This window comes from Notolepis coatsorum, assembly GCF_963971535.1.
Source record: "Notolepis coatsorum genome assembly, chromosome: 8".
Lineage (NCBI taxonomy): Eukaryota > Metazoa > Chordata > Actinopteri > Aulopiformes > Paralepididae > Notolepis > Notolepis coatsorum.
This window is the reverse complement of record NC_140172.1, coordinates 57,430,069-57,574,247: the sequence shown is the minus strand read 5'-3', so window position 1 is coordinate 57,574,247 and position 144,179 is coordinate 57,430,069. Positions and strand designations below refer to the sequence as shown.

The 144,179-nt window shown below is 44.2% G+C and overlaps 3 protein-coding genes across 3 annotated transcripts in view; all 3 read right to left on the bottom strand.

The window, feature by feature from the left end:
- The window catches only part of arhgap31 (Rho GTPase activating protein 31), a 57,887-nt gene extending 46,891 nt beyond the window's left edge, over positions 1 to 10,996 (bottom strand). The window contains exon 1 of the mRNA XM_084320677.1: positions 9,954 to 10,996. Within this exon, the coding sequence (XP_084176803.1) occupies positions 9,954 to 10,053 (100 nt within the window). The 5' untranslated portion in view covers positions 10,054 to 10,996. The remainder of the gene's footprint in view (positions 1 to 9,953) is intronic.
- Positions 10,997 to 27,089: 16,093 nt separating this feature from the next.
- On the bottom strand, positions 27,090 to 74,152 carry b4galt4 (UDP-Gal:betaGlcNAc beta 1,4- galactosyltransferase, polypeptide 4). Its single transcript, XM_084319877.1, has 7 exons — positions 74,052 to 74,152; positions 61,951 to 62,449; positions 56,353 to 56,585; positions 54,927 to 55,114; positions 52,597 to 52,719; positions 43,261 to 43,365; positions 27,090 to 32,342 (listed from the first exon to the last, which is right to left on the bottom strand). The coding sequence occupies exons 2-7, from the start codon at positions 62,201 to 62,203 to the stop codon at positions 32,213 to 32,215; spliced, it is 1,032 nt and encodes a 343-aa protein (XP_084176003.1). The 5' UTR covers positions 62,204 to 62,449; positions 74,052 to 74,152; the 3' UTR covers positions 27,090 to 32,212.
- Positions 74,153 to 107,538: 33,386 nt separating this feature from the next.
- On the bottom strand, positions 107,539 to 140,018 carry casr (calcium-sensing receptor; the record flags this gene model as incomplete). The annotated part of the gene is made up of 6 exons (XM_084319717.1): positions 107,539 to 108,686; positions 128,956 to 129,079; positions 131,455 to 131,685; positions 135,295 to 136,134; positions 137,892 to 138,198; positions 139,834 to 140,018. 6 exons carry the CDS (start codon positions 140,016 to 140,018, stop codon positions 107,539 to 107,541), a joined length of 2,835 nt encoding a protein of 944 aa, XP_084175843.1.
- Between the last annotated feature and the right edge of the window lie 4,161 nt (positions 140,019 to 144,179).

Genomic DNA, 144,179 nt, shown 5'->3' with positions numbered 1-144,179 from the left:
AACCGCCAAGAACCTAGGTGTACGAACCATGTCACCCCATTTCTCAGAGAGCTGCACTGGCTTTTCATTGCCGCACAAATCCACTTCAAGGTTCTTGACCTGGCATACCATGCAACAGGGGGAATGGCTCCCTCCTACCTCCAGTCAATGGTCTCTAACTACACATCCTCAAGACCCCTACGCTCTGCATTTTCTGGCCGCCTCAGACCCACTCCTGGTCATCAAAGCAAAGCAGGGTATTCTTGGTCCTCACTCCACAAAAAAAAGAAAAGAAAACTAACCTTCTTACTGTCTTTTTACTATTATGTACCCTACTACTATGCTACTATACTTATACTACTACTTATCATGCTAATTTGTCTATACTACTATGCACTCAGAGTGTACTTCGTTACTATTTCACGAACAATGCCACTGACCCTTAACTGCCAGATAGGTACCTCTCTTCCTGACTTGTTGTTCACAATTTGTGAGTTGCTTTGGATAAAAGCATCAGCTAAATGACTAAATGTAAATATAAATGTAGCTGGCACTGTAGCGGTGGTGGGTGTATTGCTGAGGGCCCAAGTATAGTAAGTGCACCTTCGAATGTGAAGTTGATTGGGTGCAAAGTTCTCGAGAACGCTGCAAGCAGCAATACGTGGTTCTCAACCACGTAAGCAGCACATCCAGGGGCAAAGCAATCATCCAGTTCTGAATGGACACGCATTCCCAATGGGCATGTGCTCCTAACTGACGTTTTTCTAATGGGCACTGCACTAGTCTAACTATAAAGGAGGAATCTTTGCGTGCATGCATGTCACATATCTCAAGAACCATTCATTTGATCAGCTTCATGATTGGTGGGTGTATTACTGAGGATCCAGGAGAGTGCAGTGTTGAATTTGGTGCCATTTGGCCAGATGATGGTGCTATAGTGTGTGACTGTCCATTGCATTATCTCAAGAATCGGTCATCCAATCGACTTCACACTTGGCAGGTATATTGCTGAGGAACCAATGGAGTGCAGTGTCGAATTGGTGCCATTTGGAAAGATAGTGGCGCTAAAACAACAACAACAACAACTTTACGTTTTGCAGGTGTATTGTTAAGGACCTGGATGAGCATTTTTCGAGAACATTGGGTCTCATTCTCCAATATTTTCCAAAGACTTCTCTTAGGGCAACCATCTTGGAACCGACTGAGACAGAATCGACGACAAGTTCACTCTGATTCCCCAACGTGTGGGGAAGATGTCTTAAGTGGCTCAAACGATCACAGCTGAGATACCGGCGTTGAGGAATGGCACCATTCTGAAACGTGAACGCGCATCCCCGTCCAGGTCATTTGCATACAAACCGCGCCTCCGAAGCTCCTTATAAGTCGCAAAAAGTCAATAGTTAGACACACCTGTCCAGCTCATTAGAATGCAACTGATGATGCACCCGTGTGAAAATGGTGGCCGATATGTGGAAGCGCTTTGTGACCGATCAAAATGAGATTAGATTAATGTATTGTCATCATATATAAACAGCTCGTGGTGCACACACACACAGTCACACACACACGTGCGCAGTACTGTATAGCCTACGTGCGTATGAATGAACGCAGTATAGGCTTATATTATTCTAATGACTTGTTTTATTAGGAGAGCAGCACAGATACTGCACTGGCCGTACAGTCCACCATGCAGTCCGCAAATGGTACGCCCGACTCTGGCGGCCTTAATATGTGTACTGTACTTACTGTACGTATAGGGCAGAGCATGTATATAGTATCTACTAAATCCTAATGAAACAAGTAATTAGAATAATATAAGCCTACTGTTCATTCATTAGACACGTAGGCTATACTATGTGCGTGTGTGTGGCATACACAACAAGACTTATGGAATATTAATGCAGTCTATTTCCACACGATTAGCTTTAGTTCTTATTTATTTATTTATCCACTGGTATTTGCAGTGTTGGTGTAGTAGGCTACATAGTGTATTTCAATATCTGTTTTATTGATTAATGATATATTTGAAGGAATGCAGGTTATAGCTATATCAAACAAATGTCTGTTCCATTCAATGGGATATATTGCATGTTGGCTATAACCTGCATTCTTTCAAATGTATAATTAATCAATAAAACAGATATGTAACAAATAAGAAATACAAATTCCACAGAAGGCATTCAATAATTATTATTTTCAATCATTTCACAATAATTGCATAATTGTGTTTGAATATCTGAGTAATTAAAGTAATTATACATTTGTCCAAAATATCTGGTTCAGATATGGTTAATCCAGCTGCCCTGTGATCAGATGAATCCATATTATTTCTTTTTCCGACATCCGCGTAATTTTTTATCGTACAAATATTGTCATATTTATTGAAATTATGACTAATTAATTCATTCCAAGGAGGCCTTGGTCTATGGTCTGCATCCCCTTAACAATTGTGTGTATTGAGCTGTACTGTATTGTACCCATTCTGCAATCTGTTAATAAAATGTTCAATCAATCAATCAATCAATCATAAGTGTGCTGCTCACATATATAAACAGCTCGTGGTGCACACACACACAGTCACACACACACGTGCGCAGTACTGTATAGCCTACGTGCGTATGAATGAACGCAGTATAGGCTTATATTATTCTAATGACTTGTTTTATTAGGAGAGCAGCACAGATACTGCACTGGCCGTACAGTCCACCATGCAGTCCGCAAATGGTACGCCCGACTCTGGCGGCCTTAATATGTGTACTGTACTTACTGTACGTATAGGGCAGAGCATGTATATAGTATCTACTAAATCCTAATGAAACAAGTAATTAGAATAATATAAGCCTACTGTTCATTCATTAGACACGTAGGCTATACTATGTGCGTGTGTGTGGCATACACAACAAGACTTATGGAATATTAATGCAGTCTATTTCCACACGATTAGCTTTAGTTCTTATTTATTTATTTATCCACTGGTATTTGCAGTGTTGGTGTAGTAGGCTACATAGTGTATTTCAATATCTGTTTTATTGATTAATGATATATTTGAAGGAATGCAGGTTATAGCTATATCAAACAAATGTCTGTTCCATTCAATGGGATATATTGCATGTTGGCTATAACCTGCATTCTTTCAAATGTATAATTAATCAATAAAACAGATATGTAACAAATAAGAAATACAAATTCCACAGAAGGCATTCAATAATTATTATTTTCAATCATTTCACAATAATTGCATAATTGTGTTTGAATATCTGAGTAATTAAAGTAATTATACATTTGTCCAAAATATCTGGTTCAGATATGGTTAATCCAGCTGCCCTGTGATCAGATGAATCCATATTATTTCTTTTTCCGACATCCGCGTAATTTTTTATCGTACAAATATTGTCATATTTATTGAAATTATGACTAATTAATTCATTCCAAGGAGGCCTTGGTCTATGGTCTGCATCCCCTTAACAATTGTGTGTATTGAGCTGTACTGTATTGTACCCATTCTGCAATCTGTTAATAAAATGTTCAATCAATCAATCAATCAATCATAAGTGTGCTGCTCAGCACTCTTAAATTCTGCTCTCAGCCACGGCCGAATCCAATCTCAGGGACGTTTGGGGAATCTGTCTACCAGCCCTAATATGTCGCAAATCAGCCTGAGATAACATTTCTTGTCGTAAATCCGTTCAGGAATGAGACCCATTGTAAGCAGCCCTTTTTGGGGCCAAGCGATCGGCCTGCTCCAAATGGGCATGTATTCTGAACCACCACGCACTCCGAACAGCCATGCCTGGAATGGCCACTGCACTAGTTTCATTATTTATGAGGAATATTTTTAGGGTAACTTGCTTCTTATTGCGAGATATAATTCACAAACAAGATGATGAGAATGAAGACTTTTTCCCGCCATCACTAACTCATGACTAATGACTGATTCCATGACTTGAAGGATTATTCACCAATGTTATAAAACACTGGTGTTAAAACTAGGGATACTCTGATACCAATACTGGATATCGGTCTGATATCATTCTAGAATAAAGTATCTGAGAATTTCCCCAATACTAAAATATGATACAGTGTATGATTGCGGCCTTATGCCCCAACCGGGACGAAGAGGATAAGTAAGTAAGTAAGTAAGTAAGTAAGTAAGTAAGTAAGTAATATGATACCAAGAAACGTGTAACATTCTAGAAATCAAAGCACAGTGACTTAATTTACTGCATTTTTAACACATAGAAGCATAGAGCTCTCTAATGGAGAAAACATGTCATTGTTGTCCAATGACCCCAAACTGATGGTCTAAGTCTCTACTGGTAAACGTACACCAGTAGAGAGTCCGCGCTGCCAGGTGAAAAAAAGTGGGCTGGGTACACATGTGTCGGAGGAAGCATGTGATAGTCTCCGCCCTCCCAGGCCGATGGTGGGGGGTAGAGTGCGCAACGACCAGGAAGGGGATTGGGAATTGGCATAACGACTAACATTGGTAGGGGAGAAAAGCGGAAAAAGGGGGGAAAAGATAATAACAAAAAAAAAGATAGTTCACTGTCGAAATGTTGGCGATTAAAGAATCTATATGGAGCTACACTGAATGTACAGTATTCCTCCTGCTAGCACAAAAAAAATACATATTTGGAGAAAATGATTAACCTCTTAACTCATTGGACGCCAGAGGTCGCTGTGGGCGTATGGCCGTGTGTGCCAGAACTGTAATGAAATGGGGATACATGTCGGTGTTTGCAGTGCTGAAACTATATAAAATATTATAGCTATGGATCTAATGATATAGTCGATTGTCATTGAGTTTCTTCCGGTCAAGATGCAAAAAAACAGATACTTTTTTCATCAATACATTCCCGTTTTATACTGTGGTGAATATGAGTATAGTTAGAGTAATTCTGTGTAATCCCAGGAAACGCCGCCAAACAGCGTTTTTACTGCATTTCACTATAAATCGTGCCATTCCTCGCCTGGATCAATAATCAATCTGAAATCAATGCTAGATTATCGGTATTATGTTTCATCATGCATGCATGAAAGGGTGGGGGGCAGGTTCTATGCTTCGATCGTCACCAATGGAATACGTTACACAGTACATTACAGACACACGCTCCGATCGCGGGGAAGGAATTATCGGATCAACGCAAGATTGATAACATATAGCCCTTACCTTGTCTATGATGTACTGCAAAAAGAATATTCCAATTATCTGATCGCCATTCCAAGTACTGATCACGATCGTGTTTCCAACGTAATCCAGCATTGAACATGAACGGGGGGGGGGGGTGACCCTCATCGATGCATCCGTTATAACCGCTTGCCCTGCCCGAGTAGTTAGACCCCGCCCACATACCGCAGCTCGGCCCAGACACCAAGCCACATCATTTCAAATGGAGTGCAATAGCGGCCGCAAGGCGTTAGGCGGCGGTATTGGACTTTTGCAATCTCAGACCCATCCCCAGTGATAACACACAGATGCCTGCATGTTTATGAATGGAAATAGCGAATAAAAGACATAACGATTCAATAACTATAATAATAATATAATATAATAATGGTTGGCGTTATTCGATTGGCGGACAAACACGTATATATGCGTGACCGGCGCAGAATGAGTTAAAGATCGGACGGCCCGAGTCACGCACACCACATCCGATTGTGAATGGACCTGAACTGACCAGTCACTGCTGATGGTGAAAATGATTGACCATTTCATGGAAAAGTATTCTGTATTTTTTACTATGACAACTAATAAAGAAACTTGAAAACTTGTAGCCAAGGAGCGTCTGCTCCGAAAGCAATCGCAAGCGAGCACTGACAGTGGGGGAATGTGACACAAGAAGACGAAGAAGTCTATTGTTTTGACGAGAGCCTCTGAATGAATGGGAGTGGGTGGCCATTTTGATTAATAATGCTGAATCTTTACCAGTACACACATTACAAAAACCTTTGTAAAACATACATTTTCCATGGGATTTTTATAAACTTTGGACCTGTACTACATAAGACTTCAGGCTATGGAACCGTTATGTCTTCCAGCTCCTACCTCTCAGCTGGAACTTAAAAACAGGCATCTGGCAACCAGTAAAAATAAATGTGAGTACACAAAACTTTTACTTCAGTGTGTTCAAACCTCTGTTACTTTATTTCATTAGCAGTCAAAGTGATCTTTCTTTATTGTGTAAGAGACTTCAGAATGTTACCTTTCAAAAGAGACCAGACTCATGCATGTATACGTATAAAGTATAATAAATTGCAAATTATTTTGGGTATGCAATTGTCAAAAAATCCTTGGGATGATGATGTGTATGGGTAGTTTAGAGGTCTAAGCACTGTGCGGCTGGGTAGTGTAGAGGTCTAAGCACTGGGTGGCTGGGTAGTGTAGAGGTCTAAGCACTGGGTGGCTGGGTAGTGTAAAGGTCTAAGCACTGCGCGGCTGGGTAGTGTAGAGGTCTAAGCACTGGGTGGCTGGGTAGTGTAGAGGTCTAAGCACTGGGTGGCTGGGTAGTGTAGAGGTCTAAGCACTGGGTGGCTGGGTAGTGTAAAGGTCTAAGCACTGCACGGCTGGGTAGTGTAGAGGTCTAAGCACTGCGCGGCTGGGTAGTGTCGAGGTCTAAGCACTGCGCAGCTGGGTAGTGTAGAGGTCTAAGCACTGGGTGGCTGGGTAGTGTAAAGGTCTAAGCACTGCACGGCTGGGTAGTGTAGAGGTCTAAGCACTGCGCGGCTGGGTAGTGTAGAGGTCTAAGCACTGTGCGGCTGGGTAGTGTAGAGGTCTAAGCACTGGGTGGCTAGGTAGTGTAGAGGTCTAAGCACTGGGTGGCTGGGTAGTGTAGAGGTCTAAGCACTGCGCGGCTGGGTAGTGTAGAGGTCTAAGCACTGGGTGGCTGGGTAGTGTAGAGGTCTAAGCACTGGGTGGCTGGGTAGTGTAAAGGTCTAAGCACTAGGTGGCTGGGTAGTGTAAAGGTCTAAGCACTGGGTGGCTGGGTAGTGTAAAGGTCTAAGCACTGGGTGGCTGGGTAGTGTAAAGGTCTAAGCACTAGGTGGCTGGGTAGTGTAAAGGTCTAAGCACTGGGTGGCTGGGTAGTGTAAAGGTCTAAGCACTGGGTGGCTGGGTAGTGTAGAGGTCTAAGCACTGGGTGGCTGGGTAGTGTAGAGGTCTAAGCACTGCGCGGCTGGGTAGTGTAAAGGTCTAAGCACTGGGTGGCTGGGTAGTGTAGAGGTCTAAGCACTGTGCGGCTGGGTAGTGTAGAGGTCTAAGCACTGGGTGGCTGGGTAGTGTAGAGATCTAAGCACTGCACGGCTGGGTAGTGTAGAGGTCTAAGCACTGGGTGGCTGGGTAGTGTAGAGGTCTAAGCACTGCGCGGCTGGGTAGTGTAGAGGTCTAAGCACTGGGTGGCTGGGTAGTGTAGAGGTCTAAGCACTGCGCGGCTGGGTAGTGTAAAGGTCTAAGCACTGGGTGGCTGGGTAGTGTAAAGGTCTAAGCACTGTGCGGCTGGATAGTGTAGAGGTCTAAGCACTGGGTGGCTGGGTAGTGTAAAGGTCTAAGCACTGGGTGGCTGGGTAGTGTAAAGGTCTAAGCACTGCACGGCTGGGGAGTGTAGAGGTCTAAGCACTGCGCGGCTGGGTAGTGTAAAGGTCTAAGCACTGGGTGGCTGGGTAGTGTAAAGGTCTAAGCACTGCGCGGCTGGGTAGTGTAAAGGTCTAAGCACTGCGCGGCTGGGTAGTGTAGAGGTTTAAGCAATGGGGCAGCTGGGTAGTGTAGAGGTCTAAGCACTGGGGCAGCTGGGTAGTGTAGAGGTCTAAGCACTGGGTGGCTGGGTAGTGTAGAGGTCTAAGCACTCTCCTACCACTGCAGAGACCCGGGTTCAATCCCCGACAGCGGTACCTCCGGCTTGGTCAGACGTCCCTACGTCCCTAATTGGCAGTGTTTGTGGGTGGGTTGACCCATAGAGGCACATTCACAAGACAAGACAATGTCTTGCCTGGACTTAGTTCCGAAACAAAAACACCTATGAAATGTCAGAAAATAAGACAAATTGTAACACAAAAGTTACAATTAAACACCTAAGAGAAATCACAAAAGTCACAAAAGTCTTAGTGTTCCTCTTCGGGTTCAAAGGTTAAACGTGGGGTAGAAAACTGGCTCAGTAAAACTTGCGTCATGAGCCATGAGTCAAGTCACACGGTTCGTCACGGTCTTGCACTGAACAGCAAAACAAGAGAGAGAGACTTGTGAGATTGAGACTGAAATCTGGAGAGCTTTCTTTCTTGTATGGGTAGCCTCAATGGGAGTGTTAGTGCCTGACATTTGAGTACTTTTTCATTAGCATGTTTAAGGGTACCGTTACATATTATGTTAAATGGGTAGTGTTATTATTATTAGTCTTTGTATGAATTTGGAAATCTGAAATGTTATTTAGGTGCTGGGGAACAAATTACATAGGTACTCCTTGCCGTTTAGCCAGTGTTTTTTGCGTTTTCTGATTAACAAGCCTCAACAAGCTGTTCAGAACAGAGTTAGACAAGAAGGTTGATATTGGTTTCACCTGTGTGTCCAGTGGTCCCAGACAGAGATCCAGGTGCATGCTAGCCTAGCTTAGCACAAGCACTGAAATCAGTAGGGTGCAGCTAGCCTATAGCTTTGTAAAAAGTGAAGAAATACTTTCTTCACAACAACTCAACAACCCACAAACATTTTGGACTGTTCCTCTTAATCAATTAGCTGTGCTTTTGGAGCCAGGAACACTGCATACCTAATGTGCTGCCCAGTTTGTAAACGTTGTTCGCAAGCTTTTTTGAGGTAGCGAGACAGGGAAGGAAATAATTAATTTAAAATGTGGTATGTTGCTACACCCACCAAAAACACTGATCAATACAAAGGAAGGAAGAGGTGCAGGAAAATAAATAATTAAAATTGTATTTGATTTAAACTAGTTTAGACTAAATAAATGGAACAAACATGTTCCACAGATTCAAGGAAGTTGTATAGAGTTGTTGAACAGACACATAACATGTCGCCTTTAAGAAAACAGCTAAATTCCATTTTCATTTTATAAAATATTCTGCAATAATATCCTGCAATTTCAGTATCTGATTACGGTCTCATTTTGTAATGAGATTACTGGCTGTATGCTTCCCAAACCTGCTCATTGTAGCCTACTCTAAAATCAGAGCCAAAATCCACCAGAATGGCATTAAAAAGGTCTAACTTTACATTTCAAATATCACGTTTATGATGTGTGCTGCTCATTACAACGTCTCACTCATGTTTCCCCATATGTAAGCATTACTTGTCCACTCATAACCCTTCCCACAGAGAAAAGTAGTCACAGGCACTTTACTGACCAGAGGAAACTGAGGGAAAAAAATATTCTGTGAGCCACGCCCAAGCAGTCACAAATCACCCTTTTATACAGTCAATGGGAGGATGAAGAACTTTTCCTGAATGCAAAACACATGGACAACAGCGTTTCCTGATGAAATAAAAAACTGTACAGACCAAAATATAGTTCTGTAACTACTGCCATGTAATGGCAACATTCACTTTGTACATATTCCTTCACTAGTTTTGGTGAATGAATAATAAATCTTGTTTACATCGTAACATCAATACTGTAAAACGAGCCACTGTTACAGCTACCAGATACCATCTTCCCCTGAACTCCAAAGACGTCCTACGAGATGTTCTACTGAAAAAATTAATCAATTGAATACTGTATGTATAAGTCAAGCCACTGGTGTACAGGAGAGGGGGGGTATGTAAAAAAAGAAGCTACATGTAAGGAAAGAGAAGAGGCTTTAAGATTAATTACCATCTTGTCCTGAGCTTCAAGGGTATTGGTTCTACTACAAAATAAAAATGAATACTTTTCTTTGTCAATTGAATACTGTGTTATAAAGTCAAGCCACTAGGAAAGGGTGAGGGAATCTACAGTGCCTGTCAGAAAACAGAAGAACATTTCAGGATGTTTTACCATCTTGTCCTGAAGTCAGAAGATGTTCCGTCAGGTCACAGCCGAACGCATTCTCGCCGCCTTTCTTCTTGGCCTTCGGCTTGCTCCCTTTATTCTTCATGTGGATCCAGTTAGTTCTCTGGACTTTCAAAACAAACGGGTCCTTGAAAAAGGCAACAATCCATATGACCCCAAGGGAGGGTTAGAGACAGCAGGCCAGAGAGTGGCCACATAGAAGGAACCCTACAGCAGCTTCCAAAAAAATTCAGCATCTGCTCACATTTCTTCTTGACCAGCCGCACGCACGCCGTTGGTGGGGAAGTCGAGAAATTCCTGTGTAAAAGAACAAAAAATTACGTCACTTCTTCTTTTTTTTCACTCAGTTCTTCCAAGTGATAATACAAGAAAATACCAAGTCTTTAAATAACTAATGAGAATAAATAAATAAATAAATACAGGGACAGTGGTCCACGCTAGTGATTTATCTCCAAAGGATTCGCAAGAAACAGCAGCAGAATTAGTTGGTTTCCTGTTGTTTTTTTCTAAACCCCCATCCAGTCCTCCTTATCTCCTCCTCTTTTCCTCCTCTGTTCCATTCCGTCTGTCTCCTAGTTCACTTGCCTCCTCTGTTCCACTCCGTCTGTCTCCTAGTTCACTTGCCTCCTCTGTTCCACTCCGTCTGTCTCCTAGTTCACTTGCCTCTTCTGTTCCACTCCGTCTGTCTCCTAGTTCACTTGGCTCCTCTGTTCCACTCCATCTTGTCTCCTAGTTCACTTGGCTCCTCTGTTCCACTCCGTTCGTCACCTAGTTCACTTGGCTCCTCTGTCGCTGAGGAAACATGCTGAGGAAACATGTATGTATCAATCCCAAGCACATGATTTACAGGGGAAATGATCTGTTATGTTTCTGGGTCTTTCTCCAAACGTTCTCCAGTATGTTTAGAGGAGCCGGGGGCGTGGAGCTGCCGTGGGCAGTGGTGTTGGTGCTGGAACGTTGACAGAGAGAGAACAGCTGACCACTGTGTCTTCTGGTTTACATATTACTGACCCCCCTTTCATCCAGGTTTTCTTCTTTTTTTTTTTTACCCTTGCTCTCTGGCGCTCAGCGCTAACGGGAAGTCTGCTCTCTGCCTTTCCTGAATGTTCCCAAAGTACACAGTTTCCTGTCCAGAGAGAGAGAGAAGCCTTGTGTGGAAAACAAAAACAGCCCTGGTCCCTGGGAGGAAGAGGGAAGTGGGAGGTGACTGGGCGAGGGGGGGGGGGGGGGGGGGGGGGGGGGGGATGAGGGCACAGATGGGAAATGGGGGTAGGGGGGGTTAAGGGACACACATGGTTTTCGTTACTAACTGCTATGCAGCTTAATCTGTTTTTTTTCTCTCTTTCAACCTGTGGGGTATTTGAAGCAACAGTTTACCCAGTTATCCAGCTGAAGGACCACACCAGTTTTTTTGACGTGTGGGTTACAAAATATTCTTGCCTTGAAACAAAAAACAAGATGCCCTTCTTTCTTCATAATCTTTTACAGTTACTGAGAGATTTGGTAGTTATTTTTCTGCCGATTCACCAATGCCATAGGTTTCCAGTGTATCTGAAAATGTGTCTTAAACACCACGTAAACTGAAGAAAGTCACCACATCTGACTAAAACGCCATGCAAACATGGTATGTGTCCCTTGTTTTCTGAAAGGCTTTGCCATTGTGATGTAATACAGTATCTGAGGAGGAAGTAATTATCTTATTCCTTTTTATACATCGTATTAAGGCACAATAGAGCAATTTTTCAGGGGACATTTTTTTCAGGAACTTATATACACCACAAATGTTTGGTTCAGATGTGGTGACTAAACACGTTTCGCAATTATGCCACATCAATGTGGAACGCCCTACCCAAAGCTGTAAAGGAATGTGAATCACTACCCACTTTCAAAAACACTCTCAAAAAACACCTAAGGGAGACTGCAACTCGAAACTGGCCCCTGTAAATGTCCGAACACAACCCCCTCCAATGTACAGTAAATTACCAAGTATGGTCTTGTAAATAATCCAATGTACAGTGTTGTTTGTACAGTTGTACAGTGTCCCCCCCCCCACTCCTCCTACCCAACCCCCCCCCCCCCCCACTCCTACCCAACCCCCCCCCACCCAACCACCTCCAATGTACAGTCCCCCCCCACCCCCACCTACCCAATCCAATGTACAGTTTCTACGTCTAATGTATATACTCTTTTCTTTCTGGACTCTTTTTGTATCACAAACAGTACTGTAATTGCACATCTGGTATGTCATAAATGTATAGATGTAGCAGTACTGTCTATCTGTATGTCATGTATGTCACATATGTTACGATGAATTGAAAATGGGGGACCCTGATGTAAACAAGACGATCTGGTCTGCATCCCCTTAACAATTGTATGTATTGAGCTGTACTGTACTGTACCCATTCTGCAATCTGTTAATAAAGTTTTCAATCAATCAATCAATCAATCAACTTCCATTGGTTCATGTGGTGTTTAAGACACATTTTCAGATACACTGGAAGCCTATGGCAGTGGTGAATCGGCATAAAATAACCTAAGGTACCCATGTACATGTCAAAATACTTCCCAAAGGTCAGTGAATACCACAACCACTACACCAGAGGAAGCTCAACAAATCATGTTAAACCCAGATTTGGCTCAAACAAGGGACTAAACACGTTTCGCAATTTTGCCACATCAATGTGGAACGCCCTACCCAAAGCTGTAAAGGAATGTGAATCCCTACCCACATTCAAAACCACTCTTAAAGAGCACCTACGGGAGGCTGCAATTCGAAACTGGCCACCGTAAATGCCCAAACCCCCCACCACCTCCTAATAAACAGTCTCCTCCCCACCGCATGTATATATTCTCTCCCCGCCGTATGTATATTTCTCTCCCACCCACCCACCCCCTCCAAATGTACAGTCTCCACCCCACCGTATGTATATTTCTCTCACACCCACCCACCCCCTCCTAATGTACAGTCCCCTCCCCATCATATGTATATACTCTGTCAGGATCTATGGGTAACCGTACTGTATATTTGAATACCGTTTATGTCACAAATGTATCAGTACTAAATACCTGTATGTCCCTATGCCATAAATGTCATGTATGTTGTGTATGTCATAAATGTCTATATGAATTGAAAATGGGGGACCCTGATGTAAACAAGACAAACGTCTTTCTCTGGTCTGCATCCCCTTAACAATTGTGTGTATTGAGCCGTACTGTATTGTACCCATTCTGCAATCTGTTAAATAAAGTTTTCATTCATTCATTCATTCATTCATTCATTCATTCATTCATTCATTCATTCATTCATTCATTCATTCATTCATTCATTCATTCATTCAAGGTTATCCTATAACCCTAGTTATATGAGTATAGCGAGCGCTCTGCTCTATTGGAACTATCCCTTTCTCCACATGCACACACCTATTTACCTCTGCCTGGCCACACCCACATCCGCTCCATTATAAGCGGGGTCGTGGCCACACAATCAGCTCCTTCCCAAGTCTTTCACCACCGAAGGCGAAGACCATGGGGTCCTCAGTGAGTCAGAGCAGAGCGCTCGCTATACTCATATAACTAGGGTTATAGGATAACCTTACGTTATAGATCGTATAGCTTTACGCTCTGCTCTATTGGAACACAGGAGCTGAGCAGAGCGAAAAGCTCGACAGATGTACCCGCTGAGGCCCCCTACAACCATCAGAACCGGGGAGGACCCGAGCCCCCCGGTCCCCCCTAGTGGAGGACGGGAGGGAATCGGATCTGACTGTGCGAAGAGGGTTTAGCACCTCAAACGCACAGGGTGAGCAGACCGTGGGACTTACCTTCATTCAGAAGGACCCGCAACCACTTAGGCGTGCATCCCACATGCCACCAGGGAACGGACGGGAAGCAAAACACCCCCGTCACAGCCCCCAACATCACAGGGTCTAAGGTCAAGAACCCAACCCAGTGGCAAGGCTGCAGCAGCGGAGCGCGGAGGAGGTCCCAGCCCTAAGACAACCTGAGGGCTAGGACCCCCTGAAAAAAGGGGCCTGGTGAGGCCAACGAGGTCGTAGCATCGGGACCCCACCAGACGGTCACTGGTGACACCACCCCCCACATCGCCAGCGTATCGGACAGGGCCCAAATCAAGAGCAGGCCCTTCCCCCCTTGGCACGCTGCTCTGAAGCACTCTACAAGAGGCTACCCCCCCACAACACTGCAGGGCCAGTCGGCGTGCCGGGGAGACAACCCCCAAGGAGGTTGATCCCTCAATCCAGGCAACAGGCCCCAAGAGCAGAACTCGACCTGTGCCTGGAGCACTGCGGACTAGACAGGCGCCTAAAGGGTCTACTGTGAGAACAGTATCCCGGCGGAAGGGGTGTTCGGTATGCTGTGCACCATGTCATAACCTCCACAAACCCGACCCCCCAATCCAGCGGGGTCGAGGTTCAAAGAAGAGGCTGACACAATTGGCAGACGTCATGAAAGATGCGGGGGCACACTCTCGGGCAGACGGGGTCAAGCCCGGCCTCAACCCGAGAGTCGACTCTGCTACCAACGCACCGGGGAACCAACCACCCCCCTATGTTTAGTTTAACAGGAGGCGGTTGTTCCCTTAACCCACCAAGAAAACTCAGAAACATAACTGCGCATATACACAGGCTATATAAGCAGTACAAGTGTTTCAGTTTTCAAAGGGTTAACCCAGGCCAACAGGTAGACGAGAACGAGTTCGGACCTGGGCCTGGCGGACCGGGACCTACACAGTCATGCCTAGAGGGGTTGACAGGAACCTCCTCGACAGCCCCCTCCCATCATCGCCCAGCAGGGGGAGGGAGGGGTGAAATAAAATGGAGAAGGACCAGGCCCCCTAACACAGCGCAAGGTACAACACAGTATGGACCAAGCACGTCCCTGTACACCAACAGCTGTGTCTCTCTGCACCCCTCGGTCAAACTCCTGAAGTTTGCGGACGACACCACCCTGGTGGGTCTCATATCCAGGTGGGACGAGTCCGCCTACGGGAGGGAGATCGAGAGGCTGCTGAGCTGGTGCAGCTGCAACAACCTGGACCTCAACGCCCAGAAAACAGTGGAGATGGTAGTGGACTTCAGGCGATCATTCTGGGAGGCACCCCGGTGGCCTCTGTGGAGTCCTGCCGCTTCCTCGGCATGACACTCTCCCGGGACCTGAAATGGGAGCTGAACACCATCGCTCTCAATAAAAAGGCCCGGAAGAGGATGTTCTTCCTACGTCAGCTGAGGACGTTTAGGCTGCCGAGGACTATGATGGTCCAGTTCTACACTGCCATCATCCAGTCCATCCTCACCCTCTCCATCATCACCTGGTTCCCTGCAGCCACGGTCAGGGACAAGGCCAAGCTGCAGCGGTTGATACGATCAGCGGAGATCGGCTGCCCCCTTCCCTCCCTCGAGTTCCTACATTCCTCCAGGGCCTTGAGGAGGGTGAGGAAGATCATGGCAGACCCCGCCCACCCGGGTCACGACCTCTTCACCATGCTCCCCCACGGCAGGAGACTACGGCTGCCCAAGACATTAAAGTCCCGCCATAGACTCAGCTTCTTCCCCTCAGCAGCTCGCCTGGTAAATGAGTCAGGTGTCCCCCTGCTCCCCCCCCTCCCCCCCTCTATGGCGAGCTGCTAGGGCTGGACCTCTGGACTTGAACTCTGCTGCACTGTTTCCATGTCCTCTACCACTGCACTTTACTGTCTTATTGTTGTCTCACTGTTCTGTCCTGTTTTGCACTTACTTATTTATTTATTTATTAATTATTATTATTATTATTATTATTATTATTATTATTATTATTATTATTATTATTATTATTATTATTATTATTATTATTATTATTATTATTATTATTATTATTATTATTATTATTATTATTATTATTATTATTATTATTATTATTATTATTATTATTATTATTATTATTATTATTATTATTATCATGTTGTTCCTATTTGTGAAAATATCAATCATGCACTGTAATGTCAAATCACGTTCCATTTTGTACCTGTACAAAATGGCGAATAAAGAAATCTGAATCTGAATCTGAATCTACATGACGCACACATCCACGACATCAATCCCTGCGACGCCCGGGCCGACCCGGCATTTCTCCCCCGGAAAAGCACAAAGTCCTTCGGGGTACCAAAACAGCAGATCTGCGCCCCGGCGGACAACGGGTTAACTGACCTGGTCCGGCGCGACCAGAACCAATCCTGTGTCCTAGTCACGCCGCCATCCCCAGTCCTAAGAGGGGGGTAGGTACGCGTGTCGATCCAAAACATCACAGAGGGCGCCACCAAGATGGTCAGTACGCGAATGCACTGCTCCTGGTGGCCCACCTCATGGGCGTGAGACCCCTCCGCCAATGTATTGATCTACTCCGTCATCTACCCCTGGAGATGTACATGAGCCGTCGAGTCTAACCTAGTGCACTGGCGCTCGGTAGAGATAAAAATCTCCTTCCCAGCCGCCCGCATAAAAAACGCTGTTTCTATGAATTGGGCAACCAAGGCGCGCCAGTCCATAACGTGGTTCCACATTGAAAGCACCCAGGGCCAGCGCTATATGCATGTCGAGAACCCAAAACACATCAATGGTGAATTCTAACAAGAAACACCAGACAACGTTCCATCCATGCTGTCTGGGACGAGCAGCAGCAGGAAGCCGGTCAATAAGACACAGATATGGGTCTCATATGACGCGTCTGAGGGTAAACACTGTCAATTCTGCTCTTTACACAAGAGGGGAAGACAGAAAATCCCCCACAGAGACCTCTATGTGAGTAACAATTGAAAAAGATATATGTAATTATTGAGCCAAGTGACCAAAGGCCCAATACACATTTTAATAGAGAGCAGAGCAGAAAACAAACAGCACAGAGCCTGAAAAAACTCACGGATATCTCATGGCCAATAGAAAACGCGCCCAGTGATGTATTCGATGGCCGGGGAAATCCCGTGACCCACCTATCCTAATATGGAGTGGGACCAGGGAACGCCCCCCCCCCCCTCCCTGCTGACCCCACAGCCCGACTGACGGACAGGAGGCCCAACCCCCTGGCCAATCAGTAAAAGGGGGGAGGGGTTTATCAGTTCACCCCATATGACCCCACACCCCTGATACAATGCAACAACAAAGCAGCGCCATGACACCAGTTGTTAGCGAGCTACATGAAAGCGCATATACCTGTTAGGGTAATAGCTTTACATTCTGCACGCGAGCCACAGACGATAAACTTGCTTGTGTAAAAAACTGGCTTTTCTACAAGGCTTAGGCTCATGTGCGAAACTTGCCACCCACATTTTTATACCTTTACCCTAAAGCAGGGGTGGCCAACCTTTTTTGAACCAAGATCTACTTTTTTATTTACCACCTAGCCCGAGAGCTACCAGCCAAAATTGTATATTGTAAGCCGTCATTTGAGGCTTTATAAAAGCAGCATAATGAACACAAATCTGTCAGCGCCGAGTCCGACCTCATCTTAAATAACAAACAGCATTGCTTGTTGTAGTTAACAAGGAGAGGAAGAGTTGATTTAGCAAAAAAAAAAAAAAAAAAAAAAAAAATTTATAATCTAATTTTATTAATCAAGATCTCCTTGAAATCAGCCCGCGATCTACCTGTCGATCGCAATCGACTGGTTGGGCACCACTGCCCTAAAGTAAAGAAAAAACAACAGATTTTAAAGAGAGGGTCCAAGGACCTTGGTACAATAGCTATATATGTAACCACTTCTGCAGGCTAACACTCAACCCAGTTGTGGACTCAATGCCACGTTTACTTAAACGTAACATGAACACACACAACCCCCTTCATACAATAAAAAAGGCAAAAGTTCACTCTTACTACTGCAAGAAGAATGCCGTCTTTTAAGACGAGAGAAGACATAAGTCCTCGACCAAGTGCTAGCCACAGGCCTTGCTAAGCTCATACATAATAGCGACCAAAAAACTATTTTCAGAGAAAACTGCCCCACTCCCTAAGCAAGAACACAACCCCAACAGTAGTTGAGGGTTTACATCGTATCCCCAAATATATAGTGAATAAACACGTTTTGTAACAAAAAACAGTCCCTCACCAGGAGGGACCCTTTATTTAATAACAAAATCATATTTTTGGGGGGGGGGGGGCAAACAGGGGAGTCACTAGCGTCGCCTGCCGCGTGCAGAACGCCGTTTGCCCCAACGGGAAGCCGGCCTGAAGGGACGGTGCTGAGGAGCCTCCTGGTCACGTCGATCCCTACCCAGACCAGGCTGCAGAAACAAATTAGTGGGGGGGCATTAAATGTTCTCGGGGGGGCACAATGGTTTTTCAACACAGGTTCCCTTTTATACGTTTCAGCTGGGACAGCGGCGCTGTGGCTTGCTTGGCGCTGCCCACGGTGATGAACTAAACAGCAGAGAGTCAATTGAAAAATCTAATTTCTCTCTATCTTAAGAACTTTCACTTATACAAAAACAGACTGAACGGATATATATAACAGACCTGCTGGGGCAGCGGACTGAGAGCAGGGGACACAAACAGGCTGGATAAGATGGTCAAGAAGGCCAGTAGCGTGGTTGGGGTGGAGCTGGACTCTAGCGAGGGTGGCGGAGAGGAGGAACCTTGCTAAGCTCCAGGCCATCAGGGAAAACCCCTCCCACCCACTATACACAGACTTGGCTGACAGGAGGAGCATGTTATAGGCTCACACTACCTAAATGCAGCACTGAACGGCACAGGAAGTCCTTCATTCCGACAGCCATCAGACTATACAATGCATCACTGTGCCTCACTGCATCACTGAGCACAGAGTGACAATTACCATCTTCCTGGACTCTTACTTTTTAAACAGCACTGTGCATTATTACACCTACTGTAGACTTCAGTATATTTTTACTGTATTTATTTACTGTATCGTTTATTAAATTTTTATTCTATTTCATTTTATTCTATTCTTACGCCATTTGTTTTGTTATTCTTATTTGTGACTTGTTCTGTCTAAATGTTTAATGTTGAGTGATTTGCAGTGTCAAATTTCCCTCAGGATAATACATTTCTATTCTATTCTATATCTTTGAAAAGTCTCCATTTATTCAACACTTCTGAATTCACTGACAAACTGAACTGAACTGACAAAAATAAGGTGCATAAAAAAGCAAACAAAATTCCTCCACAGGCTACTCACCATCATAAGTAGAGAGGCAAGCGGTGTTTGGGGACAGAGTGAAATCTTCTTAAAACACTGCCCCTCCACTCATTCCTGAACTTTTTTGTTAAGTCCTTCTCACATGCCAACTGAATTAAATTGGCCTTAGCTGCGTCGATGAAACATACTAAGGCGATGTTCTGTAAAGACGTTCTTGAGGGTAAAAAACGAATTCTCACAGAGTGCCGTGCTAGCTTCAGTAGTGTTGTTGTTGACATCAGTGCCCAATAGGGCTGTCCCCGACTAAGGATTTGGATAGTTGACTTTGATTGAAAAAAAAAAAAAAAAAAATTTACCAGGGTGGGCACAGCTGACTCAGTGGGCGGGCCCGGCCCCCTAAAGCCCGCCCATGGCGCCGGGACTGTCCCTACCGTTCCCTCCGGGCGCAGGGCGACTGGCTGCAGCGGTAGCGGCACTTCCTCCACTCCTGGCCTTCTTCGCGGAAGGCCCAGCAGCGGCGGTGGTGACGGTGGCAACGGCCGCAGGCCTCTGCCGGCGTTGCCTCCTCTTCACGTCACCGGTGGCATCGGGTCGGGGAAAATGGGGCTGGAGCACGGAGCGCTCATCCTCCATCTCCCTGCAGGCTGCCGTCATCTGCTGCATGGCCGACCCGAAAAGTCCAGCATCGGAGAGGGGGGCCATGAGCAGTGGAATCCTCCTCTGGTCCGGCACCCGCGCCTGCTCCAGCCAAAGGTGGCGCTGGATGAGAGTGGCCAGGGCGCGCTCCTTCCCGGCGGCTATTGCCTGCAGCTGGGTCAGATGCAGGATGGCTCCAGCCGCCTGGGCGTGGAGGTACCGTTGATGGTCATCTAGTACCGTCCCGCCCGCCATCAGCCCCAACATGTAGCGCGCCAGCTGCGCAATGTTGGAGGTTGCAGTCAGGCTCTGTGTCGAGGCGATGTACACCTGGTCACTCCACGACGCCAACTGCCTAGCCGACTTCCCTTGGGGAACTGGCTTTCTTAATGGCTCCCACACCATCTCGGGGGAAAGGATGGCTGCCATCGGGCTATCAAGTCGAGGCACCCCGTCCCTTAGCCCCTGGACCAAACCCACCACCCGCGTGACTGGCACGTAGGCGGGGGTAAGGCCAACGATGTGGGATATTACCTGTCCCCGCGCCATGTAAGCCTCCATTGCTGGGAAGAATGGGCAGACAACGCCTGTCTCTCTCACAGGACGACGTTGCCAGAGATGACCTATCATGTCATCGGGAACAGGTGGCGGCAGTGGCTGCGGCAACGCCACGCCATTGGCGGCTGCGGCGGCCGCCATGAGCTCGGGGAACAAGGCAAGCAACTCCCCTTGCATACCTTCTTCCACGTCACTCGCATTCCTCGCGTACGGGAGGCTGCACTGGGCTCCGTCGTCCGACGCGTCAGATAGCTGGGCATCTCGTCTCTGGGGTGGAGGTTTTAACCCAGTCCCAGAGTACAAGGAACCCCAGGGAGACGTAGCACTCCCTGAAGGGGAGACTGACACGTCTCCGCTGGGCCTTCGAACAAGAGAACCCCCGCCCCCTCCATGTAATCCTCAGTCTCCATCGGATATGGAGAAGAGGCGAGAGAACTCTCGCTCGGCTCCAGCACAACACTACAACCAGGCCGTTCACCCCCGCTGCTCGCCGTCTTACGACGAGAGCGAGCCGAAGCGAAGAGTCTGCGATGCAAATCCCCGGCCAGAGGAACTGTCGGCCTGTCGGCCGACTCTCCTCTGGCGGGGGAACCAGGGCCGGAACTCGGCCACCTCACAGGAGATGGGAGCTCAACGGCCCCTCGGCAAAGCATACTCTCCTCCAGGCGCCGCCCAGGCGCACCTGTTTGCCACGACCGCGGAACCAGAGACGCCCCACGACGCACGGAGGACGCTGCGATAGTGAAGCGCTGGTGGAGGGTAGCATTGTAGTCGTCTAGATCTAGACCCTCCGACGGTGAAGACATTATCTCTTTGTTTTTTCGAAAAATAGCGAGAGAGAAAAAACAAAGATACAATGTCAACATAGCTCCTCTCCAACAAACTACTTTTTCGGTGGTGAAAGTAGGGAAGGAGCTGATTGTGTGGCCACGACCCCGCTTATATAGGAGCGGATGTGGGTGTGGCCAGGCGGCGGTAAATAGGTGTGTGCATGTGGAGAAAGTTATTCATTATTAGAGTGGATAAAGGGATAGTTCCAATAGAGCAGAGCGTAAAGCTATACGATCTATAACTACCAAATCTCTCAGTAACTGTAAAAGATTATGAAAAAAACGTGTCCTTGATTTTTGTATCAAGGCATGACTGGAACCCACATCAAAGAGACTGGTCTGGTCCTTTAACTATAAAACATTATCGAGACATAACTTTTTCCAAGTGTGAGATAATCAGTCTGGGTGCAGGACATTCGTAAGAAGCATTGAAGCAATATTGAAGTTTTAGTTTGACTTATCATTCAAGGACTTACCGGTAACAAGAATTACATTCGACATTTTAGTTTGGTTAAAAGAACACACCAATATTATGCAAAATGCACTTAGCATCTTCTCCAGTCATACAAGAAGATAGATACCAATTTCCTTTCTGTGCATCCAGTAGAAAGCTATCCAGTTGCTATGAATGGAAGGGGATATGGACCAGCTAACCTAGCTGTTGGCCAAAAACACCTCTTCCAGAGAGGCTAGTTAAGCTAGGCTAATGGTCCGTATGCACATAAGCTAGGCAAGCTTGCAGCGGGATAGCTTTCTACTGAACACATTTCCCATCATGTTGGCGTGTTGCTTTAACTGGGTAGTTTACACATCTTTGGTAAATTCACACTTCGAATATTTCCATTTCATTGTGGAGAGTTCACACAGATACAGTATATTTCCATTGTGGAAAGAGTTCACACAGGTAAGTATACTGTAGGCTACTACAGTATAACAAAATCCTTTAGCCTTTGAAGAGCTACCGGTATTGTACTTTTATAAAGGCTTATATTTGTACAGTGTATGGAGGGTAAACCCATTTAAACTCAGTCTGACAAACCTTTTTGATCGCTGATGGGAGCTCATAGTTCAGTTATTGGGCAGCGTTGAACATATGTGTCAAACTCATTTTCACAGAGGGCCACATCAGCATTATGGTTGCCCTCAAAGGGCCAAAGACCGTATAAATGTTAATGTAATGTAAAATAAATGTAGCTACTCATTTACATATTGTTAAACATGTTTCTGTATTTATTACTTATTCAAGTTATACATATTGCATATGCATTTGCATAGATGTAAAAATATATGTTAGCTTATGTTATTTTAACAAATAATTTTAGTTTATCAGAACCCCATATTACTCCATCAATCAATGATCAAACCATTCAAGTAAATAACAAAGAAGAATATCATCAAATACAAGCTATGACATTAAGTTTGTTCAAAACCTTTTTGTCACAGTCAAGAGGGGCAGAACTAACAACTGTGAGCTGCAAAGAACGCGTGGGACAGATGTAGCAGATGTTACAAAAACAAATGGCTGCATACAACCTTGCAGAGGCCATACATCCAACTAATGGAAGATCGTTTAATTAACTTTAATTAACAGATTGCAGAATGGGTACAGTACAGTACAGCTCAATACACACAATTGTTAAGGGAATGCAGACCAGAGAAAGACTTTCGACTTGTTTACATCAGGGTCCCCCATTTTCAATTTGTAATGAAATTGCTATTATGTGTCTGCATGAACACACATCTGTAACTGTACTCAAAAATAACAAAATAAGGGTTGTCTCAGTTCACAACTATATTGGTCAAGTTTTGGGTGGGACTTGTTTGCGTCCCTACAGCTTCTTATTCAATTGAGCGAGATGCTCGGTTATGTCACACAGCCAGCTTGCATCGGACAGTTCAGACAATATTTCTTCAACCCTTTGTTACCTATTCCGCCTGGATCTTTTTTGTATTTTGGGCATTGTCAAAGAATGTCTGAGGAGTAAGTGCTTTTGGCTTTTTTCCTTCGTTACTTCATCAATACCTCAGATGTTCAACACACATGTATGTGTAAGAATGTGTAATAACTAAGGCTGTCAAAGCTTTATTAACGCATTAACCCACAATTATTTTAACGCAGCTATTTTTTAACCCAAGATTAATGTTAAAAAAAAATTAAAAAAAAAAAAAAAAAATTTACCAGAGCTCTTGGGGGGCCACATCAAATGACGTGGCGGGCCGCATTTGGCCCGCGGGCCATGAGTTTGACACCTATGAACTAAACTGTAGCACAAAAAGATGTGATAGAGATACAATATGTGGCTTTGCTTTTCAGTCAGAAGTTGCATCTGCTTATTTCCATAAAAAGTTATAAAGTAATGTTCAAAAAAGTAGATTTTAGTTTTTTGATATTTTTAAAAAGAAAACATGTTCAAGTGACTGAAAACTAGAGCAAGTCTGTGACATTCTGTTCTTTTGCTGGACTCGAGGTCAAGTCTTTCAGATGTCACAACACCATCCTGGCCGCCACCAAACAAAGCCTTCTTTCTCCACCATAGGAAAAGGAGATGACATCATTGGGTCGGACATCTCTCTCCTTCCCCTCCACAGGCTCTTTCACGCAACCAGCCAGCCCAGATAAGACAGCGTGGTGAAAAGCCAACCTGTCCTGCTGCTACAACATATTCATGTACAAGGTATTAACTGTGTACACGCTGAGGTGGGTGGACTACTCATATATTAAGTAGAAGTGCTGTTACTTTAGGAGTACTTGTACTAGAAAATTACTCAAAAAGAGTTCTGTTACTTTTTAATGAACATTTTAATCAGATTTTGTGCATGTTCCAATACAACCCCCCTCAAATATCTCATTGTACTCAGTAATCTTAGGACCAAAAATAAAACATGCTCAAGTAAAAGTAGACTTTTAAGTCTAAAAAGTACCTAAAAAAAGGAGTACTAGAGAGTAACTATAGTAAATGTAGTTAAGCTACTTTCCACCTCAGGGTTTATAGTCTAACGTGTCCCCTTTACTTCCATTTGGGTACATTTTTAAGTATTTACTTCTTTTACTTGCGCAAGTTTAATTATTTGGTCATAAGGTAGTATGTGGCATTCTGGACATAACAGACTCATGCTTTGTTGGTGAACTCACAGTACTTCTATTTGAGTCATGTATTTCAGTAATGTTCTCATCTCAGCATAGAGACCCTGATGAAGACTAGATCTGTTTGATGTTTTATTAAAGGCTTTTTAAATGTTGTGTAGCTGCAGATGGAGGGGCCTTGGTTTTAAAATGTTGTGTAGCTGCAGATTGAGGGCCTTGGTTTTAAAATGTTGTTGCAATATCTCCAGTGTCATTAGTATCAGATTGTACTAACTTCTAGTACATTAAATAATAAAACAAAATAGTGATATTAATAGATCCCTCATTTTGTTTGGGACCCCCCGAAACCCCAATAAAGGTTCCCCCAGACCCCCAATTTAGAATCCACTGATTTAAATGATAATTCCAGATTTTCCATTTGTGTATGATCTAAGAATAGCCTATGGACAAGTTGCTGGCTGTATATGTACCACTACACTTTGCTGGCTTCATATCACAGCTGTATATGTACAGTACCACTACACTTTGCTGGCTTCATATCACAGCTGTATATGTACCACTACACTTTGCTGGCTTCATATCACAGCTGTATATGTACAACTACACTTTGCTGGCTTCATATCACAGCTATATATGTACCACTACACTTTGCTGGCTTCATATCACAGCTGTAGATGTACAACTACACTTTGCTGGCTTCATATCACAGCTGTATATGTACAACTACACTTTGCTGGCTTCATATCACAGCTGTATATGTACTGCTATGCTTTGTTTGCTTCATATCACAGCTGTATATACCGCTGTGCTTTGCTTGCTACATATCACAGCTGTATATGTACAGTACCACTACGCTTTGCTTGCTTCATATCACAGCTGTAGTACCGTGTATGTACTGCTACACTTTGCTTGCTTCATATCACAGCTATATATGTACCCCTACGTTTTGCTCGCTTCATATCACAGCTGGGCAAATTAATATAGACTTAAAATTTACTTTTGCTCTACTGGGCGACATCAAACACTCAGGGTACACTTACCCTGAAGTTGTTGAAATGGTCCAACTTCTCAAAGTTTCAATGGAGAGTCTGTCTGTTTACTGGGAGCTGACATCTTAATTAGAACGTTAAATTTATTATTTTCACTCAAGTCACATTTGATTCATCATGGCAGCGCCTGCAGTAAACAGACACTCTCCATTGAAAGTTGGATAGTTTAAAACTGGACCAGGTGGAATTGTTTGAGAGCAAAGCTGCCTCTTAAAGGGTTAACAATGCCCAATTTAAAATGATTACTATATACTAAGACGGTCCACAAATAGTAGTGAACACAAACAACTCTCTCCCAAATCCAGAATCTGAGTATACAGGTACATTTTGTTTCAGAACTGAGAACACAATAGAAACAATAGGCATAAAGAAATCAGTCCACAAAATCAGTCTCCCATTCAGTGGCTATGGAGCAGCTCCGGACTTTACACCTGATGACATAAGTTTGAGTCTTAGTTCTCTGGTTTCTGGCTTTATGAGAGAGTAGCTCATGTTCACAATTGATTGACCTTTCCTGGAGCCATGGAAATAACAATGGCATTTTTTTATTTGGGTGGTGTTCCTCTTTAAGCTGTTCCACCATAAAGCATGTTACATTTTGGCGAAACATCCTTATTTAGCATAGCAATGTTGTTGAAGTGTGATACCTGTCCTCACCTCCCTTCATTGGCTGCCTGTGCAGTTTAGGATACATTTTAAGATCCTGTTTGCGTATAAAGCAATACATGGTCTGGCCCCACCCTACCTCACCGAGATCCTGCACCCCTACACCCCACAACAATGTGGAACGCCCTACCCACAGCCATAAAATAATGTGAATCCCTACCCACCTTCAAAACCGCTCTAAAAAAGCACCTACGGGAGGCCGCATCCGTCTGTCGTGTATGTCATAAATATTATGAATTGAAAATGGGGGACCCTGATGTAAACGAGACGAAAGTCTTTCTCTGGTCTGCATTCCCTTAACAAGTGTGTGTATTGAGCCGTACTGTATTGTACCCATTAGCCATTATGCAATCTGTTAATAAAAATTTTAATCAATCAATCATTACGGTCTCTGAGGTCTGCTGACCAGTCCCTCCTTGTTGTCCCCAAATCCAGGCTAAAGAACAGGGGGGACTGTGCGTTATCGATTGATTGTGAGGCACTTTGGTCAACCTTGTTTTTTAAATGTGCTATATAAATAAAGTTGGATTGGATAATTTTAAGAATGTGACGACCCCCACTCTACCTGCTAAATGGAGAGTCTGACTCACCAGGAAGCATGGTGGAGTGGGTGGCTCGTTAACTGTATGAGACTCACCTGTGCAGAGCAGAGCTGCCTGCACCTCAATATATGTGTCTCATTCTAATTCCCTCTCTGTCTGCTTTCTCCACTCCCAGGCACAGGTTGTACCAACACCCAAGCTGCATCCTTTAACATATTGTAACACTGATACTTACACAAAACACACACCACAGCATATCTACTCACTCATCCACACACTGCACTCACCACTGATTCTAATACAAAACATTCCAGTGTTCATGTGCCTATGTTTTTGTGTGGTTAGATAAATCATTCTTTGTTAAATTGTTATCACGTGTGGACTCCCTATTTGTCATAAATTACCTGTTTGTGACAAGAACTCATTCCTACATACTATTGCTGGGAGAATGTAGCATGTAGCTCCATCTGTGATTGGAGTATGGCGCCCTCTGTTGGAACACTCTCACCCACTAGCACTGCCCACAACACATTACAGTAATTATCTAGAAGACAAAACTCTCTCATACATCTACATTTGAAAAGAAAATCATTTTATTAGTCTTGAAATGCATAATGTATAAGTATTTCTGTCATTCGTGTTTCTCCCGTAAACCCAATCAAAATCCACTAGACAAAAACAAATGTAAAAAAAAAAAAAAAAAAAAAAAGCCTTTCCACAAGATGGCATTCTCACAATAGGCAACTTGGCATCCAGAAATAGCACGGGAAATGTAATAGCAGTATTTTCAACCACTTTTTATTTAATGTTTTATAAAATGTACTGAATGACAGCACGTTTCACTTTGTGATACGAGTAAACGGTGTTCTGTGTAACATTTTGTACATTCCTTTTGCATTTCTAAATGGCACCAGACAATCCAGAAAAAATAACTACGGACTTGTATAGAACACATAAGATACCACTGTTGTATATCCTGCTGTAATATCTGTAGTATCATGTTTCAATAGCTCCTAAAAGTGTTTGAGGAACGACTCCTCCATTCTGTGGGCTGAACGGATGGTGGTAAAATGTGTGACGTATCCGTCTGCAACAACTTCCAAAATGTATTTAAGACAATCGAACGGACAAAAGATGCGTCTTCCTTCCAGTCCAATAAATGGTCTGTCCTCATGACAGAAAATAAACATAGACGGACGGATTAATTTGGCTGACATCTCAGACATCCCTCTGCATTTCTTTACACGATTAATCATTTTCCACATGGGAAATCTTTTTATGTCCTCATAAAATCCCAATAGCAAGCTGCAGCCTACCTTATGCAGGTACATTATATTAAAATTATATAAAAAATCTCAACATACAATAATAGGCCTTTAAGGCTTCGAAACAGATGTAGACCAATAATACATTCAGTTAGGAGTGATAGTGTCACATTGACAGGAGTAAATCCTGCCCACTCTTGTTACATATATTGAGCTGTACTGTACTGTACCCATTCTGCAATCTGCTAATTTTCAATCAATCAATCAATCAACATATGTATTCCCTATATGGCTGTAGCTTCCAGTGGAAATTAAGATTAGCCAGTCATTTTACTACACAACATAAAAGCCCATGTTTATCCAAGATTGTTACAATTGCATGGAATTAAAATAAAATAAAATGATGAACATAGTGACAACTTATTTTTGGGTGTTTCAGCCTCACCATTTGATAGTCATCATCTGGTTTAAAGAAGCACAAAGAACCTATGCAACAAGTTAGAATCTTAAAAGAAAATATATTTATTTTGCATATAATCTCACATAAAAAAAACTTTAATTTAGTTTGACAGTTATTGAGATTAAATGAGTTTGAATATAGCCACCAGTGATGTCATCTGGGACATTGAATCCTTGTGTTAATTAACTTATTAACTGATAATTAATATATGGTAGCAGTCCCTATAAGACAAGGGATTGCTATTTTTTCATCTACATCATTTCATAGAGCTGTAATTAATACAAGGATTCAATGTCCCCATTGACATCACTGGTGGCCACATTCAAACTAATTTACTCTCAATAACTGTCAAACTAAATTAATATGCAAAAAAAATTGTGTGAGACTATGTGCAAAATAAATCATTGTTTTTGGTGAAGTGCTATAAGAGCAGCACAGGTTTCTAAGTTGCATACATGTTAAAACTTCTGTTTTTTCCCACCAGAAGCTAATGCCATAAAGAAAATGCTTCCAGAACCAGAGGGGAAAGGCTCTTAACACTTTCAGTGCCCATCACGTCATATGACGTTTTATCAGCCCAATGCCTGAATGCCCACGACGACAATTATAGTCTTATTTTTTTTATTAGCGATCTGATTTCATATTTCATCAACAGAGTCTCCCGTTGATACACCAGCCCCATCAGCAGCTCAAAATGGAAAAAAGCGCCCCCTATCGTCTATCCCTGAGTAACTGCACGTCAGTCGCTTAGACTGACCTGGGATCAGTGATATGTAGAGGCGGAGCCAGCTGGCTCCCTGAGCTGGCAAGCCGTCTGATGAACATGGAAGAGATCGCGGGATGGGAATCAGCCTGGAATATATATTTTGGAATGGCGATCAGGAATTGGAATGATCTTTTTGGAGAACATCTGATCTGAGGTAAGGAATCTATTTTACCAGTCTTGGGATAATCAGAGTTGTATTCGCTGAGATATAAACGTGTCCCCTATGTGTGTGTGTGTGTGTGTGTGTGCGCGATCGCTGATGAGGAACTCAGATAATCGATGTTCAGCTCGCGGCCCCAGGGTGCATACGTACGTACACATATACTATCGATAATCTAGCGTTTATTTGAAAACGATTCATAAATAGGCTGAAAAACTTCTTTTATCATGGAATCTTTTCATTTTCCTTGAAAACGAGGGCTTTTCAAAATGCTATAAAACGAAAATGAACCGATAAAAAAACAATCCGCTTCGACAATGTTGACTGGAAAACGAGACATTGATAAGCGACGGGCAGATTAGTAGACACATAGCCATAATTTAAAATATAGATTAGGCGTTATTAACGCTAACATTGACGTGGATGGTGGGCATTCAAGCACTAAATCGTGCGCCCCCTGCTGGCACTGAAAGTGTTAAGGTAGAATTTGTAATGGTGTCATACAGCGACCAAAAGAGCCCTGCTTGGTATTGCACTTTGTTAACATGTTTTTTTTTGGTCTGATGTGTGGGTTGGAGTTGAGTATGTATAGGGGAGAGGTTGCTATTGCTGGCCAGACCTCAGGTTTTGTCAAGAGGTCTGGAGAAATTCACAGTATAGTAAGTCACTCAACTTCAACCCAAAAAGAAAGACCAAAAAGAAAGGGGGAAAAAGGGGCAATACCAAGCGAGGCTCTTTTGCCAACATTACAGATTCTACCTTAAGATGAAAACTTTTGTGAAACATTAAAACAAAGAAAAAGAAAATTAAAAATTAAGTATGTAGTCAAGCAACTATAATTCCTGTGATTTCTTTTGGTTATGCAAAACCCAACTACTACTCCGACCATAATAAGATCCCCCAACCCGGTACACCCTTGTTTTCTAAATGCACTGTATATCCATATTACATTAAGTCATTTGGCAGTACTTTGTGACATTTTGGAATAAATCAGAAAGAATATAATATTGGAATATCAGCAGCACACTTCTTTAAACAAACTAGGTCAACTAATGAAGCTGCGCCTCATTTGATGATATGAGTGCATCAATCACTAGTTCACTACACATCTTAGCAGCATGCGTTTATCCAAAGGGGAAATTTTTTCTATATACTACATTTGTCACATACAAATAAAATGGGGGAAATATGTGTCTGTAGTCAAATAATCATAATTTTCTTGTTAACAAATTAAGAGATTAATAATGATCCATCACCTCTCATTAAAAATAAATATAAAACAAAGAAAACAGGCATCAATAGCCTTAGAGAACATCGTGCACAATTTTAAATCACTTGTTACATTCGTTACAAAGAAATGCTTGTCATGACCAATTGCTAGTTCCCAGAATTATAGATGTTTATGCAAAGTAAGCTACTGTAGGAGAGTTGATACTGGATGTTCCAGAGGAATGCACTGGAAAATGTTTTTTTTACCAACATCTGTGGTAAAAAGTGCTGAGTGGACGTAACACAAATGTAAGAAAGTGTAGTTTGGTGTGGCGATCAATTGATAAAGGCCATTTGAGAATTTGATGGCACAATAGATAAAATCTCAGTACTATATATAAAAAAAAAAAAAAAATATGTCATCATGGCGAAGATCAGTATGGATTGAAATGTTAATCTCTGGTGAAATATGCTAACTTTATACACCTTATTTCATCCCACCCACTTTCGCTGTTGTAATTCTATTTCTGGTTGCTGAATTTTCAGTCAGTGAAAGTGCACTAGTGCAGTGCCACATCCCAGAAACTTTGCTTTGTGTCACCCAGCCTTCACCACACCTGCTGTGGAACCAATTAAAACAAGGGAGCAAAATGGCAGAGGCTTCTCACTTCCACAACAACAGTTAAAGGAATACGTCAACATTATTGGAAAAGATTCTCCAGAGTTTATCCTCTTCTCAAGAATCTCATCATGAGACGGGTTCGCTTAGGAATTCTACTAAAAAAAACATTAGTGGACAAGGTATGCTCCCTTTCAGCCATTCCAGCTTCTGCATCTCTGTGGGGTTGAATTCACATGCAAGGTGTGAACTGGGCACTCGTATGTTTGTCTAACAACAGGGAAAATGGGTATAGTTCAAGAATAAAACGTCACTCTTACAGAGCTGAAGTTTGCAGCGAGGAGGCATAAAATAGTTTGTGCGCAGTAACTTGTGGGAAGAATAATCTAAAACTCACCCAAAATTAAGTAGCAGATGTTCCATTTCTCCACAAAAAAACTTTTTTTTAAAGTATAAATTCCCCTCAACTCCTGTAAATAAATATCAAACTGATTGCTAGTTCATCTCCATGACCATTTGAAGATGCTCTGGAGGTGTGCAGGTTAAGCTAGGTGCTAGTGTGCTTGCTTACTCCAGACAATAACCTAGTTTTAACCTAGATTCAACTGTGTATACACTATTAAATTATCTGTATACCTCAATAAACTGCAGGACTGTGTGGTATCAGGTGGCTTAGTGGGCTAAGGTGCATCACCATGTACTCATCACTTTCAATTCAACGCCTGGTCTTTTGTCACATCATCCCTCATTTTCACACTGCAACCTATTCCACAGGTTGTACTATTCCACAGCAACTGAAATGCTTTCAAATGATCTTTTTTTAAAAGTAGTGGGAATGTTTTAACTTTTTCATACACATGAAATAATAAATCAAAAACAAAATGGAAAAAGAGGCGCATCTTGGTTGCTCTTAAAAGGCATTGTGAGAACATGCAGTCACTGTAGTAACAGGTCACCTCGTGTGTTTTAAATCATTCTGACGGCCACAGCGGGGTTCTGCAATCAGGCTTCCAACATATTGTTCCCATTATAAAGTTCCATATTTTTCCAGACTTCACTTTTGACGTTGCATATTTATAAGTGGTGAATTTCCAGACTTATTAAAAAACATGTGATTGTTATTTTTCCAGTCATGCGTTGGAACTCCATATTTGGCAGCTTAATGTACATAGGGTTTACCCATGTCTACAGTGACGTTGGCAGCTCAGTGTACCTAGAGTTTATCAATGTCTACAGTGACGTTGGCAGCTCAATGTACCTAGGGTTTACCAATGTCTACCGTGACGTTGATGTACACAGAAGGTCTGTCTATGGACAGAGTCTTATAGGAGCAGCTGTTCAGTCCATCCTTTCTCCAGACTTGCGGCGTCCTTCCCAACAACCGCATCCTGTTAAAATAAATGACAGAAATCATCCATTAAATCAATCAATCAACTGCATCATGATTAAGTCCACACATACTTGGTTTAGCTGGCTAAAGAAGCATTGCAAACAGGCAAAAAACGTCTTCAAATTTGCCACACTAAAATATTGATGAATTTTGATGGCAATAGTTTATCATTGGAAACTTTTTGCCAGTAACGTTTAAGCATCATCCAATAAGAAACAGTTAAAACGGCCCATTAACCTTCCACTTTGCCCATTGCATGTATAGATGTACGGTAAGGACTTCACTGTCTTCACATGTACGGTAAGGACTTCACTGTCTTCACATGTACGGTAAGGACTTCACTGCCTTCACATGTACGGTAAGTGTAACTGAGGGGTACAATTCCCTGACTGTATTACTAGATATGATACTTACTACCACTACCTTTGTACTTAATATTCGGCCACCCAGTACTCGGCATAAATATATTATGATGAACACTGTCACGTAGATGAAACGGATCCAACACAAATGTACGAATTAGAAATAGGTCTTTATTTCTACACAGCGATGGTGTGTAGAGCAAGCACTTAATCAAATCAATCACATTTATGAATGGGAATTAGTATGCACTTTTATGGCAAGAGTATTCGTCGGTATATCAATAGAGAATGTCCAATCTCTGAAAGCGCAGGTGGTAAATATACGACCTGGAATAGTTAAGGAATAATAGCAATGATACTTTAATGATTATAAGACTGGATACACTAAGGGGGGTTAATCCGGTCGCTTGTAAGACAACAGGAGTAGGAGGGGGGGGGGGGGGTAGAGTCTGGCTGCCTCGTCCGGCCAAGGGTATCCTGGGTGAACCCACAGTTGTGCAGCTCGGTGCGCCAGCGATCCTTGGACCACAGATGAAAGCAGGTGGACTCTCTGTGAGCCGGCTCTCTCCGGTCCACGGGGGAGAGACGTGAAGCGACCTCGTCTTGCAGAGCGTCTCCTCACCTTGCGTCCTCTCCAGGGGGGGGGGGGTTCCAACACACGGCAGTGTCGGGGGTCTTTATCCATGGAATAATCACTGTACACAAAGCATAATCCGTGCCTGGGAAGGCGGGCTGTCGTCGGTAGAATAATCCGGTATACAGGTCCACTCGCTCGTCGGCTCTGGGGCTCCTCGGATGCAGTCTCACATGGGGTCGACCATCCTGGATAAGCAGCCAGTTCTCTGTCTGAAACGATGGGGTGCTGGCTACGGTAGTATTCTCACCGTACGAAGCACTATATATTAACAGACTATTATTAGCTTAATAGACTACGTCCAACTCGACGATATAGTGCCAAATATGACTATTCAAATATTAATATACACGATGTCTCAATACCGATGGTAGGCCGAACTTGGCCTTACTCCCACACGTGGCGTCGCGGGGAGGCTTTACGTCTGTCACTCTATTGGAGGGTAAGAAACTGGACTGAAAAGGAAGTCCTACTTTAGTAGCGCAGTATATATACGCACTATGAACAAATAGTACCGTTAGTGGTGCGGTAGCCAGATTCCTACGCGGAACTAGGACTTGTTCGTACATGTTGAGCGGTACGTTTGAACTGGGTCTGGGGGGTATGGCAGCCTGGCACCAAGGTCTCGACCAATAGTAGAATGGAGACTATTATGGGATGTTCAGTAGGCTAGAATGGATATTCAATGCATATTGTACAAGGAATATACAAGGGATATCAGGGAATATTAGAGAATATACAAATACAATTAAATATATATATATAATAAATATATATATTCGGTTTAATCTGGCCCTTCACAACAGCCACCCCCTGATTGGTCCCAGACCTAATCAGTTAAGCAGAGACAGATTAATCGCGTTGTCTATTTACACATAAGGGTTTGCTGTAGGGGTCAGTCAACTTCACAAAGTCATAGGGTTATAGGGTCATGGTCATCATCGATTGTGTCTGGGAGTCGGGGCAGTTCTATGAGCCTCGCCACGGGACGGGAGTAAGTGCGACCCTGGACAAGCACTTCAGCTGCTCGGACCTTGCCGTCGGCACCGGTGATCACTTTGCTTACGCGGCCGGCCGGCCACATAGCTCTGGGCAGTGATTGATCAATAATCATGACGACTGTTCCTTCTGTCAAATTGTCTCTCTCCTTTACCCACTTCTGGCGGGTCTGTAGAGACGGTAGGTAGTGCAGTAGGAAACTGCTCCAAAACTTGTCGGCTAATACTTGGCTGTACCTCCACATTCGTCGGCCGTTCGCTTCTTCAGGCCGGTACATTGTCTGGGGTAACGCGGGATCTAGCCGCCCCATCAGGAGTGTGTTGGGGTAACTGGGTCGATATCCGCCACATCGCTGGAGACGTAGCCGAGGGGCTTAGAGTTCAATACTCCCTCAATCTCCGTGAGGACTGTCATTAGGACTTCTTCCGCCACAGTCTGGGCCCCAAGTACTGCGTACAGGGCTGTCTTTATGGAACGCACTTCCCGTTCCCAAGTACCACCGAAGTGGGGTGCGTTTGGGGGGTTGAATTGGAAGTCAATCTGTGCTGGAGCGAGGTGGGTCTTAAGTTCTGGGCCCATAGCTTGGAAGCTCTCTCTCAGCTCTCTTTCGCCGCCTTTGAAGTTTGTCCCATGATCGGACAATAGTGTAGACGGTCTTCCTTTCCGTGATGTGAATCTACGGAAGGCCATAAGGAATGAGTCTGTGCTCATGGTCGGGAGAAGCTCGATGTGTATCGCTCTGGTGGTCATGCATTTGAATACAATACCCCACCGCTTCTCGGTTCCTCTTCCTTTCTTTATGTGCAGCGGGCCAAAGCAGTCCATACCCGTTGAGTGGAATGGCTTGTCACCGATTCGGAGGCGACATGGAGGAAGGTCAGCCATCCTTGGTATGCTGGGCTGCGCGCGCCACTTGCGGCAGTCTAGACATGTTCGCTGGAAGCGTCGTACCGCCTCTTCCTTGTAGGATCCAGTAACGACGTCTGATTTCCGCGAAGACTCTTTCTGCTCCTGCGTGATGTACATCCTCATCGTATTTCTTTATAATCAGCTCTGTGACCTTGTGTCGGCTGTTCAATACGATCGGGTATTTAATGTCATCCGGTAGATTGGGGGCTCTGCGTAGGCGACCACCCACTCTGATGAGGGTATGAGCGTCGCTCTCGGGGGCCAGATGAATTAATCTGCTGTCGGATGGGACGGGCTTTCCTCCCTGTAGACAGGCCAATTCATCGGGGAACGAGTCTCTCTGGGCTCGCTGCAGTAGAAGCAATTCTGCTTCCTCGTAGTTAGCTGCTGACATTTCAGCGGGGGACTTACACTCCGGGTGGTGCCGCAGGAATGTCCTTTGTTGTGCACTCTCTATGGTAGTGCAATCATCTATGTTGGGGTCTGCGGAGATAACAGTGCTCAATCCACAGAACACAGGCTTCTTATTCTCAGCCTCCTCCTGACTGGCTTCCCTCGGGATAGGCGTGGGCCACTCTCCTTCCGGGAGCTTTAGGAATGCTGGGCCGTCACTGTAGACATTGCGACGGGTGAGGTCATCTAGGGGCATTCCCCGGGTGATGACGTCAGCTGGGTTCTGTTTTGTATCAACGTAGCGCCACTCTGTTTCTCCGGTTAACTCTTCGGTTAAGTCTTGAATCTCGGTGACTCTGACTCCCACGAAGACTTTGTACTTGCATGAGTCCGATTTGATCCAGGCGAGTACTGTCGTGGAATCTGACCACAGGATTGTTCTAGACACCGGTATGGTGAGCTCACGTTGGATGAGCGTGGCTAGGTGCGCTCCGGCTAGGGCTGCGCAGAGCTCTAGGCGTGGGATAGATTGTTGCTTGCGTGGGGCTATTCTCGAGCGGGCGAGGACAAATGCTGTGTAGATCTCTCCCCCCTCTTCTTGGGCCCGCAAGTAGGCTACTGATCCGTATGCGACCTCTGAGGCGTCACTGAAGACGTGTAAGTCCATTTTACATGTCTCTGGCCTCACCGTGGGTGGGAAGTAGCTTCGGCGCATATTAACGCCTGGGAGTGAGTGGAGCTCCATCTCCCACTCTCTCCAGGTGGATGCAAGGTGTGCGGGAATGGGGTCGTCCCAGCCCTGGTCCTTGTCCCACAATGCTCGTACAATCATTTTTGCCCTGGTGGTGTACGGTAGAATACATCCTAGCGGGTCATATTGTCGGGCGAGTGTTGTGTACACACTCCGTCTGGTGGTCGGCGCCGCCGCCGGCCTTCCCTGTTCCGTAGTCAGGGGCTTGTGTCTGTAGTGAAGCGAATCTGTTTTGAATCGCCACACCAATCCCAGGGTCATCTCCTGGGCTTCTCCCGGGATTGTAGCCATCCAGGTCTCGCTGCTGGCTGCCTTGTCCTCGGAGGAGAGGCTGCGCAGTACTTGCGGATCGCTGCTGGCCCACTGCCTGAGATCAAAGCCGCCTTTGATCAATGAGGCGCGGAGTTTAATCAGGAGAGCCTCGGCTTCTTCCTGGGTTGAAAGGCTTTGTAGACAGTTGTCTACGTAGAAGCTGTTCTTTACGCTGTGTCGGACCTCTTCGTCCGCTGCTGGGTCCTCTGCTACATGTTTCTGTAGTGCAAATGTAGCACAGCAGGGGCTGCACGTCGTTCCGAAGGGGAGGACTTCCCATTGGTAGATGGCTGGGTGCTCATCTCCTGGCTTCTCTCCATAGGAACCGTAACAGGGGCTTGTCCTCCTCTACTAATCTCACCTGCAGGAACATTCCTTTAATGTCCCCGCTGATGGCCACCTTTTCCTGGCGGAAGCGGAGTAGAACGCCGAGTAGGGAGGGGCCGAGTGTGGGACCGGGCAGTAACTCTTTATTCAGATTTTGCGATCCGATCTGGTAGCTGCAGTTAAATACTATGCGGTCTTTACCGTTGTGATGGACCTTGTGGTGAGGCACGTACCGCGATTCAGTGGTCTGGTCAGCCTCTTTAATGTCCATCTTTGTGACGTGTCCCGCTGTGATGAGCTTCTCAATCTCAGCGCGGTATACACTCTCTTGGGCGGGGTTCTTGGCTAAGCGCCGCTCCGTGTTCAGCAGGTACCGTTCTGTGGCGTCTGTCTTGGCGTGGAAAGTAGGCATTCCTTCTCGCCGCAGGAGTGGCGTGGCGTATCTCAACACGCCGTTGACCGGGACTCTCTTGGTCCCTGTCTCGAGGAGGTGAATGGCGTAAATGTCATCTTTAGAGCGAATGTCTTTCTTTCCGTTCTTAAAGGGCATTTGTTCCAAGGTCCATAACCGCTCTACGTGTTGCAGGAGTGCGGTTTCTCCCTCTGTGACTCGGGAGTGGAGACATCTAGTGGCTGTACTTCGGTTGAGAGATTTGGCGAGCGGGCCTTGGAGAGTCCATCCCAAACGGGTCTCGACTGCTGCAGGACAGCCTCGGGGTCCGGTATGAACCCGGTCTATCGGGACAATGAGGTCTGCATGGTCGGAGCCTATCAACAGGGTCGGCATAGCATTGTCTATGAGCAGGATCGGTAACTTGCGCAGATGTGCATATTTCTCCATCAGCTTGGCGACGGGGTATGTGTACCGCGACAGTCCTATTTCTTGGCTGGTGAAAGCGTCTGTAATCTGGTACCGTCACTCAGGCTGGCCGCTTGCTGCGATAGAGAATGAGACATTCTCGCCCTTTATCGTCTTCAAATCTCGTCTTATTGTCCGAATTGTCATTTGGGTTTCGCTTCCCCGCAGCCCTAGCTGGGCCGCAGCGGAGGCGAGCAGAAGGGTCTTCTCTGACCCGTCATCGAGGACGGCGTAAGTGTCCAGGACTTTATTCTGGTAGCTTAGTGTCACACGCACTACTTTTAGGAGTACTCGGGCTCCACTGCTGCTGGCGGGATCGATGTACATGACGCTCGCTTTGCTGCTGGATGGTGCGGGTGAAGGGCGCCGTCTGTTACTGTCGTGAAGTATGTCCAGATGGGCTCCATCGCACTTGGTGCACCTTTTCTTTAAGCGGCATTCGGCTGCCATGTGTGAGCGCGCACAGCGAAAACAGCGCTTGTTGGACTTTATCCATTGACTTGCTTCCTCCGCGTTCAGCTTGGGGAAGGAGTCACATTGCGCTAGCCAGTGTTCTTTCCCACAGTAGGGGCACACTATCTTCCACTTCTCCGTTCTGGAGGGGGTACTGTGGCTCCTGCTGCTCGGTACTGACTCCGATTGGTGCATCACAGTCACCGATCTTCTTCCATCATTTAGTCGTCTGGTTCCTTCTCTGGAGCCAGGGGTGCTCCGTCCGAATGTATCTAGCCGTAGGCTGCTGACCTCTCTCGCCAGGAAGTCGGCTAGATCGAGGAGGTTCGGTTCGGGGCCATTCGGGTCTCGGTGGTCTCTCTGCCGCCTAAAACGCTCCTGTCGAGCGGGCGGCAGCTTCTCCAAGATCCTTTCCACATTTGAGTTGGCGCAAAGTTCATGCCTCCCCTTCTCTCTCTGCGCTCCCAACATCCCTACCAGGGACTGCACTCTGATGGACAGGTCGTCCAGTGCTCGATTGTCTATTGCTGGGGGTAAGCGGTCGATGTGTCGGATCTCCTGGATCACGTAATCCCATATGCGCCCATACCTCTGGTCCAATGCTACCAGCGCTGCTGTGTATGGGGTGGTGGAAGTCGCGTAGGCGAGCGCTATATTATGTGCGCGGGGTACCTTTAAGTGCTTCAGTAGGATGGCGTATTTATGGCGTTCATCCAATACATCCACCAACATGGTCTCCAGACACATGCGGAGTTCTGTATACTGGGCCCGGTTCTCCTGGGTGAAGTCGGGTACCATAGGCGCGCCAATGTATGACGCTGACTGTGGATACATCGGCGAGCGTTGGGGGAGAGGCCTCCTAGGCGAGTCTCCTCCCGCTCCTTGGTATGGGCTGGTACCGGCAGTGTACCATGGCCCGCTTGTCCAGGTGCTGTTCCTCGGTGCGGGTCGTGCGTCGTGCTCACCCGTGTATAGAGTCGGGGGTCTGTAGCGCAGCTCCGCGGGAGTATAGCCTGGGCTGTACCGGACCTCCTGGTCCGGTAGAGTACTGTGCTGTCGTCGGGCGTGGTTCTCCTCCTCTTCCTCTTCGTCTTCAGTTAGGTCATCCAGTGCTTGTAGTCTCTGGTTTAGCCTCTCCACAGGATATGCTGCTCCTTCCCGGTTGCTAGGTCTCGCTTGGACCGGTGGGGGGAGGTGGTCTGTGGGGGGTATAGACCTCGTCTGTTGGTCAAGTTCAGGGTTGTTTACTCGGCTAGGGGATGCCGCCCTGGAGGTGTGTCTAGACGAGTTCCTGGAGCCTCTGGCGGAGGGAGAGGGTGTTGTCCGTCTGATCAGCTGTTCTATTAGTTGCGCTTGCTGTCTGTCGCGCTCTGCGTCCCGTAGAGCACCAGCAGCTGCTCGCTGGCTGTCTGCTCGGTCTCGGGCCACATTCTCTTCCCTCTGAATGCGTCTTATTTCTAGACGTATATGCTCTTCTTCGCTCCGCTGCTGGATCTGCAGTCGGTCGCGTTCAGCAGCGGCGTTCAGGCTGATGAGGAAGGCCTGCTGTAGGGTCCTCTCTGCCTCGCTGGGAGAAGGCGGTTGTATAGGGGAGCCTTCCCTCGGGGTACTCCTTGCGGAGCCTTGGAGCTCTATCTCCACGGTGCTCTCCCCGTCTTCTTCCGTGCCGAGTTCTCTCTTGGTAGCGTTGTATTCCTCCCGGGACTCATCGGGGACTACTTCTTCAGTACTGGCGGGGTGTGAAGTCATGTCTGGTTCCCACTGGTCCCCACCGTGAACTTGGTCAGTTACATTAGAACCCGTAGGGGCCTCTATGGTCGGGGTAGTCTGGGCGTTGGGGTTAGACATACTTTTACTTTCTAGTTTTACCGCGTTTACTGTTAGTAGAAGACTAGGTTGTTGACTGACAGCGTAAGCCTCTAAGTACTGAGGGAGCCGTCGTTCGCGCTGCGGGCGTTGGTTAGGAGGATCGTTTCGTGGAGTGTTCATCATAGGCCATTTCAATATTAATAACACTATATTAATATTACACTAATTACCCTCCGGCTCGAAGGACCAATTGTAACTGAGGGGTACAATTCCCTGACTGTATTACTAGATATGATACTTACTACCACTACCTTTGTACTTAATATTCGGCCACCCAGTACTCGGCATAAATATATTATGATGAACACTGTCACGTAGATGAAACGGATCCAACACAAATGTACGAATTAGAAATAGGTCTTTATTTCTACACAGCGATGGTGTGTAGAGCAAGCACTTAATCAAATCAATCACATTTATGAATGGGAATTAGTATGCACTTTTATGGCAAGAGTATTCGTCGGTATATCAATAGAGAATGTCCAATCTCTGAAGGCGCAGGTGGTAAATATACGACCTGGAATAGTTAAGGAATAATAGCAATGATACTTTAATGATTATAAGACTGGATACACTAAGGGGGGTTAATCCGGTCGCTTGTAAGACAACAGGAGTAGGAGGGGGGGGGGGGTAGAGTCTGGCTGCCTCGTCCGGCCAAGGGTATCCTGGGTGAACCCACAGTTGTGCAGCTCGGTGCGCCAGCGATCCTTGGACCACAGATGAAAGCAGGTGGACTCTCTGTGAGCCGGCTCTCTCCGGTCCACGGGGGAGAGACGTGAAGCGACCTCGTCTTGCAGAGCGTCTCCTCACCTTGCGTCCTCTCCAGGGGGGGGGGGGGTTCCAACACACGGCAGTGTCGGGGGTCTTTATCCATGGAATAATCACTGTACACAAAGCATAATCCGTGCCTGGGAAGGCGGGCTGTCGTCGGTAGAATAATCCGGTATACAGGTCCACTCGCTCGTCGGCTCTGGGGCTCCTCGGATGCAGTCTCACATGGGGTCGACCATCCTGGATAAGCAGCCAGTTCTCTGTCCGAAACGATGGGGTGCTGGCTACGGTAGTATTCTCACCGTACGAAGCACTATATATTAACAGACTATTATTAGCTTAATAGACTACGTCCAACTCGACGATATAGTGCCAAATATGACTATTCAAATATTAATATACACGATGTCTCAATACCGATGGTAGGCCGAACTTGGCCTTACTCCCACACGTGGCGTCGCGGGGAGGCTTTACGTCTGTCACTCTATTGGAGGGTAAGAAACTGGACTGAAAAGGAAGTCCTACTTTAGTAGCGCAGTATATATACGCACTATGAACAAATAGTACCGTTAGTGGTGCGGTAGCCAGATTCCTACGCGGAACTAGGACTTGTTCGTACATGTTGAGCGGTACGTTTGAACTGGGTCTGGGGGGTATGGCAGCCTGGCACCAAGGTCTCGACCAATAGTAGAATGGAGACTATTATGGGATGTTCAGTAGGCTAGAATGGATATTCAATGCATATTGTACAAGGAATATACAAGGGATATCAGGGAATATTAGAGAATATACAAATACAATTAAATATATATATATAATAAATATATATATTCGGTTTAATCTGGCCCTTCACAACAGTAAGGACTTCACATTGAAGGAATCTATGTTTTTCAATGTGTATATAATGTATATATTTCGGTGGGTGACAGCATCTACTCAGACGGATCTATAGATCTTAAAAGTAGCCGGCAGTCAGAGTGTGTTGCAGCAGACTAACAGCAGCAGATGAGGATTCGGGCTGTGCTGTTTAACATCAACAGGTGATAGCCACAGCATCAAGGTCACTCGATCTGGAGAAAGTGCATTATCAAGCCACAGGCAGGTTGAACTAGGGGGATAATATCAACATCGCCGTTGCTATAGTGATTTGGGTCAAAGAGCCGGTGTCAAAGACTGCGTGTCACGTAGTAACGGGGGAGAGGGGGCAGGGTACCCCGTTGCTAGGGAGAAGACGTTATGATGCGAGTTCCTTCCGGGGTAAATTAGATTAAGCCGCGAAGCAGACGTGAGCAGTCGCGTTGACAGAGACTTTGAAATCCCTCCTCACCCTCGCCGGGTGGGGGAGGGGAATATGACACATGACATCATCATTAGCTTCGGCTAACAGGAAATGGTGGTTGGCTACGACGAGAGAGAGAACCTTTGGATTGAAGAGAATTAAGACTGAACAATGACAATACAGAATGGGTTACATCGGGTACGGAGCTATGTTTATGAAAATAAACAAGAGGATCTAAGGAAAGAGATCACGTTGCAGTGTCGTTTCTTATGACTAATGGATGTACTAACAGGGGTTGAAAGAAAACACAATGCAGGACAGGGAGAAACATCTAACAACATGTACGGTAAGGACTTCACATGTACGGTAAGGACTTCACTGCCTTCACATTTACGGTAAGGACTTCACATGTACGGTAAGGACTTTCATTCCCAGGTCGTCAGCAGCAGAACACACATTCCCACACACTAACAACCACTTAACCATCAAGGTCAACTTAAAGGGGAACTACGCTCAATTTCAGAATTCATGCACATTATTCCTGTGGTCCGAGTCCAAAATATTAGTGAACATGAACAACTCTCACCCAAATCCAAAAAACTAGAATGCTTAAAGTAAAAATGTTGACGTCATCAAGTATAAAGTCTGAAGCTGCTCCATAGACTTTTACTTCTCTGGTGTATGGCTTCATGTTCACAAATAGACTGAATTTTCCTGAACCATGGAGATAACATATTGGAATTCTTAAATTCCCCTTTAAAAGAGCATTGGAACTGAGATTACAATTTAAAAAAATTTAAATACAAAATTAAACTAATACCACAAGTACACACCAACAATCAAGATAGATTTAAGAGAATCGACAGAGATAAAACGTTTAAAATTAAATGCATGAAATAAAATGTACAAAGTTTAACTATAAGAAGATGTCAACAGATATTTACGGAGTTCTGTGCGGCACAGTGAGCTAATGTGCAACATATGAATAATACACTGACCTGTCTTTATTGATTTCATTGCCACTGTCCCGTTTATGAAACACCATGGTGTAGCGTGCCACATCAGCGGCCGGCCTCACAATCTTCATTTTGGTCAGTTGCACCCTGCCAGGGGGAAATTCAAAAGTCACCAAAAATGCTCACAGGCATTCTCTGGAACTGATAACTCAACCAGGGCATGGACGGTTTCTTTCACACTAGCTTTTAGTCACACTAGCTTCTATTCACGGTAGCTTCTATTCACTAGCTTCCAATCACAGTAGCTTCTAATCACACTAGCTTTCAATTAGGCATGGGCGGTATGACGGTATTAAGGTATACCGGGGTATTTAGAGATACCGACGGTATTGAAAATCAATACCGTCAAAATCACAGATCCATTTCAGTTTATATTACAGTGAAACGGAGTTCAAGTTTCAAGTTTCTTTAATAGTTGTCATACAGAAGTACAGAATACTTTTATACAAAATGCTTCTTACTGTTACGCTCCAGAGACTGTGCAAGACAAGATAAGTATGAAATAAAATAACATAGTATGTAAATTAGAAGTAAAAAAAATGAGGTCACAGTGTTCAGTATAGACATATGTACAATGTTCGATGCAGAATAGACGTAACTGAGTTACCATATAATATACAATACTATGCAGTGTACTAATATACAATACTATATAGTGCAAGGTAGAAATGGGATGAGGTGCAATTTAGGTACAATTTACAGTAGGTGTACGAGTTGTAGTGCAAATCCTTTATCAATAAATATAAAGTGTGTTTGTGTGATCTAAAGTGTGGAGAGTGGGTGCTGCAGTGTGTTATTTGTTTAAGTGAGTGTGTGCGTGTGGGTGTGTGTGCTGTGTGCATTTGATGGTTGTTGCATAGTGTTTATTGTTCGTTTAGCAGCCTGATGGCCTGGGGATAGAAGCTTCTTCTGAGTCTTTCTGTTTAACAGTGGTTGGTTGTAGTGCACTGCACACACGCGCCAGCAGAGGGCGAGACCAGTCCTCGAGTCACTAGTGGAGCGAGGCAGCGAGCCGCAGAGCTGGTTTGTCTACACACAGGAGGAGGAGGGGAAACCCCGCTTCACTGGAAATTAAATGAGTCGAGACACGCTTACCGTTGCTGCCTGGTGCTGCGGGCTAACTGGCTGTTCTGAGAGCTAACTGTTGTGTATGTGTATCACAACGTGGTCACGCTTTACGGTAATGTTGCGACAGTGCTGTGAAAATACCGTAAAACGTTGTGGTAACGAGAGTGTGTGTTGTTGTGGACTGGTGGAACAAGCAAATAAACGTTACGTCGCAGTCCGGTGTGTTTTTGAATACACAATACTAACGTTACTAGTACTAGGGTGCTGCGGGGCTCCTGGCTACCATTCTGAGAGTTAACGTTAGTATTACTAGGATGCTGCAGGCTTTTGGCTAGTGGCTCCATTCTGAGAGCTAATGATAGTAGCACTCGGATGCTGTGGGCTAACTGGCCATCTCCGCGATCTGTTTTACGTGGTAACACGTGTTGCCATTCACATGAGCGTATATTCATACTAGCTTCTATTAACACTACTGTATCTTCTATTCACTCTAGCTTCTCTTCAGTCTAGCTTCTATTCACACTACTGTAGCTTCTATTCACAGTAGCTTCTAGTTATACTAGCTTCTATTCACACTACTGTAGCTTCTATTCACACCATCTTTTATTCACTCTAGCTTCTATTCACTGAACGGTGATCTGGATTTGTGGGCAGACTTCTTCTGTCAAGAGCACTGCTGGCTAGCATAACTAACAAGCATAGCGTACGTAGCTCAACCTGTGCACTTAATACTTGTTGCTTCGCTGGGAAATACTGTTTAACACTGTATCGTTTATATACACTTGGTTTAATCCAAAAGTGTGTTTGGAAACTATGGATAATGAAATGACATTCGGGGGATGTCTGGTTGCTTTCCCACCATGGCTGGCTGTTGTAGTTATGGAAGGCGTTGGGGTCAGAAAGAATCATGCGATTAATTATGTATTTTCTTTTTATTATTATTATTACACATCAAGGTTAGGGCTGGGCGATATGGCCAAAATATCAAACACGGTCTCATCAGAAAAAGTTAATAAAGTACTAATAAACCACAGGAATTAAGGTACATAAAGTACATTATGTTATATCAATAAGTAATATATTTACATTTCGTATTTGCAAAAGATCAAAACAAAGTGCGACCGGGAGTCAAACCACACTGATACAAACAGCAATACTATGATGGTTCATTTTAACGTGTAATGGTTAGGGATGGGTACCGAATTCGGTACTTTTGAGGTACCGAACCGAAACACGTCGGTACTACCGAGTATCGAATCAAGTGAGATACAGAGAAAATAAATAAAAAATCTTTACTTTTTTTTCCACTTTTTTTTTTTACTTTTTTTTTCATGTCAACGTTCACACGCACAATATATGCTTACCTAGGATTTGACTTGATTCAACAACAAAGCAGTCGGAGCAATGACGAGCCGAAAACTGTCGAAATTGTAGTTATTTGAAGTTTGGATTTTTTTTTTTACGACTGAGGTAGGTAAATTAAATTTCTTGAGACTAAAGTACAGAAAAAAGGTACCGTTGGGTACCGGTATCGATTCACAGGTACCGGTTCAAATGTGAAAGATACCCATCCCTAGTAATGGTTATGGTTAACATATTCTGCGCCAAGAACGAGTTAACTCGTTATTGCCCGCCAATCGAATAATGCCAACAACGAGTAAACTCGTTATTGTGATCGTTATTTCTTTTATTTGCTATTTCCATTCATAATTCATCCACCAAGGCTCTGGGAAACTCTGACACTGTCTGCGATTGCAACGTTCCAATACCGCCGCCTGGTGGATTTTGGCCGATGTTGCACTTACTTTCTACAGGAAGTATGACTCTGTGCATCTGTGAATGTCGTCCCGGCGCAGTTTTCTTGTAATGTGAATCCAGATGAACAGTCGAGTGCATTGAATCACCTTCGAGACGCAAGAATCATTATGCTTTTGGAGTTTATGGTGTCGGCCAAATGGACATACGATCTAGCAGATGGCAATCAAATAATTGGAATATTTTTCCTCCAGTATCATCGGCCAGAGGTAAGATGAATCTAACGTTAATTTCAGCGCGATTGTCCATTTCTTTCATTGCAATCCATCTGATCAACGTATGATGTTGTACTAAAGAAAGCCGGTATTGACAATCAATTAATCAGAAATCTGCTGCAGCAGTGCACGCCTTGCCCCTCCTCCTCTCCCTCACCTCAACAAAGCATTACGGCAAGAGTCTAGTGTATGAGCAGCTCAGGGCTCCTCTTTCAACATGCTGCCTACCTATTGTACCCGGCGCTGCTAACTGGCTAACGTTATGAGAGCTAACGTTGCTACCTACTGTACCTGGAGCTGCAAACTGGGAGCTGCTAACTGGCTAACGTTATGAGAGCTAACGTTGCTACCTACTGTACCCGGAGCTGCTAACTGGCTAACGTTATGAGAGCTAACGTTGCTACCTACTGTACCCGGCGCTGCTAACTGGCTAACGTTATGAGAGCTAACGTTGCTACCTACTGTACCCGGAGCTGCTAACTGGCTAACGTTATGAGAGCTAACGTTGCTACCTACTGTACCCGGAGCTGCTAACTGGCTAACGTTATGAGAGCTAATGTTGCTACCTACTGTACCCGGAGCTGCTAACTGGCTAACGTTATGAGAGCTAACATTGCTACCTACTGTACCCGGCGCTGCTAACTGGCTAACGTTATGAGAGCTAACGTTGCTACCTACTGTACCCAGAGCTGCTAACTGGCTAACGTTATGAAAGCTAACGTTGCTACCTACTGTACCCGGAGCTGCTAACTGGCTAATGTTATGAGAGCTAACGTTGCTACCTACTGTACCCGGAGCTTCTAACTGGCTAACGTTATGAGAGCTAACGTTGCTACCTACTGTACCCGGCGCTGCTAACTGGCTAATGTTATGAGAGCTAACGTTGCTACCTACTGTACTCGGAGCTGCTAACTGGCTAACGTTATGAGAGCTAACGTTGCTACCTACTAGGGCTGGGCGATATGACGATATTATATAAATATCGGGTACAGTTCATTAACGATACACTTTTTAAACGTATCGTGGATATCGTATTGTTTTGCCCAAGAGGATTGTGTCGCGTCAATCTGGTCCACACGTTGAAACTTTTGAACAGCGCCGCCCCACACACACACTACTGCATCAAAGTTACTACTTATGATAACAAAGGCATTCGTTTTGTGGCATTAACGTTATATAGTTACACGTTCAATAACATCAGCGTATTTACATAGAAACGTCCGAGGTCGACCTAGATATAGCAAGCATTAGTCGTTCATATCTCAGCCCGTGCTGACTCAGTTGTGCCCATTCTGCGGTCTGTTAATAAAGTTTTCAATCAGACAGATGTATGGAAAGGCTTTTATTATAACATCCGTTGCAGTAAAATCATTATGCCTCCAGTCGTTTAGTCATCCTGCGGAGCTAAAAGCTAAACGTTTAACGTCGGCCGCGGGGAGCTACCGCTACCATTGTTGTTGTCATTGAGCTCTCCAATGGCGGAAGTAAAAAATTAATATGCGCTTGCCGATTGGTGCTAAGAACAGCAGGGTGGGTGCAAGCGGTGTGACGTAATTGGCAGACTCGACTGTCAATCAAAATGATTCTGTTTGCCGTCTGAATTAATGAAAGCGTTATTAACAGATTGCAGCATGGGTACAATACAGTACAGCTCAATACAACAACAGTGGACTGGAGGATGCAGACCAGAGAAAGACTTTCGTCTTGTTTACATCAGGGTCCCCCATTTTCAATGCATCATATTTCATATCTAAATCATATAATATCTCATTGCTAAATATATGCATATATAATCTAATAATCTAAATCTAATATATAATATAAAAATGCTAAATGCATGGGTATTTTATTTTGTCTTTAATGTTAGCTTGCAAACTCATACTGTCTTGGTAAGCCTCATAATGAATTGTTTGGGGAAAAAAAGAAAAACATTGTGATGCGTATCGTGTATCGCCGAAAGGTCAGAAAATATCGTGATATCATATTTAGGCCATATCGCCCAGCCCTACTACCTACTGTATGTTAATAAATGGGAGCTTCCTCAAACAGCCATCTCTTTCCCGACAATCCCCTCTGTGCACAAACCCTTACATTATGGTAATTAAACATTAAAACACCTGCGGCTTATAGTCCAGTGCGGCTTATATATGTACACATCACTCAATTTAGCTGCTGCGGCTTATATTCAGGTGCGGTTTATAGTGCGAAAAGTACTGTAACTGAGGGGTACAATTCCCTGGCTATTGATAAGTATGGTATCATTAAACCACTACCGCTTTATGTACTTTAATTACTGGCCATACAGTACATGATATATAAATATGATGAACACTTCCCACAATGAATCGGTTCCACACAAAGGTGTAATCAAGTATTTATTGCAGCAAAAGGTACATAATATACTTCTCTATTTTACTTTGGATGCGCTTATAAGGCAAAGGAATGTGCGTAGGCAAATCAATAATGAATGTCCATTCTCTGGTTACGCAGGAGGTAATTATACAACCTGAATCTTAGGGAATTATATCTATGGTACACTAGTAATATATAGCGGGAGATACTGGAAGGGTCCCCCCGGTTGTAAGCCAGCAGGGGTAGAGGATCTGTCGGTAGTAGAGAGTCTGGTCAACGATGACTAAGGAGACTCCAAGTACAGGAGACGGTGCAATAGTCTCTTGATCCACAGACGAATACAGCTGTTCTCCGTAGACTGTAGCTCCACAGTGAAGAAAGCTAGCCGGCCTCAGGCTCTCTGAGGCGCAGACTCGACGTGGCTCCTCACAGGGTAAATCCCACACGTGTAGGCGTCGGCGATTCTCCGCTCCATAAATCACAGGACCAAAACAAATATAATCCAGCCGCAAAGGGCTATGTAGTCGTCGGGTAGATTAATCCAGTGTACATGTCCACACGGTTCTCGTCTAGGTCTCCTCGGGTGAAAGCGCCATGAAAGCAGCCCAGCCTGGATAAGCACTCTAGCTGATACGAGGAAGCGTTGGTGATGCTGGTCACTGTAGAACTTTAGCCGCACGATACACTATACACAAATAGACTATTACTGACTTAATAGAAATATGTCGCACTCGACGGTATAGCGCCAAACTCTGACAATTCAGTTATTAATTCGCACGCGGTCTCAATGCTCTTATTTGGGGCCAAACAGGCCATACTTCACCGCACGGAGTATCGTGGGTGAGGCTTCAACTTATTGGGTAACTCTACTTCTGTATTCACCTGCGCCATATTTATATGCACGGCGAACAATCTAGTGCCAACCTCATTTCTGTCTCGTATTCCTGGGCAAGGCCGGGCATGTACAGACATGTCTTGACGGTGGCTTTGAACCTGACTCCGGAGGCATGGCCCTGGCGCCTGTGGACCGCTGTCCAATAGGAGAACGAAACATCATGGTCCGTACTAGGCTAAAGGGATATTCCGTGTATATGTACAAGGAATATACAAGGGATATCAAACGATATACAAATACTATGCAATATATATCAATCAATAAATATATATATTCGGTTTAATCTGATCCTTTGTAACAAGTACGGTAGGTGAAAACAGCTCTGATTATCCCAATACTGGTAAAATAGATTCCTTACCTCAGATCAGATGTTCTCCAAAAAGATTATTCCAATTCCTGATCGCCATTCCAAATATCGATCGCGTTTATTGATCCAACGCTGGGTGGTCAAAAGACATATTCCACGCTGTTCTGGTGGTGGGCAATGACTTGGATCGTCTCCGGTTACTTGCCTGACAAGTAAAATGTGGATTCCGGACTCTTTTTTCCCCATGCGTTTCATTCAGTGCAATCCAATGGGGTGCAGTACCATCTGGAGAGACGATAGGGGGCGGTATTTTCCCTGTTCGAGCTCAGACAGATCTCCACTGGTAACGTGAGGCTAGATTGATGAAAAATTTATGGAAATCGATAATACAAAAAATAACGATTAAAAACAAGATTTCTCGTCGGCTGGCACTCAACGGTTGGCATGAACTAACGATAAATCTTGTCGCTGGCACTCAAAGTGTTAAAAGTCTCTTGTAACATACAAAATAACTCAAGTCAGAATTGTCATCATTTAAAAAAGTTAAGTACATTTTTTTTTATATAAAATAAAAATAGTCATCATTTATAAATGAGATTGCATAGGTCTATGAATCGAGATCGCATTTTTTTTTTATTAATTGCCCAGCCCTAGTAACAAGTGTGTCTTGGTAGTCTTGAGGTAAAGGCACTTGCGTCCCAAGTGAGCACCCCAGCGTTGTTTCCCAGCAGGGGAAATGTTTTCTGAATTTATTTTTTTATATTACTTGTAATACGTACACATTGTACATTATCGTAAAAATACTTCAATATATTACTTGGCTATAACATAACGTACATTATGTACCCTTTTCCTGTGGTCGATTAGTACTTTATTTAAATATTTTAAGCGAGATCAGGCTGAAATATCATATCACAATATTTGTCCTACTTTTGACTGTATAACAGTATTTGACATTACCGGTACTTTGTTTTCCAGTAGAAATTACAAGGTGAATGATTGAATTATCTCGTAGGTTAAGAAGCTTTTTCAGGGTGACGAAGCCTTGTTACCTGAAACATCTATTAGTGCAGGCTCTCATCAAAATGTATTAAAAACCTATTGAATAGGAACAATGTAACATGTCCATCGTATGCCTCCTGCTACATCCTCAGGGATTAAAGCAAAAAAAAATCTCCTGACTGAAATTTTTTTCAGGCCAAGTCATATTCTTATTTTAACCTCCACTGTATTTCTTTTTAATAGCGTTGGCGTTTTAAGGGAGCCTACTTGTTTCGGTTTCGTCGATAATCCAATGTACAGTTACCCCCCCACCCCGCCTACCCAACCCTTCCCTCCCCAACCACCTCCAATGTACAGTCCCCCCACCCCCCTCCACCCAACCTCCTCCAATGTACAGTTTCTTCGTCAAATGTATATGCTCTCTTTTTTAGACTCTTATTGTATCACAAACAATACTGTGTAAATCTGGTACGTCATAAATGTATAGATGTAGCAGTATTATCTATCTGTATGTCATGTATGTCATATATATGTTATGATGAATTGAAAATGGGGGACCCTGATGTAAAGAGGAAAGTCTTTCTCTGGTCTGCAACCCCTTGACAATTGTGTGTATTGAGCTGTACTGTATTGTACCCATTCTGCAATCCGTTATAACAATCAATCAATATTTAACCGATTGCAGAATGGGTACAATACAGTATGGCTCAATACACACAATTGTTAAGGGGATGCAGACCTGAGAAAGACGTTAGTCTTGTTTACATCATCAGGGTCCCCCATTTTCAATTCAGTGACATTTATGACATGCATGACATTGACATCATGACATTTATGGCATAGGGACATACTACAGGTATATAGTACTGTTACATTTGTGACATATACGATATGCAAATATACAGTAATGTTACCCATAGATCCTGACAGAGAGAATATATACGGTGGGGAGGAGACTGTCTACAGACATACACCTGTGTGATGTTGCTACGGAGTTAAGCTAATAAACGTATACTCACAACCACAGCAGGGGACTCACATATTGTACTGTGAAGTAACACGACAATGACAAACGTGTTGTTTCTGTTTTTCTTTTTGACATCGTTGCGGCACACGGAACAAGTTAACTCACCACTACAGCCCCCAGTAGCGCTGCCTAGCCAGTCTCTTCAAACGTCCTCTCCTCTCGAAACTTTTTGTTAGGTGGTCCCGCTCATCCTTTTCATCTGAGAACCCCGCGGTGGGTTCTCTTTTTAGTGGCCGGCTTACTCCTTCCATTTAACAGACGCTATTAAGCTAACGTTAGCTAATCGGTATATAGCAGCGAGTGCAAGCAGCGTGGTGGCTGTGACGTTGGTAAACAAGCAGTTGACGCGTGAGGCTGCAAAAAAGGCGACCTGTCTCTCGAGTCGCTGAGTGATGATGACTGCTTGGCGCGATAGGAAAAAAAAGCCCTTTTCCATATTTGGCGCCTCTGATTGGCTCAATTTTGTTTCAATCTGTATGCATCTACAAATCATGCAAATACTTCCGTCAGACTGCGAATCAAATGGACGGATCTCCCCAATCAAATTGACGGAAATCCGTCTGGAGACGGAATGCTTTAATGCATGCATCCTACTCTTTCCAATAGATGTATCAAAGTGTTGTTGTTCGTGTCTGACCTGATACGCAGGTCATCGTCCTCTCCTCCCCAGCCCCAGTACACGTTGGAGAAGCCGTTCACTTTATGGAACTGGTCTTTGGTCATGGCCGTCACGCCTCCAAAGTAACCCTTGTAGTGCAGTCTGAGGACAGAAACACACACGTTACTCTACATCCGTTTTCACCTCATTTAACTGCTACTGTTTTGAGTTGAGTACTCAAGAGATCAAGTGCAATCCTATGACATTATCATTATATAAAAAGTAGTGGACCAGGAAGTAGAGATGTAACACACACAGAACAGAACACACACACACACATATGCACACAAAGATACATAGAGAAGATAATGTAAAGTTTGCGGCCGCAAGTGAGAGGGAAGGAGAGCGAGCAACCACACACACGAACAAAGACATGGACACAACGTGTCACTTTCCTGGTGCTGTAGCTGACTCTAGTGAGACAACGTTCACATGCTACCTAGCAAATAATGCTAATGTCAGCTAGCTAGCAAGCCTTTAAGTCAACGAGCAAGTCTAGCAATAACTTTGCCTGCAGTTCACAAATGGTGAATATCATCTGACAGTATGGTTCACTACAAGGTTGCCTAGTAGGGCTGAATAATTTATCCAAAGTGCATCCAAATTGCAATATAGCCTAGTGCAATATCCAAATGACAGGAAGCACAATATTTGTTAAAGGTATAATGTGTCTCAAATTAAGTATTGTGGTGCTGCAGAAATGTCTCGGCCTACACATCATATCTCTACAGACTTAAAACATCTTTATTTAATACAATACATTTCCCCCCCCAAACCGTTAAAGCCCTATTGCCTAGCTATCCACACATATCATTGTTCACAAGTCAAGGAGAGGAGGGAGAGGGGGAGAGGGGGAGAGAGAGAGAGAGAGGGAGAGAGGGAGAGAGAGAGAGAGAGAGAGAGAGAGAGAGAGAGAGAAAAGATGGCAGTGCACTAGTTGCCTGAAATTTGTGAATAAAATCATATGGATAGTTATGCTTCCATATTAAAACATTAGCATTTCTTTTTTCATAATCCAACACATTTAATACAAGTGCAAGATAATGACATGTCAATAAAATGTTCTTTTAACCATCTCAGGCAATGCAATTCAATGACTTCATAGGGATATTCGTTCATATGTAAAACATTTTTGTTTCAGGAAGGAAAAGAAATGGCTTTCTTTTTTATGCAATTCCCCACTCCAAGGGAACTATGGCTAATTTAAGAATTGATGTATGTTTTTCCTCTGGTCTCAGTCCAAAAACATTAGTGAAAACAAACAACTTTCACAAATCAAAAAAATGTATTACTAAAACTCAAACTAGTGAGGTCATCCGGTATAAAGTCTGGAGCTGCTCCATAGACGAGATAGAATTGGTAAAGATGTTATAGATGACACAGTAGGTACCCAGGGGAATGTTCTCAGTATATTGGTATTTTCTGTTTCAGAACTAAGACCACTACTATAGAATAAAACGAATTTGAGTATAAAACATTAAACATTCAGTGGGTCCACAAAGTCATAGTCATCATTGACTATGGAGAAGCTCCAGACTTTATACCGGATGACATAGTAGTTGTTCATGTTCACCAATATTGATTGAACTTTCCTGGACCATGGAAATAACATATTGGAATTCTTAATCTGGGTAGTGTTTCCCTTCAAGGTGAAGGGTGGAACACCTGTGATGAGCAGGAACCTGCCATGTACAGTGTGTATGCAGCACATACAGATGAGCACAGAGCTCAGCGGTGGCACAGAGGTCCTCTCCACAGCGCCAAATAATTTAAGAAAAAATGTGATCTACTTTTTCTCCCCATTTTCTATTTTTTCTCATCCCAATTTCGTATTATCCAATTCTACCCTCCCCTGTCTCGAACGTTGTTAGACCATGCCTCCCACTGGTCGGCTGCAATGTGGACGAAGCCTTGCATCACGTGTCCCCTCCGGTACACAAGGAGGCAGCCGTCGCATCTTTTCACCTGCACAGCGCAATCTCTCAGTGGCGAGGAGTAACGCGTGGGAGGCTCACGCTGCCCCCGATACTTTGTGATTCTGCTGTACAGGCGCACCAACCGACCTGTAGGAGTCGCTGTCCACAACGTCCGATCCCCACCCACCGGCTTTCCCACCCCCTAATACTGCCAATTGTATTAGTATGAACGACCAGCCAAGCCGGAAGCAACGCCGAGAGCTGGGCTCGAACCCAGCATATCCTGCGTTAGTGGCGAGCGCCTTGCCCACTGCGCCACTTAGCCGCCCATGCCAAATAATAATTTTATTGAATGTCAATCTTTAAAGTTGATATGACTGCAAACTCACGTACTTGTACCCTGTGGCGTTCCGGCCGACGACCAGATGTTTGGGCTGTTCGTCACACATGTAGAGGTTGTAGTCGTTCTCTGGTACCAAGTCTACATCGTGGAAAATGAAGCACTCCCAGTCATAGTCCTTGAGTGCTTCCAAATAGCCAACGTTCAGTAACTTGGCACGATTAAATGTTGCATCACCAGCCTAGGAAAAACAAACAACAAAACAACACTAGAAGGGCACACAACAAAATGCAATATCCGTGATACCAGAGGCGATACCAGGGGTGATAACAGGGGTGCTACTATAGCTGATACCAGGCGTGATACCTTGGGAGATATTTTTCATGATACATGTTTTTTATGAAATAACTACAGTAGATAAAACACTAGAATGTGAACCTTACAGCAGGATTTAAATGTATTGTGTTTTGAAGAATCCTGCAAGCACTCAACTTACTTATTTATGAACAGAACAACTGATCCCCAGAATAACCGAACAAATTAGGCCCATCTGATTTGGGGAATAAATGACAGGCCTAACCCCTGGTCTGTGCCGAGAAGCTGGACGCCTGCAATGAGTGTGAACTTAATTTGACACTGTTACGCTGCAGTTTGCACAAGCCATGTGGAAGAAACAAAATCATCCCTATCGCATTTAAAGCATCGGTCCCCTTTTGCTAGGGTCCCCATAGGCCGCAAGGAAATGAGATGATTCTGCAAAAAATGTAAACCAGAATTATAAACATATACTATTATAGGCTATTTGTGCTGTAATTACATTGAACCTGGCACGGTCTGTCTGTGCTGCACCGCTCTCGGAGGATAAGGATACTGATGTGTGTCTTAATTCTCTTGTATTCCAGGTAGATTGGCCACCTCCCAATCAGCAGTCAGCCAATTGAGACACTTCTGTCAGCAGAGCCCTCCACCACCCCCCCACACCTGCTGGAGCAACGTCTTCACTCAGTGTCTTCCCTCAGCGTCTTCACTCAGCGTCTTCACTCAGCGTCTTCACTCAGCGTCTTCACTCAGTGTCTTCTTTCAGCGTCTTCACTCAGCGTCTTCACTCAGCATCTTCACTCAGCATCTTCACTCGGTGTCTTCTCCAACCACCACATTTCCACTATTTATTTGTAGTTTTACCTTTTGTACTTTAGTATTTTTAGTTAAACCTTGGTTGTTCGTGTCCATTTCTGTCGCTTCCCTCAGAGCCGGGGTCATAATAACAATAATGCAGGTCAGGCAGTAAGGGCTCCCACTGAAGTAGCGATACTGGTGAGTTGCAATAGTTTTATATGTTCATGCAAGGAAAATATGTGCTGTGTGTTTACATGCTAAATCATGAATCACTAAATAATTAAAGTAGGAAGGACTAGCAGCTAGTGAGTTCAGGGCCTGAATCCGGACAATAATGTTCCAGGTGCAAGGCGTTAACAGTACCTGTTGTATGACGTAGATGGCATAGTGGAGCTGCTGTTTCTGGAGGAAGGGGTGGAGGTGATGCAGCAAGTAGAGTAGGTGTTTCTCCCGGTTGCGGTGTGGAATGAGGATGGCGACGCTCTGCCTGGCTATACAGTCTGGCGGCTGGTACCGGCCCTCCACTACATCTCTGTTCTCTGTGTCCACCTGCTTCAGCGTCAGGGACGGATCGAAGGACAGCTTCACGGCTCCCTCTACCCAAACAGTCCACAGAAGCAATACGTCATTTTCAAGATGAACTCACCTACTATCTGCATCAGCCAATTACCACAACAAAATACAATGGGACAGATACATGTGATGGTATTAAAATGTCCCTAACACAGCTGATTTTATTTTTTCTATTTTCAATTACTGTCACAATTGGTAACAATTGGTGAATTGTTATTGCATATTTGGCTGCCTGACCTGTGCGAAAGACCTTTCCCTTACTGCAAATAAAACACAGAAATCAACACAAATTCCATTGCAATTTTAGAAGAACCTTTTGAAAAAAATCAAGCATTTGTGAATTATAGGTTGCAATAATAATAACCAAAAATGTAATATTGAATCTGCAACCCTAAGTTTGCCTTATGCCTAAGCTAACCTGCCTCAGAGCCATCAGGCCTGAGAAATCAAGCGAGCTGGGTTTAAATTTATACGAAAATACTTTTGACTATGGTCAGAAGTAAATTAACTCAGTAATATGCGGTTGTGCTTGACAACACACAGTACACGTCTATAATAATACACCCCTCTGTATTACTGCTGAATGATGTTTTTGAGTGTGCAGTACATCCACAGCTAAAGAGATTGGTTTTATCGGGTATCACAGTGGCTAAAAAGCTGATAGCATCACGATGGTTCCAACCGGAAAAAATTTGCCGAAAGGTCTGTATTATTACATATCTCGATGTGATTTATCAAGAAATATCTACAGCAAGAATTTTGGGTCTCAATGAATCCAAAATGACAATGTGGTTAGAAGTGGTGGAGAAAATAAAAGCTAGCATATAATGGTAGTGTCTGGTTAGGAGCGAGGGATAATGGATGGATTATCCAATGGGGGGTCCGGGAGGGGGGGGTACGAGCTAGAGCATATGTGTGTAGGGTATTAGATAGCAGGTATTGGGGGGGGGGGCTACGTGGCGTAGTGGGCAAGGCGCTCGCCACGAAATGCTGGAGACGCTGGGCTCGTCAGTTCGAGCCCAGCGCTCCACATTTGCTTTCAGTTTAGCTGGTCGTCCGTACTAATACACATTGGCCGTATTAGGGGGTGGGAAACTGATGGGTGGGGATCGGGCGTTGTGGACAGCGACTCCTACAGGTCGGTTGGTGCGCCTGCGCAGTAGAATCAGGAAGTGTCGGGGGCAGCGTGAGCCTCCCACGCGTTACTCCTCGCCACTGAGAGATCGAGCTGCGCAGGTGAAAAGATGCGACTGCTGTTACCTCAAGTACCGGAGGGGACTTGTGCTATGTATGACTTAGTCCACATTGCAGCCGGCTTGTGGGAGGCAAGAAACAGCGTCCGTGACAGGGGAGGGTTGAATTGGATGATACGAAATTGGGATGGGAGAAAATATAGAAAATGGGAGAAAAAGTGGAAAAAAAAAAAAAGCAGGTATTGGGGGTATATCCTGTATAAGACCTTTAACTATATGGCGATTTCATTGGATGTGCACTGTTAATAATGCTTGTATATCTTATCGTGTGTTGTCATGTTTGTTTATATGTTTGTTTAAAAAATTATAAAAAAATAAAATACAAAAAAAAAAAGGATTATGTGTACCGGTAGGTATGCAGGATAGATATATATATATAAGGTAGGAATAAATAGATATATATGGTAAAATATACATATAGTATAAAGTTATATTATTTGCAGGTGTATAAGTAGGTATATACAGTATGAGGATTATATCCAGGTATATTCAGACAGATATGGATTAAATTAGTTGCTACGGCTGTTTTGCGCTTCTTATGTGTATGTTGTGTGAATTCTTTACTCTCATTCAGGGCCCCGTTCCCTGTACCTGGTTCAACTAAGTCGATCAAGATGTCATTATCCAGATTCAGTTAACCCGATGTTTGAAGCCGGGATTTTCCTGTTCCTCGAAGGTGGATTCAGTCTCGTTAACTCAAGCCAGACTTGAGACCCAGGATAAGTGCGCGTGCCCGCCTCAGCCGAGAAGGCAGCAAGTGTCGAGAGCAGAGATCCTGATTCTCTAGCGGCATTGATTGATTAATTGATTTAAAACTTTAGTAACATATTGCAGTACGGCTCAATCGCCTCGCCGACAAGTTAAATGCGTTATCTATAGGCTAATTTTAAGTCCCTCATTACCTCAATCAATCAGATTATATTTCTTTAAACTTGCCTGCTGGATTGAATAATCAAATGAGATCTTGCTAGCGACAATAATTAGTTAAACTGTTATACAGGATAACGACACGGCTCTCTTCCCATTGATTGATGTATAGTCGATCTTTTACTTAAGTCCACTGTGGTGTAACGGGTTCTTCTTTTGACTTTCACGCAGACGACCGGGGTTCGAAACCCAGTCTTCCCCTTCTTTTTGCGATGTAGGAATAATTCAATTTGGTGCACGTTGAGAGCTATATAAAGAATGACATCCTCAATGCATGTAGATTTATAATATTTTAACTCAAAACTAGGCTACTTTGGCGTATAATCATTAATATTATATTCCAAAAATTATATTGGAAACACGGGGTTTCGAACACGGGTCGCTGGGTTGGCAGGTTTGAGCACTACCGCTGCGCCACTGTGCCAGATGGGATAAATTCATTGTTTATACATTAATGAACGAGTTTAGAATATCCTTTGTTTTGAATGAAGTTTTATCTCTTTATCCTCATTCATTAATGTGACGTCAACGGCTCATTCAATTTCTCAAATCCGTCAAACAGCGCATCTCATCAGACATCTTAATCCCAGTTACAATTAAAATAACCACATAATGTGTACATCGCACCGAGCGAGCGCCACGGTATATATAACGTGCATTATTTAGGACAAAGTGAATTTAGTATCAGCATTTTGGGTCTATTTTACATTTCAAAAGCCCCCTCTGGAAGAATGGAGCACAAAAACGTAATTCAGAATGGTATAATGCAGATCGTAGACTGTGGGAATAATTTCAGGAAACGGGCTGTCACTTCTTTGCGGGGGCGTGGCGATGGTTCAGGCTAACTTGAACTTGAACTCTGCTTTCGACCAGGCTCAAACTTTTGGATCTGTTGTCATGGTGATTTGGACAATCCAGGTACGGGGAGCCGGAAAGTCCGGCTTAAGTCAGACTTAACCGAAAGTTATCCGGCTAACTCAGTTATCCAGGTACGGGGAACGGGGCCCAGGGAGCAGGAGTGGAACCACACTGCTAAACAAGCTGTACTACCATTTCATTGTAATACATGATTACATCTATGCCATGAGTGATTGCTGACAGAAACATGTTGTCTTTCGCCATTGAAACCCAGTGTCAAACATGACGTCTGTTTCAAGAAGTGCGTAGAGGAGCCAAAGCTATATGGTTATTGTATTATATGAATGTTTATATGTTTATTTTTATAACCTTACATTGAAACAGCATTAGGAATATTGATTGGATTTAGATAAAGTCATTGAACCGTCTTATTTGTCATAATAGAACATTCTAGAACATTTGTGATGTCACAGTATGATGTCATAATCAAACATTCTAGAACATTTGTGATGTCACAGTATGATGTCATAATCAAACATTCTAGAACATTTGTGATGTCAGAGTATGATGTCATAACCAAACATTCTAGAACATTTGTATATTCAACAATTCTCTCAGAAGAGGTCAGTGTGCATCTTGAAACAGTGCTGAGCAGTACTGAACAGATAGACTAAACAACATAGATTGAAGCCTGCATTTCTAGACCCGGGTGCCTTGCATATCTTTTGTCGTGGAATTAACACAACATTATGCATACTTTTGACAATAAATAAAATCAGAATTTGTTCTTACTTGCTTGCCTGGGTAAATAAAGGTTAAATACCGGTAAATGTAAAAAAATAAAAATATATATATATATTTTTTAAAACAGATACAGATAATTTCCGATATCACATTTGAATGCCAATATCGGCCGATAATATCGGTAGGCCGATAATATCGGACATCCCTAATATATATTATATATATATATAGAGAGAGATACCGGATGCTGTGAGACTACTGAACAGTTCATTGCAGCTTATCACTGTGTAATGGGAAATATTAAAGGGACAAACGATGAGCCGTTTACATGAATGATTCAGTCATTATTAATAATAGGAACGTTTATTTCATCCGTGACCACAAATGAAAGGACAGTTTACAGTCAGAGACAACATGTTAATACAGTAGCGTCTGGCCATAGACTGACCAAGAGTTCTGTTCAGACGTATGTTAAATACACAGTTGTCAGACGTAACATAATATCAGATATGATGATGAGAATGACCCAGTTAGGAGAATCAACCTTGGCTAGGCGGTGATGTTCCCAACTGGAATGTTAAATAGTCTTGCTAACAGAGAAGAAGATTTAAAGAGACAGTAGTGTCAAAGTGCACCAGTCAAGCGGTCTAATGACATGATAATATATTCCACGACAACTGCCATGCCTCTGCACACTGCACTGTAGCACCTTATGGCACCTATCTCTTTAAAACTTTTAATCAGTGAATCTATTGGTCTTATTGAATTGGATCAGTTTGACTGAATTAGACTAGGTTTCTTATTTTAGATTAGTTTGCTACTGAATCAATTCCCTGTTTTTATTGACCATTTTTGTTGAATGATTGGTTTCTACTGGATTTTTGTTGAATCGGTTTGTATGTCTGTTATAAGGATCAGTATTTTATTTATTTGTTTAGTGTATATCTAGCGTCAAATGGCTGTAACCGAGACCCGAGTGCTGTTTCTCGTGCTTCCATGTCAATGGAAAAATTACAATAAACTTAACTTTGACTTTGATATCATACATTCTTGTATTTCAATGCTTGTTCGATCCTTAATGCATATTAACCTCTAGAGCAGCGGTTCTCAAACTACGGTCGCAACCCAAAGTGGGGTGCGGGTAGGTGACATCTAGATGTTTATTTTACTACACGTTGTCATGCTGCACCTGTAGATTTTGCCTAAATTCAGCGCGGTCGCTCTCTGCCCAATATCATTATGAGGCACCGTTGTAGGGAGGTTTGCCACAAACAACAAGCTCCCATTGGCTGGTGCAGATTTGACAACGTGATTGGTTCAGATGCATCACATGCTCGGACATTCCTGACATAGCTTTTCTCCGCAGGACCTGTCAAAACGCAAACCTGTGTGTAAAAGCCTCACAGAAAATACGACAACAGTTGTCACTTGCAAGAAGATGCAAGGAAAATAAAAATACTGAAGCAGAAGATGAAATGCCTGTTTCCATTTGTTTCGCTCTCTTTTGTTTTTATAGGTTCTGTTCAGAATTGTGTGGGATGACAGTAGGGTAAAAAGTCAATTTCAACACTCTTGAAACTTATAAAAACGTATATATTATACTTACGAAGCAGTGGTGATTTCTCGGGGCACTCTTCTTTCGACGCTGCGTTCTGTTCCATAGATTCAGAGTTCAGTTCTAGCCTCGGAAACATCTGTCCTTGTCTAATAGTGTCCACCGAGACGGCGCTGTCCGGGAGAGATCTCACCGTTTGGCCTCCGTAGGTGGAGATCCACACCAACACTGAGAGCGAGAGGAGGAACAGCGCAAAATACTTTCCCCTTCGTAGACACTTGGACGCAGAGGGACAGACTCCCATGACTGCCTCGTTTATGTCGATAGCAAAAAGATGTGATCAAGAGATGGTGGAAGCACTCCTGGTTCTGGCTGGTGATATTTCAGAGGAAGCCCCAGATCTTCTCAGCAGTCATCCCATGGTGGGGCTTCAGACCGACAACTCCATGGCAGCTGTGTTAAAACAAGGGCTTACCGCTGAACATCCACCGCAGGACCATAACCGTGAAGACGAGCGTCGTCCCTGGGAGCTTGATTTCTCTAAGTGGACCTGGTTTGAAGAAGAACAGAAACCATTAGAAGTTCTTCTACGTGTGGTTGTTACAACACTTCACCATTAGAAGTTCTTCTATGTGTGGTTGTTACAACACTTCACCATTAGACGTTCTGAGGATGTAGCCTGACCTGGCGATAGGCAATGTTGCAAAGAGTGTGAGAGAGACTAGTGTCTAGAGCACGGGTCTCAAACAAAATTTTCCTGGGGGCCGCTGGATGTAGAGTCTGGGTGAGGCTGGGCCGCATTAAATATTATATATATATATATATTTTTTTTTGCAAAATCAACTCTGCCTCTCTTTGTTAACTACAACAAGCAATGCTGTTTGTTATTTAAGATGAGGTCGGACTCTGCACTGACAGATTTGTGTTCATTGTGCTGCTTTTATAAAGCCTCAAATGACGGCTTACAATATTTCATGAAAGCAAAGTGTTTTGTTTGTCTAAGATTTAAAAAGGTTTAAACTTTACAGCACTGACAAAGTTGAACAAAGTAATGTACAAGTCTCACAACATTTAAAAAAATATATATATAAAAAAAATAAAAAAAATTATATATTTTTTTACTTTGATGTCAAGTAGGGGGCCGCAAAATATCATCCAGCGGGCCGCAATTGGCCCGCGAGTTTGAGACCCCTGGTCTAGAGACTAGTCTAGAGACAGTGGAATGCTGCATAAAGGTACTCATTCAGCACCCCTCCCCTTCAAACAAGGTGAAAAAAATAAATGGAGAAGAGAGAACACTTACTTTACAAATGGACATGAGACAATTGTCTTTTCAAAAGCTCCACCTAACCCTAACCCCAAGAATAAATAACAAACAAGAGAAAATAACAAAACGGATCACAATCATCTTTTCAAAAGCTCCACCTGTTTTTTTTCTCAGGTTTCACGCTGACAAACCTGTTTTACACCTTAAACTAACCATTCAAACATGTGCCCTGGATAGTGGTCTTCAACTGGAATAGTATACCTACCTTTGTGTGCAGCTTGGGGAGGATATAGCGTATCGTGTTGCTCACACATGGTCTTTGGCTACTGTTACACTATGTTTAACTGTCATTTTACTGCACTGCATGATGTTACGAAATTACATGGGTGTGTGTGTTTCACACTAGGCTGCTGTGTTTCTCCTGTGGCTGGATTTATTTGAATTCATTCCTTTCTCCAATCAATCTTTTTACATTGCTTGTATGTGTATTATGATTGTATTGCGTTCCAAAGTCAGGCCCTGTTTAGACGGAAATGCTAGCAGGTGAATCCGCAAAAATATTTTTTCAGATGTGCCTTTCGTTTATACGGAAACGGCGTTTTTACGGGGTGAAACCGTAAAAAAGTGAGACCACCTTCCAGGGTGGAATTCCTAGAAACGGTAAACCTTTGCGCTCTCGTCTAAACTGTCAAACCGCATAAAACGATGACGAAAGGGTCGTCAAGGCTCTCGTCGCGCCTACTGCTTACATCACAGGCATGCGCCAGTAGCCTAGAAGCGTAAACAAAGCATGTCTGATTCTATCCATGGCGATCACCTGAAGGCTACATTGGCAGTACTTTTAAATACACAAGAATCTGTCCCGCGGCTATCACAACTATTATGACTGGACCCACTGTCTGCGAGTGACTCTGCTTTGGTCCAATCACATTCCCCACCCACACTCTGCGAATCAGAGGCAGAGTAGGGCGGGTCTTCACAGCACGTCATGTGACATATGCGTCAATCGTGTGACAGCAGGGCTCCGTTGTCTCGAGTTGTTACAGCCTCGTCTGCACGGAGAATTCCACCCCAAAACGCTCGTCTAAACGCAAAATTAAAAGTGAAACCGCAAGACGACTTTTGCGGTTTCTGTTCAGACTTCCATCCCAAAACGCTCGTCTAAACGTAGCCTCAGACTATTGGTGAATTCTAGGCTGCATCCCAATTATCACCTTTTGGGCTTCAAAGTTGCAGTAGCATCAGTGAACAATCAAAGCTTTATTATTCCAATGTGCAAAGTTTCAATGTAGTGGGTAAATGAGAGCTATGGGATGATTACTCTTCTGAAGGTTCTGATGACTATATGTCCTTGTCCGACAAGAACTTAGGCACATTTTCTAAATGAAGGTTGGATTATTATTTCTATAAGCTATTTCTAATGCTGCCAATGTACAGGACTACAGGGTTCCTGCATGTTTCTAAAAGTAAAATTTAAGACCTTTTTAAGACCACTTTGAATAAAACTGAACCTATTTCAGTATATATACCTCCAGTATACTATACTGGCAAAAAAGTATGATGGACAATTACTATGAACAAAGTAATTCCATGCAATTTGATAGGCTATTACTGTACTGCTTACTTTGCAGCCTGGACATTTCCCCCAAACACATTTAAACAAGATACAGAGAAAATAAATACTGCCTATCCAAACACCAGAGTGCTTTGCTAACTCAGTCTTGATGAAAGACTAAAGGCCCTCCCATAGTCGAGCAGACTGTACACAGAGCAGACTCCGCGGAGGTCCACTGGACTCTTTGAGCCTTCATAGTCGAGCGGACCTCCGCGGACCAATTTCCTACATGTCACGCGCCAGTTTACACAATTGTCCCCACGCTGTTCAACTTCTGTCATGTCGTCGTCATCCGATGTCAAAATAAAGAGTATGTTATCTCCGTTTTCCAATATTTCGATAATAAAACGGGCAGTTTTACGCACTTGAATAACAGGTATATAGGCAGCGAGATGCAATGTACCGTATAGGCTTGAGGTGGACAGCGCTGGTGCTGAAATGACAAACATGCATTGCATGAAATAAAAACACCAGTTTTATTTCAAAATATTGGAAACGGAGATAACATTCTATGTTATCTCCGTTTCCAATATTTCGAAATAAAACTGGCAATTTTACACACTTCATTTAGAAAAGCCATTCAAACATCTCTCTTGGCACGGAGCGAGTGGTCAGAGTAAAATGCAGATCGGCGTCACATTAAATGCAGTTCGATGTCAACCAAAACGCCGAGCAGCGTTATGTGTGACACCAAGTCAGCGGCGCGGATGTCCGCGCGTCAGAAAATATGAGCTTCGCACCTGTGGGTCTGCTGTCCGCTGAGATCAAAGCTCAAAGAGCCGCGCGGACCTCCGCGGAGTCTGCTCTGTGTACAGTCTGCTGGACTATGGGAGCGCCTTAAGATAGTTGTCCAACAGCTGCCTGCTAATGTAGTGAATACATTGTAATGTTGTGACAGTGTATCATTACTGCTAAGGTGGTAGATATACTGTACATTGTAATGTTGTGACAGTGTATCATTACTGCTAACATGGTGGATATGGATACTAGGGCTGACCTTCGATTTTGAATTTGAAGCTTCGGGGCAGAGATTCGGGATACATTTTTTTTTTTAATAATTATAATATTTTTTTTTTTAATGTTGTGGGACTTGTACAGCACTTTGTTCAACTTTGTCAGTGCTGTAAAGTTTAAACCTTTTTAAATCTACAAACAAAACACTTTGCTTTCATGAAATATTGTAAGCCGTCATTTGAGGCTTTATATATATTGCATTCATTCATTTAGCATTTATAAAAAATGTGTTGGACCTTATGGTGTTCTTGTTTTGATCTTGATTTATTGTTATGTTTCTTCTTGACTTGTTTAAAGAAGACGTGTCCGGCCCATGGGGACATTAACGTGTGTTGTCGGACCTTACAAATAGATTTGATTTGATTTATAAAAGCAGCACAATGAACACAAATCTGTCAGTGCAGAGTCCGACCTAATCTTAAATAACAAACAGCACTCATCTTAAATAACAAACAGCATTGCTTGTTGTAGTTAACAAAGAGAGGCAGAGTTGATTTAGCACCAAAAAATATATATATATCATATATATATTTTTTAATAATCGATTTTTTTTTCCATATTCGAATCCCATGCCCATCGAACAAAGCTTCGAAGTATTTAAGACAGCCCTAATGGATACTGTACATTGTAATGTTGTGACAGTGTATCATTACTGCTAACATGTTGGATACTGTACATTGTAATGTTGCGACAGTGTATCATTATTGCTAACAGGCTGGATATACTGTACATTGTAATGTTGTGATGGTGCATAATTACTGCTAACATGGTGGACTGGATACTGTACATTGTAATGTTGTGACAGTGTATCATTATTGCTAACATGGTGGATATACTGTACATTGTAATGTTGTTGTGACGGTGCATAATACTGCTAACATGGTGGACTGGATACTGTACATTGTAATGTTGTGACAGTGCATCATTACTGCTAACATGGTGGATACTGTACATTGTAATGTTGTGACAGTGTATCATTACTGCTAATATGGTGGATACTACTGTAGGTACAAAGTACTGAAGCTTCTCCATAGACAGTGAATTGAGAAGGGGTTGTGATGAAACACAGAGCACACAGATGAATATTCTGAGTGTACCCACATTTTCTGTTTCAGACCTGAGAACACTGTGGATAAACACTCTAGAGTTGCTTGCTATTGGCAGCTAACTGCTAGCATCCAGAGCCATGGCTCTGCTAGCATCTGCAGCAACCTAATTATTGTTCCCGCCAGTTGCTTGGCAGGAACTTACTGGCAGGAATGAGAATTACATCACTACAGATGCTAGCAATTAGCTGACAATGGAGACAGTAAAGCAGGGTAAAGTACTAAAGATTTTTTTTTTTTATTACGAGGGGATTGTACAACTTCAAGCTACCTTTCGAGTACTGCAAGGAAGGAGCACAGGAAAGACCTACTTTGAGATTGGGTTTAGGCCAATTGGGATGGCGGCGTAGAGACAATTGTGCAAGCACCAATCCAAATTGTCAATAGTCAAAAACAGTTGTCTCGATTAAGGGCTATAAAAAGGAAACATTCTGCAGATCTGCAAAATCTGTCTCTAATTCATTGTCAACGTAGCAGCCCCACTTTAGACCTGATGGGATCACTGGTGTTATGTAAATGTTTTTTTTAGTGGCTTAATGTAATGCCTCCTCCTAGGGCAGAGCTGTATGATAGAGCAGCAGTGTGATAGAACTGTATAGAGCAGTATGATAGAACATTATGATAGAGCAGCGTGATAGAGCAGTACAGAGCAGCATGATAGAACATTACGATAGAGCAGTGTGATAGAGCAGCATTATAGAACATTATGAGAGCAGTGTGATAGAGCAACATTATTGATTGAAAACTTTATTAACAGATTGCAGAATGGGTACAGTACAGTACAGTACAGCTCAATACACACAATTGTTAAGGGGATGCAGACCAGAGAAAGACTTTCGTCTTGTCAGGGTCCCCCATTTTCAATTCATCATTATTATAGAGCAATACGGTAGAGTAGGGCTGGGCGATAAAACGATAACGATAACTATCGCGATAAATTATTTCCTCGAAATAAACATGAAACGTGGTCGCAAAGTTTCGATATATCGATTTTCCAAGCTTGGATATGAGCACACGCACTAACAACCAATCAGTGAAGGAGATGGCCGAGAGCGAAGGAGACCCGGAAGGAGACCCAGAGGTAGGTAAGCTTCTATCCCCAGGCCATCAGGCTGCTAAACGAACAATGAATGAACACTACACAACAACAACCACCAAACGCACATAGCACACACATCCACACGCACACACTCACTTTAAACAAACACACTGTAGCACCCACTCCACACACTTTATAGCACACACCCACTTTAAACAAACACACTGTAGCACCCACTCCCCACACTTTATATTTATGGATGAAGGATTGCACTACAACTCGTACACCTTACTGTAAATTGTACCTAAAATTGTACCTCATCCCATTTCTGCTTTGCACTAGATAGTACTGTACATTAGTACACTGCATAGTATTGTGTATTGTATATTATATGGTAACTCAGAACATTGTACATATGTCTATACCGAACACTGTGACCTCATTTTTCTTCTTCTAAATTCATGCTATATTATGTTATTATGTTATTTGATACTATCTTGTCTAGCACAGTCTCTGGAGCGTAACAGTAAGAAGCATTTTGTATGAAAGTATTCTGTACTTCTGTATGACAACTATTAAAGAACTTGAACTTGAACTAGGACTCACTCAACAACAAGGCTTGCTAGGCTAATTAGCTTGCACGGCGCTGTTTTATATATTTACGTGCCGAGTATGTGTGTGGCGTGAATTCTGAGGCCACGTTTATAGTAGTGTGGGGTATACAGTGGACGTCGTTTCAATATATTGTGGCGGAAGAGAGTATTTTAGTGTCATATTTAGCACATTGTCATGGAATACACCGCTTAGAAACAACAGGCTGGCTAGGATAACTAGCTTGCACGGCGCTGTTTTATATATTTACGTGCCGAGTATGTGTGTGGCGTGAATTCTGAGGCCACGTTTATAGTAGTGTGGGGTATACAGTGGACATCGTTTCAATATATTGTGGCGGAAGAGAGTATTTTAGTGTCATATTTATTACATTGTCATGAGATACTCCGCTTGTCGGCTAACTGCTAACGTGCGCGGACTGATGACGACATCAACTCGACTCGAGACATTCGCAGCAGCATAAGAAGTTAATTAAACTTGACAGACATTATATCGACGATAATTATCGATATCGAGTTATATGAAAATAATTTTATAATTTTATCGCGATAACGTTTTTGGTCATATCGCCCAGCCCTACGGTAGAGTATTGTGATAGAGTGGTACGATATAGCTTGTATAGAACAGTATGATAAAATAGTATGATAAAGCAGCATTAGAGCAGTATGATAGAGCAGCATTATAGAGCAGTATGATAGAAAAGTATGATATAGCCCAGCGGTTACCAAACTTTTTTGGCCGCGCACCCCCTGTCACCTGCCGACCTAGCTCGCGCACCCCCCAATGCAAACATAAAAAATAATAAATAAATAAGTCCCGAGACTCCGTGCTGCTGCTGACTTTAAATCAAATAGGTGTCTGTGGGCAGTCAGCCGACATTAATAAACAACAGTGTGTTATAATCACATTTTTATGAGCTAACGAATTCCGTTATATTGGACATTTGTATTAATTATATCAAGCGAATAACTGAGAAATTTGGCCAATGCTGAATTGCCAATGGCTGAATTGGAGTATTGCACTGTGCGCGCACAACTGTCTGCTCTGCGGCTGCATGCTTCTCGCAAATCTAGCTCTCGCTGCCAAACCAAATGAATCTCGACATCGCTTCACCAATAGTCGTTATCAGAACACTACACACATATCATAATCGTTGTCATTATTACCCTGTTTTCTTGGTGGAGGGCCGGGCTGTTGTGTCTGTGCTCCAGGCCGCGGTCATCATCACTCTCTGTCTCCACTCTAACGCTGCTCTCGCCTCCAATTCCTCTTGTCCTCTTTCATTACTTTTATTGACTTTAGATTCACCTGACAGTTTCCCTGTTTTTAGCCAGCTCTGCATGTTGTAAGTGCCACAATCCCGCGCTTTTGGCAGGAAGTTATTAATGCACTGGCTCGCGCTCACTACTGTCATCGGCCCGCTGTTAGACCGCATATAGGAGACCTGAGGAGACAGACTCCAGGCAGAGCGGAGCGCATCAGCACAGACGAAGCGCACCTCGCCCGAGACAGTTTATTATTATTATTAAAACGTATGTTTTTTATTAAAAACTTTTCTTGAATTTCATGATTTACACAGTGAAAATCCCCATTTGAAATAATGTATATTAGTTATATATTTATTAGTCAAATAACGCCATTAGCCTTTTCATGTCACGCACCACCTAGAGGTAGCTCGCGCACCACAGTTTGGGAACCACTGATAGCCGTATTGATTGATTGAAAACTTTATTAACAGATAGAATGGGTACAGTACAGCTCAATACATACAATTGTTAAGGGGATGCAGACCAGAGAAAGACTTTCGTCTCGTTTACATCAGGGTCCCCCATTTTCAATTCATCATAACATATATGACACACACGACATACAGATCGACAGTACTGCTACATCTATTTGCTTGTACAACTGTACAAGCAAAACTGTACATTGGAATATTGACAGAACCATACTTGGTAATTTACTGTACATTGGAGGGGGTTGGGTTAGGACATTTACAGGGGCCAGTTTCGAATTGCAGTCTCCCGTAGGTGTTCTTTGAGAGTGGTTTTGAAAGTGGGTAGTGATTCACATTCATTTACAGCTTTGGGAGGGCGTTCCACATTGATGTGGCATAATTGCGAAACGTGTTTAGTCCCTTGTTTGAGCCAAATCTGGGTTTAACATGATTTATGGAGCTCCCTCTGGTGTTGTGATCGTGGTGTTCACTGACCTTTGGGAAGTATTTTGACATGTACATGGGTCAGGCATGTGTTGTTCATGGGACGGGGTAGCACGGTGTGGGACCTCACTCGCTATTTGCATATCAATAGCTCCGGTCGTCAGGTGTGTTAAATACGTTCTCAGACACATTCACACCTAACCTTGTTGTGAAGACGTGTTACATTCCATTCGTAGAGGCAATTAGGCACTGTCTTTAGTCTGTGCCCAAGCGAGGGGACATTAAATGCGCATTCGCGGGAGCGCGCGCACGCGCAGGGAGCGCGCGTGCACGTGGTGCGTGTCACCCCAGATGATTTCAATAACGCACCACTGACATGGGTACCTTGGTCGTGTAGTGTATCTTGTAGACCAGGCCCATTGCAAGTTGCTGTACTCTGTCGTCTACTCTAAGCCATCCTAGGTTGTCAAAGTGGGCAGGGGTGAGGTGGGTTCTAGGAGTAAGGTCAAGCAGTAGTCTGACCAGTTAGTTTTGAGATGTTTGTAATTTTGTTTTTAGCGCCTTTGAGGTGCTTTTGGTACTGTAAATATCCTAACCCAACCCCCTCCAATGTACAGTCATTTACCTAGTATGGTTTTGTCAATAGTCCAATGTACAATTTTGTTTGTTTGTACAGAGTCTCCCCCCCCCCTCAATGTACAGTTTTGCTTGTTTATACAGTGTGCCCCCCCCCCCCCCCCCCAACCACCTCCAATGTAAATTACCCAGTATGGTTGTCAATATCCCAGTGTACCCAACCCCCCCCACCCAACCTCCTCCAATGTACAGTTTCTACGTCAAATGTATATACTCCCTTTTCTTGACTCCTTCTGTATCACAAACAGTACTGTATTTGCAAATCTGGTATGTCATAAATGTATAGATGTAGCAGTACTGACTATCTGTATGTCATGTATGTCATATATGTCCTGATGAATTGAAAATGGGGGACCCTGGTGTAAACAAGACGAAAGTCTTTCTCTGGTCTGCATCCCCTTAACAATTGTGTGTATTGAGCTGTACTGTATTGTACCCATTCTGCAATCTGTTAATAAAGTTTTCAATCAATCAATCAATCAATGAGGTGCAAGCATAGTCGTAGTAGTACCCTTGAATGAGTGCTCTATATTCTTGTTTACCAGAGAGGAGATCCGGTACACAAGAATAGAGTTCGTTGGTTGACTTTTTTTTATTACATTGGATGCCATTTTGTCACAGGAAAGATTAGCCTCTAGGATGGAACGCAGGTAGGTAATTTAATTTCAGCTTTCCCTGTGACAAAGCCGACGGCTTCTCAGTTACAGTGGGTGACAATATTGTCACAAGGAAAGATGAAATTACCTACCTGGGGTCCATCCTAGAGGCTAATCTCTCCTGTGACAAAATGGCATCCAATGTAATAAAAAAAGTCAACCAACGAACTCGATTCTTGTACCGGATCTCCTCTCTGGTAAACAAGAACACCCTGAAGACTCTGGCAGGAGCACTCATTCAGGGGTACTACGACTATGCTTGCACCTCATGGTACCAAAGCACCTCAAAGGCGCTAAAAACAAAATTACAAACATCTCAAAACAAACTGGTCAGACTACTGCTTGACCTTACTCCTAGAACCCACCTCACCCCTGCCCACTTCGACAACCTAGGATGGCTTAGAGTAGACGACAGAGTACAACAACTTGCAATGGGCCTGGTCTACAAGATACACTACACGACCAAGGTACCCATGTACATGTCAAAATACTTCCCAAAGGTCAGTGAATACCACGATCACAACACCAGAGGGAGCTCCACAAATCATGTCAAACCCAGATTCGGCTCAAATAAGGGACTAAACACGTTTCGCAATTATGCCACATCAATGTGGAACGCCCTACCCAAAGCTGTAAAGGAATGTGGATCACTACCCACTTTCAAAACCTCTCTCAAGGGACACCTACGGGAGACTGCAATTCAACACTGGCCCCTGTAAATATCCTAACCCAATCATTCCAACCCCCTCCAATGTACAGTCATTTACCTAGTATGGTTTTGTCAATAGTTCAATGTACAATTGTGTTTGTTTGTACAGTGTCTCCTCCCCCCCCCCCTCAATGTACAGTGTTACTTGTTTATACAGTATGCCCCCCGCCCCCCCCCCCCCCCCCAACCACCTCCAATGTAAATTACCCAGTATGGTTGTCAATATCCCAATGTACCCAACCCCCCCCACCCAACCTCCAATGTACAGTTTCTACGTCAAATGTATATACTCCCTTTTCTTGACTCCTTCTGTATCACAAACAGTACTGTATTTGCAAATCTGGTATGTCATAAATGTATAGATGTAGCAGTACTGACTATCTGTATGTCATGTATGTCATATATGTCTATATGAATTGAAAATGGGGGACCCTGATGGAAACAAGACAAACGTCTTTCTCAGGTCTGCATCCCCGTAACAATTGTATGTATTGAGCCGTACTGTATTGTACCCATTCTGCAATCTGTTAAATAAAGTTTTCATTCATTCATTCATTCACAATATTGTCACCCACTGTAACTGAGAAGCCGTCGGTCTTGCTGAGTTTGTTATTTGAACCGAAGAGAATGGTAGAGTGGTATGTAGAGCTGTATGATAGCTTTATTCCTTTATCACAAAACTACTATCATAGTCATCTTTTTATGCCCTGAAACAACTTTCCTATTGAAACAGCACAAGAGAAAAACTATTAAAAGTGATGGTATGTTTATAACGGTATAGTTGCACATTACTAGCTTTGGTATATGACGTTATGGATCCCGTCCATCTGAGATGGTATTGTAGGGTTAACGTTAATATTAAAGTAACTGATTCAACTAACTAGTCACGTTACAAACAAAACATATCTAACAAGACCACAGAAGCCAAGCGTTAGCTTTGAAGCTTTAGTTTAGAGTCAACTGCAGGAATGTCGTTAAAGGGGCACACCGAAAAATAAAACAGCTAACTAGTAACGTTACAAAACACCATAACTTCAAGAAAGAGCACAGAAGCCGAGCTGTAGCTGACGTGTAATTACCGCACGTTAGCTGGTAAGTTAACATTAAAACTTTTTTTCACTTTTCAAATCATGTTAACTTTTAGCTGAAGTGCTAGCTAGCGTTAGAACCGTTAAACAATGCATTTATTTTGTAACGCTAACTATAGTCAGCTGTAACGTTAATGGCTAACATTAGCTAAGCTAACGTTGGCAGATAGACTGTAACATTACCTGTCAATATTTAGCCTTTTGGAAGATGGCAGCGAACTTGAATAATACTCATAAAACATATCTCACCTACGGGTAGAGGCTCCAGCCTGCTGCTGCACTGTCACCTGTGCAGGCAGCGTGTACAGGCACCAGTCCAGAGAACAACAGAGAGCAGTAGCAAAACAGAACAGATGAAAAGCTGAGCATCAAGCATCTGAATCAGCAGCCGGATGGTGCGTTCAGCCGCTCCTCGTCAACTCGTAAAGTCGGAAATGTCCGAGTTTACCACCAGGAAGTTGCACTCGAGCGGTTGACCAAGTGGTAAATATATTTTGATAAAACCTTACAGATTACCCATAGGACTGGAAGGAAATCATTTAGAGATTTACAGCCAGTGTAAAGTAAACCAACATACATGATTGATTGATTGATTGATTGAAAACTTTATTAACAGATTGCAGAATGGGTAAGGGGATGCAGACCAGAGAAAGAATTTCGTCTGGTTTACATCAGGGTCCCCCATTTTCAATTAATCATAACATATATCACACACACGACATACAGATAGACTACTGCTACATCTATTTATGACATACCAGATTTGCAAATACAGTACTGTTTGTGATACTGTGGTAGAATTGACGTTGAATTTCATAATTAATATGTGTGAATAAATTAGAAGACCACATCAAAAGCCAGATGTATCTTTCTATAGCAGAGAGAGACTAAGTGGCTAAATCAGGCTCAACTGCCAGTGGAGAGCCATTCTCAACCCCCCACTACACCTTTTCAAACTGACTGTATGTAAATGCTGATCAAAGACAGCTGGGCTGCCCACAGGGCAGACCAGTTTAGACTTGTTTATCTATTAATCAACTGTTTATTATCAAAAGAGTAAACCATAATATTAGAAATGGGTAAATTCATATATACAGGAAATACAGTTGGTAAAAAGTTTGAAGGGTGATTACACTCTTGTTATAGAATTCTGGTTAGTACTGTATGGTAATAGGTAGGCCCTTCTGTTCCCTCCAAACATGAGAAGCTATGGCCCAAAGGAGGGGGCTATTCACACCACCCCACCAGATGACATCACACCAACCCCCACCCACGGACAAGAACCTGTTGGGGACAGACCCAACAGGAAGACAATGACGGGGGCCACTAGCGGGCGTCTCTACAATTCGTAGCCGCATTTCTGCAGACCCCTCTCTGATTGGTTGAACTCTATTTTTGCAGACCCCTCCCATTTCTGCAGACCCCTCTCTGATTGGTTGAGCGAAGCCCCTCTCTGATTGGCCCCCCGCATGAGCCGAGACAAGCTCCTCTAGCCAGGAGTCGAAACTCCGTTAACTCCAGAGAGAGAGGCTGAACGCAATTTATACGCATGGAAGTATTGATTACGCCATAACGAATAATTAAAAAAATATACCGTTAACTGGAATATGTTGTGTGTGCCTTTACACATGTTGGATAGGATTATGTAATTGGTTTGTATAGCGTCGCGTATAACGTTATTTCGCGTGACTTCACGGTTTATTCACATTTCACAACACAGCCAGCGGTCAACTTGTTTACACTCCCCACTTACTGTACAATGTAACATTTAGATTAACCCAGTTGTCTATCTGTATGTCATATGTTACGATGAATTGAAAATGGGGGACCCTGATGTAAACAAGACGAAAGTCTTTCTCTGGGGTCTGCATTCCCTTAACAATTGTATGTATTGAGCTGTACTGTGTACTGTATACCCATTCTGCAATCTGTTAATAAAGTTTTCAATCAATTCAATCAATCAATAACTAGACAGTTACAATATAACATTTAGATTAATTAACCCAGTTAATGCCTTAAGAGAGAGAGGCTGGTGGTCAAGTCAAGAGTTATTTGTCACAAGTTGTTTATTAGCCTAGACATTTTCAATTCATCATCTTGTTTACATCAGGGTCCCCCATGTTCAATTCATGATAACATATATGACATACAGGTAGACAGATGGACAGTACTGCTACATCTAGACATTTATGACATACCAGATTTTGAACTTGTGGTAGGCCTAGACATTTTCAATTCATCGTCTTGTTTACATCAGGGTCCCCCATGTTCAATTCATGATAACATATATGACATACAGGTAGACAGATGGACAGTACTGCTACATCTAGACATTTATGACATACCAGATTTTGAACTTGTGGTAGGCCTAGACATTTTCAATTCATCGTCTTGTTTACATCAGGGTCCCCCATGTTCAATTCATGATAACATATATGACATACAGGTAGACAGATGGACAGTACTGCTACATCTAGACATTTATGACATACCAGATTTTGAACTTGTGGTAGGCCTAGACATTTTCAATTCATCGTCTTGTTTACATCAGGGTCCCCCATGTTCAATTCATGATAACATATATGACATACAGGTAGACAGATAGACAGTACTGCTACATCTAGACATTTATGACATACCAGATTTACAAATACAGTACTGTTTGTGATACAATACAATACAATACAGGTATGTTGCAATGGGCCTGGTCTACAAGATACACTATACGACCGGGGTGCCCATGTACATGTCAAAATACTTCCCAAAGGTCAGTGAATACCACAACCACTACACCAGAGGAAGCTCAACAAATCATGTTAAACCCAGATTCGGCTCAAACAAGGGACTAAACACGTTTCGCAATTATGCCACAACAATGTGGAACGCCCTACCCAAAGCTGTAAAGGAATGTGAATCCCTGCCCACATTCAAAACCGCCCTTAAAGAGCACCTACGGGAGGCTGCAATTCGAAACTGGCCACCGTAAATGCCCAAAACCCCCACCACCTCCTAATAGACAGTCTCCTCCCCACCGCATGTATATATTCCCTCCCCGCCGTATGTATATTCCCCTCCCACCCACCCACCCCCTCCTAATGTACAGTCCCCTCCCCATCATATGTATATACTCTGTCAGGATCTAGGGGTAACAGTACTGTATATTTGAATACCGCCTATGTCACAAATGTATCAGTACTAAATACCTATATGTCCCTATGCCATAAATGTCATGTATGTTATGTATGTCATAAATGTCTATATGAATTGAAAATGGGGGACCCTGATGGAAACAAGACAAACGTCTTTCTCAGGTCTGCATCCCCTTAACAATTGTATGTATTGAGCCGTACTGTATTGTACCCATTCTGCAATCTGTTAAATAAAGTTTTCATTCATTCATTCATTCATCATGAATTGAACATGGGGGACCCTGATGTAAACAAGACGATGAATTGTGAAATGTGAATAAACCGTGAAGTCACGCGAAATAACGTTATACGCGACGCTATACAAACCAATTACATAATCCTATCCAACATGTGTAAAGGCACACACAACATATTCCAGTTAACGGTATATATCTTTTAATGATTCGTTATGGCGTAATCAATACTTCCATGCGTATAAATTGCGTTCAGCCTCTCTCTCTGGAGTTAACGGAGTTTCGACTCCTGGCTAGAGGAGCCTGTCTCGGCTCATGCGGGGGGCCAATCAGAGAGGGGCTTCGCTCAACCAATCAGAGAGGGGTCTGCAGAAATGGGAGGGGTCTGCAAAAATGGAGTTCAACCAATCAGAGAGGGGTCTGCAGAAATGCGGCTACGAATTGTAGAGACGCCACTAGCGGCCCCCTCTGGGTATTGAGTCAAGATCCACACAGGAGATCAAGGAGGTGGGGGCAGCCGGCCCCCCACCCCCCAGAGAAACCCAGAGGTGGGGGCTACCAGCCCCCACAGGAGACCGCCCACAGAAGACGCCTGATTGGACCAACTGTATTAGTAAAATGTGCTATTATTGGCCAGAAATTATAGTATATAAGAGCGAACATATTGGTAGTTCAGGAGCCGAGATCCCAACCCCGATCTGCGTGCTCCCCGCTCCCCACCATCGAGAGACTGCTGCTGTGCTGTTGTATGTAAGTAAGCCGAAATGGATTAGAATGTAATGTAAACTTAGCTTAGAAACCAGGCTTACTTACATACAAAAAGGGCTTACAGTATTGTCAATGTATGTTCAAATTATGTTAACGAGTAACTGTTTATGTACATATTGGGGTTTGAGAATGCAAACCTTATTGTGATTTCTGTACACGGCAGCCATGTTAATGTTTTCTGATAATCTTTTGTATGCAAAGGGCAACTTCTTATTCACCTTGGCCTCTGGCTCAAATAAATGCTGAGTTGAACTATAGTTCATGGTTTTGTCTGGCTACACGTTTATTTCTTCCATCTGCTTTAAGTCAGATGAAGAGACCAACAATTCTATCAATATGATCCCTTTCTCCTCCTTCCAGATAAGCAATCTCATTGTACTGTACTACAATAACCTTAGATTATTGCCAAATACAACGCAGTCCGGTTTCCGGGTTCCTCTGATTGGCCACGACGCCCACGTGACCCCGCGCTAGCACGCCCCCTTATCCACGCCTGCCGCTACGCTGCGCCAAGCTCCTGTTGCAGCGCGCGGCAGAGCGGCAGAGGTCCCTGTGTGTTCTCAACTTCCTCAATTTATACGCATGGAAGTATTGACTACGCCGTAACAAATCATTAAAAAAATATACCGTTAACTGGAATATGTTGTTTCTTTACACATATGTTGGATTATGTAATTGGTTTGTCATGACAAACCAATAAAATCGCTACTGCGTTGTAGCCTACATCAGGGTGAACGCTGTTGGTAACACCACCCACTTCAATGACAGAGCTCTTGACTCAGAGTGGCGTTGCGCGTGATGCGCGACAATATTATAAAATACAATATTATAAAGCACTTAGCAGAACTTAGCACTTTAAACTTACCAGAACTTTAGCACGCGGAGGCGGAAACAGGCTTCGACAGCGACTTTAGAAGCGGCTGATTAAACAAGACGAAAGCAAAATACGAAAGTGAAAGTCAAGTCGTCGCCACTCATAGCAAATATTAGCCCCTTTTGTGACTGCGAGCGAGCCTGGGTCTCTACCGCAGTCACTCTCACCTAGACTGCGACCATTTTCAACTTAAGGTACCAAGCGTGATCACGGGGCTCGCGGTGGGTCAAAAATATATCATATATGAATTTCAAAGATACCCAGCGTACAATATGGGTTTAACACAGCTTTACAGTGGGGTCTGGAATCTCGGAGTTGCTAATAAACAGTTTAAATCATTGTTACAAAACGAGTGGTACTTACAGAGCGAGCCGTCTATTTCCGCCATTGGTGTCACCGTGCATGCGCACCAGGCGCGGTGACACCAATGGCGGAAATGCACGGCTCGCTCTGTGAGTACCTCTCGTTTTGTAACAATGTTGGTACCTTAAAGTCTAACCTCCAGGTTAAACCCTACTGATCAATTATGGGTAGTTTACATCATTGGTATATAATTTCATTATTTATTTTTTTCCATTTGACACCGGAAATGCCACTCTGAAAGAGTTAAAAAGGTCCATGCACGAATAACATGCACGCGCGAATCAAAAAAGCTTATCAAACGCCGACGTCACAACAGGACAACAGGTGCATATTAATGAGCCGAATCTAAAAGCTTATCAGACGCTAGCACCTAGCACGGCCGTGACGTCACTTCAGGAAACGTATGCCTTATGTCCGTCCGGGTCATAGTACTAGATCAATGGTGGCTCACTCGGTGCATCACAGTTCAATACTATCCACCTGCAGAACCCCAGATCCCCGCAGGCTGAGGTCCCGCAGGCTGAGGTCCCGCAGGCTGAGGTCCCGGACGCTTCCATTGGCTGATTTGGGTCACGTGACCGTCCCACCCAATGGCTGAATTGGAGTGTTGCACTGCGGACATTGGCTGATTTGGGTCACGTTGCACTGCGGAATTGATTGATTGATTGATTGAAAACTTTATTAACAGATTGCAGAATGGGTACACGTGACCGCCACAGGCCCTGATTGATTGATTGAAAACTTTATTAACAGATTGTAGAATGGGTACATTGATTGTTTGATTGATTGATTGATTGATTGATTGATTGATTGATTGAAAACTTTATTAACAGATTGCAGAATGGGTACAGTGACGTCACAGGCCCGGATTGATTGATTGATTGATTGATTGAAAACTTTATTAACAGATTGCAGAATGGGTACAGTGACGTCACAGGCCCGGATTGATTGATTGATTGATTGATTGAAAACTTTATTAACAGATTGCAGAATGGGTACAGTGACGTCACAGGCCCGGATTGATTGATTGATTGATTGATTGATTGAAAACTTTATTAACAGATTGCAGAATGGGTACAGTGATGTCACAGGCCCGGATTGATTGATTGATTGATTGATTGAAAACTTTATTAACAGATTGCAGAATGGGTACAGTGACGTCACAGGCCCGGATTGATTGATTGATTGATTGATTGATAACTTTATTAACAGATTGTAGAATGGGTACAGTGACCGATTGATTGATTGTTTGATTGATTGATTGATTGATTGATTGATTGAAAACTTTATTAACAGATTGCAGAATGGGTACAGTGACATCACAGGCCCGGATTGATTGATTGATTGAAAACTTTATTAACAGATTGCAGAATGGGTACAGTGACATCACAGGCCCGGATTGATTGATTGATTGATTGATTGAAAACTTTATTAACAGATTGCAGAATGGGTACAGTGACGTCACAGGCCCGGATTGATTGATTGATTGATTGATTGAAAACTTTATTAACAGATTGCAGAATGGGTACAGTGACGTCACAGGCCCGGATTGATTGATTGATTGATTGAAAACTTTATTAACAGATTGCAGAATGGGTACAGTGACGTCACAGGCCCGGAATGATTGATTGAAAACTTTATTAACAGATTGCAGAATGCAGTACAGCTCAATACACACTATTGTTAAGGGGATGCAGACCATGCAGTACTGTTACATTTGTGACATACAGTAAATATATACAAGGGGGAGGGAACTGTACATTTATGATGAATTGAAAATGGAAGTCTTTCTCTGGTCTGCATCCCCTTAACAATTGTGTGTATTGAGCTGTACTGCAGATATATTTCAATTGCCTTACTTATTTACATAAGTATTATAGGCCTACAGCAGTATTGTACAGACAGTAACTATAGAGAGTGTGCTGACCTACGGTGTGTCTGTGTGGTTCTCCAGCTGCACAAAGGCAGAGCAAGAGGCTCTACAGAGGGTGGTGAAGGCGGCAGGCAGGATCGTCGGGACTCCTCTACCAAACATCACCTCCGTCTTCACCTCCTGCTGCCTCCACCGCTCCAAGTGTATCATCACCCCGCATTTCATTGTATACCTGTATGCCGTGACAATTAAAACTCTTGACTTGACTTGAAATCAAGGACCAGTCTCACCCAGCACATCACCTCTTTCAGCTCCTTCCCCCAGGGAGGAGATACCGGTCCATACATGCCAAGAGTTCAAGATTTAAGAACAGCTTTTTCCCCCAAGCAGTCAGACTGTTAAACGCTCATTGACTGTCCCCTCACGTGCACCATGCACTTACCTGGACTTGATAATCACTGTTACCACTCATCATGCACTTTATTTAAAATATTCTGTTATGTACAGTGTTAAATGTGTTGTTCATGTATGTATATATTGTATTATATATAAAGTCACAGAAGATTACAGACTGTATTAAGCCCAAACTGAGTAAAAGATCACGTTCTGACATTGAAGATGCAGAGGAAGCTTCATTGGAGGAAGCGCTGGCAATAAGAGAGGTTGACATGAATCTAACATTACAGGCCATCAATAAGAGACTTGATAAACTGGATATGTTGGACATGATGATGCAGGAAATTAAGAACCTCAAAGAAAGCTTGGAGTTCAGTCAGAGACAAATTGATGAGCTGGTCAAGGATAATGCTGAGCTGAAAGGAAAGGTGGAATACATGGGAAACAAAGTAGACATAATTGAGATAGACAAAAGGAAGTTGAAGGAATCTCTTCTGGATGTACAGTGTAGGTCTATGCAAGACAATCTGGTTTTTACAGGGATAGCAGAGAAGGAGAGCAAAGACTGTGAAACAGTCATAAGGGAGTTTATGTCAGACCAGCTAAGACTGCCTAGGGACACTGTTCAGAACATCACATTCTCTAGAGTACACAGAATGGGAAAACCCTCAGGGGACAGACCACGGGCAATAGTGGCTCGTTTTGAGCATCACCAGCAGAAGGAGCTTGTCAAGGGTAGGGGCAGGGAGTTAAAGAACACCACCTTTGGCATGAACGACCAATTTCCTCCCGAGATCAATGGAAGACGTAAGCTATTATATCCTATCATGAAAGAACATCGAAGCCTAAACAAACGTGTCGGTGGATAGACTATTATATCAACAACCAACTGTTTAGGGACTCCAGTATCACTCCCTGGTTATTCTGAAACCCATTGAGACTATTGCTTTATGGTCGGTAGGCCTACTGATACTTCCTGTATTAAGCTAGGCTTGCATAAAGGTTTGGTTATAGCTCATATCAATGTGTGTAGCCTGAGAAATAAGATACAATAACATCCTTACAAAAAACCATATAATATATAAATAGCCAACTAATAGGAAATAGGAGTAATTCCAGATATTGATACATACATTGATGAATACAAAAACGGGGCGTATGGCAAAACTTTTATTTTATAAACGGAAAGGTCAAAATAAACACAACACATGATGTATTCTTAATCTTACTAATAGGCTACATAAAAGCCTAAGAACCCGGACAACTTTCCATGTAAGTAGGCTAATATTCTACCTCTAAAACACTTTACCACAACTCTATGTAAGTGTTCGTGGTGCTATAAGTTAAATGTAACTTTTATAAACCTACTCCAAGCAGGAAGTAACGTGTTTTTACAATGCAATTACATTGTCACAACGCCTGACACATATATTTTGTTAGATTTTATTTCACGGTTTTTACAGTTTGATATTGTTGTTTTTTTGGCTTCTAAATACTCAATTGCCTTGGGGTTATAAAACACTTTTTTATTAAATTTTTTATAAATGTATTTAAATTGTTTTATTACTACCTAATATTATTATTATTTAACAAATTATTATTACGTTTTTAGCATTTTCCTCTCGATGATATGGTTTAGTCAAGTCAAGTCAAGAGTTTTAATTGTCACGGCATACAGGTATACAATGAAATGCGGGTGGTCTTGCCCGCAACGATGTGCAATACAGTGGTACATATAATAGAATCAAAAGAAGAAAACAACATTGTGCAGTAACAGGTAACAGGTAACATGGAGTGACATCTCGGTATCTGTACATAGTTATTTACAGAGCATATGGGACATGCTAGTTAGCTTTAGTAGTGCAATACACTGTTCCTGTTATTCTAATTTAAAGTGTCCTTTCCTTTGGCCATAAGTGTGCGTGTGTGCGACATGAGTGTGTGCCCGTTCATGTTAAAGTGTTAAGTGGCTGCTCGTGTGTGAGCGTGCACAGTGTGCGTGTCGTGTGTGTGTTCATGTGTGCTTGTGTGTGGACAGTTCAATGTTCTGAGCACTCAATGTTCATTGTTCATGGCTCTGATGGCCTGGGGGAAGAAGCTGAGCCTAAGCCGCTCTGTCCTAGTAGCTGGGGTTCGCAGGCGTCTGCCTGACCTCAGCAGCTGAAACAGGCTGTTATTGGGGTGGTGAGGGTCTTTCATTATCCTGCAGGCTCTGGATTTGCACCTCTTGTTGTATAGAACCTGCAGGGGGGGTAGTGCAATACCCGTGGTACGCTCGGCTGAGCGCACCACTCTCTGTAGGCCTTCTTGTCCTGTGCCGTGCTGTTTCCATACCAGGCAGTGATGTTTCCGGTCAGGATGCTCTCTACAGCTCCTGAGTAGAAGGACTGGAGTATCTTTCCCGATACTCTGAACTTCCTTAACTGTCTCAGGTGGTAGAGACGCTGTTTCGCCTTCTTTACTACTGTGTCTATGTGTGTTGACCATGTCAGGTCCACTGAGATGTGGACCCCCAGGTACTTGAAGCTGCTCACCCTGTCCACGGTAGCCCCGTTAATCATCAGTGGTGTGTGCGTCTCCTGCTGTCCTCTCCTATAATCCACGATCAGCTCCTTGGTTTTACCAATGTTCAGGAGCAGGCTGTTGTCCTGGCACCAGCGTTCCAGTACCTCAACCTCCTCCCGGTAGGCCTTCTCGTCGTTGTCCGAGATCAGCCCCACCACCACCGTGTCATCTGCGAACTTCACTATGGAGTTGGAGCTGAACTTGGCCACACAGTCGTGTGTGTAGAGTGAGTACAGCAGGGGGCTCAGAACACAGCCCTGGGGGGACCCGATGCTCAGGGTGATGGTGTTGGAGGTCTGACCCCCCACCCTGACCGCCTGGGGTCTTTCGCTCAGAAAGTCCAGTACCCAGGCGCTCAGGGCGGAGCTCAGACCTAGCTCGATCAGCTTGTCCACCAGTCTGGTGGGGACTATGGTGTTGAACGCTGAGCTGTAGTCAATGAACAACAGTCTCACATAGCCCCCCTTCTGACGGTCAAGGTGCGAGAGGGTGCTGTGCAGTACCTGGGAGACCGCGTCGTCGGTGGACCTGTTTGTCCTGTATGCAAATTGAATAGGGTCCATATCACTGGGGAGGGAGGCACAAATGTGGTCCTTGACCAGCCTCTCGAAACATTTCATGACCACAGAGGTGAGTGCCACCGGTCTGTAGTCATTTGGACATGCTGGGGAGGGTTTCTTCGGCACAGGGATGATGGTAGACATCTTGAAGCAGGCAGGGACCACTGACTCCGCCAGTGATTGATTAAATATGGCGGTGAACACAGGGGCCAGCTGGTTGGCACAGGTCTTGAGTATACGTCCTGTTATGCCATCCGGGCCAGCCGCCTTCCTGGTGTTCACCTGCATAAATGCTCTTCTCACACTGTGTTCCAACAACGAGAGAGCGTCCCCCCCGCGTGTTGCTTAATAACAGCGCAACAGTGCAAAAATGCTTCCGCTTTCGTCACCGCAGGCCACTACGGTAAAGCGCCTTTCTTTTCAGGCCCGCTTAGACAAATGCTATGGCATTTCCGCGTACATTGCAACGAATCACTTGAAACCTCGGCTGTCTTTAACTATGAGTGAACACAACTGTCTTTAACTATGAGTGAACACAACGCAACATTGTAACGCTAACGTGTAATTTACTATGGATATGGAATATAGTATATTATCGCGACGATTGTAACGTTAACGTGTACTTCGCGAATATAGTATATTATCGCGACGCGTCGTCGGAGGCGACTAAACGCTGTTGTGAACACAACACATTGTAACGTTAACGTGTACTTTACTATGGAATATCAGAAGAAACTACTCAACCTCGGCTGTCTTTAACTAAACAGTGTTGTGAACACAACACATTGTAACGTTAACGTGTACTTCACGACGCGTCGTCAGACTAAACAGTGTTGTGAACACAACACATTGTAACGTTAACGTGTACTTTACTATGGAATATCAGAAGAAACTACTCAACCTCGGCTGTCTTTAACTAAACAGTGTTGTGAACACAACACATTGTAACGTTAACGTGTACTTTACTATGGAATATCAGAAGAAACTACTCAACCTCGGCTGTCTTTAACTATGAATGAACACAACACTCTAACTCACCAATGTACAGTTTCTACGCCAAATGTATATACACTCCTTTTTCTGGACACTTTTGTATCACAAACAGTACTGTATTTGCAAATCTGATATGTCATAAATGTATAGATGTAGCAGTACTGTCTATCTGTATGTCATGTATGTCATATATGTTATGATGAATTGAAAATGGGGGACCCTGATGTAAACAAGACGAAAGTCTTTCTCTGGTCTGCATCCCCTTAACAATTGTATGTATTGAGCTGTACTGTACTGTACCCATTCTGCAATCTGTTAATAAACTTTTCAATCAATCAATCAAACCATGTTTAGATAATAAAGTACTCAACCTCTACTTGTCTACTGTCTGACTGAACACAACACTCTAACTAACTTACCATGTTTAGATAATGAAGTACTCAACCTCTACACTACAGTCTTTAACTATGAGTGAACACAACACTCTAACTTACCATCTTTAGATAATGAAGTATGCAACCTCTACTGTATTTAACTATGAAGGAATTACAACCTTTATTTAATGGTTAATAGTTTGATAAAAGGTAATTTACTATATTTGTATGGCATTTGGCATGGCATTATCCACACGTCCTGGAGCGTGGCCTCTGATTCGTCGGTCCACTTCTTTGTCTCACATGACACGACGGCGTCACGTGATCTCTGTTGATATGCCGGAAATAGCAAGATGGAGTCGTGATCGCTCGAGCTTGTGGACCCCGTTAATGGCGGAGCGGCTACTGCCTTGTAACCGGCTTTGAACAGGGAATAACAGTGGTCGAGTGTGTTTTTCCCTCTGGTGGAGCAAGCGATGTGCTGAAAAAAGGACGGCATCACTTTCTTCAGGTTGGCCTGGTTGAAATCGCCGGCCACTACCATCACTGCGTCTGGGTGTTTGATCTGGTGTCTGTTGAGATGATCGTGTAGTTCGCCCAGCGCTTTGCCCGTATTCGCGTGTGGGGGGATATACACGGCAGTCATGACGACCGCGGTGAACTCCCTCGGGAGGTGAAACGGACGACACAGGATAGAAAGATGTTCCATGTCCGGCGAACACGAGTTTGAGAGAACCTGCACCCCCTCGGGATTAACCCAGGAATTGTTCGTGATGAGGCAGACTCCGCCGCCGATGGTCTTTCCTGAGGCAGCGGTACGATCTGCACGTAAGACTGTGAAGGCATCCGAGGGAGATACGCTTTTGTCCGGAGTCGTCGACGTGAGCCATGTCTCTGTGAGACACATAATGTTGATGTCTCTCATCTCCCGTTGGAACCGGACCCTCGCTCTCAGGTCATCCATCCTACCCTCCAACGAACGGGCATTCGCCAGAAAGATGGATGGAATTGCTGGGCGGTAAGCAGCTCTGTTTAGTCTCAGTCTGATACCTCCACGTCTCCCTCTGTGTCTCCTCCTGCCGTCGCCTTTGTTCTTTTCCTTGCCGCCATTCTCCCGTCTGATTTCTGCTGGCCATTCTAGGTCAAAAGTGTCTCCAAACTCCTCTTTGAGCCCGGGGTTCAGGTCCATAAGTGTCTGACGGTCGTATGACGTACCCGCCAGTGTTGCTTTAAATAAAAAAGTAGAAAAAACAAACATAATAGCTAAAAGTGTGTACATCGTTGCGGAGCTAAAACCAGAGGCGTCTGACCAGGGTCGCGTCCTCTTGAAGGACTCTTATGCAGTACAGGTGAAAACAAGACGAAAGTCTTTCTCTGGTCTGCATCCCCTTCTTAACAATTGTATGTATTGAGCTGTACTGTGTCTGTACCCATTCTGTAATCTGTTAATAAAGTGTTCATTCAATCAATCAATGACCCTGAAGCTATAGCCCCTTTCGTGACTGTGATGCACGCCAACAAGGAGTGAAACCACAGTGACATTTCTATACAAGAGGAAGACAGGCGTTCAGAGATGAGTTAGACATGTCCTGTTACTTAAACTACTACAGTAGGTAGAGATGTAATGTTATATAATATATTAGACATGTAATGTTATAATACTACAGTATGTTAGAGATGTAATGTTATACAATATATTAGAGATGTAATGTTATAAACGGGGCTACCGTGGACAGGGTGAGCAGCTTCAAGTACCTGGGGGTCCACATCTCAGAGGACCTGACATGGACAACACACATAGACGATAGCGGCACGGTGGTGTAGTGGTTAACACTGTCGCCTCACAGCAAGAAGGTCCAGGGTTCGATTCCCGCTTGGGGACCAGGTTTCCATGATGCCAGTTACCCAGGTGGGGTATCTCCCGGGCCTTTCTGTGTGGAGTTTGCATGTTTGCATGTGCTCGCAAGGGTTTCCCCCCCGATAAGATAAACCCAATGGAAAAACATGCACAACAACAGATCGCTAACGCTGTGGCCTCCTTGACGAAGACGGACAGGAGCACTTGGATTGGTCCCCTGGCGCGGCTCACGTTGACGCCCGTCTGCTCCCGGCTGCCCTTGGGGGGGAAGGACGATGGGATGGGTTAATCGCAGATACGAATTGCATGCATGCATCGCATGTGTGCCGATTGATGACCTCTGAGCAGGTCCTAAATTATTATTATTATTATTAGACTCAGTCGTAAAGAAGGTGAAGCAGCGCCTCTACCACCTGAGACAGTTAAGGAAGTATGTATGTATATACACTCTTTTTATGGACACTTTTTGTAGCACAAACAGTACTGTATTTGCAAATCTGGTATGTCATAAATGTATAGATGTAGCAGTACTGTCTATCTGTATGTCGTGTATGTCATATATGTTATGATGAATTGAAAATGGGGGACCCTGATGTAAACAAGACGAAAGTCTTTCTCTGGTCTGTGTATTGTTGAGCTGTACTGTACTGTACCCATTCTGCAATCTGTTAATAAACTTTTCAATCAATCAATCAATGGGTACAGTACAGTACAGCTCAATACACAATTGTTAAGGGGATGCAGCCCAGAGAAATACTTTCGTCTTGTTTACAGGGTCCCCCATTTTCAATTCATTCATCAGTCTTTCTCAGGTCTGCATCCTCTTAACAATTGTATGTATTTAAGCATTACATCACACGCAGGAGTGGTTTGTGACCAATAAACCATGCCTAGGGGTGGTTGTTAGGCCCGAGGCGCAGCCGAGGGTCGTTAGACCCCCCTAGGCATGGTTTATTGGTCACAAATCACGACTGCACGTGGTGTAAAGCTTTTATACAACTGCCAGATTCATCCAACCTTATTTCTATACAATAAACACACATTAATCGAAGATTTATTGAAAAAACCATCCGCCAGAAAAAGTAGTTCCCACAACTCCATGTGGAAGCAGCTTGAAGTGCATCCAACCAAACTAACACATCCAACTGTGTATTATTGGAATGATTGAGAGAAGTTGCCTCATGTGGAAGCAGCTTGAAGTGCATCCAACCAACTAACACATCCAACTGTGTATTATTGGAATGATTGATTGAAAATTTATTAAAACGTTTTCTTTGCCCTATAGGAGAAAAACGTTTTCTTCGCCCTATTTTTTTATTTATTTCTTTTAGCCTAAACTTAACCAGTTGGAAACCAGGGGTACAGTAATAAAATTAGCAATCAACCAATCAATCAATTCAATAGACCATGCTCACTTAAAACAGCGCTGCTTCTCTCTCAGTCTGACTCCCCCGCTGTTGCAGACAGGAGTGTGTGTGTGTGTGTGTGCGTGTGTGTGTGTGTGTGTGTGTGTGTGTCACAGTGTGTGTGTGCGTGTGTGTGTGTATGTGTGTGTGTGTGTGTGTGTGTGTGTGTGTGTATGTGTGTGTTTGTGGGTACGCCAGCGTCGGACAGTGTGAGAGAGAACGCTGCAGTCGGAAAGTAGGAAGGAAGAAATTTAAATCAATCAATTAATCTATCAATCAATCCGCGATTTTTCTTTTGTTCTAGATTGAGTCAAGACCCATCAATTACATCATCCAACATTGTTTAAAATACTAACACATTCCCCTTGACAGAATCGCTTCATATTTAGTCGTTATGGTGCTTTCAACATAACCATTTGTTGTCCGCGATCCTGTTTTCTCCCGGAGTGAGCCGGGGAGGGTTATGTGATTTGGTTGTGGGCGGGTCCTGAGCCCAGGACCGTGGATTGTTGCCAATAAAGACGTGTGAATGGCCAATCAGAATCGAGACATTTGCATGCCGTTGTATAATGAGCTGTACTGTACTGTACCCATTCTGCAATCTGTTAATAAACTTTTCAATCAATCAATCAATCAATCAATCAATCAATCAATCAATCAATCAATCAATCAATCAATCTTGTACGAGGTGTTGCACCGCCACTCGGGACAATAAAACGGACCGGTCGCGAAGTCACTCCAGAAGTCTCCAATACAGCGCTTGCAGAAACGATGCTTGCACTTCAACGTGATTGGGTCCCGATATGCATAACTACACAAAGGACAAGCCGCAGAGGTGTCCAAAGATGCCCCCATTTTGCTTACGTCTGTTCAGTGTTTATTATTATTATTTTTTGGTTCCTTTCCGCCGCTCCAAATCACGTGACCCAAATCAGCCAATGGAAGCGAGCGTCCTCAGCCTGCGGGTCCCCTCAGCCATTGGGTGCAACACTCCAATTCAGCCATTGGGTGGGACGGTCACGTGACCCAAATCAGCCAATGGAAGCGTCCGGGACCTCAGCCTGCAGGACCTCAGCCTGCGGGACCTCAGCCTGCGGGGATCTGGGGTTCTGCAGGTGGAAGCATCTCTCACAGTTAGCCTATATCTCCGCCGTCCCTGCTACACTCACTGACGTTAGCCTATAGCCCGCCGTCCCTGCGGGTGGTTCTCTCCTCTTTGTGTGCCCCCGTCCCCGCGGAGGAGCTTGTGGACTCGACAACAGCGGCGGCCGCAGGGCGCCGGAGCCCGCAGCGCTAGTTAGCTCATAGCTATCGTGTAACACTAGCCTTTACGGGCTCGAGCACCCTACGGCTGCCGCCGCCGTCGCGTCCATGGGCCCCCCGGCAGGAGAGAACCATTTTGGGTCGGCCGTTCATGCCGGCCAGCGAGCCGGATGTCGGGATATGTTGTTAGCACAATAGCTACCAAGCTAAGCTATGTTATCTACTAACGTTATAAACACAATATGTGTACAACGACACAATGATTTACATTATTACAAATATGGTAACGTGGTTGTGGCTTTTACAAATAGTGGTTAGCTTTAGAGATGGATGGATGGCTATAATCACGGAGCAATAGTGAGGTGAAACAGATACATTTTCATTCGGCTAGTAGCAAGCATATATCTATGTTAGCAAGGCTCTCTGCCTGCCACTAGCTGTGTGACTCTCAGCGCCCCCTGGTGAGCCCCCTGGTGCCCTGCACCTGTTGTGACGATCATTTCGATTACACACGCACGTTATGAACCATTGATTAAAATATGCACGTGCGTGGTGATTGTGTTGGGCAGACAAAATGTTTGATAAAAACGCTAAAACTGGGTCAATTTCAATACTTTTTTTTCCCCTTCTTCATGAAAGCCACTGTTGGCCTAGTCCACATTGTTTATTGAACAAAAATACAACGTGGAGGTTGACCTTTAAGTTGAAAATGGTCGCAGTCTAGGTGAGAGTGACTGCGGTAGAGACCCAGGCTCGCTCGCAGTTACGAAAGGGGCTAACGCCCCGAGCTCACTGCTAACGAATGAATTTCACGCGCGGCTCCCTCGTGAGATCGCGCGCCTGGTCAGGCACACTGGACCTACGACTTGAGCGCGCGGAAGCGCACCGAGGAAGGCACATTTACATTGGGACAGCTGTAAATGCCTAGTCTATATGCGAAGTCAGTCATTTTAGAATGATGATCAGTGTAACTGAGGGGTACAATTCCCTGACTGTATTAATAAGTATGGTATCATTAAACCACTACTGTCTTATGTACATTACTACTGGCCATACAGTACACAGGTATATGAGATGAACACTTCCACAATGACACGGTTCCACACAAATCTTGGTTAGAATAATATTTATTAGCAGCAATAATAGTAGATTACATTACTTTACTTAGAGTCGCGCTTGTAAGGCGAAGAATGTGCGTGAGTAAGTCAAGAGCGTAAGTCCATTATAATATTACGCAGGAGATAATGAATACCACCTGTATCTTAGGAATTATATCTATGGTACACTAGTAGGGCAGCGGGAGATACTAGTAGGGTCCCTCCGGTTGTAGGCCAGCAGGGGGCAGGAATGTTCGAATGCAAACTCTGGATCACCGGGGAATCAATAAGCTCCAGCTACGGGAGACGGTACATTACTCCCTTGATCGGCAGACGAAAGCAGCAGCTATAATCCAAGTATGCGTGCAGCATAGGTGAAAGCCAGCCAGCCTCTCCTAGAGACGGGCTCGAGTGGTGCTCCTCACGGGTAAATCCCACACAGCAGTGGGTGTAGACGATTCTCCTTTGCTCCAACAGCCTGGAGTCACCGGTGTAGATTCTCCGGTGCGCGGTACTTCACATTAACTAGGTCGAACTTGACGTTATTCCACTAAGCTCTGACACTTTTACTGTCCTATTCGCACGCGGTTATAAGAGCTCTATTTAGATGCACGGTTGCTCACTTCACTTGGTCGTTGACTCGTGATGAAGGCTTTAACGTTTGAGGGTAACACGTTTCTAGGTTAACTTGACTTTAGGCTAAGTGCTGCTGTATCCACCTGCGACGTATTTATGCGTACGGTGAATAATCTAGTACCAGCCTTATTTCTGTCTCGTATTCTTGCGCAGAACCGGGCATGTCCAGGCAAGCCTTGGCGGTGACTTTGAACTAGACCTTGGGGGTATGGCAGTGGCGCCTAGTGGATCGCTATCCAATAGGAGAACGAAATATTATGGTCTGTACTAGGTAAAAGGGATATTCCGTGTATATGTACAAAGAATACACAAGGGATATCAGACGATATACAAATACTATGCAATATATATCAAGTAATAAATATATATATTCGGTTTAATCTGATCCTTCGTAACAATCAGTGTGACTGTACTCCTGAAAGAGCAGCGTGTAGCCCCAGCAGCAGCAAGAGCTTATTATTATTATTATTATTATTATTATTATTATTATTATTATTATTATTATTATTATTATTATTATTATTATTATTATTATTATTATTATTATTATTATTATTATTATTATTATTATTATTATTATTATTATTATTATTATTATTATTATTATTATTATTATTATTTTTTTTTTGATCCACTTTTTCTCCCATTTTTCTATATTTTCTCCCATCCCAATTTCGTATCATCCAATTCAACCCTCCCCTGTCACGAACGCTGTTTCTTGCCTCCCACAAGCCGGCTGCAATGTGGACTAAGTCATACATAGCACAAGTCCCCTCCGGTACTTGAGGTAACAGCAGTCGCATCTTTTCACCTGCGCAGCTCGATCTCTCAGTGTCGAGGAGTAACGCGTGGGAGGCTCACGCTGCCCCCGACACTTCCTGATTCTACTGCGCAGGCGCACCAACCGACTTGTAGGAGTCGCTTGTTCACACAACGTTCGATCCCCACCCTTCAGTTTTCCCTCCCCGTAATACGGCCAATGTGTATTACTGCGGACGACCAGCCAAACTGAAAAACAATGTGGAGAGCTGGATTCGAACACGCGAATCCTAGCGTCTCCACACTGGTGGCGAGTGCCTTGCCCACTACACCACCTAGCCGCCCCTATTATTATTATTATTATTATTATTATTATTATTATTATTATTATTATTATTATTATTATTATTATTATTATTATTATTATTATTATTATTATTATTATTATTATTATGATGCAGCATTGTAATAGTTATAGGTATAAACAAACATACAGACAAACATTCGAGGCGTTTATTTGCAGATACAGACACAGCTGGTTGAACAACATCTATATCTGTGGTAATAATGCAGAGGGGGGGGGGGGGGCTGTACATTGGAGGTGGGGTGGGGTGGGGGGGTGGGGGGGGGGGGGGGGGTTGGGTAGGGGGTGGGTGGAGGACACTGTACACACTACATTGGAATACTGACAAAGCCATACTTGGTAATTTACTGTACAACTGGGTTAGGCCATTTGTAGGGGCCAGTTTCGAATTGCAGTCTCCCGTAGGTGTTCTTTGAGAGTGTTTTTGAAAGTGGGTAGTGATTCACATTCCTTTACAGCTTTGGGTAGGGCGTTCCACATTGATGTGGCATAATTGCGAAACGTGTTTAGTCCCTTGTTTGAGCCGAATCTGGGTTTAACATGATTTGTGGAGCTCCCTCTGGTGTTGTGATCGTGGTATTCACTGACCTTTGGGAAGTATTTTGACATGTACATGGGTACCTTGGTCGTGTAGTGTATCTTGTAGACCAGGCCCATTGCAAGTTGCTGTACTCTGTCTTCTACTCTAAGCCATCCTAGGTTGTCAAAGTGGGCAGGGGTGAAGTGGGTTCTAAGAGTCAGGTCAAGCAGTAGTCTGACTAGTTTGTTTTGAGATGTTTGTAATTTGGTTTTTAGTGCCTTTGAGGTGCTTTGGTACCATGAGGTGCAAGCATAGTCGTAGTACCCTTGAATGAATGCTCCTGCCAGAGTCTTCAGGGTATTTTTGTTTACCAGAGAGGAGATCCGGTACAAGAATTGAGTTCGTTGGTTGACTTTTTTTATTACATTGGATGCCATTTTGTGACAGGAAAGATTAGCCTCTAGGATGGAACCCAGGTAGGTAATTTCATCTTTCCTTGTGACAATATTGTCACCCACTGTAACTGAGAAGCCGTCGGTCTTGCTGAGTTTGTTATTTGAACCGAAGAGAATGGACTCTGTTTTGCCCATGTGTAATGATAGTTTGTTATCGGCGAGCCATATGCAGATTTTGCCTAGTTCCGAGCTGAGGGCTTTTTCAACCTGTAACTTGTTCTTGTCAGAGACCAGCAGGGCTGAGTCGTCCGCAAACAGGAACAAGTTGCAGTCACAAGCTGACGACATGTCATTTGCATAAATTAGGAACAGTAGCGGTCCTAGTATGCTTCCTTGTGGAACACCACAGCTCACTGGGAGGGGGGGGGGATAGGGTACCGTTTACCTCCACCATCTGTTCTCTCCCCTCCAGGTAGGATTGTATCCAGCTCACTGATAGACTGAGCTGGAGCCCACCAGGTCCACGTGGACATGGTCAAACCGCCTCTCTGGAATGAGAAACGGCTCCAGGGGGGCCTTAGTGTGACGATGTACCTTGGCACGCTGGCACGCCACACATGAGGCCGCCCACACTTTGACGTCCTTCCTAAGGCCCGGCCAGACGAACTTGGCCCCTACCAGCTTGACCGACGCCTTTACCCCAGGGTGTGAAAGGGCATGAATGGTGTCAAATACCTGGCGGCGCCAGTCAGTTGGAACCATGGGGCGGGGCTGGCCAGTGGAGACGTCACAGAGGAGCGTGGCGCCGCTGTCGTGAAACACCACATCCTCAAGCTTTTAGCTTGTCAATCAGAATGGTGTGATTGACAGTGTCGAAGGCCTTTTGTAGGTCCAGCATGACCATGCCGCAGTATTTGCCCGCGTCCACCTCTTGTTTGATGTGGTCGTTCAAATAGAGAAGGCATAGTGGGATGTTCTGAAGCCAGATTGGAATTCGTAGATTAGATTTTTTTCCGCCAGGTACTTTTCGACCTGTTCGTATACTATTTTTTCCATGACTTTCGAGATGGATGTAAGGATAGAAACAGGGCGGTAGTTGCCTGGGTCTAATTTGCTGCCCTTTTTGTGCAGGGGTGTTACTCTCGCAATTTTGAAGTCCTTGGGGACGTGTCCCTGTTTTATGGAGAGGTTTATTATGTGTGTGATGATCCCCGCTGTCAATGCACATAAATATGACATTTTCTTTTGAAAGTGGTTACCAATGGTTACAGGCAGCCATCCTGGAAGAAAGAGAACTACACAAACATTCTGCTGCAGTAAAAGTACTTGAGGTGGGGTTTTTTTAGCAAGTTTTGCAAAATAGAAAAGCTGAATACTTTGCAGAACAGTATGACTGTATAGATGCTCTTAAAATACTACTGAGTTCAATGCTATTGTGGTAAAACCTTGTTGTGGGAAGAGACATTTGTGGGGGGTGTTGCGTAACCATGAACTGATTGTCTACAGCTGGGCTGTGAAACTCTGCATGAGACAGTGGTTTAAAGACGGAGCCAGGAGTTCTTTCAGTTGTTGTTGCACTCTGGGGGCGGGGGGGTATTGTTTACAGCTGTTAGTGCTGCTGGTGACGAGGATGGTGAGATAGCGGAGACGTTGGAGTGTTAGGAGAATGTTAGGAGAACATTAGGAGTAGGCTATGTGTGTCAGCATCGGGCCTGCTGCTGCCGCAGTGCCGCACGCTGTTTGCTCTGCTCAGGGGGAGTTCAGTTTTAACCTCATTATTTAAGTTGTGTTTAGTATATGTGTGGTCTTTGTATGCCCTCCATACCATAGTAGTGTGTGTTAGGTTTTAAACCCTCTGAGGTCTGAGCTATTTTGTTATAATGTAAACCCGCCTACGGGTTTGGTGACCTCAGAGGGTATTAGGAGAGAAACCGGGTTAGTGTGTGTGGGCGTACAGGCCCATGTGTAGGGTTTAATTTCTCTGCCTCTGTTTGGAGTGTGTTATACGGGTGCACCCCCTGGGGTGCAGTTCCCCTGCTTGCTGTGTATTTGCATGGGCCGAGTGTGTATTGAGTGCAGTGTTGAATCTTTTTCTAGAGTGCTGTAACACAGTCATTTATAGTAACCTTTCAGTTAATTTGCTGCACTTCTGTTCTTTGATAGAGAGGGGGGTTATCTGAGGGAGAACTCAATTTAAAAGTTCTTAATCTCAGTGCAGCATTTGATACAATCTATCACGATATTCTAATCGATCGTCTTAAAAACCATGTCGGTTTCTCAGAACATGTGCTAGGCTGGTTTAAAACATACATCAGAGGGAGGAAATTCTATGTTAAACTAGGAGATCACATGTCTGATATATACGACAACAACTATGGACTTGCACAACTATGGAGTTGCTTAGGTCCTTTACTCTTCTCCCTTTACATGTTACCGCTGGGTGATATCATCAGAGAACATAATGTAGATTTCCATAGCTATGCGGATGATATGCAACTAGGGATGTCCGATATTATCGGCCGACCGATATTATCGGCCGATATCGGCAGTAAAATGTGATATCGGAAAATATCGATATCGGTTTAAAAAAAATAAAAAACAATAACAATATTTGTTATATATATATCCTGTGAAATTATTAGTTACCTGAAATTATTCCGTTTTTTGGACGGGGAAACCCTGCATATATCGGTATCGGTTGATATCGGTATCGGAAATTAAGAGTTGGACAATATCGGAATATCGGTATCGGTAAAAAAGCCAATATCGAGCATCCCTATACAACTGTACATATCTGCTGAACCAAATGATACAGCGATTAGCTCCATTACAGACTACTTACTGGCAATAAATAAATGGATGAGTAAGAACTCCCTGAAACTAAACGAGAACAAAACTGAAATTCTAATTATCGGCCCCAAAACTAAAAAAGAAACATTAATAAAGAACCTGGGAGGACTAACCCCTTGGATCAAATCTGAGGTCACTAGTCTCGGGGTTATCATAGATTCAGAACTGAACTTCAATTCTCATATTAGCACAGTGACGAAAACATCGTTCTTCCATCTCAGAAATATAGCAAAAGTACGACCATTTATTAATCAGAACGATGCTGAGAAGCTAATTCATGCATTCATATCTAGCCGGTTAGACTACTGTAATGCACTTTTCACAGGTCTCCCTAAGAAAACCACAGAGAGGCTTCAGCTAATCCAAAACTCTGCAGCCAGACTGCTAACTAGAACCAAAAGGAGAGAGCACATTAGTCCAGTCTTAGCTGCTTTACACTGGCTTCCTGTAACATTTAGAATTGACTTTAAGGTCCTTCTCCTTACATACAAAGCTCTAAATGGACAGGGACCTAGCTACATCGCCAACACTCAAATAAATTACACACCAGCAAGAACACTGCGATCATCAGCTGCTGGATTACTAGAGGCTCCCAGAAACAGTCAAAAGAGGATCGGTAATGCAGCCTTTATCAACTATGCCCCAAAACTGTGGAACAAACTACCCCAAAACATCAGAGAAGCCAACTCACTAGACATCTTTAAAAGACAGCTTAAAACCTATCTCTTTGCTCAGGCATTTCACTGTGGGGTAATGCAGGCAAATACTTGATGCTCTGTTGTGAGGAGAAGATGACTTTTGACCTAAATCTTTTCAAAGTTGTTTAACATTCCAGTTAGGTACATGGTGTTCACCGCCTAGCCAAGGTTGATTATCCTAACTGGGCCATTTTCATCTGATTGAACAATCTTATCACGCTTTTTACTGTAACCTTGCTATTTACATTTTAAATTTTTATGCTCGCTTATGCCTGTATTTTTTACTGTTGTTGTACGTCCGTTCTATTTTATAATTTTTAAACTTAATCATTTTAAACTATTTTATTATTTGTATTACTGAATGAAACTGTAAACAGCCTATTGGGATGCTAGATCCTAATGTGAAACACTGTGATTTACCATACCTTGCTATGCTTGCTCATGCCTGTATTTTTTACTGTTGTGAAGCACTTTGAACTGCAACCTCTGTATGAAAAGTGCTATACAAATAAAGTTATTATTATTATTATTATTATTATTATTAATGTACGCACTACCAATATGTGGAGTGAAACTGTGGAACAGTCTGAATGTGGTGCTAAAGAAATGTCCAAATATGAGACAATTCAAACTGAATTATAAGGAAATGATGTTCTCAAGGTACAGGGATGAGGAAGGGATTTGACATTCACGGGTGTTACTGTTTACATTTTTATTTTATTTCTTTCATGTTTTACAGTTTTTGTTTTTTGTTTTGCATATATATATATATTTGTTTTGTAAGGTTTTAAATTAGTACACTCATTTGAGTAGTGGAAAAGGGGTAGGATTAAATAAGTGTATACTTCTTCCTACTCCTTTTCGAACATATGTTATGTTTTGCTTTTGTTTATTATTATTATTATTATTATCTTTTTTCATTTAATTTCTTGAGATCAATGATTTGTTTTGATTTTATATTGTTTGTATTTATTTACATGTTCGAAATAAAAACTTCAAATCAAATCAAATCAAAACTGCAGTACATTACAGTAGCTTTGCAGTTACATTGCAGAACCTACAGTATGCTGCACAAAATATTCTAAAACTCATACTGTGGCCAATTAGTTGTAAAGTCATGATTCAAGATACTGTGGAAGTGAATCAATGAGACGAGCATACGGAGTATCGAGTCTCTGAACTTTAGAGGGCCCCCCCCCCCCCCCCATTCAGAATTGACATTCAGTGCCACACAAAATAAACTGAACTGAACACAATAAACCCCCCAAAACAGTGCACCCAGTGTCTTCAGTCTCTTTTAGGTCTGACCACGCGGCCATAACGACTGTATTTAACAGTCACAGGGAACGTGGAAGGGGAAAGGGTAAGGGTAGGGGCAGGGGGCCGTCCCCGCCGCCGCCGAGGCTTCGTCGGTGGAAAGGTAGGGGTAACAACGGCCGGAGGGCATGAGACAGGGGAAGACTTGGGTGGCCGGCCCCAGCGCCGGGGCTGAGCCAGCTCCACCGGCCCGTTTGGGACCACATGAGCAGGCTTAAGACGATCGACTGAGATCTGCTCCTTATTCCCCCCCCCCCCCATGTCCACCACAAAGTACTTGGGGCCCGGCTCGAGGACGCGGAAGGGCCCGTCATAGGGAGCCTGCAGTGGAGAACGGTGGGCATCATGACGGATGAACACATACCTTGCAGTCATCAGGTCCTTAGGAATGTAGGACTGGGGAAGGCAGTGATGTGTGGGAACCGGGGAAAACACCCTCGCTGCGTCCTGGAAGGCAGATCGGTGAGCTGTAGTGGACCAAGGGGCAGAGGAACCAGGAAGGAACTCCCCATGGACCCTCAGCAGTTGACCAAAAACCAATTCGGCTGAAGAGGACTGCAGGTCTTCTTTAGGGGCAGTACGCAGGCCCAACATGACCCACGGAAGACGGTCGACCCAGTTGCCGTCTGTGAGCGTGGCCCGGAGAGCGGCCTTCATGGATCTGTGAAAACGCTCACACATGCCGTTGGCCTTTGGGTTGTATGCTGTGGTACGATGGAGTTTCACCCCAAGTCTCTCAGCCACGGTGCTCCACAGCTCAGAAGTGAACTGGGATCCCCTGTCCGAAGTCAGGTCCAATGGCGTGCCAAACCGAGTGACCCAGCCGAAGATAAACGCCCGAGCCACCTCCACAGCCGTTGTCGATGACAGGGGAACAACCTCCGGCCACCTGGTGGTCCTGTCCACCATAGTGAGGAGGTGTGTGAAACCCTGAGATGGGGGAAGTGGGCCCACCAGGTCCACGTGGACATGGTCAAACCGCCTCTCTGGAATGAGAAACGGCTCCCTGGGGGCCTTAGTGTGACGATGTACCTTGGCACGCTGGCACGCCACACCAGACGAACTTGGCCCCTACCAGCTTGACCGACGCCTTTACCCCAGGGTGTGAAAGGGCATGAATGGTGTCAAATACCTGGCGGCGCCAGTCAGTTGGAACCATGGGGCGGGGCTGGCCAGTGGAGACGTCGCAGAGGAGCGTGGCGCCGCTGTCGTGAAACACCACATCCTCAAGTCGAAGTCCTGTCACAGCCGTCCTGAACGCCTGAAGGTCTGAGTCGGTGAGCTGGTCAGCAGCCATGGCAGCATAGTCGCACAGGGCTGACGCGCGCCCGGGAGAGGCAGTCTGCCACCTGGTTGGCTACATGCTGGATGTCGGTAGTGAACTCCAATATGGCGGAAAGTTGGCGCTGCTGCCCCCCCGACCATGGCTCCGTGGTCATGGCCATGGCAAACGTTAGGGGCTTGTGGTTGACAAAAACTGTGAACTCGCGGCTCTAGAGCAAGAACATGAAGTGACGTATGGCGAGGAAGAGGGCCAGGAGCTCCCTGTCGAATGTACTATACTTCCTCTCGTTGTCGCGCAGCTTCCTACTGAAGAAGGCCAGAGGCTGCCAGGCGCCAGCCACCCACTGCTCGCACACCGCACCTACTGCATAATCGGTGGTGAGGGCTATAGGAGCAGCAGGAGATGGGTGTGCCAGCATGGCGGCGTTGGCAAGGGCAGCCTTAGAGCCCTCGAATGCCTGGACCCGCTCCGGGGACCAGCCCATGTCATCGTTAGCTCTCTTCCCCTTCAACGCCTCGTACAGAGGTCTCATCAGGTGAGACGCATGGGCTATAAACCTATTGTAAAAATTAACCATCCCCAGGAACTCCTGGAGAGGTTTGATGGTGAGGGGGCGGGGGAAAGCAGCAATTGCCTCCACCTTGGCGGGTAGAGGAACAGCCCCCTGGAAAGAGACATGGTGGCCCAGGAAATCCATGGCCGGCAGGCCAAACTGACATTTGGCCGGGTTCACGATTTGTTTGGAAGTAACGTTCAGAGACTTGATACTCCGTCTGCTCGTCTCATTGATTCACTTCCACAGTGGTGACCCTGACGTGATGAAATATGAGCAATAACGAGAATCCACCGGCTGTGGTTCCCGCAGTGTATGCAGCTACAGTCAAGTTGCCAGAGTTTTGGCAGCATGACCCGGCCCGTGGTTTCAGCACATCGAGGCACAATTTCACCTCCGCGGAATAACGTCGGATGAGACGAAATATTATCACGTCAGGGTCACCACTGTGGAAGTGAATCAATGAGACGAGCAGACGGAGTATCGAGTCTCTGAACTTTACTTCCAAACAAATCCAACAGAACCAAGGTACAGCCACACCCTTAAAGCCCAACTTGCAGGTTAAACCCTACTCTTCAATTATGGGTAGTTTACATCATTGGTATCTAATTTCATTATTTATTTATTTCCATTTGACGCCGGAAATGCCACTCAGAAAGAGTTAAAAAGGTCCATGCACGAATAACATGCATGCGTGAATCAAAAAAGCTTATCAGAGCTATCAGGGCCATGACGTCACGCAAGGCAACTTTCCCCTACTTCTGATCCACTACAATGGAGTTTGACGAGTGCAGAAAGCTATTTCCTTGATCCAAATGGACGCCTTACAAGACGCAAATGGGTTTAATCATCAGAGACTTTGATGGACCAGCTACAACTGGTTGAAACAAGGTAGTTATAATGTTTTTAATGTCGTAAAAAAAGAACTACATTTACCACTAGGCAGCCTGTTGTTCAGTACAGCAGCGCTACTGGTCTGTGGGCTGTCGCCTTATCCCCGGGTCATAGTACCAAGCTGGCTATATGGCTCTGGCTAACGTTATCCCGCTAACGTTAGCTTAGCACTATGTCTACTGTCGTGCATGTAAAAGAGTTTTGGGAACGAGTAAAATGTGTAGGTCCTCTTCTCAGACCTGTGGGGCAAAGCACTGCACACACACCATTTTAAATTGGGTGATGTTAGGAGTTTCGAGAATGCTGGCTAGCAAGCTATGCGCCCCAGCATGTTGATACGATAGTAGCCCCTTTAGCTGCACTCGGTGCATCAGTGACGATAGCTATGAGCTAACTAACGCTACAAGCTCAAACACCTTATAACTACTACTATTGTCGTGTCCATAAGTTCCTTGGCAGAATACTTGTGATGACAAAGGTATACAAAGAGGAGAGAACCATTTTAAATCGGGTGATGTTATGAGTTTCGGCTACCAAGCTAAGCTAAGCTACGTTAGCTAACTTAGCTAGCTTCTAACGGTGTATACACAATATGTACAACGACACAATGATTTTCATTAGTACAAATATGGTAACGTGGTTGTGGCTTTTACAAATAGTGGTTGGCTTTGGAGATGGATGGCTATGATCACGGAGCAATAGTGTTGTTAGGTGAAACAGATCATTCATTACTCCTCGGCTAGTAGTAGCAAGGCTCTCTGCCTGCCACTAGCTGTGTGTGACTCTCAGAGCCCCTCGCTGCCCTGCACCTCACGTGACGTCAGCATTAAGATGACACACGCACGTTATTGATCCATGGATTAAAATATCCACGTGCCTGGTGATTGTGTTGGGCAGACAAAATGTTTGATAAAAACGGTAAAACTGGTTCAATTTCAATAATTCTTTTTCCCTTCTTCATGAAAGTCACCGTTGGCCTAGTCCACATTGTTTATTGAACAAAAATACAACCTGCAAGTTGGCCTTTAAGTCAACTCCCTCTTGTCACTCAATCAGTGTCCATTCTGAAGTGAGACACCTCCCTCTAGTGTCCACCACAATACAATAGATTTGAAAAGATCAAGGTGTTTATTTGACTTTTATTTTGTAGAAGACAAAGAAATGAGGATGTTGCGTAAAATAGCTATTCTCTCTTTTTCCCCAAGTCCAAGCATGCACTATTACAGCACTTCAATGAAGTCCAAGCATGCACTATTACAGCACTTCAATGAAGTCCAAGGTATGCACTATTACTGAACTTCAATGAAGTCCAATCATACACTAATGCACTTCAATGAGGTCCAAGCATGCACTATTACTGCACTTCAATGAGGTCCAAGCATGCACTATTAATGCACTTCAATAAAGTCCAAGCATGCACTATTACTGCACTTCAATGAAGTCCAAACATGCACTATTACTGCACTTCAATAAAGTCCAAGCATGCATTATCACTGCACTTCAGTGTCAAACTGCAATACTGTGCTGCATGAAGGTATTAGGGTTTAACTCCCATTTGAGTCTATTCTCTCACATTTCAGCAGTCAAACATAGTCAAACATACATGAGCATACATTAGCAGCATGCAGCATGCATTGCATTATTATTGCATTTCAATATATGCAGTAGGGCTGACCCCTATTAATCGATTAGTCGACTAATCGGTCGAAAGGGGCCGTAGTCGACTGGCCAACCTCTTAGTCGAATATAATTTTTTTTTTCTTTTTTTTTTTTATAATTTTTTTCAAAAGAAAAGAGGCATAGAAGCGTGGCTAACGCTAATGGCACACATACCAGAGGCTAACTGCCTACGAAAACAGGCACAGAGGCACTGAAAGAGGATTTCACCCATCTAATGAATACACTATACAAATATCAAGATGTATCCATCAGTGGACCAATTGCATGCTTTTGCAGAGGACAAGAAGCCTTCAGTCGACTCCTTCAGACATTAAGCACCCCCCACAGCCCAAATGGAATACAAAAAAAAAATTATACTTTTTTTTTTCTTTTTTTTAAGTCGACCAATAGTCGACTAACGGCTAATTTTGGCCAATCCTCCTAGTCGACCATCCAAATCCTTAGTCGGGGACAGCCCTAATATGCAGTAAACAGGGCTGTTAAAACAAAGGTGAAACAAAATCCATCCCCAATCTAATCCCAGTGTGTTTTACAGCTCTGTCATTCAGCATGTGTGTCAGGAGTCGGACTATTATTAAAGGGGTAGTTTTTTATTTATTACGTACCAATAATGATGTTGATTGGTTGAGTCCCTTCCCAGCACAATCCATGCTTTTCCTCATACTATCTCTGGATAGTTGGCCACAAACCAAGTCAAAATGCTCGCTATCTGCAAACAGCTCCACTGTCTGTGTGTACTCGAGTAGGCTACGGCCAGGATTCTCCGGCGCTGCAGCTGGACCCTATTGATCACATTCAGCACGCCCTCAGCTCGAATACGCATCGAATCAATGTTATAAGACATTGATATCAGGAGCTATCTGTAGCTACTGCTAGCCGGCTAGATAACGTTAAGACAACGCCTCAGTGAACTATTTAGTTTAATTGGACATTTCGTTTTGAACAGTGAGCTAACGTGAGCTAACGTGAGCTATCATGCACTACTAAGTTAGACTATTGCTGGAGCATTTGTTGATATCAGGAGCTATCAGTAGCTAGCCGGCTAGATACCGTTAACAATGCCTCATGTATTAAACTAAAAGTGAATAGTTGACTGGGTCATTCTGTTTAAACAGTAACGGTAGCTAACGTTAGCTCACGGAGGTCGCATGCACTAGGTTAGAGCAGACTATTGCTGGAGCTTGTTTACACGGGGAAGGGAGGGGCAGGAGGATGAGGAGCGGCAGTTTGCAGCTCTGTGTGTCTGAGACAGAACTCAGCGAGTGAGATCTCCGCTAAGAATTGGATCATGTTTTTCGATCGGTTTTCACGATCGGCGAAAATAAAGCATTATCGGAATTCACCAATCTCATATTTATACTGAATATCGGCCGATACCGATCGCTGGCCGATCGATCGGGGCATCCCTATCATAAAGTATTCTGTATTTTGTTGTGACTAATAATAAACAAACTTGAAACTTGAACTTGACCCCATTGACTTTGCATTGGTTTGTGGCCAACTATCGAGAGCTAGTATGAGGAACAGCATGGATTGTGCTGAGATTGTTATTGGTAAGTAAGAAACAGGACTAGGGTTCCAAGAATCACAACTATCCCTTCAAGAAAGCAGCTATTGCTTCTAGTCGAGATGTTTATATGTAACGGTTTTCACATCGTCACGCTACTCACCCCAGCCCTTCGTGACTGCGCTTCACGATACCATCCGTTACACTCACCCTCCTTAAACTCACTCCACTCCACCCAAGGCATCCGGGTCAGTTGGCACCATTGTAACGGTTGTCACATTGTCACCTTAAACTTCGATGCCCTGAGGGAGTTTCGAACCTGGGTCTCCCACACTGTGGGCAACAACACAGACCGCTATACCAAGAAGTGAACTCACTGCTTTGTAACGTGTCTATGTGTCTTTTGAGGATGAGAGTGAGTTTAACCCATATCACCGCTACTCACCCCAGCCCTTCGTGACTGTGCTTCACGATACCATCCGTTACATATACTGACTGCTTCGGATCTCATGTGTCTTCCTTCAGGCAGCATCTCTGTGAATCTACCTGCTAGATTCGAACTTCATAGTAAAATGTTTTAATTCAAGTTGTGTAATGGTCAAACATAGGGATGCACCGAATGGGAAATTCTTGGCCGAAACCGATACCGAAAATAGAAAACAGTTGGCCGAAAACCGAATGCCGAAAGGCCGAAAATGATTCATAGAATAGAATATTTTTTTACCAATGTTGTGGAACAACATGATTATGGAAAAATATATGATTATGGCAAAACTTAACTTAAATAATAAATAATCACTTATGGGTCCATAAAACATTTATTCAGCACTTCTGAATGCATACAGCACATTAATTCCATCTTTTCTCTGGCTGCCGCGGCGGACATCTGTGCTCTACTGAGCGCACCTTTCTAGTCCCCAGTTGAATGTGCTCTCTTGACTCGGCACAGTAGACGCGCGACGTGTATGCTCGAGAAAGATTATATTATCAACGACAGACAGCGTCAATGTGAGAAACACTATCCCCCCCCCCTCTCGCTCTGAATAATATGCATATTAGATCACTCAGTGATTAACCGCGACGGGCATATAGTAAATAAGGATGTTAAAGACGCATTTATTGGACGCGTGTGCGCGCAGAGTTTACATAGAAACAGCGCGACTCCCGACAGCGCGACATCATCACAACAACACGCGTTAGGTTACATGTTGTTTCTGTTTCGGTATTATATTTTCGGTGAAAAAACTCTTTCGGCCGAAAGCCGAAAGGAAATTTTTTGCCATTTTCGGCCGAAAACTTTCGGTAGCCGAAATTTCGGTGCATCCCTAGTCAAACATGTTGTCCCTTCCCTCTAAAGTCACTCAAAATAGCTATGTATTCAAATGCAACTTTAAAAATAAAAAATAAAAGTAGAAAGGTGTGCTCAGTAGAGCTCAAATCTCCAGCAGACAGCAGCATAGACCAATGAAAGCAGATATACCCGCATGAAGCAGAGCTGAAGTAAACAGGAAGTGACAGACATTATTTTATTCAGAAAAACCACTAGGTTGCACTCAAGTTTCCAAGCACAAAGCAGAGCTGGGAGAAACAGGAAACAGGAAGTGTGTGACAGATGAAGAGGCACAGGCATAAGGTTCTTACCATCTAGCATTAGCACTATAGCATAATAACTACAACATAATAACATATAGCATAATAACTATAATTGGAGAGCAGTCAGTGTTTAATGCTAATATATAAACCGGAAACAGGAAGTGAGTGACAGACAAAGAAGCATGGGCAGAATTGTTCTTACCATCTAGCGTTAGCATGCTAATGCTAATAACTATAATTGGACAGTGGTCAGTGTGTTTATCAGTGTCATAGGTATATCAATGACTATACGTTCACTATGGCATTTATTAAACAGGTGCCAGAGAGCAGATTACCAGCTAACCTGTGTAGTATCACCCTCGTGTTCAAAAAGTGTAACTTCATACTGAGTATGTATTTCAATGGACAATGATGGAAATTCATTTGAATAAAGTACTTGTCGTTTGACTGATCTGAAAAACATTTGATGATTAAAATCCTTGGCCTGCTGTTGGCCCATGTGCAACGTTTCATCCAAATCAGCCCTATAGTTTGTGAGATTTGCTGCAGACAGACAGACACACACGCAACTGATTACATGATCTCCCCCCAGGCTTCTGCCTGTTGGAGATACAACTGTTTCACTGTGGAGCACCACTATACCCACTAGTATTTCTGGGGAAATGCTCCCTTTCACTTTGGATCAACAGAATGAAAACCTCTAGCACTGTAATTGATACATACGTTACACAAGTTCTTCTTTATTATTCTTGTATTCATTGTTGTTGTTTCTTAATTGTGCACTGAGCTCAAAACACACAAATTTCATTACCGGCAATGCCCCTGTATTGTTGTGTATTTGACAAATAAAGAACTTGAACTTGAATTACATCTCTGTCCAAAGTGTAATATCATCTGAATGATCACGTGATGATCACATCATTGAGTTCCTTCTTGACTCCGCCAGGCTCAAGGATAGCGTAACTGTTCCACTGCCAAAGCTCACTCTGGGCCTATGGGCTTTCCGTTGGCCTGACGGAGCACTATCACCGTCATTTCCGTTAGTCTTGAGGCTGATTGACGAGGAGGGGGTCGAGGCGGAGGATCCGCCGATACTGCCGGACCTTTTCCTTGAAGCAGAGCTGTGTCTCAGCGTGGCCTTGGCAGCCACTTTGAAGGCGTGGGCCGCAGTGCTGCATCGGACTTCCTCTATGGTGTTCCTGGAGGGTTTGAAGAGGATAATGTAGACCTTGTTGAAGAAAATACAGGCCAACAGTCCAAAGCTGGAGGCTAGGATGGCGATGACCTCCACGGCAGACACAAATTTGCCGTATGTACTGAAGTAGGCCGGGATGAAGGAGATCCAAACTATGAAGAAAATTAGCATGCTGAAGGTGATAAACTTGGCTTCTGTGAAGTTCTCCGGCAGTTTACGCGATTTGAAGGCAAAAAAGAAACAAATGGCTGCCAGCAGGCACGTATAGCCAATCAGGAAGCCCAGAGCCATCAGAGAGCCCTCGTTGCATGTTATAAAAATTATCTCATCAATGTCATGATTCCTGTAGCTCGCAGGAGGGGCGTTGTAAAGCCAGACCACACATATCATGACCTGGACGAAGGTGCACAGAAACACCAGCAGGAACTGGAGGTTCAGCCCCCACCATTTGCGATGGAGACTGGTGGGGATCTTTGCTTCAAACACCAGAAGTACTCTGTTTGTTTTCACCAGAATGCAGGAGATGCACAGGACAAAACTTATCCCGAAGGCAGGCTGGCGTGAGCGGCACGTCCAATCCTGGGGCTCGCCGATGAAGACGAGGGAACTGGAGAAGCAGCAGATCAGAGAGAACAGGAGGAGGTAGGACAGTTCTCTATTTGTGGCCTTTACTATGGGGGTGTTACGAAATTTGACAAACACTCCCATCACAAATGCTGTCAAGACGACCCCCAGCACTGCAAATATAGCCAAGGCGATCCCGAAGGGTTCAGTCCAGGACAGAAACTCGATCTCTTTCAGGAAACAAGACGTGTGGTTTCCATCAGACCAGGAGTCATTTGGGCACTTGGTGCAAACACTGGCATCTGTATGAGAAAGAAAGACTCAGCATTAGAGTGATACCTTGACATTTATTTAATTTGAGCTTGTTATATTTCTTCAGCCACACTGAAGAAACCGCATTGCAACCAAAGTTGCTACATTCCCTAAAGTGGCTTGTTAGCCATTTTAGCATTCTCCATTTAAAGGCCCATTATCATTTAGTGTTGGCAATGTGGCTCTTAAAATCAGGCTAGTTAGCAGATTGTGTCATCCTCCTGTAAAACATCACTTTTACCTCTCATCCCAAATGCAGTTTAAAAGGACAACATCTTCATGTTGCATCTGTTGAATAAGCAGAGCTTGACTCTGTTCTATATTTAATCAGGCATGAATGAATGAATGAATGAATGAATGAATGAATGAATGAATGAATGAATGAATGAATGAATGAATGAATGAATGAATGAATGAATGAACACTTTATTTAACAGATTGCAGAATGGGTACAATACAGTATGGTTCAATACACACAATTGTTAAGGGGATGCAGATCAGAGAAAGACGTTTGTCTTGTTTACATCAGGGTCCCCCATTTTCAATTCATAGTGACATTTATGACATACACAACATACATGAATGACATCATGACATTTATGGCATAGGGACATACATGACATACAGGTATATAGTACTGTTACATTTGTGACATATACAATATGCAAATATACAGTACTGTTACCCATAGATCCTAACAGAGAATATATACATATGATGGGGAGGAGACTGTACATTAGGAGGGGGCGGGTGGGAGAAAAAATATACATGCGGCGGGGAGAAAATATATACATACGGTGGGGAGGAGACTGTCTATTTGGAGGGGGGGGGGGGGTTTGGACCTTTACGGTGGCCAGTTTAGAATTGCAGCCTCCCGTAGGTGCTCTTTAAGAGCGGTTTTGAATGTGGGTAGGGATTCACATCTTTTTACGGCTGTGGGTAGGGCGTTCCACATTGTTGTGGCATAATTGCAAAATGTGTTTAGTCCCTTGTTTGTGCCGAATCTGGGTTGCACATGATTTGTGGAACTCCCTCTGGTGTTGTGGGCGTGGTATTCACTGACCTTTGGGAAGTATTTCGACATGTACATGGGTACCTGTGTGGTGTAGTGTAGACCAGGCCCATTGCAAGTTGCTGTACTCTGTCGTCTACTCTAAGCCATCCTAGGTAGTCAAAGTGGGCAGGGGTGAGGTGGGTTCTATATAGGCAAGTACATTAGTTCTCTGCGGTTCTGCTACATACTCTCATTACCAACAACAAAGGTTATTCTACAACCCTAGTTATATGAGTATAGCGAGCGCTCTGCTCTATTGGAACTATCCCTTTAATCATACTATCAATGAAAAAACGTTCTCCACATGTACGCACCTACTCACCACTGCCTGACCACACCCACATCCGCTCCTATAAAAGCGGGGTCGTGGCCACACAATCAGCTCCTTCCCCAGTCTTTCACCGCCAAAAAGGGAAGACCGTGGGGTCCTCAGTGACTCAGAGCAGAGCGCTCGCTATACTCATATAACTAGGGTTATAGAATAACCTTCGTTATAAATCGTATAGCTTTACGCTCTGCTCTATTGGAACACAGGAGCTGAGCAGAGCGAAAAGCTCGACAGATGTACCCGCTGAGGCCCCCTACAACCATCAGAATACCGGGGAGGATCCGAGCCCCCCGGCCCCCACTAGCGGGGGACGGGAGGGAGATCGGATCCGACTGTGCGAAGAGGGTTTAGCACCTCAAACGCACAGGGTGAGCAGACCGTGGTACTTACCTTTGTTTAGAAGGGCCCACGACCACTCGAGCGCGCATCCCACACACCACCAGGGAACAGACACGAAGCAAAAAAAAACAGCTGCAGTCACAGCCCCCAACATCACGGGGTCGGGTTTAAAAAAGAAAAACCCCACCCCGTGGCAAGGCCATAGCAGCGGAGCGCGGAGGAGGTCCCAGCCCTAGGCCACAACCTGAGGACTAGGACCCCCTGCAAAAGGGGCCTGGTGGCTTAATCATTAAAGGTAACCAACTTGCGTCTAGCCACGCCCCCGCGGCGACGCAGCGGAGCGGCAGCTCCGCTCTGCCGCGGCATTATGCAGCCGTAATTCCCCCTCTTTTAACATCGACGGTTAGCTCAACTGGTTCGCAGCCTTGCTGTGGATCCTGCAGTCCGTTGGTGACAAGTTTGAATCCCTTAAATTTTTTTTATTTTTATTTTTTTAACGTGCATTCTTTCGCCGGTTAAGTTTAGGTATTGTTTCGGAGTTGGTTAAGGTTAGGGTTAAGTTTAGGCATTGTTTCAGAGTTGGTTAAGGTTAGAAGGGTTAAGTTTAGGCATTGTTTCGGAGTTGGTTAAGGTTAGAGTTTGTCTTAGAGCATGGCAATATTCTTTCATAGTTGGTTAAGGTTATGGTTAAGTTTAGGCATTGTTTCGGAGTTGGTTAAGGTTAGGGTTAAGTTTAGGCATTGTTTCGGAGTTGGTTAAGGTTAGAGTTTGTCGCAGAGCATGGCAATAGAATGCAGCCTATTTCCGCACTGCCGCTCTCTTGCGCTGCCGCGGTCACATGGGCGTCGTGGCCAATCAAAGAAACGCTGAACACAAGTTGGTTACCTAAAATATTGACGCGGCCTGGTGAGGCCAACGAGGCTGCGGCATTGAGACCCCACCAGACGGTCACTGGTGACACCACCCCCCACATCACCAGCGTATCGGACAGGGCCTAAATCAGGTGAAGGCCCTTCCCCCCTTGGCACGCCGCTCCGAAGCGCTCTCAAGGAGGCTTCCCCCCCACAATACTGTGGGGCCAGCCGGCGTGCCGGGGAGACAACCCTCCAAGGAGGTTGATCCCTCAATCCAGGCAAACAGGTCCCAAGAGCAGAACTTAACCTGTGCCCGGAGCACTGCAGACTAGACAGGTGCCTAAGGGGTCTACTGTAAGAACAGTACCCCGAAGGAAAGGGTGTTCGGTATGCTGTGCACCATGTCACAAGCCCCACGAAACCCGACCCGCCAATTTATTAATCCTGCAGGGTCAAGGTTCAGAGAAAGAGGCTGACACAATTGGCAGACGTCATGAAAGATGCTGGGGCATACTCTCGGGCAGACGGGGTCAGGCCCGGCCTCAACCCGAGAGTCGACTCTGCTACCAACACACCGGGGAGCCAACCACCCCCCTATGTTTATTTTAACAGGAAGCGGTTGCTCCCTTAACCCACTAAGAAACCCCAGAAACATAACTGCGCTTATACACAGGCTATACAAGCAGTCCAAGCGTTTCAGGTCTCAAAAGGGTTAACCCAGGCCAACAGGTCAACGAGGGCAAGGCCCGTCCTGGGCCTGGCGGACCGGGACCTACATAGGGATGCATAGAGGAGTTGACAGGGCAACCTCCCTGACAGCCCCCTCCCATCCCCGGCTTAGCATGGAGGGAGGGGTGAAACAAATGGAGAAGGACCAAGCCCCCTAACATAGTGCAAAGGTACAACACAGTATGGACCAAAGCACGTCACTGTTTTTTTTATTTTTTTGTATTATCTTTTTCCCCCTCTTTCTTTTTTCCGATTTTTCTCCCATCCCACTGTTAGTCGTTATGCCAATTCCCAACCCCCTTCCTGGTTGTTGCACACTTTCCCCTACTGTTGGTCCGAGAGGCCGGAGACTGTCACATGCTTTCCTCCGAGCCATGTGCAGCCAGCCGGCAGCCAGCCTGGCCGTGCAGATTCTCACCGGGAGAGTGTAACGTGTGGAAGGTCGCACTACCTCTCTCCAGATCCTACCCTTGCTGAGCAGGCGCCCCGACCGAACTGTAGGGGTCGCTGTCCACAACGCCCAGGACCCACCCACGGCTCCCCTCCCCCTAACTCAGCCAAACGAGTTAGTATAGCGATCAGCCCGAGCCAAGGCAATGCTGACTCTCCGAAAGCACGTCACTGTTAAGGGCAACTCGTGGGGGCATCCATATGACACACACATTCATGACATCAATCCCTGTGACGTCCGGCCCGACCTGGCATTTCCCCCCCTGAAAAGCACAAAGTCCTTCGGGGTACCAGAACTGCAGATCTGCGCCCCGGCGGGCAACAGGTTAAACTGCTCCGGTCCGGCGCGACCAGAACCAGTCCCGTGTCCTAGTCACGCCGCCGCCCCCAGTCCTAAGAGGGGGGTAGGTACGTGTGTCGATCCAAAACATCACAGAGGGCGCCACTAAGACGGTCAGTACGCAAACGCACTGCTCCTGGTGGCCCACCTAATGGGCGTGAGACCCCTCCGCCAATGTTTGATCTACTCCGTCATCTCCCCCCGGAGATGTACGTGAGCCGTCGAGTCTAACCTAGTGCACTGGTGTTCGGTAGAGACAAGTCTCCCTCCCAGCCAACCGCATAAAAAATGCAGTTTTTATGATGTTTGGTCAACCAAGGTGCGCCGGCCTACAAAGTGGTTTCAACATTGAAAACACCCTGCCAGCGCCAATCGGTCTCGCAAGACCATACGCTGACTTCATAAACCAGCGTGTATGCTCACCGAGAACCCGAAAAACAGTGACAGTGAATTTCTAACAAGAAACACCACACAACGTTTCCTCCTCGCTGTCTGGGACGAGCAGCAGGAAGATGGTCTATAAGACACAGACACGGGTCTCATATGACGAGCCTGGGGGTAAAAAACCTCGTAAATTCTGCTCCTTATGTAAGAGGGGAAGACAGAGGTTTCCCCAGAGAGACCTCTACGTGAGTAAACAATTGAAAACGATACATGCAATAATTGGACCAAGTGACCAACGGCCCAATACACACTTTCAATAGAGAGCAGAGCAGAAGACAAACAGTCTTCGAATGCATCGCATCATCCAACTTTGACAATGACAGCGCTCTGCAGCACAGACCCTGAAACTCACGGATATGTCTCATGGCCAATAGAAAAAACACGCCTAGTGACGTCTTCTATGGCCGGGGAAATCCTGTGACCCACCCATCCTAATATGGAGTGGAAACCAGGGAACCCCCCCCACCCCCCTCCCCCTCCCTGTGACGCACTGTCTCTCTCAGCCCGACAGGGAGACTGACAGGTAGGAGGTACAATCGGTTTCGCAAAGGATACAACTAGGGATGCTCGATATTGGCTTTTTTACCGATACCGATATTCCGATATTGTCCAACTCTTAATTTCCGATACCGATATCAACCGATACCGATATATGAAGGGTTTCCCCCCAAAAAAACGGAATTATTTCAGGTAACTAATAATTTCACTGGATGCATTCAAAAGGCTTTCTAAATGTAAGCATTATCTGTGCAAAATATGATAATTAAAAAAGTTTAAATTAACATTACATATCTCTTGTTGTTGAATTAAACCAACATGCATACTTTTGACAATAAATAAAATAAGAATTGGTTCTTACTTGCTTGCCTGGGTAAATAAAGGTTAAATAAATGTAAAAAAAATATATATATATATATATATATTGTTATTGTTTTTTATTTATTTTTTTACCGATACCGATATTTTCCGATATCACATTTTACTGCCGATATCGGCCGATAATATCGGTCGGCCGATAATATCGGACATCCCCAGATACAACATATCCAAAAAGGGGGGGGGGGGGTTATTAGTCCACCCCTTCTGACCCCTCACCCCAGATACGATGCAATAACAAAGCAGAGCCATGACACCAGTTGTAGCGCGCTACATGAAAGCGCATATACCTGTTAGGGTAATAGCTTCACATTCTGCACGCCAGCCATAGACGATAACCTTGTTTGTGCAAAAAAAGGGCTTTATACACGGCTCAGGCTTATGTGCGAAAACTTGCCACCCGAAATCTATATCTTTACCCTTAAGTAAAGAAAAAATAACAGACTAAAGAGAGGGACCAAAGGACCTCTGTTCAAGAGCTATATATGCACAATTTCTGTAGGCTAACACCCAACCCAGTTGTGGACTCAATGCCACGTTTACTTAAACGTAAAACACGAACACACACAACCCTCATTACACAATAAAAGGCATAAGTTCACTCTTACTACCGTAAGAAGAACGCCGTCTTTTAGGAAGAGAGAAGACATAAGTCCTCGACCAAGTGCTAGCTACAGGCCTTGCTAAGTTATACATAATAGCGACCAAAGCAATTTTCAGAGAAAACTGCACCAACTCTCTAAGCAAGAACGCAACCCCAGCATTAGCTGTGGGTTTAAAATTGCATGTATCATATCCCCAAAATACAGTGAATCAACACACGTTTGGAAACAAAAAATAGTCCCTCTCCAGGAGGGACCCTTTATTTAATAAACAAAATCATATTTGAGGGGGGGGGGGGACAGGGGCAAACAGGGGAAAGTCACTAGCGTCGGCCGCCGCGTGCAGGATGCCGTTTGCCCCCACGGGCAGCCGGCCCGGAGGGACGGTGCTGAGGAGCCGTCTGGCCACGTTGATCCCTACGTTCCCCCCGGGCTGGGGGGAATGGCTGCAGCGGTAGCGGCTCTTCCTCCACTCTTGGCCTTCTTTTTTGGAGGCCCAGCAGCGGCGGTGGTGATGGTGGCGACGGCCGCAGACCTCTGCCGGCGTTGTCTCCGCCTCACGTCCCCAGTTGCAGTGGCATCGGGTCGGGGAAAGTGGGGTTGGAGCACGGAGCGCTCCTCCTCCATCTCTCTGCAGGCCGCCGTCATCTGCTGCATCGCCGACCTGAAAAGTCCAGCATGGGAGAGGGGGGCCGTGAGAAGTGGGATCCTCCTCTGGTCCGGTACCGCCGCCTGCTCCAGCCAAAGGTGGCGCTGGATGAGAGTGGCCAGGGCGCGCTGTTTCCCGGCGGCTATCGCCTGCAGCTGAGACAGGTGTAGAATGGCTCCAGCCGCCTGGGCGTGGAGGTACCGTTGACGGCAGTCCAGTACCGCCTCGCCCGCCATCAGCCCCGACATGTAGCGCGCCAGGAGCCAGGCTCTGTGTCGAGGCGATGTACACCTGGTCACTCCAAATAGCCAACTGCCTAGCTGATTTCCCCTGGGGAAATGGCTTTCGTAATGGCTCCCACACCATCTCGGGGCAAAGGATGGATGTCATCGGGCTATCATGTCGAGGCACCCCTTCCTTTAGCCCCTGGACCAAACCCACCACCCGCGTGACTGGCACGTAGGAGGGGGTAAGGCCGCGCCACGTAAGCCTCCATTGAGGGGAAGAATGGGCAGACAACGCCTGCCTCCCTCACAGGACGGCGTTGCCAGAGATGACCTATCATGTCATCGGGAACAGGTGCCGGCAGTGGCTGCGGCAACGCCACACCATTAGCGGCTGCGGCGGCCGCCATGAGCTCGGGGAACAAGGCGAGCAACTCCCCTTGCACACCTTCTTCCACGTCACTCGCGTCCCTCGCGTTCGGGAGGCTGCACACACTGTCTCCAAAAGATAGGCGGGAGCCAGCATCCGGTGCGGCAGATAGCAGGGCATCTCGTCTCCGGGGTGGAGACTTTAACCCAGTCCCGGAGCACGAGGGTCCCCAGGAAGACGTAGCACTCTCTGCCACTCCCCGAAGGGGAGAGTGTCTTGTCTCCGCCGGAAAACCCCGCCCCCTCCATGTAATCCTCAGTTTCCATCGGATATGGAGAAGCTATCGCTCGGAGCCAGCACAACACTGCCACTAGGCCGTTCACCCCCGCTGTTCGCAGTCAAAAGACGAGAACGAGCCGAGGCGAAGAGTCTGTGACGCAAATCCTCGGCCACCAGAGGAACTGTCTGCCTATCGGCCGACTGCCCTCCAGCGGGGGAACCCGAGCCGGAACTCGGCCACCTCACAGGAGATGGGAGCTCAACGGCCCATCGGCGAAGCACACTCCCCTCCGGACGCCGCTCAGATGCACCTGCCTGCCACAACCGTGGAGCCATGAACGCCCCACGATGCACGGAGGACGCCGCAACAGTAAAGCGCTGGTGGAGGGTAGAACTGTAGTCGTCTAGGCCCTCCGGTGGTGAAGACATTATCGCTTTATTTTCTCGAAAATTAGCGAGAGAGAAAAAACAAAGATACAATGTCAACGCAGCTCCTTTACCAACTAACTACTTTTAGCACTAAACTAAAGCGGTGCTATACACGGACTTCACGGTGGTGAAAGTAGGGAAGGAGCTGATTGTGTGGCCACGACCCCGCTTTTATAGGAGCGGATGTGGGTGTGGTCAGGCAGAGGTGAGTAGGTGCGTACATGTGGAGTATGATTAAAGGGATAGTTCCAATAGAGCAGAGCGTAAAGCTATACGATTTATAACAGACTGGCATGCATTGAGGACGTGGTGACGTCACATCTGAACGTACCGTAATATCTTAAACTGAACAATCATAAGTCATATACCGTAATGTATACTACAATGTTAAGAGTGCCATCATGTGACAACATTTAAAAGAAACAACATTTTGCATTTACACTTAAACTTAACACTTAAGGAACACGCCAACATTATGGGAAATGTGCTTACCATTTTCTCCAGAGTCAGACAAGAAGATAGATACCTTGGATAGAATTTCCTCTCTGTGTGTTCAGTAGGTATAAAGCTATCTAGCTGCGAGCTAGCCTACTGGGGATCATCCCTATGTTCCCCGGGTCCTATGTTCCCCGGGTTCTATGTTCCCCGCTTTGATTGATTAATAGATTGAAAACTTTATAAATCTTTATTATTTTATTAATTATTAATGTCCGCCTTGTTTCGAACGGTTAAGCTTAGGCCCTCTTTCGAACTGGTTAAGGTTAGAGTTTGGAATCAGGGCTGGTGGTCTGAAATTTTCAATCAATCAATCAATCAAAGCGGGGAACATAGAACCCGGGGAACATAGGACCCGGGGAACATAGACATGCTCCCGCCTACTGTAGCTTAGCACAAATGAATGGAAGCAGATAAGGAACACTGCCGGATTGCTTTCTACTGAACACACAGAGAGGAAATTGGTATCACCTGGAGAACATGGTAAGCACATTTCCCATAATGTAAACTCAGTAATACACCCTCCAAGTTTGAAGTCGATCGGATGACCGGTTCTCAAGATGTGCGAACTAAAGGACAGACAGATATTCCTGCCTTCATAGTTAGATAGAAGGAAGAATATTTGACCTCCCTACTAGCTATAGCACCACCATCTGGCCAAATGGCACCAAATTCTACACCAGACCCCCCCAGTCCTGAGCAATACACCTGCCGAACGTGAAGCCGATCAGATGAACAATTCTCGAGATATGTGACTGACAGACAGAGATTCCTGCCTTTATATTTAGATAGAGGGGAGAATATTTTACCTCCATACTAGCTAGGTAAGGTTACAACTGAAATTAAGAAAAGTGAAAATTTCACTATTTACAAAGATGAATTCAATAACTTAAAAGAGAGCAAGTGTCAGGGCGGTCAGGTGGCGTAACGGAGATTGCGTTCGTCACCAACCCCGGAGACGCTGGATTCGCCTGTTCGAATCCAGCTCACAGCTCCGGGGTTGTCACCAGCTTGGCTGGCCGTTCACACTAATACAATTGGCAGTATTAGAGGGTGGGAGAAGCTGGCGGGGTGGGTCCGGGTCGTTGTAAACAGCGACTCCTACAGTTCGGTCGGGGCGCCTGCTAAGTGCGGATAGGATCTAAGTGGGATAGTGTGATCCTTCCACACGCTACGCCCTCTCAGTGAGAGTCCGCGCTGCCAGGTGAAAAGAAGCGGTTGATTGGCTAGACGTATGTCGGAGGAAGCACGTGATAGCCTCCACTCTCCCAGACCGACTGTGGGGGGTAAGTGCGCATCGACCAGGAAGGGGATTGGGAATTGGCATAACGACTAACATTGGGATGGGAGAAAATCTGAGGAAAAAGGAGAAAAAAAAAAAAAAAAAAAAAGAGCAAGTGTCATCTCTCTATAGTGACAGAAAACCATCTTACAGACAGAAAAGTATTTATTTTTTTACAGTAGACTAGTAATAGCATAATGAAATAGCAACATAGGTTAGGATGATATTTTTCTCTTTGCTGTTATTACATTGTACCGCTTGTTAGTAGTTGTCAAGTATGTAGCCTTATTGGCACCCAGTAGTTACACAAGCTGTGTTTCTGATAGTGTCCTCTTACTGGATCATATTTTCAGTCTTTGTTCAGACTGTAGCCTAACGTTAGTTCTTCTTCTTCTTCTTCTTCTTCTTCTTCTTCTTCTTCTTCTTCTTCTTCTTCTTCTTCTTCTTCTTCTTCTTCTTCTTCTTCTTCTTCTTCTTCTTCTTCTTCTTCTTCTTCTTCTTCTTCTTCTTCTTCTTCTTCTTCTTCTTCTTCTTCTGTTATAAAGGATGGTTGGGTATTGGTGTTGCAGATGTGGCTGTGTCTTATGGCCGCAGGGGGCATGATGCATGTTTTATTTTGTTTTGTTATATCTGCAATGGTTAAGTGATCATACTAGCAGTTGTAGTTGCTGCTGGTGTAATTACTCTTCATGAGTCTCCTGTTAGGTGAAACTGATGTTTTTGTGTGAGTGACAATTTGAAACAAATGGCACTTTTTACACCAATAGCCTAATAAGTTCTACTACATGTGGGTTTGTGCATATTAGGCCACCGGATACATTCTATTGGCTTAGTTGCCTACACTGTTAAAGTCTACATTTCAGAATACAATGGGGCTTAGCTGTATATTTAGGTTATTGTATTATATTTAGTGAGAATGTTTATAATGTTTATTTTTATAACCTTACATTGAAACGGCATTAGGAATATTGATTGGATTTAGATAAAGTCATTGAACCATTTTATTTAGCTCAGAACTGTTTATAGGAAATTAGTGTCACTTTCCCCTTAACCTGTTAAGCTGTAGCCCTATTTTCAGAAATTTCGCCTAAAGGTACATGCCTAAGTAAATGGAAGATTGCTCCACTTCTACAAGGTCAATTTGCATGTTCTTGGTATCTAGGAACATCTAGGGACCTGGTGGTATGTATTTCCAGTGTCAGAAATATTGTGTCTGTTACTAGGCTTGAGTAAATTGTAATGAAAAAAAGGAGAATATAAATTATGATTTATTTTTGCATCTGTGCCGGTGAATAATACCCTGAAAACATTGAGGTATTTCGCTCACTGAGCTCATTCACCACCTTCTTGAGATCAAGTGTACAAAAAAGGAATAAAGGGAAGATGATTAAACAGAAGGATTTGTAGATACAGTAATAAATGATAATACATTTTAATTATAAATTCATATTTGACCAGGGCGGCTGGGTGGCGTAGCGGAGATTGCGCTCGTCACCAATGCAAGAGACTCCGGTATCGAATCCCAGTCTCAGCATTGCCTTCGGCTTGGGCTGGCCGTCGTACTGGCTCATTTGGCAGAGTCAGCGGGTGGAAGTCGATGGGTGGGGATTGGACGTTGTGGACAGCGACCCCTACAGGTCGGTTGGGAGACGCCTGCACAGCAGAGACAGGAAGTGGCGAGGGTAGTGCGTTACACCTTGCCGCGCTGGCAGGCGAAAAGATGTGACAGGCTGCCTCCTCGTGTGCCGGAGGGAACACGTGATGCAAGGCTTCTATCCTCTCTACAACTGACCAGTGGGGGGCATAGTCGAGCAACGTTCAAGACAGGGGAGGGGAGAATTGGATATACGAAATAAGGAGAAAAAGTGGATCAAAAACTAAATTCATATTTGACCTTGAACTTGACCTTATTATGGCCAAATCATACATCTATGGATAGGGAAAAGGCTCCTCTTTCCAATGGCAGGGTGATATCTGGATTTAGTCATTTCCTCGCGGTTTTACGATAAAAGAGATATAATTAGCATTTTTCCAAAAAAATCGTATTTTCGGTAAATCTCATAAAACATCGGTAAAAATGAAAATATACACTTTGACTGCTGTTTTGACAGGGTTATGGTCTTTACTCTTGGCAGAAAAACAAACAAAAAACATTAACCTCTTAAATCATTCTACGCCAGCGATGAGAAAAGTCGGGTTAACTCGCCAACCGTTCAGCACCAATCATGTTTTAATCGCTATTTCTTTTATTAGCTATATCCATTCATTTTCATCCATCCAGCCTGATGTTATCATTGGGAATGGGTCTGAGCTCGCAAAAGGGCAAATACCGCTGGGATTGCACTCCATTGGAAATGGTGTAGTTTCTTTTCTGGGACGATGGAACAGTAACCCCGCCCGCTCGTTCACGTGTGACGCTCTGTAATGTGGGACGGACCTCCACGAGCAGTATTTGGAATGGCGATCAGATAATTGGATTATTTCTTTTGCATTACATCAGATACCAGGTAAGAACACTATATATAAAATCTTGCGTTGCTCTGATATTTCTTTCTACCCCGATCGAAGCTGTCTCTGTGTGTGTGTGGCTGTGTGCCGTTGGGTGGGAGGAGGTGGCGGGGAAGCCCCGCGATCCAGGGCTCTTTTCATTCTTGCATGAGGAAGGATAATATTGATAATCTAGCATTGATTTCAGGAAGATTCGATAATCGGGCGAAAAATTACGTTTTTAGTGTATTCCACTAAAGGGCTATTATCGCGTCTTTTCCTGGAATTACTCAGAAGCACCCAAACTATATTCATATTCAAAATGGTATAAAACGGAAATGTACAGATTAATGTGGATGTTGACTGGAAGCAACTCACTGACAGTCGACGGGTGTATTAGACCCATAGATATAATATAAGATATATTTTAAGCACTTGCAAGTGAACAAAGCGCCCCATTGACTTACAGCGCTGGCGTAATAGCGCCCTCTGGCGCCCCGACCCGTGGCGCAGAATGAGTTAACATCCAAGGGCCCACATGTGGATCCTCATGAGGACGATTCGCGACGCGCCACTTTGCCGACCTCTAGCGGCTCGGGTGTGCATTACTTTTAATACAATATATAGATCAAATTAGACAGGGTTATGATATATGATTTATGATATAAATCCTTATAAGGGGCCCTTATAAGGGGACCTTACAGCTTAACAGGTTTTAAGAGCCGGCAAGTTGATTTTTACGTTTTTCAGGTGTGGAGGAATTTTGTCATGTGTCGAGTCGGCGGTGATTTTGAGACTGGGAAAATTTAGGGAAATAGCTTTAGGATCACTTCTGTAAAGAGGACTTCACTGTGGAAGAGAAATTAACCATTTGGATATCTTTGTTTTACACCCGAGTGGCTGTGGACATTATTTTACTGCTATCAATGAATGTAATTGTTGACAAAATCCGGCTATAGGGCGTAGGGATGGGAATTGATAGGATTTTATCGATACGATTCCATTATCGATTCTGCTTATCGATTCGATTCTTTATCGATTCTCTTATCGATACCTGATCAATTTATAATTTAAATAAATAAATTGGAAATGCAACAGAACTAAGCTGGTTAGAATAACAACATGCAACTTGACATTTCTGATTGTCATTTATTGTTGAGCCCCCATGTCAGGGGCGACAGTGGCTCGGGAGGTAGAGCAGTCGTCTGGCAATCCGGAGGTTCCCGGTTCGATTCCCGCTCCTCCCGGGCAGCGTGTCGATGTGTCCTTGAGCAAGACACTTAACCCCTAACTGCTCCCGATGAGCAGGTTGGCACCTTGCATGGTTGCCTCCGCCGTCGTTGTGTGAATGTGTGAGTGATTGGATAAAATGTAAGGAACAAATTGTAAAGCGCTTTGGATAAAAGCGCTATATAAAAAAGCAGCCATTTACCATGTCAGAAAAATACAAAAACTGTAAAAAATAAAACATTAACTATAGCCTACACTTAAATAAAATAATGTATTTGAGATTCTCTTAAAATGTATTTATTTTTTTATTCTTAAACTAATTTAATCTATTGAATAACAGGTCGTTATTCCTCTGACTTCTGTCTCACACACACACACACACACACACACACACACACACACACACACACACACACACACACACACACACACACACACACACACACACACACACACACACACACACACACACACACACACACACACAGAGCTCCCTCCCCGGGCCCTTGTCCTGTAAGGTATTGGCTTGTGTTGCTACACGGACACATTTGTATGTTGCACCATGGTACTTCCTGTCTTACAGACTCAGAGTAGAGACTTAGTAAACAAACAATCCGGCTCTTATTATATGTGAACTAAAGAGTACAAGGTTTACACAACAGTCCCCACCCGCTGTTTTATTGTATTTGTACCTGTACTATCCGCTGTCAGCTGTTTATCTCTCTTTGTGACCTTGATTAAATAGCGTTAGCTCATGTTAGCTAGCGATAGCTCCGCGGCTAATTTTAGCTCACCCTAAACTAAATCAATGACTAGGTTCTAAAGCATTCAAGTAGTTTTCACTGCACATAGAAGTAGCCAAACAGCGGGAGCATTTCGGGAGCATATTACCAAAACCCAGGCAATTTCGAGCCCTTAATGAATCAAATAGAGTCTGCCATGGCTACATGCTAACGCTAACATTATTGCGCAACTAGGAAAAACCTGGCAGCGATAAGGGAATCGAAAGTCACGGGAGCCACACGGTTCCAGGCATCGGCCAATTAGGAACCGGTTCCCAACCGGAACCGGTTTTCGATTCCCATCCCTAATAGGGCGACAATAATGTGGTCAAGAGGCATGGTTTCTATCTTTGGTGTGGTCTATTTATTTACATGGCAGAGCAGCAGTTCTATAGTTCTCCTCTCACTGAGAGGCTGGGGGAAAGAGAAAGAATGGGAGGAAACATCTCTATTTATACTCGCCACCTGGTGGTGTTCCTGAGTGGCTCCGCCTAGAGCGCCCTCTAGTGGAAACAGTTATATATGCAGTTAGACAGTTACTAACAATCCTACACAGAACCTCTGACTTCAACACTCCCACTTAGGGTTTGTATTAGCATACTGGATAACTTCTTCGAAAAACATTTTACAAAGGAAATAATATAATTCAAAACATCAACAAAGTATGGCGGTCAATATTTACACATTAAACATGACCCTTGCAAATCCCTTCAATTTTAATTTGGAACAGGTTTCCTCATAGTGTCTGCTACCCTGTCGTCCGTTGGACAGTAAACCAATGTCATTCCTTTTTCTCTGATGACAGATCTGATGAGATGATATTTTCTATATTGACATGTTTACATCTATGTCGACACACTGGGTTCCTAGCAATCACAATGGTTCCCTGGTTGCCCTTATAAACAACAGCCTTCATACACAGTGTCCATCATTTTAAATGATGTTGACAAAACTCCCCTCATCTTCAAAAACCACCATATTTGGTATAGAGGATACATTCCAATGACCTATTACATATTAAGCAATATACTCATAATCTTATCTCCATCACTTCTAGCAGTTGTTCTGGATAAATACACTCCTGTATGGTCATAGCTAGAACCGTATATTCGGCTTCACAAGTTGATAGTGCCACTGTGGGCTGCTTCTTTGTTTCCCACGAAACCAGTGAGCTGTCTGTATTCAAACTCACACAATATCCTGTACCTTTTAAGATAACAAAAAGACATGTTTGGCTGTAATCCAAATGCTCCTCTGTGGGGTCAGCAAAATGCTGTGACAGTCTACTCACTACAAACCATTGGTCAGGGCGGGTACACATTGTTAAATAAATGAGGCTACCCACAGCTTCTCTGTACATTTTTACATTTGTCAGTTTCTGAGCATCCTCCCGATAGTCTAGTTTTTGATCACATGGTGTTTCCCTTGATCTACATTCTTACATGTCTAAACGTTTCAGGGCAGGGAACAAAATAAGTACCAGCCAACCGCCAATGGCTGGTAAAAAATCTGCCTGGCTGGTAGTTTTTAAAATCTACCAGCCAAATGGCTGGTAAGTCAAAAAGTTAAGTTTGTTCCCTGAGAGCAGAGCTACACAGCAGTGCGCCTATTTTGCGAGCCGAAATAAGTCTGTGGTTTTTTCTTCTTCTCACAAGGGGTCAAATGCATCGTCGCCATTCCTTTATGCCCACATCGCCCGAAATGAACGTTATGTTAGTGTAAGCTAACAAGCTAATCCTGATCAGCGGCAGAGCCACAGAGAACAGCAGACAGTGTGGACTGGGGAAAGGGAAATGGGGGGGGGGGGGCACTGTGTGTGCGTGCGTTTGGAAAGACGATGAAGTCACTAGTCAGGACTCAGGAGAGGAGTATATTGTAGTAAACTCAGGATTACTGAGGATGCACAAACAATGTTGATATTCAAATATAAAAAGGTTTCGAGAGGAGTGGAAGTTTGAAGACAGACTAGACTACAATATGATGCGGGGGTGGTGAGTTGAAACAGTGTGTGTGTCCCCGACCCCACTTCTATGTTTCAATACATTATTTGCATTTAAAACTATTAACGCTGACTCATTCCTTCAGTCCACTCAAAATTATGCTAATATTCCTTATGTTGTTTATGATATTAATTGAAAATAGCATATGAGAGTATTATATAGTAATAATAACACATGGCGATATACTAAAAAGCTATTTTTAATTTTTGGCTGGTAAAAAATCTGCCTGGCTGGTAGTTTTTAAAATCTACCAGCCAAATGGCTGGTAAGTCAAAAAGTTAAGTTTGTTCCCTGTTTCAGGGTCTTTCCCACATGGTTAAATCATTGAGAACATGGTAAGTCATCCACCTTTGTATTTAAACATGGGATCCATTTTTGTATTTAAACATGGTAAATCATCCACCTCTGTACTTAAACATGGAATTAAACATAGGATCCATTTCAGTATTTAGACATGGACTCTAATCAGGTATTTAAACCTGGATTCTACTCCTCCCGTATTTAAACCTAGAGTATCATCCTCCTGCATCTAAGCAGTGTAGCCACCCTCCTTCAGTATTTAAACATGGAGTACCCTCCTTCAGCATTTAAGCAATTAGTTACCCTCCTTCCGTATTTAAACATTGGAGTACCCTCCTTCAGCATTTAAGCAATTTTCTACGAACCATACTTTGTATTTGTCGTGGCCTTCAATACCCACCTGGATTGAATGCACCCATTTCCCTCCCACTGTCTGTCTGCCCTCTGGTAACTTGGTTGAATACACCCATTTCCCCCCCACTGTCTGTCTCCCCTCTTCGGGGGGCAATGTGACCTCTTTAACGGTCGGGGTTACCCCACTGACTACCCTGTAGCAGTAATTAACGGGGGTAGGTGTACTGTCCTCCTCGTCACTCCCTTTCCGGGCATAGTCTGTCAGATACTTTGGGGGTTTGTGTTCCCTTGAGGGATACCTCCCACTGCTTGGGGCACATGACGTCACCCTCGGGTGCTCCTCGTCATCGCCCTCTGGGGGTGGCTGACTGCCTGCCTGCACGACCGTACTAAGTACACTGGGCTGATGTGTCTCTGTTTCTGCACACCTTACTCTGGAGTCCAGCTCTGGCTCCTCTGTCTGTGTCTCGCTCTCACATGTTGCCTTTGTGACAAACTTGACTAGCATGTGTTTCTGCACTCTCCCGTTACCGGGATGATGAACTAGGAAAGCGGGGCTTCCCTTGTCGTGTCCTACAAAAAGTCCTTTTACACATCTGGACTCGGGCTTCCCCCTGTCCTGCAGGTACGCATAACACAATGATCCAAATCGGTGCATTCTGGCTAGATTACACTTCTTTCCTGTCAGTGCTGTATACGGGGTGGTGCCTGAGTGCTTATTAAAGCACCTGTTTCTGGTGTAAGCGGCTTCTTGCACCGCATAATGCCATAGGCTCTTATGTAAGTTACTATCTACTAGCTTACACCTAGCCATTTCGAAAAGGGTGCGCCATTCCCTCTCTGCCACTCCATTCTGGTGTGGGGGATATGGACGTGACGTCCCGTGTCTTATCTTGTACCTTCTCAACAGTGATTGGAACTCTCTGTTTGTGAACTCGGTTTCGTTGTCGGACCTCAAGCATCCTACGTTACCATAAGGGGCTACATCTGCCAGGAATTTCTCCGTGGCCTGGAGTGTGTCACTCTTTGCTTTGAGAAAGTAAACAAACACTGCCCCTGTGCACACATCTGTAAAAGACTGTACATATCTAAAGCCGCCTATGGACTCGTTGCTTACTGGGCCGGCTAGGTCCGTATTAACTAATGCAAGTGGTACCCTTACTTTTTCTGTGGGATTTCTGTTTCTCGGTTGAGTAAACTTCCCCGTTTTGCACACTGCACAATTTTTGTCAGGTCTACGCTTTTCACCTTCAATGTGCATGCCTTCTGTCACTGCTTGCAGTTTCAGTAGATCCTCGTAATTACAATGACCCATAATCTCGTGCCATGTCTGAATATCGTGACTGGCCGTCACGCTACACATATCATTATTATCATTACACTTGTCGTTGTCATTACACTCCGTTTGCAGATAATATATTCTCTGGTACATCTTTATGTCAAACCGTGTACCGTCAGGTTCTACAAGAAAATGTGTACCTTTATCGAAGAATACCTTGGCACCGCTTGCAGTAGCAGCTATTACAGAGAATAGTCCTTGTGGGAACGATGGTATGTAGAGAGCGTTCTTTAACGTCACCGTACGCCGGCGCCTCTTACTGTCCATGAGGAATACCTGTGCGTCTCCTCTCTCTTGCGCCAATCCGTAGGTGCGTCTCCCGTCTGCCAGCTCCATGCTGTGCCTCTCCGGGTGGAAAGTGTCGTCAAAGTTCTTGAACCGACTCCTGTCGTTGATGACATGGGACGACGCACCTGTGTCCACGATCAGCCCCCTCCTCTGGGCCCGCTGCAGCTGGGCCGGTCAGGCGATGTACGCCGTCCGCGCCCCGAAAGCGCAGTCTTCTTGTCCCGTTATTCTCCGGGCGTTGTCTCGATCCGTCTCACGTCGACCGTCGCTGCCCTCGTGTCCGCTGCCGTCATCCAGTCCACAGCCGTCATCTTGTCCGTAGCCGCCATCTTGTCCATAGCCGCCATTTTGTCCATGGCCGCCGTCCCGTCCACGGCCGCCGTCTCGTCCGTGGCCGTCATCTTGTCCATGCGCGTATCGCGCGCTCTGGTCGTGTTTCTTCATGCACGCTCTGTCTGTGTGCCCCGTGGATTTGCAGAAGCTACACCAGACAGTCTTTGTGCAGTCGCTTTTCCGATGGCCTTTCTCTCCGCATCGCCAACACGCCAGTTCCGCCGTGGTCCTGGTCCTCTCCCTTGGCGTCGCTCGGGCCTTTAGCACCCTCTCTCCCGCCTCCGCGGCGGCTGGGTGGGTATCTTCTGAGGCCTCGAAGTTTCTTAGCTTGGCCTTGAACTGTCCCAGCGTCATGTCCGTTGAACCGTGTGTTACCAGGAGTGTGAACGGTTTGTACAGCTCCGGTAGTCCTCTCATCATCATCGCCATCATTAGCCCATCGCTTGGTGCTTCTCCGGCACTCCTCAATGGCGTCGTGATCTGCTCCGCTCTGTTGACGTATTCGGTCACAGTCTCGGTGTGTCCCTTCCTCAGGGCCGTTAGTGCTATGTAGAGGGCCACAACTCGGGGTCTTCCTCGCCCGATTTAATGCTCACTCAACACCTCCAGGCTTTCTCGGCCTTTGTCTTTAGTGTCGCGGAATATCAGCCCCAAGCTGGTGTCGTCGAGCAGTGGCGCTAACTCACAGTACGCGTCTGCGTTACGCTGGTCGTCCAGGGCTTGCTCTTCCGCCGTCAGGTCTCCCGTGGGGGCTGCCAGGATCGTCTCCTTCAGTCCCGCACCGTGCATGCAGCATAGCATGCGCTCTTCCCAGAGCTCGTAGTCCTCTGCTTTTCCATTGAATGAGGGCCATTTGCCCCTTCCCTTGTTTTCCATCCTCTTCGTTGGTGGTAGGCGTAGCTTTAGCTCTTGTTGGCCTAGTGTCTAGCCACGCGGTGCTCCCGGCGCTAACCTAGCCTATACTTTAGCTAAGCTTGCTACCCTTATTATTTCGCCCCGGCATTATCTGGGCCCATAACCTGTTGACAGAATCCGGCTATAGGGCGACAATAATGTGGTCAAGAGGCATGGTTTCTATCTTTGGTGTGGTTTATTTATTCACATGGCAGAGCAGCAGTTCTATAGTTCTCAGTTACTAACAATCCTACACAGAACCTCTGACTTCAACAGTAATACTCACGAGTAAGCAACTTTAACCAGTAGAGTGGCCCTCATAGTGTGTGTGTGTGTGTGTGTGTGTGTGTGTGTGTGTGTGTGTGTGTGTGTGTGTGTGTGTGTGTGTGCGTGCCACGTGCGTGTGTGCGTGCGTGTGAGTGATGTTAGCCACCAGCCACTACATTTCAAAAGGTCAAGGTAGCCATTTTTCTGATGTTAATTTGCTCTATGAGCACAAGTGACATACCTTTATGATTGCTGTATTCTCCTTCGGAGCACTCTGTGCACTCAAAGCAGCAGGTTGGCATGCTCTCTATGATACCTTTCCTTGTGCCTGGTTCACAGTCTTCACTGCAGTTAGAGAAGGGCACCTATGGAGGGAGGATAGAACAGACAAGACATGGTAAGACAGAGGAGAATTCAGTAGCGCTCAGTTAAAACTCCCATGAATAATTTTTTTTGAAATTAATTCTAATTAAAAGAAAATACATGTGTTTTTGTAATAGTTCTTCTGCATAAGTCATCAACATTTGACCATTTTCAAAATAACAACTCACATAGTAATTCACCAATCACACTGTGTTGAGGCACTAGTCCCTCAGCACTACACAACACTACCTGACAGAAAAGAAACCAGAGAGCAGCATTGGAACGTTATAGTACTTGGACATAATAAATTAAGGGGGGGAAAGGTTTGTTGTGGTTAGAGTTAACTGGACAGCAAGAAGATATACCCCTGCAGATTATCTGTAGCCTATAGATTATTTTATTTATTAAGCTTAAGTATGTCACCTCTCAGACTCAGATATTTATTATACTAATACTGTATATTATATTATATTTATTTATGTATATATCTATAATATTAGATTATATGTTTGACCTCCACCCACTCTAATGTGTACCTGTAAATAGATATTTATATAGTGTATATATTGTATATTTAAAATGTGTCTATCTATATTTTGTATTTCTATATTCCCTTTTATATGATATGTTGTTTTTCATCCTCTTTTTTTCTGGGCAATAAATATTCTGATTCTGATTATTTTCATGTTTTATGGTAATTTGAGTGGTAATTAAGAGGTGGGACCAAGTCTTAGTTTTCTATGTCACAAGTATGTTTCAAGTCTTGACACTTAAGTTGTCAGTCAAGACAGGCAAGTCTTGTCAAGTCCCAAGTTTGGCTTTAAAAATTGGAACGTTAACAAAACATTATGTTTTGGTAAAATAAAATAATCCCAATAATCCCACATGCTGTATCAAGGACAAAATACCGTTAATTTCTGCCATAGGCAGAGCTTGTCATAATGGCATGACCGCGTGAGAGGTCTATCGTGTTTATATTTTTACATTTACATTTTGTCATTTAGCTGACTCTTTTATCCAAAGTGACTTACAAGTTCTGTATGACAAGTCATCAGGAAAGGCACAACTCTATCGTTGTCGTGTTCTGTTCCATGTCAATTGAGATGATATCTGTTTGCTGTTCCATGTTTGAGGTTTTATATTTTGATATCCAAGTTAGTCCATTCTTGATCTTTGTTATTTGTTTTCTATATTGACCTTTTGTTTTCTTCAGTTAACCCTTGGTGTTTGCGTTTTTGTTACTAACCTAATGTTCGCGGTCTGGATTTTAAATAAAGATAAACAATAGCCATAACAATTCATGTAAAAATACATAACAGATGTTCATTTTATCTCAATTACACATCTGTAAAAAAAAGATGAATCCATTATAATCAAGACATGAATGGAACAAACATCATGTTTATCTTGAAAAATATAAATGAAGAACAAGGTGGATGCAGATATAGTGAAGGTACACAGTGAACCTTTTTGTTTAATTTTTACTTATTATTATTTTTACTTCACTTACAATTTCCACACTTTATGAAAATGTGTCCAGTGTCTGTTCAGGGAGTGGCCTTTTGTTGGGGGGCGTGCCCGCTCGGAGCGTGTGGCTGTTTGGAGTGTGTGGCCGTTTGGAGCATGTGGCTGTTTGGAGCATGTGGCTGTTTGGAGCGTGTGGCCGTTTGGAGTGTGTGTGTCTGACTGTCTGTTTGGAGTGTGTGGCTGTTTGGAGTGTGTGGCTGTTCGGAGCGTATAGCCGTTCGGAGTGTGTGGTTGTGTGGAGTGTGTGGCTGTTCGGAGTCAGTGTATAGCCGTTCGGAGTGTGTGGCTGTTTGGAGTGTGTGGCTGTTCGGAGCGTGTGGCTGTTCAGTCTGTTCGGAGCACGTGCCCATTGACAGAGTGGCCTGATTGCTTTCATTTTTGAGAACTGCCCATCTAAAGTGCGTGTTTGTCCTTCGCATATCTTGAGAACTGTTCATCCGATCGACTCCACAACCTTTTTTGCATGTGCTAGATGGCACTATAATGAACTTTATGTTTACATTTAGCGTGTGTACTGTATTGCTGAGGGCCCAAATAAGTGCATTGTCGAATGTGAAGTTGATTGGATGAGCAGTTCTCGGGAACGCTGTGGGCCAAGCAACCAGCCAGTTCTGAACGGCCATGATCTGAATGGGCACTGCACTAGTAATATCAATAGGAGAATCCTAGACATATTTAGATGTGAAGCATCTCTACAGTAATATCACTAACTCACTCGCTCACACATTCATTCACTCCCTCACTCACATGTGCAGCATACTCATTCAGTTAGCTGTCCTGTCCCTTGTGGCGTTTAATTTTCTGCAAGACAAGTTAGCTTTGCACCCATGTGTCCTTCTTAATGACATACCTCGGTGCTGTATCCATTCCATAGGATCTTTGTCTTGTCAATGAACAGCTTAGCTCCTTTCTTAGCGTGCATATTGTAGTATCCAACCTCCTCAAACAACACAGAGGCGTCCACAGCGGACCTGTGCCAGTTTATAATGGTATAGTTCCCTGCCAAGTCAGCGTTCTCATCGAAGTGCACCTTCTCCCCCATGCTGTTGGAGTAGTTCAGATGTCTGAGCTGCTTCAGGACCTGTGATGCAGAACCACATTTAAAGAGATAGATAGATAGATAGATAGATAGATAGATAGATAGATAGATAGATAGATAGATAGATAGATAGATAGATAGATAGATAGATAGATAGATAGATAGATAGATAGATAGATAGATAGATAGATAGATAGATAGATAGATAGATAGATAGATAGATAGATAGATAGATAGATAGATAGATAGATAGATAGATAGATAGATAGATAGATAGATAGATAGATAGATAGATAGATAGATAGAGAGGTAGAGAGGTAGATAGATAGAGAGGTAGATAGATAGATAGAGGTAGAATCTGTAATGCTGTCAAATAGTGACCTCTATGCAAAAGAGCCCTGTTTGGTATTGCGCTTTTTCTTAACTTTTTTTGTTTCCGTCTGATGTGTGAGTTGGAGTTTAGTAACTTATTATACAGTGAATTTCTCCAGGCCCCTCTTGGTAGAGCCTGAGGTGTGGCCAGCAGTAGCAAGTGGAACCCCTCCCCCCTATACCCACCCAACTCCAACACATCAGACAAAAATGTAATATTTAAACAAAACGTAATAAAGTGGGGCTTTTTTGCCTAGAGGTCGCTGTTTGATGACATTACAGATTCTACCTGTAAGGCATTGGTTAATAAATTGATTGATTCAAGTGGTAATCCATAATATCTTTTTTACGTTGCAGTTTGTTTGGAATCAATAGAAGAAGAACTCAGTAGTTGGTCTCAGTGTGAAAACACAGCAGCAGCGACTGCTCGTCCAACCGGGTAAAGTTGGTTTGATATTGGATATTCACATATTTATAGATTTGAATTATATCTTCAATACCTCTGTCACTTTATGTGTGGGGATGTCAAAATCTTTTGTTTTCATACTCAGGGTAGGGTGGACAAAATTATGGAATTTGATCACCTTTTTTAATTACCATTGAAGAAATGCAATAGCGTTACAGCCACCTACCAGGATGCAGCCGGTATTGCACTCTAGCGATCGCAGAGTGATTCCCTATGGTAACACAGAGGTCCGTGTGAGAGAAATGAATAAAAATATTGAATAAAAGAAATAATGATGAAAACCAGACTATACTCGGGTATGGCGCTGAACGGTTGGCGAGTTAACCCGACTATCCTCGGGTCTGGCGCTGATTGAGTTAAAGGTTTAAAAGTATTTGGATAATCTTGAACTAATACGGTATATAGTATGTTTTGTTATGTGTGTAATAACAAAAGTGGTAAGAAATTAACAAGCAGAGGGCGGCTACGTGGTGCAGTGGGCAAGGCGCTCACCACGAATACTGGAGACTGGGCTCGAACAGGTTCGCCTCGAGCCCAGCGCTCCACATTGCTTTCAGTTTAGCTGGTCGTCCGCACTAATACACATTGGCAGTATTAGGGGGAGGGAAACTGATGGGTGGGGATCGGGCGTTGTGGACAGTGACTCCTACAGGTCGGTTGGTGCGCCTGCGCAGTAGAATCAGGAAGTGACGGGGGCGGGGCCCCTCCAAAGCCCAGACCCCTGACGCTGAAAGATCGAGCCGCGCAGGTGGAAAGATGCGACTGCTGTTACCTCGAGTATCGGAGGGGACTCGTGCTATGTATGACTATGTATGTATGTATGTATGTATGTATGTATGTATGTATGTATGTATGTATGTATGTATGTATGTATGTATGTATGTATGTATGTATGTATGTATGTATGTATGTATGTATGTATGTATGTATGTATGTATGTATGTATGTATGTATGTATGTATGTATGTATGTATGTATGTATGTATGTATGCTTGTATGCTATGTATGACTTATGTATGACACATACCCTGTATGACTATGTGGACATGGTTGAGGTGTACAAATACCTCGGTGTGCACATCGACAACAAACTGAACGGGTTAAAACATGCAGAAGCACTATACAAGAAGGGCCAGAGCCGACTCTACAAGGATGTTGAGGATGTTCTATGAGTCTGTGGTGGCGGGCGCCTTCTTGTACGCTGTGACCTGCTGGGGCAGCGGACTGAGAGCAGTGGACACAACCAGGCTGGATAAGCTGGTCAGGAAGGCCAGCAGCGTGGTTGGGGTGGAGCTGGACTCTCTAGCGAGGGTGGCGGAGAGGAGGAGCCTCACTAAGCTCCAGGCCATCAGGGAAAACCCCATCCACCCACTATACACAGACTTGGCTGACAGGAGGAGCATGTTCAGTGCTAGGCTCACACTACCCAAATGCAGCACTGAACGGCACAGGAAGTCCTTCATTCCAACAGCCATCAGACTATATAATGCATCACTGTGCCTCACTGCATCACTGAGCACAGAGTGGCAGCTCAATAGTGGCAGGAGGCCGCGACTAGCGGCCTCCAGGCTCCACAACTAGGACTTATAGGAACCCAAGGAGGACAATACACTACCTGAAGCATACTGTACCTTGTGACACTGTGAATACTGGAATATATATTTCATATTTCATTTAGTTAGATTTAAATTATAATTATATTGACCAAATTGTTTACCCCATGCTCAGTATGCTCAGTATATTCTTACTGTATTTATTTCTGTATATTTTATTTCATTTCATTTTATCCTATTTTACTCTACTCTTTAGGCAACTTGATTTTATTTGTGTTATTATTCTAATTTGTGACCTGTCCTGTCTAAATGTTGAGCGATTTGCAGTGTCAAATTTCCCACGGGATAATAAAAGTATTTCTATTCTATTCTATTCTATTCTAGTCCACATTGCAGCCGGCTTGTGGGAGGCATGAAACAGCGTTCAAAGACAGGGGAGGGTTGAATTGGATGATACGAAAAATTAGGATGGGAGAAAAATAGAAAAATGGGAGAAAAAGTGGATTAAAAAAATAGAAATTAACAATCAGAAAGTCATAATTATATATTTTCATCATCTATGATACAGTATATAAAATCATCAATTATAACAGTTATGTAGATAATGTTATGTATGTTCATTAGTAAACAGAAAAAATCATTATCAAGTGTTAATTTATTGTTATAAAACCTATAATAAACTTTAATTGTATTATTTGATTAAAGTTGAATTAACTATCAATTTACCATGTATTAATGATGGTTATTATAAAGTGTTACCCAAACATTTGAGAAAGTAATGTCCGCTGATTTGAGGGAGGATATCTAGAATTAAGCCAGCATCGGTTTTGGAACTCTAAGTAATTTCCATTTAATGCTATTGAATTGCAATAGTAATTTATGACCATTTCATATTTTCCCTTAAAATTGGAACAGACAATTTTTTAAAGTAAATGCTGCTGATTTGAGGTAGGATATCTGGAATTAAACCAGCATTGGTTTTGGAACTGTAATTAAATTTATATTTTTTTTTATTGTTGTCCACCCTACCCCGAGTATGAAAATAAAGATTTTGACTCTCCCATGCAAAGGGACAGAGGTATAGAAAATGTAGAATATGTGATTATCCAAACCAACTTTACCCGGGTCCTTGTTTGCAATAGAGGTCAACAAAACAAAAATACAATGATAATTTTTTATCTTTCTTGAGTAACCTGTCTAACTTTTTTACTTGTATATTACTTATTTAATTACCAGTCATTACTGTGTGCAACACTTTACCTGCCATGCTTCTATTTTCTTTATATCTGCACAGGAATTGTTAGCAAATAGACCACGTCCAGGCGTGCAGGTCATTATATCCTGCAGGGCCTGGGCAATCGAGTAAACTGCCACATACACATTATAGGAGATACGAAGGTGAGTATAGTCCAGGTATGGGGTCGCGGCACTCTTAATGTCCTCCTCGCCGGTACACAACGGTCTGAAACTAGTGCTGCCATTCCCGCTGTGGTGAAGGCTCTGGCTGTCCTCCAAGTAACAGTTGAAGGTTTCCTCCCAGAACTCCCGGACAAACTCATTGTGGGTAGATTTCTTTGGGTGGACCAGTTGTAAGAATTCTTGGAACCCAGGAATGTGGCCTGTCTTCAGAGCAAAGCCGATGGTTCCGGCCATGACGTCGAGATACTCGGGTTTAGCGATAAGGGAAGAAGTTGCCCAGGCTTCACTCGCTAACCAAATACGATCTGTGATGTTTCGCCTGACCATCTCTTTGATAAGCGGCTCGACATCGGGGCCACTTGCAAAAACCACGATGACTTTAGCGGTGGAATTCTCAATGCGGTCGGCCAAGCTTTGGATGTCGTGATCATCAAAATATTGAGAAATCAGTTCATTTAGATGAATGCAGATGTCTTTCTCTTCCATCACTTTCTCAAACTTTTCAATTCCTGGGCGGCCATAATCATCGTCGGAGGCCACAGCGATGACCCAGTTCCACTCGAAATAGTCGATGATGTCCGCCATGGCTGTAGCCTGGTATTCATCTGTGGGGATCGTCCTCATGAAGGATTTGTACTGATTCTTGTTGCTGAGGAGGCGACTGGAAGAGGCGTAGCTGATCTGCAACAAGAGATTTCACGATTAAAGGGATAGTTTGGACTTTGGCATACTCACAAGTCCTGTGGGTGGGAGTTCTGGTTGGTTTCTGAGCGAACCAGGAAGCTTCAGACAAGCAGTAAACGGCGTATCGAAACAGAAAAGTGTTAATCCACACCACAACATGCAAATAAAAGTTTTAACTATCCACAACAGAAAACAGTGGTCTGAATCTGAATCTGAATCCTGTATTTCCTGTGCTTGATTCTTCTCTCAGACAGACATGATGTCTTGGAACAAGCCCCAGTGTGATGCAGTTATTACGCACTGGCGCTTTTTACAGTGTCATGTTGAGACATAGTGGAAGTGGTAGTGGGACACAAATGCAAACAGTCAGGTGAGGAAGCAGGCAGAACAAGGCGGGTAGTAATAATAGGATCTTTACTGAACACAAAACATAAACTTACACTACAAAAGAATACCTCTCAGCAAACGCTGGAAGAGGGAAAAACATAAGTAGGGAATACACACAAACTAAACTAACATAACTTGAACTAACTACAAACAAATACTCAACGTGGCGTGAACAGCATGGCAGGCGGGGTGAACAACCAATCCGAATGGTCAACAGGAACATAGACAGGAACAGGTACAGAGTACAGCAAACAGGAGACACTGTAGACAATGAACGTGCACGAAAGACAAGGCAGACTGACATATATACACAGATTAATTGACACATGAGGGTTGATTGCAAATGAGACACACCATGGAGGGGGGCACAGACTAAAGTGACACAAACACAAGACAGACTACAGGGAACATAATACACAAGACAAGAACAAACCTAAACCAGACAGGACAACAATACCAGACAAGGAAACACAAATGACAGGCAGGCAGGTAGACTTAACAAGATTGATCTGATGATACATAAATGTATGAGTCCAAGGGGCAATGAGGGGAATTGTCCAGCAGGTGGAGGCAGAGGGAACTGTCCGTGAGTGAATGGAGGAGCAAAGCATGGAGGATGATGAGGAGGAAGATGAGAGGGGAATTGTCCATGAGAAGGCGGAGGGAAGTAAGCAGAGTCAGGTGGGATGTGACACCCAGTGTTTTCTGTTGTGGATGGTTAAAACTTTTGTCTTCATGTTGTGGTGAGGTTTAACACTTTTTGAGACAACATTTACTGCCTGTCTGAAGCTTCCCATTTCACTTGGAACCTGGCCAGAGCTCTGATCGCAGGACTCTGTGAGTAAGCTAGTGGTATGCATCCATTATATTAATGTATACCAGTTAATGGAAAAACGATCTCTTGTTAATGGGAAAAAAAGGATGAATGTCAATGAATATTTGCCTATACTGTATCCTTCTACTTGTCATTTGTTTGTTGAAGACCCTGTTGGGTTGAAACATTGCCTACTAAAGTATTGGGAGTTGTAATTCAGTGTATTCAGAATCCAAGTATTATTTAGCTTCAGTCTCATATACCTCCTGCATCTGGCCTAAAACAGGTTGGATGTGGACGCCGCTACTCAATACTCTCTAGTTATACAACATCCTTGATTAACCACAGAGCATTACAATTTCATGTGCAACATGTTGCCGTTAAAATGGGAGTTTAACCTCATCTTCAGGGCAATGAGGTGGGTTTGTTGGTACAATATTAATACATTTCCAGGGTTAAAATCCCCCCCCTTACCACCCATGATACCCCCAGTCCCCCACGATGAGCCCTCTGCCTCCCAAAACAAATGTTTGCCCTCGCTACCATGGCTCACCTGAGGAATGTAAAAGAGACCCAGCAAATTGGCGACTGCTGTCGAGACCGCCGATCCGGACGCTCCCACCACGGCGATTGTCGAGGGGACGTTATCGGTACAATTACAAAATTCGTCCAGATTCAGGGAGTCGATCTTATTCTGTGCCACGAAGCTAAGAGTCGCCTCGAGGGCTTCAGAAACAGTGTTGCAGGTGTCAAAGATCCTGTATCCTAGGGTGATGTTGGGAAGCAGAGAACTGCTGTTGTTAATTTCCTCGATCGCAAAAATCATCGCCTGGAGCCAACGGAATCCACGGAAATTGTACCTGTGAGAGCAAAGGTGACACTGATTCAGCTTTTAGATGAGTGCTTTTGATTGTAGTCTATGATCATCTTATTTATTAGCCAACATTCACATCATACTTGATGGGGATTGGAATTTTTTTTTTTAATAAAAACATTCATGTCAACAGAGGTCCAATTTATCCCACTTCTGAAATCGGATGGTGTTCAGATTGAGAGGAATATGATAGTTTTGTGGGAGTGCAGGGACGAAGAGACGGATGGACAAGTGTCAAGTTGAATCACTTTACTTTCCCAATGTAAAACAGGAATACAATGCAGTAAGTAGCAATGAGTGGTTACTGGTTACTGGTAACAGCTAACTAAAAGCTAACCGCTATAAACGAGGCAAAACTAGTTTCCCAGAATTCACTCTGTTTCTCAACTCTGAACCCATGCCATAACTCTGCTCTTAGTGTTCGTGTGTTCAAATGTCTACATGGCCCAAGTGGGTCACCACAGTTTCTCACCTTTTGTATAAGCTGGTTTGTCATTGAGAGAAATGTATGGGTGTTCATTTTAAGCTTATTGATAAATGTGTTGGAATGAGTGCGCTTGTGTATGCTGGAAGCAGGAACTAAAAGACTAAAGTTGATGTTTCCAGATTAGCTCGAAAAGAGTGTGGAATGAGGAAGTGGAATGCAGGAGCCTTGGCACATGGAGAATGCAATTTTGCCTCGGGACAGAAAGCTAATGTACACACCCATGGACTTTGTTTAGGAAATACATGTGGTTGTGGTAAGATAATCCATTTGTTGCTTCTCTGTTCATTGAAAACCAGACCCTTTGTTCTGTTTCCTTGTCTTTTCATAGAGCTTGGATTGTCAAACTGCATACCCCTAGGCTGCTCTAGTTCGTACCATAATATTACAGTGAGTGCCGGGAAGTTTAGACTATTCAAAAGTAAATTTTTTATACTTTTCTTTGATTGACAGCTTGTGTAACACTGAATTGTCCTTATGCACTAAACCCTAACCATCTCTGGTCCACCACCACCTACCTACTGAAAATTATAAATTCAATTCAAATATCCCAGATATCAAACTGACATAGAAACAATGTTCGATCAATTTAGAAATGTTGCTGACATTTTGTTGTCAACATTAATTCAACATTGATTCAATGTTGATTCAAAATAGATTTTTCAACCTCCACCAAAACAATGATTCTGATTTCAAAATTGAATCAATGTCGCTTTGCTATATGGGATTGCATTACCAAACCTATCAACCAAACGTAAGGAAATGAGAATGAATGTTCTAGTAAATGTCAACTTTCTTTTAAAATGTTTACTTTAAGTGAATTTATCACATAATCTCAGCACAATCCATGCTGTTCATGCTCATACTAGCTCCAGATAGTTAGCCACAAACCAATGCAAAGTCAATGCGGTCGACCTTCTGTTTGGGGTCAAGCTCACTGAAACTTACTCCACAGTGCACAAAAAGTAGATTTAATTGAGCTTCAGTCAACTTGTACAGACAAATTCGACCCCATTGACATTGCATTGGTTTGTGGCCAACTACAGTATCTGGAGCTAGTATGAGGAACAGCATGGATTGTGAAAGGATTCTACCAATCTCAAGTCGGAAACAGGGCTAGGATCCCATAGACGTTACCTGACACATTCAGTGGACTGTGGGCGAGCTGCCAGGTCTTGGTCTTTGGATGTAACCCCAAAGTGCATGGGGAAAAGCCCCCCCAGCAGAATATCACCCGTCTTCTGGGCTCTATGATGGGGCCCATACGTTGATATGACATGACTGGAGCCCAGGAGCACAAGATAGTACACAACAAATCTCATTTTGTTTTCTTGTCCTTATGTGAGTCTATTCGTCTTAAAAAATTACGCTTGATGATGTTCTTCTCTCCTCTAGTGAGCCTGTGTGCTTTGATGTGTCGTGTTGCTCATAATGTTTTGTCTTACTCATGTTTACACTGATGGGAGTGACAGCAGAAAGTGTCTATATGAGGGGACGACTGCAGGAAGTCCATGTAGGGAGTGACAACAGGAAGTCCATAAAAGGGAATGGATACTGTAAGTCCATATGAGGGAATGATGGCCAGACGTAAATTGATGCAGCGTACTTGATTTAATGTGTCGTCAAATATCTTCCGACGTTACAGCGGCACATACCTGAAAAAGAAAGAACATGGTATTAGTTTATAAGTAGTGATAAATATGATCAATAAGACAAAAGATATTATAGGTATGCACTATGCAGGGTTGGTGGAGTAATTAGTTGCAGGAAAAACATGGTAACATGTTACTGTTAAGCAACTGAAAAGCACAGTAATCTGGTTACAGATTATATATATATATCTTTTTAGGCTAAACAGGCAATTGAACCTGGTCAGTGTTATAACCAGGCTGATATGATCAGTTAAAGTTGTTGTGGGTTATAACCAGGCTGATATGATCAGTTAAAGTGTTGTGGGTTATAACCAGGCTGATACGATCAGTTAAAGTGTTTTGAGTTATAACCAGACTGATATGATCAGTTAAAGTGTTGTGAGTTATAACCAGGCTGATATGACAGGTTAAAGTGTTGTGAATTATAACCAGGCTGATATGATCAGTTAAAGTGTTGTGGGTTATAACCAGGCTGATATGATCAGTTAAAGTGTTGTGGGTTATAACCAGACTGATATGATCAGTTAAAGTGTTTTGAGTTATAACCAGGCTGATATGATCAGTTAAAGTGTTTTGAGTAACTTATAACCAGACGTATATGATCAGTTAAAGTGTTGTGGGTTATAACCAGGCTGATATGATCAGTTAAAGTGTTTTGAGTTATAACTAGACGTTATTGGTCGTGTCATCAGCCGGCATGGGATATCCTTCCACTGCTACGCTGATGACACCCAACTCTACCTCAGGACTGCCCCACTTCCCTCACCACCATCATCACCTTCATCCACACTGACCACCTGCCTTGAGGAGATAAAGGCGTGGATGAGTCACAATTTCCTACAACTAAACAGCGCCAAAACAGAAGCCATTTTAATCGGCATCCCACACCAAACCAAATCATCCCCAATAACCAGCATCACCTTTTCCAGCCAGAACCTCCCCCTCTCACCTGTAATAACGAACCTGGGCATAAAAATGGACCCCCACCTGACATTTGACTCCCACATTAAGCACCTGTGCAAAACGTCATTCTTCCACCTTAGAAACAACTCAAGACTCCGTCCCACAATCACCCTGCCAGATGCGGAAAAGCTTGTTCACGCCTTTGTCTCCTCAAGGCTTGACTACTGCAACGCACTGCTCATCGGGATCCCTAGCAAGAGCATCCAGAAGCTCCAACACATTCAGAACTGTGCTGCTAGGATCCTGATGAGAGTGCGGAAATATGATCACATCACACCCATACTCCATTCCCTACACTGGCTCCCTGTCTCCTCCAGGATTTAATACAAGGTCTCCCTCCTCACCCATCAGTGCATCCACAGCAACGCCCCCTCCTATCTAAAAGAGCTTATCGCACCCCCGACCTCCACCCGCTCCCTCCGCTCTGGACACTCAAACACACTCCAACCCATACACAGGACACACCGCTGCACCATGGGTGACCGGGCCTTTTGCTCAGCTGCTCCTCGGCTGTGGAATGCCCTCCCCGACCATCTGAGAGCACCACAGTCCATTGAGGTTTTTAAAAGGGGCCTAAAAACATTTCTTTATAACAAGGCATTTGCCTGAATTATTCTTTTACTTTTAATTTGACTTCTATTCATTTTTATTATTATTATTATTGAATTTTTATGTTCTTCCATTTCATTGGTTGTTCTATTCATTTTAATTGTTTTTATTCATTTAACTTTTTATCTTTATCTCCTGTAGCACTTTGAGATTTTCACAAATGTAAAGTGCGGTACAAATTGAATTTATTATTATTATTATTACAGTAGACGTCAGTTAAAGTGTTGTGGGTTATAACCAGGCTGATATGATCAGTTATATTATCATACTGGCAATCGCGTCTCGCTCTTGCCAATGAGATAACTCTTATCTCCTAGCACATAATGTGCTCACGAAACAAACAAATGCACTCACTTGCACGTGACCAAGCCACGCCCCTGCGTCTTCCTATATGATTAATGGTCCTAATGGTCACGCTCCACCTTCCTCTTTTTGTTTCCAACATGGAAGTAGCAGTGCACTCCGTGAACTAGTTGTTATGAAACGCAGGGAGAAATGACACAATGTTGGGTATTCGCCAGAAGTTCACCAGCCCCTGGAATGTTCTCGGCACATCCTAACAGCGTAACGGGCCTGTCCTGGGTTTTCCTCGTCTCGTGACAGCGGACGAGGGACGTCGCGCGACGGTTAGCAGTCGAGCTAAGTCGTGCACAGGTAGGGCCTGCGCTATCAGGCATTGATACTAGCATGAGTAATACTGCTCATTGTCCCGTGAGACAACCGAGTGATGTATTGGCGCGAGAGCAGGATATTTGGGAAAACATGGTCGTCATGACTCTTTTTTGGGTGTTTTTCCAACTATCCTAGAGCGCGTGGCTAATGCTAATGCTACAATGCTGGGACGCCGTTCCCTTGTTCCCCGCCGAGGGCTGTCTTTACTAAAAGGTCTTCCCTCCTCTTAACCATTCATGCTGACGGTCAATCGGTGTCTAATGTTGGGGGTTTAACGGGGGCTTGTTTACCATTTACATGGGTGGATGGGCTGAGGCTCAGGGCAGGTGTGCTTTTTGTGAATCTATGAATTGAAAATGGGGGTCCCTGGTGTGGACAGGACTGGTGTTCTCTGGTCTGCATCCCCTTAACAATTGTGTGTATGGGCTAGCCCATTCTGCAATATGTTAATAGAGTTTTCGTTCATTTATTCATTTATCCCTTCATGGGTGCACACCACAGTGAACCTCCACTGGCAGTGCTTCACTAGTAGTAGACTTTGGTCTGCAGCCACCACTGGTGTTCCGTGCTTAGTGAAGCAGGTGGCATCAGTACTTTGCCTCTGACATGGTGGAACGGTGTCCCGCCCGGCCGACGCCATGAGGTGAGTCCGCCCGGCAGGTGGCTGGTGGGCTGATAAGCCTATACCGCCGCGGTATAGAATTAGCAGCGACTGGCAACATTGTTCAATTTGCTGTTTTTTTCTGTCAAAAATGGTGTCGGGTGGTGGGGCCTTAGGGCCAGCCGACGTCAAAACATTGTGCAAGGTTTTGAGGTTATTCAGCTTTTGACCTAGCCGCAAGCTATAACCGCAGGGAGGGCTAGGATGCTGTCAACGCTTGTTCACAGACATCTTTGGTTGGAGCAGTCTCCCCTTGAGGAGGAGAGAAGGCTTCCCCTCCTCAGGGCTCCCCTCTCCGCAGAGGGACTTTTGGTCTTTCCGCAGGAGCGTGGGCGGTATTTGACCTAGGCCCCACACCGCCTCACAACGCGCAGCCAGAGGTGAGGGCGCGGCCTTGCCAGCGGCTGCGGCGAGGCCCCTGACCAGCGGCCATGTTTCCCCCGCCTGAGGTACCCTGGGCACAAAGACAACAGGTTATCACAAGGCCGACAGCCTTGGCGGCCGAGGGATCGGCTACATTAGATGAGCACGCCCTAAAAAAACTTCGCCATCTAGCTGTGTCTAGCACGCTCTCCGGTCACGCCCCCCCTCCCAACACCAGCTGGATAAGGGCTCTGATTTGTTCCCTTTGGCTGCGGGCTGCATGCCTTCAGTGAAGCGCAAGCGGCCCCACGTTTCGCATCTCATGGGGACAGGGACTGACACTCAGTTGCTAGCTAGGCCTGGGTCTGCCTGTGAGAATGCTGTGCTGTCAAGCGGCTCCCATGCCACACATTCTGCGTCGTCTGTGTTTGGTGAGCCTGGTGTTGTGTCTGTCGACGGAGAAGGTTGTCAGCGGGGGAACTCGAGACCCAGGAGGTCGCAGCGTGAGTTCCCCCAGCCCCGCCCTCGCCAGGCCGGGTATCACATTAGTGCCTCCCCCGACC

What these genes read in the sequence shown, in the direction of transcription:
- b4galt4 (XM_084319877.1), bottom strand. Translation starts at nt 62,203, where the DNA reads ATGGGAGTCTGTCCCTCTGCGTCCAAGTGTCTACGAAGGGGAAAGTAT. An exon ending in GACGATGACCTGCGTATCAG is followed by an intron (nt 43,366 to 52,596) that starts GTCAGACACGAA and finishes TCCCCCTGGCAG; the next exon opens with GGTGCAACTGACCAAAATGA. An exon ending in AATGAAATCAATAAAGACAG is followed by an intron (nt 32,343 to 43,260) that starts GTCAGTGTATTA and finishes TTATTTTAACAG; the next exon opens with GATGCGGTTGTTGGGAAGGA.